The 144,179-nt window shown below is 39.1% G+C and overlaps 2 protein-coding genes across 6 annotated transcripts; one reads left to right on the top strand and one right to left on the bottom strand.

The window, feature by feature from the left end:
* Nucleotides 1–27,195: 27,195 nt before the first annotated feature.
* Nucleotides 27,196–55,380, top strand: PITRM1 (pitrilysin metallopeptidase 1). Of its 2 annotated transcripts, XM_032099698.1 has the most exons (27): nt 27,196–27,306; nt 27,527–27,629; nt 28,326–28,432; nt 28,979–29,130; nt 29,576–29,690; nt 29,796–29,892; nt 30,289–30,449; nt 31,693–31,819; nt 32,514–32,602; nt 33,127–33,255; nt 35,115–35,228; nt 35,625–35,721; nt 39,681–39,815; nt 42,423–42,561; nt 43,951–44,067; nt 45,140–45,272; nt 45,979–46,099; nt 46,870–46,946; nt 47,257–47,422; nt 47,546–47,646; nt 48,606–48,726; nt 49,507–49,578; nt 50,648–50,760; nt 51,236–51,361; nt 52,592–52,737; nt 54,327–54,429; nt 54,901–55,380. In XM_032099698.1, exons 1-27 carry the CDS (start codon nt 27,269–27,271, stop codon nt 54,992–54,994), a joined length of 3,093 nt encoding a protein of 1,030 aa, XP_031955589.1. In that variant the 5' UTR covers nt 27,196–27,268; the 3' UTR covers nt 54,995–55,380. The 2 variants fall into 2 exon arrangements, with proteins under 2 accessions (XP_031955589.1, XP_031955598.1); XM_032099707.1 differs by lacking the exons at nt 27,196–27,306; nt 27,527–27,629; nt 28,326–28,432; nt 28,979–29,130; nt 29,576–29,690 and having other exon boundaries at nt 29,819–29,892; nt 30,293–30,449.
* A 588-nt stretch (nt 55,381–55,968) lies between these two features.
* On the bottom strand, nt 55,969–103,316 carry PFKP (phosphofructokinase, platelet). 4 transcript variants are annotated; one of them, XM_032099718.1, is made up of 23 exons: nt 102,942–103,316; nt 95,039–95,112; nt 88,242–88,319; nt 84,454–84,643; nt 81,796–81,961; nt 81,070–81,114; nt 80,867–80,975; nt 80,327–80,422; nt 79,508–79,600; nt 76,163–76,288; nt 75,521–75,585; nt 74,753–74,822; nt 71,754–71,900; nt 71,188–71,258; nt 70,649–70,736; nt 69,572–69,724; nt 60,204–60,368; nt 59,146–59,207; nt 58,536–58,647; nt 57,685–57,784; nt 57,358–57,363; nt 56,947–57,052; nt 55,969–56,504 (listed from the first exon to the last, which is right to left on the bottom strand). In XM_032099718.1, the coding sequence occupies exons 1-23, from the start codon at nt 103,024–103,026 to the stop codon at nt 56,354–56,356; spliced, it is 2,358 nt and encodes a 785-aa protein (XP_031955609.1). In that variant the 5' UTR covers nt 103,027–103,316; the 3' UTR covers nt 55,969–56,353. The 4 variants fall into 4 exon arrangements, with proteins under 4 accessions (XP_031955609.1, XP_031955615.1, XP_031955634.1 ...); XM_032099724.1 differs by lacking the exon at nt 69,572–69,724 and adding an exon at nt 63,909–64,061; XM_032099743.1 differs by lacking the exons at nt 57,358–57,363; nt 69,572–69,724 and adding an exon at nt 63,909–64,061.
* Nucleotides 103,317–144,179: the final 40,863 nt, after the last annotated feature.

The raw sequence follows: 144,179 nt of genomic DNA, 5'->3' as shown, positions 1-144,179 counted from the left end.
TGACCGCCTGGTTGCATAACATGTCTGTGCTGCACAAAGGAAATGCTAAAGCCTGAGAAGTTATTCCAATTCAGGTTTCCGCTATCTGAACCAAAACTGCTGGCAACTGTTGTAATAAAACCTGACAAGCTGTCACTCTGCCTACAGTGAACAGAGAAAAGCTGTGGTTTTACACAAGGACCTGTCCAAATGAAAGAAAACAAACACTGAAATCACACATTTAAGATGTTGCAATGAAAACTGACTTGATAATTAAAAGAAACTTCTCAATTGAACAAATTATGCCACTTAGAGCTTTGTTGCCAGCTATTAAAATTCCTCAGAGGGACATTTTTAACCATGAATTTTAGTGTTTTCTGTAAGTGGCAGCCGGGTACACAGAAGACCAAGGCACAAGGCCAGCACAAGGGATATGGGAGCTGGCTGCCTCTAGTGCCCTGCTCCCTCTTGACCAGGCAGACAGCTGACCATTAGAAATGAGTGCCTCCAAGCCTGTCCCATCCTGGTCTCTCTGTCTGCTGACATTGCCAGAGGGTCGTTTTCAGATAGAGACAAGAATGCATCACAAATGCATAAACATGTCAAAATGAGACTGTTTAAAACTCTGTTTTATTACACTGGAGCTTGCAGCAGTGATCAGGAATGAGTGATGAGTCTGGGTTTCGGGTTTGAGGATGGCCAAGTTTTCATTAAGTTACATCATTTTTGGCCTTGACCATTTGCTTTCATGTTTTTAAACTTTTTTGCTGGCACAGGCCTTATTGATCCCCATCCAACTACCCATCTCAAAATAGGTTTACCTCATGCTTTTCAAGAGAGGTTTTATTAGCATTGTCTAGTGGTGAGAGGAAAGCTCAAAGAGCCCAGTTTAGCTTTTAGTCAGAAAATGCCAAGCCACTGATGTATTAAAAACCACTGCAGTAAGTCAGAGGAACAAAAAAGGGAGAAAAATAAGAAATAATAGTGATAAAAATAAGAAATGAAAGAGTAGATTCTTCCATAATTAATAGATCACAGAACTCTTCACTATTAATATAAATTCAATTCAGCTACCTTTGTGTCCTGGACCTTCTTATCCTGTGTATGTAACTGTTTTTCATTATTAGCTGTTCCATCAAGTCTTTATATAAATGTTTTCTGTCATGAACCCATCTTACTCTGTGTCCTCTAGGAAACATTTGCTCATTCTAGGTGCAGAATGGATAATGAAGTCATCCATTACAGGCTCTGGTCTACTCTGTCATTCTCAGTTTATTTAGCAGAGCAGTGGCTCTTGGATACAGGCAGACTCTCACACTCCTTCTAGCAGGAGAAACCGTCCTGGCTGATGGTACTCTTGTTGATAAAGTCCACAAGCCACATTCCTGTAGGTGCCTTTGCATGCTGCCTGCAGGCCTGCTACCTGCCAGCTCAGGCACAGAATGACACAGGCACTCCAGGAATCAGTTCCCAGTACAGAATCCTGTATATTTCCCCAGGCTGGATGACAGTGCTCCCCAGGGAGCTTGGGGTTAAGGGTCCTGCTCTGTCAATCTCTTTGCAAGGTGTTTTTCCAGAGTGCTATGCCCCAAAAGCTTTCCCCCGCTCCTTGCCTGGATCCTGTTTAAGCTAATAGCTGGAAATTTTGTTTTGTAACAGAGGAAAAACAGTTACTCTCCAGAGTCCTTAAAAATTACATATTCTGTGTTACAAATCCAGACAGAAAGTCCTGCTATTGAGGTAAATTGGAAAAAAAAAATATTCCTGAAACCCTATAAATACTCTGCCTTCATTAGAAGTTGCAGTTTAATGCTTAACACCAAAACAAAACTAAATGGATTTAGTTTCACTTGGGAATGTCAATAATCTGTATTTAGAAACTTTTTATTCTGTGGAAAATTTTAACTATAGTAATGGCCAAAAATTCATATTTTAAAAAAAGGACTGAAATGAAGGGGCTTCCCAGAATATGGAAGATCCAATTTTCATTTTGTTCTAATTTCAAAATTCACAATTAAATCCCAAGAGATTCCTATCTGGCATAAAAGTCCCCACAAAGCTTTAGCGAAGGATGATGTATCACTGGTTTTAACTGGTTACAAGCATTCAAAATAGCTGACAAGTTCAAAAAGCTTCATAACAGAAACAGTTCCTATCACACTAAGTTGAGAAGATGGCTGAAGAGAGCAAGCAAATGCATTTGGAATTTCAATTCCTGTTCAAAAAAACACTTAAGTACGTGCTTAGCTTTCAGCATGGCCAAGCTAAAGTTAAGTTAAACGTGGTTAATATGCTTTCCTGAAGAGAGATAATTTTCTGCATCGGGTTGTTAATGAACAAATGGTAAGTGAGACTTTTTTTTCTGCTACACGTACAAATGAATCACAGTAATTTCCAACCAGCAAGTAATAAAACTATATTGTGAGGAATACCTTGCTAAGAAAAATCTACTATGAAATGTTATATAAAAATAACAGATTGTTCTGCATTTGATTTCTCCAAATGATCTCATTTAAATGTAAATTTTAACTAAGTTATGCTTCCCTTGGTGGTATTACTGTTTAAACTAATTGCTGGCTGTTAGAACTCAAAATCGTGTGTATGCAGCTGTGAATAATAAATTTCTATCATCTCACTAAAGAGCTCAGGTTTGTCTCTCTTGATATCTCTTTGTCTTCATGGCATTACTAGAACTAGTTTTTACACCAAATGAAATTCAAGAAAGGTAACACAAGAAATCTTAAAAAATAGATTTTGTAAGAGGTTAGGTAGATCTCTTCCAAGGGAAACATCCGTAAGTTTGCACAATTTTACCTAGAAGTCCCTCCAAGATCATTTAGACCTGTCAGCACAAAAAGACCTCTTGCAAATCTTTGATGCCTTGCTTTTAGTTTCCATACACACTTTTTTTTTTTCTCTCTAATCAGAGCAGTTTGATTTTTGGCAAAATTTACAATATGAGGAGTAGAATCAACTGGACAGATTATGGATAAATGGTATTACTATGCTATATCTCTTTTTTTTTCCTATCAGATTCCCTCCAATTTGTAATAGGGAATGCTGCACATTCATGGCGTGGTTCTGATCCCCAGGCCTATTTGTGCCTTACAGTGGTGACCATGTGCAGAGACCAAGACTTGCCCCAGACAAACACACATCCAAAACCACTCCCTTCTGAGGTTTTGTACAGCTGTGAACATTCCACCTGTCCCCAGTACTTAGCTTGCTCTTCGAGAGAGCTACACAGCAGTTCAGTGGCTGCCATTTGTGCAGAAAATAAAAAAATCACAATATATAAATGATTTGGCATAGGAAAGACGTAGGCAGGAAGTGGCAGGTGATATAATCTTTTCCGAATTTATAGTTCTCCAAAGGGGGACCTTGGAGAATTTCCATTTTGTATTATTATGATAATTTATTTACAAAATTACTCAAAAAATCCTAACAGGAATGCTATAAGTGTAAAAAACAAATCTTGTGAGGTACTTAGATAGTATGGTCACAAAAAACCCAAACCAAACCCAAAAAAATCCAAAAAACTAACAAAACAAAAATAAAAAAAACAATCCACAAAAAACGCAGACAGATAAAACTCCAATGAGAGCATAAAAAGAAAACAAAGTACAAATTTTAGCTACTTCTGAGAAATAGGAGACCTTAAAAATAAATCCCTAGTTACTTGAAAAGCTAGATGGTCTGACTGGAACACAAGGTACAGTTTACATGCACTATTTAAAAGCCATACTGCTGGTCTTCCTTTACCAATCTCTAGCCAGCAAAGCTGAAATATTTTACTTTGTCCATTTCCTTTTTTTCTGCCAATGCTACAAAATAAATTAATTCATTCATCCTGTTGTCACTTTGCTTTAAATGAGGTTTCCAAATATTCATTTAACTTAAAATATGCGCTGAAGATTGTAAGTTTTGACCACAGGTGGGAGTCTAATGATTTCAGAACCCAGCAACTGGACAGAATCTTTCAACTTTGAGTACCTATTAAAACCCACTCAAAGTGTAAACTCTCAGGGGCTGGTTATGAAATTTATTGACACTTTGCACCTCATTCTTTGAGCAGGAAACCACTTTGTCACTGGCACTTACTGAGTTACTTGTTGGCAATCCAAGCAGAACAAGTTTTAAGATTTGAGACATTTCGAAACTGAATCTTTTTCCAGGATTTGAAGAGTGTGCAAGATCCTTCTGCTGCTGTAGGTGACAGGGTGTGCTCCCAAGCTGGAATTGCTGGGAGTCCTTCCACTTCCCACATGGGCTTAAGTTCACAAGTTTAAAGCCCAACTCCAACTTTTCTTGGCACTTTCTCTGGGACTGTTACCAATGACAGTGTCATTACTTTATCACTGTAGCTCATTTGCTGGTGGTGGGTGTATTTTAAGGCTCCTGCCCATAGTGCTAGGAAAACACAGAAATGGATCCTCCCACAAATGGCATAAACTTTATGGTTGCCAAACCTAACACCTGTACTTAACACACCCATAGACAGTCAAATTGCACCCCAGTAGTTACCAAGTCACCATAGAGCTACAACAAACTTAAAGTGCTGCACCCTTTTTTATATAAGTTCATGATCCCCCACATTCAGAGAAAAAAGATAGTATTTTACAGTAGCATCCGGAAAAGGTTGATTTCTCATGGTTGCTGCTGGAACATAAACTGTGATTATTGCAGTCAATCAAGTTACATTTTATTTATACAATGATTTTTTTCTCAAAGTAAATTAGAACACTTCAATAACCATACATTTTTCTCTGCTTTCTAGTCTCCTAAAACAAATGGAAATTACATTAAAGTGTATCCCAAAGATATAAGGATAGTTTGGAAATTAATCAGGGAATACAAAACTATGGTTCTGACAACAGACATTATATTTTTCACCTTGCAGAATGTAGTTGCTGCATAACTTGTTTCACTCACTTTAAATCAGAGTTAAAGCAGCTTAGATGGAAGTTTTATTAATGTTAACTTAAAACATGCCCATTGAATTTTCAGTAGCTTGGTAAAAATCTAAAAGAGATTTTTATTTTATTTGTTCTTGTTCTTGGGAAATGAAATTACATAATTCTAACAAAAAATATAGACTTTGTCAAAGGAGACAGAGTTTTTCACTTTGTAATACTGTCTTCATGGAATCAGATTTATCAGGAGAGTCAGCAATTGCTATATTATAAAATCAGAGAAACAGTGTAGAAAATCCCTTGAACAGCATAAAGCAGGATCTGTAGTGTGGAAACAGTAAACCTCAGCCCTCCTTTTGGAGAGTTGCTTGAACACTGAATACCTTTTTATTTGCTTTTGTGGACTGCCTATGCAGCTATGGAACATTAGTTAAATTGAACCAATATAGATATATCATTTTGTACTATTGAAGGCAATTTTCTTTAATTAGCATAATAAGAGGGAAATTACGTATCTTAGCAAGGGCCACTTGTGTCATTTCCCTGAGTACGCAGGTCTTTCCAGCTGATTGTTTTCAATCAACCTAGAAAGCATCAGTGAACAAAGCTGCTGCAGTGGGGTAGCCTCACTTCCAACGTAATCCATTTCATACATGACATTTGCAAACAGGGTTTCTGAGATCCAGACCACATGAAAGGATTTCTTCTGACTGTTTCAGAAAGTTTGCGGTCTATCTGTTTGCTTACAGTCATAATGGAAAGACTTATTCAATGACTGCATGTTTTTAGTGGTTTGGATTTTTTTCCCCTTTTCCATCTTGTGAGACAAGATGAAAGAAGAACCTAATTACTGTAGGATTAAACTTCTTTATATGAAGGACACTTTGCTGTGACTTTGAACATTAATACCGCTAGAAAACACAGAGACAATAATTCTCATTTACCACGCAGGTTCAGATGATGCAACACATTGAATGAAAGGATGTAAAACTATAATTATATATGTATATATACACACACCTATATGTCTTGTCAGAAAGTAAAAGGAATGTTATAATAGCTGCTAATTAACTTTTACAGCATGAGCAAAGTTGGTAAGGTATTTTGAATTATGAGAAGGTGAAAAGCCATGCTGCTTCTGAACTGTGAAAAAAAGTGACATGAGCACTTTTGCCCCCAGAAAGATCACTAAAAAACCAGATAAATTTGTATTTGAAACTTGGCATGTGAAAAATGGCTAGTGATTTTGTTCTTTGAAGCACTGTAAAAGACTTGGTTGTCAAGCAACACAGGGTAACTAGCAGCTACAGAGGCATAGCTCTGAACTTCTAAAAATATGTTGTCATATATGCACATTAATAGTAAATCTAAGGATCTGTCACTGAAAATGTCCTATAGCAGTATTGTTTTTCATTTATTATAGTTTTTTTCATTTTCAAGAGAAAACTTCATTTTTGTTAAATACAAGAAAGAGAGCAATCTAAAGGAAATAAAATTAATTTTTAAAAGATTCCAGAAATTGAAAAAATGTAAATTTTTGTTGATATTTTAAGCTTATCACTAGACTATATAAAACACCAAAGCTTTTTTTGTAATTTTTCATAATTCCTTTAATTTTGTGTAGATGAAAATGTAACTTTTCTCAAACGAATGCAGTAGAAAATAAAGAAACTTCTGATAAAACACACATACATATATATATAAATACCCATGTAGCCATGATTCACAAGCTTTTAACAGTAGAAAACTAGGACATGCACATCAGGACAAGGAGCTAAACTCTGTCTTTGGCTAAAGGTTCTCATGCAGATAAGCCCTAATTACTCACTTAGAGCTTGCCTGATAACTTTATCTACAGTGAACAACGCCCAGCTTCACCAGGGATCCTACGAAGAAACTGGAGGAATGCTGACTGAAAAGAAAAATATTAATATCCGCCTTACAATATGAATTCAATCAAAACTTGTATGTACCACAGCCTGTATTCATTTTGAGGAATCTAAGTTAGATGAAAACTGAAAGTCTTATTCGTGTCACTAAGTATTGCCCAGTACTTCCGAGCAAAATGTTAGTTTTATTTTAAAATGGCCTTTCTGTAAAAAGCGATTAGAAAACACCAACTAAACAAGACAAAACAAAAATCACCAATGAAAATTCCATTTGCAGACAATTTTTGCAGGGGAACTTTTGCTCTACTTCCAATTTTCAAATCTCTCAATTGTTTTTAGATTTTTGGAGTCTTCCTTCTGCCTTCACGTGAAGGACATCACTCATTGACAGTGTTTCCGTATTTCAAGCAAATCAATTTTTTTCTTGGCACAAAACATGCAGGATTATTACAGCTTTGCCCAGTACCAAAGCAGTCCTGCCATAAAGCCATGTGTCACTCACACTGCTTACTGCCTGCAATCCTGAGGTAAGCTGATGTGCACTTCACAAGCCTTTGAGCCAAATCTTTCTGTTACTCATTACCGGGCTTTCCATTCTCTCCAGTACATGTGCAAGATTGTAACATTTGAGGAAACATGCTATTTTCTTTTTATAATAATCGATATCAACATCCCCTCCAGGTTGCATCCTTCTCAAGTAAGAGACTCACAAGGAACAAATAAATACCACTTTATGCTCCATTAATTAGCATTTCTTTTGCAATGGCCAAAGGCAAGGTCACAGGGACTTGGAAAGAAGCTGCTTTTATAAACTTCAACAAATTTAGTACCAATGCTTCTCTGAACAAATCAAAAACAAGCTGCTTTTTTGCCTAGAATTTTAAAATGTGAATTACTCACAAAAAGCTTCTCTGGCTTTGATTCTCCATTTGGATTACCTGCAACTGCTTGCAAGCACTTAGATGCAAATAAGCACCATTTCCTTTCAAGATCAAAGACTTATTGGATGTCAGATTTTATCTCTGACAATCACAACTCTATACGAATAAGCCTAATGCTGTATGTTCGTGCAGTCAGAGTTCTGCATTACTGTGTTAAACAAAAAGTAGGTCATTGCCACATAGTAAGTGAATGAGCATAACAGTATAAGAAATCAATAATTCTCTCTTGAGGCTTCAACAAGAGAAGTAGGGAAAGAGATTGGATTAATTCTACTGAAACAGTGTGGTTGGTCATTATTCTTTATGTGGATCAATATGAATTGAGTCTGAGCTATTCTAAAACATACTGTTACTTTCCAGAAGGCAGGGAGCTATTTTGGTGATGTGCTCAAACCATAATAGTTACATTTGTCAGATTATCCATTACACCTCACATCTCCATAGAAATTCTCAGTGCTCTGATGTGCTGATGGAATCATCTTGGGTACTTTTACTCAAAGGTGAGATAATATAGCTGGGGCTATTTTGGGCAATTTTTTAATGATCTTTATTATCTTAATGATTCTTTAAAAAATACTGAGGACAATTTGGTTGTAATTATCCCTAGCCATTTTGGCTATTTTAAAAATTCATTTACTGTCTACTCTGAGTCTATTAGAATATGACAAGATTAGACCTTCAAATATCAGATGCCACCTTAATACTAGTAACAAAGTAGTAACTGCTCAGGTTTTTCTGCCTCTTTGAATCGTGCTTACTTTCTTAGCACCAGAATTCTGACAGATACCCTAGATGTATGAAAACCCAGCTGTCCCTTGGGAATATGTTTCATGGTGCTGTTGATGCCTGCTGATCTGATCTTGTAACAAACGAACAGCTTCTGGAACTGTTAAATTCCTTCTTCTAAGGACTATGATTTTTGCTGGGGTAAACTGTTACTGAACCAAGGAGAAAGATTTCAATGGATCTACAAGAATTTAAATCAGCTAATGTTTTGCCACCACTTTCATGATTTCAGAAGGAGTTGCAGCCTTTCAACACCACATTGCAGGATGAAGCCCTGAGGAATAAAAGTTAAAAATCCCCTTACAACCTCTATCAGAGGGACTATGTGCTCAGAATGTATATTCAAGGAAGTGTTTAGAGCTGCATAATATATGCCATGAAAATGTCCTTCCTCCTTTTGACATTGACACAGATTGCCTCAACTCGTCGCAGAATTCTTTCCACTTATAGATAACTTCTTTTTCGTTTATTATCTTCCCTGTATCTAATGATAGTGGGTGCAATGTGCAGTCATTTGGACCAAAGCAGTGTTCTTATATTCATATCCAGTAAGTGGGAATGAAACAAGGATGTCCAGAAGCAAAGAAGGACTGCAAGAAAGATATGGAGGGCACTGAAAAGTCAGCTTTTTGAAGGGAATGCGTAAGGAGATTATTGTAATCATCTTTATATGAAGATAAAGCACTTGACCTTTATCTTCACTGCAGCATTTAAAGGACGGGTGAAGTGTTTTGGTTTTTAATTCAAAAGACAAGAAATCAAATGTGAAAAAAAGCACCTATTTTCAGTGTTAGCGACACAAAAAAAGTAAAATCCATTTTCTCATATAGTGTTTAGTAGACAGAGCTGGCCAGCAGATATCACTCAAAATGAATTAAAAGAGTTATGAACAGTGGCTAAAAATCTTTTCTTCTCTCATTTGTTCAGATTTCAGTCTCTTTTCTCCTGACATGTCATAATTTCATTGTATCTCCAGTTACTATAGTGTTTTTTGGGATGAACAAGAGCTGAAAGCACATTAAAGAATAATAAATGGCTAAGCGAATGGAAGAAAAGACCTTTTTTTTTTTTCAAAACTATTAATAAATGAGACTTTTGTTCCTAAGAAAATAAATACAATGGATTAAATTAAAGCAATGCTGACATTGTGACTGGAAAATGCAAGGGCATTATTCATTTATTACTTCCCACTGAGTCACAGAATTTAGAGAATGAGCACTGCCCCACAGTGTACTACTTAAGGTCCTTGATTCTGCTAACATGCACTTAAAACATGGGAGTAATTTCATGTGACTGCAACGGAGAAACTAGTATGCTTAAAGTTAAGAAGCTGCATATGTCTTTGTGGGCTGGAAACCCAGATGGACAAGGCAGCTGATATGAGTACAAAAATTAACCCAAATTTCTGCATACTAGATATGGAGAAATAGACCTTGAGTTTACTTCTGCTGGAAGTTATAGGTTAATTTTACCTTTTGGATATCATTACACAACAGGGATACATGAAGATTAAAACAATATATTAAATTTGCAAACTGAACCCCTTTAAAGTACAGAAATTCCAGCAACAGTGCTGCCTAAAGGCAACATTACACACTTCCTCAACATATTTGCATTCAGACAACAGGGAGTGGAAACAAGCAAAACTCCTAGGAACCAGGTCAGTGAGGCAAGTGACTGAATGTGGATTTGGGATTAGAATTTTCAAACAAGTTAGATCCCTCCTCTGCAACACTGTCCTCAAACCTAAGTGACTTAAATGACTTAAACACGTGAATCTTACTGCCCCTTCCTTTGATCTGCTGAAAATCCTAGTCTAGCATTGAAAACCAGGTCCCATGAAGGTCCATAAAAACCCACTCATTTGATTTCAACTGTGTTCCAGGATTTCACCTGGAATGTCTAATTTATCCACCCTAGGAACTTGTTTCTTTACCCAGTAATGACTTCATTTAGCACTAGACCAAGCCAGAATAATTATCGTGACTTCAATCCAACTTGAGGTGAACAATCTTTAAGGAAAACTATCACACAGTGACAATAAGCCATGAACAAAATAGCCCCAATAAAAATCACAAATTTCTGCAAGGACATGGGGATTTATGATGCTTTCTATGGGCAGAAGGCAGTATTGTTGATCTGTGCTGCCACCCTGTGTCATTCAGCACTCTGCCTGGTGATTTCAGTTGCTAACATATGGAGTACTTTCTGTGCAGCTCAAAATCCCTTACAATATTGGCCCCTTTTCCATTTCCTTTCTGTTGAACTTCGCCCACAGAAAACACCCCACACTAGATTCCATCAGTGAGTGAGATGTATATTCCAGTTGGACATATCTGATATCACCCTAGTTCCAAACACGTGCATGCATCAACCCTTAAAAAGTAAAAGCTTTCATCCTACCAAAGTCAAACTGCTATTTATTTACCACTAGGGACAGACACCACTGCATGCTAATTGTCAAAGAGGTTATGCTCAGATTTAATTGGAAAACTGCAATTGAAAATGATGGAGAATGTTTTCATTGCATTTTTTTTCAAGGTGTTGCTTAATCATAGTTCATAATGGGGAAAAATTTCAACTGGATTTCCTTTGGCCTGTCTGGGGACAAAAACTATCCTTTCATTTTCATGTGAAGTCCTTTAGGCAAGAAGATTTTGATCTTTAATCATGGCCTTTAAACATAACCACAATTAATAAATACATAGTTTACATATGTATACATATTTAGCTGGAAATTATAACTTTTAATTCTGTGCAGATGTACAGCAGCTTGAATGGCCATGGGAAAACTGAGTTGGCTGTTCCCTCATAGACAATTAGTTTCCCTCTGTTCAAGGGTGCAAAGGGCAGAAACATTCATTCCTTTCAACCACAATCTTCCGGTTCTTTAAGAAAATATTGTATATAAAGAATCCTACAATATATTTGTTAAAGTTAGCTGCCAGCCAACCACACAGTGTCCTCTCCCTTGGCAGACAGGAAGAGTTTTAATTAAAGAATGATGTTTTGCACAGGGCAGTATTCACTGATCAGTGAGTGCTTAAACTTTGTTTTCTTACATCTGAAGCTGAGAGGCCTCCACTCTTTTTTTGTTTGTGGTTCCCTTTGGAGCTGTAACAGCCAGGAAGTTTTACAGAGACTCTGCAGTCTTGGCTTTGACTCTTCAGGTTGTTTCTTCATAATTCAGTCATCTTTCTTCTGGAGTACTCTTGCTCAGACTGCCAAGTGGAACATTTCTCGTAGGTCCTGTCTCCTTTAGAGAAATAGGCATTAGGTACCAATCTTTGCATTTTATTTCACAAAACTAAGTTGAGAAAGTTCAAGTGGTACACAAAACCCAGCACAGAGAAAATATAAGACTGAAGATTGTTAACTAATTGTTAATTGATGAATACTGTCTTTGATCACGCACTGTTTTTTCCACAATGTTGTTTAGTGCTGATAATAGCTATTACACCATAAACCCATATTCCTGATAACTGTCAGGACACTCAGCACTGTGACTTTATTTACTATGTGGTGTTTAAAGCCAAACGTGCACATAGGATGTTTCATTTCCTCATGGCCTTTGCATGCTATAGTCATAGCTCCATTTTTCACAAGTATTCATTAATTCCAGGTATGTCTGCACCAAGCAGTGGAGTGGTGGACAGGTCAGTCACAAAACTAAAAGCATTACAAATGTATCAGTGTCACATTGCACCTTGTCTTAAGGAGATGTTTTTGCCATGGAATGAGGATCCCACAGTTTCTGTAACTCAGACAAATATCTCTGCACGGGAATGTGCTCTGCCCTTCAGCCGTACCAAACAACTTGAAGCTGGCAGAGGGATCTGGAACACGGTGTTGTCTTGTATCACACAAACATGGCCTTATCTTCACTCTGCTGTGAGAAACGAGATATTGTTCTTCTTGGTTTAGGAAAAAGACTGGTTTTTCTCCTATAATGAAATACCTTCAGCTTGATTTTTCAGTGATGGCAGCACTTTTATGTAACTTTAAAATACACTTACTTTTCGCTCCAATTGCAAACCTAGATTTTGCTTCCAGTTTCAAGTTAAAATAATGGCATTGCAAAGCTTTGTCATGGCATAACCAGTTTTCTAGAAAGGTAAACAATGAAAACCCAGCCTAGACCACCTATTACAAATTTTGTATAATTTCAGAGGAAATCCACATCTCAACCGAGATCATTTAAAACAGCAAATCATAAACTGCACATGCAGTAACTGCCTTCACTTTTCAGACAAGGTTGTGAATAGCATCAGAGGAGTTTTATCACTTTGCTGCAGTGTCAGATTTTAGCTTTAGAATCTAATCCTACCCACCTAATGAGTTCTAAGTGCTCGGCTTGTCTCACTGCCAACTGTGTCAAACAAAAGCTCCTCCTGGAGGCAAGCCCAATCGATAATGCAATTGGAGCAGCAAAAGGAGGGAAGCTAAAACAAGCAGGGTGACTGACAAGAAAGTGGAGGTTAAGCCAAGACTTTGCCATAAAAAAAGGGTGATAGCATCAGCTTTAAATAAGACTGGGGTAGAAGCAATACTGCAAAACAGGACTGAATCCTTTATCCAGGAGTTTTTAAGACCTGAAAGGAAGACCTCTTCCTCCAGAGGCCTGGTGACCAACAACCAGCCCTGGCTCTCTCGGGCTCACAGACCCTTCACTGCAGCTCATGTGTGAAAAGGCTCAGGTCATGGAAATTCCTGGGCTGCAGGGATGATGGGCAGGGCTCTGTGTGGTCCCAGAAGCTGTCCATGCTGGTTTTGGCTGGGACAGAGTTAATTTTCTTCCCAATAGCTAGTACGTGTCTGTGCTTTGCATGTGAGCTGAAACAGTGCTGATAACACACGGATGTTTTAGCTATTGCTGAGCAGTGCTTATAGCCAAGGCCTTTCCTGCTTCCCATGCTGCCCCACCAGCAAGGTGGCTGGGGGTGCAGAAAAAGGGGACAGTTGGAAGGGACAGCTGACCCCAGCTGACCCAAGAGACATCTCACACCATGTGACACCATGCTCAGTGTACAAAGCTGGAGGAGGAAGGTGGTGGGGGGACGTTCGGAGCGATGGGGTTTGTCTTCCCAAGTCACCATTACACATGATGGAACCCTGCTTTCCTGGGGATGGCTGAACACCTGCCTGCCCATGGGAAGCAGGAATGAATTCCTTGTTTTCCTTTGCTTGCACATGCAACATTTGCTCCACCACTATTAAACAATCTTTAATTTAACCCATGAGTTTCCTCGCTCTTACCCTCCCAACTCTCTCCTCCATCCCACTGGGGGAGGGTGTGTGAGCAGCTGTGTGGGGCTTAGGTGCTGTCTGAGGTTAAACCATGAAACTCACGGCAGAAACTGCTATTGGTCTAAACACTTAAGCTATCTGTAAGACAATTTAGGAACTTCTTGAGCTACAAACTTGAAGACTGTGACTTTCCTGGAACAAATCAGAGCAGGTGTCACTTTTCAATACCACTTCTTGAGCATTAAGTCTGACATGATCCTCAATCTCACCTAAAACTGATGTTATCACCCTTCCCATGGCGTAGCCTCAGTTTAGCTTTCCTCCCCTTCCCTGTTCTCTGTCCAGCTTTAATTTCCCCATGTGTGGCTCAAGTATCAACCAGCTTTCTCTTGCATTCTATTAGTTTTCTTTCTACCTTCTCCACAGTCTCTAAAGGTGTGGAAGATGGGGGAGTTTTTTTAACTTTTCACTAATCCAACACCTGCTATCATACCAACCTAAAATTCTCCCCTGTCAATACTGGTTCCTTAAAAAGTGAGCCATTAATATGTGTGAAGAAAGGAAAACTGTCATCCAAGGAATGGATTGGGTATAAAAAAACCTGTTTGGTTGTCGAGGACAAATAATTTTTTCATGGTTCCAAAGTCACCAAACTAAAAGAGTATTCCCAAGAACATTTAAGCAATGCTAAATGGATCATTTAGCAGAAAAGTCTTAAATATGCATGGCATGTAATAGCACTTTGGAAGCAGTTTGTACTTTTATTTTCGAAAGATGTGTAAATTTGACCAGCTTTCCCTAAGGTGTAAATTTTAAGGCTCTGTTGAATTTTAATTGCTTACTAACAACATTATGTAATTCTCCAATTAATCTTCTCTCAAAACAAGCTTACCCATGAGATATTATTTCAAAGCATATTTGTGCAAAATTGGTATTTTTGAAAACAAAAATGCATTTAAATTCCTAGCTGGACTTAGTATTTTCTATTTTTGAACAATGTGTTAAGCAGGATCAGAAACTGTAACTGTTCAGTTTTGCAAATGAATGCAGTCCTTCCCATGATTTAATTACATCAAACCTGCCTCTGAAAAAAAAGAAGGTTTGAGGCCAACACTAAGAAAGTAGAATCTATAATCTATAATCTGAAATCTATAATCTATAATATCGAACTGGCATGTTTGCTAATTTATTTAAATAGTTTGCACATGTATGACATGTACATGGGTGTTTGATACATTACAAAGCCAACAGTTAAATAGTTTATTTTAGCCAAACACAGTTATCTGAAGGCAGAATGTGAGTTTGGTGAGCTCTATTTTTAATAGATAAATTACTGAAAGAAGGGTATCTGTAAGCAGGCCTGGGGCAATTATATACAATGATTTTTGCATGTATGGTGATTTTTCTAATGGTTGGTGTTGTATCTGACATTCAGGATATACATTATTCCATTTATTGAAAGCTCTGTTGGTTCTGTTTTGAATGGCAAACTGCATGTGCTTGAGTTAACCACAATAGAAAGCTTATCATAATAATGGCACACAAACTGCAAGAGGGCAAAACTTTGGCCCATAGCAGCACTTCTGTATGCCAAGGTTAGACATTGCCTCATCTGAATGCAATTGCACCCTAAGTTATGTTTAAGAGTTGAATAAGTCGAAGTTATTATCATGTTCACTTTTGTGCTCAGTTGTCACTCTAGAGACACAGTCTTCTGACACTTGCATGCTGCCTGGCCTTAATGTTTTTTATTGGATATTCATCTTATAAGGAAAATTAAAAAATTATATTTGATGCTCCAGAAATAGAGTGACTTTTTCAGATTTGTTAAGTACAGAAATGTGGAGTATATAGAAAGGGTAAAGTGAAAAATATTATATTTTATTGACAGTAAGATTTGGAGGCTCCAAGGATTCAATATTTCTAGCTATCCATTTTTTAATTAGAGTCTTCCAATTTCTTTTTAGTTCCCTTTTGTCATAGCCTCACAACTTCATGCTGGAATTTTTCTGTTTGTGACTATATACTCCATTAGTCATAGTTCAGTCCAGTTTCTCCTGATAAAATGAAAGGACAAACCCGTAACTGAAACCTTGCTGTGCTAACCCTGTCTGCAGAGTGGTCCTTGATTTGATAAGCATTTTTTAACATCCTCTTCATTCTGCATTTGTTTGTGAAAGACATGGGAGATGACATTGCAAACAGATGGAAAGATGAGTGACATGTACATTCTCCATACATATGGATGCAATCCACACTGAAATGCTGCTTGTTTGTTTGTTTTAACAATGCAGGAGCCTGTAGCTACAAAGCTAACATCAGGAGTTCTTTTAACACTAATTTTGCTACAATTTTGGTCAAAATTAGCAAAAAGCAAGCTTTGGGGAATTTGCTGCTCTTGAGAAAGATTCACTACTGAATTAGTTTTCATGTTGCCAAGAAAACTAACACAAAAAAACCCCAAAGTTGTCAAAATGTATAAAATCACCACAGAGGTGACTTAGAAGTCTGTGTTCAAACCAGATCCATTTGCTTAGGAAATCCATTTATGCAAAATAAATATTTCAGAGAATTGCCTTGTTTTGAAAGTCATAACGAAAGATTAAGAGCAACGCATATCTGAATTTCAAATAGATACAAATAAATTTACATATATGTAAAAAGTGTGCCGGCTTTCCTGGAACTCCAGAAGAAGTTTCACCTATATATGTCAACACCTAGGTGTTCTATAATTGTGACAAAGAAATTAATATTGTTTCTGAGTCCTACCAATCAATTAATGTAATTTTAGTATATAGAAAATGAATAATAATAGCAACCTTAACTCATGATTCCTCTGAGAAACAGTGAAGAACAGACAGACTTGACAACTGAAGTAGAGATTATAGTGATGCAGTAGTCACCATTAACCTTAGCAAGGTCAGGGTTTCTTTTTGAAAGTCAGTGGCAAAGTTAAAAGATTCCTGGAGTCACGACATCCAGTCTTCAGTTTTAATAACACTAAAGCCATCAAAAATACTAACTCAATTTTCGTATTATTGGTGCAGGCAGTCATCCAACACTAAGCTTCTGTAGTAGTAGGCTGCCTTCAATTATTAAGCAGTAAAAGGTGGCAGGTCTTTATCAGGAACAGAGATGAAAGAGAATACTCTGCTTTAATACACTAAGAGAGAGACATGTTGCTGAACATAATGAACTGTATATACTATGTGGAGTACATCATAATGGGCTTTTTATTTGGGCTACATGTGGAAGATGAAACAAATATGTTCATACATTCCAGAGACGTTTTCAAAACTTCAAATCATCTCATTTCATTCACTCTGGATAGCATTTTACATCTGACAAAGCATGAGATCATGCACAGATTAGGTCACATTGCCTATTTGAAGACTTTATGGATTATTCAAAGGAGAGAGACTTACATGTCCTAAAAACTGTAAGTAAAAGTGAAATGTTTGTGATAAAAGCCCTGCCTCAGTCCTGCAACCTTACTTAGGTTTAGCTCCCAGGAGATTTACAGGAATGCCTGTACCCTGCCAAAACCACAAAGACTGCAGAAGCTGCAGCTGTCTGTCAGAAGGATGCTTTTCTGGCAGAAGTATTTGTGCACCTCTCCTTCCAGCCAGCTGCCATTATAACTATAGCTATGGAGAAAGCAGCATAAAGAATAAAAGCCAAGGGACAATATTGCACTGGTCTGTGCTTCATGAAATGCTATTTATTTCAGTATATGACTGACTACAACATATGTAAGTTAGCAGAAATTGTTTGACCCACGAGACTTGAAGATTAACTGAAAACAAGGTTTTTGAGAAAATTTTAAAAATTATGCACAATCTTCAACATTTCTGAAGTGTTTTGACTCCAAATCTTCAGAACAATGACCCACATTTTGAAGTTTAATTTCAATGGTACAAAATGATGACACGAAAAAGACACTTAACGAGTCTTGAAATTGTGTCTCATGTCTACAATGTGTTTATAAGAGCTGGCCAACTGCACCACCATGTAGACATTAACAGTAGAAGATACAGATGGTTTCTGCTTAGCATTTGTATGCAATAACAAAGTGTAAGTCAAGTTGCATTTTGTGCTGCATTTTAAACAGCTGTTTAAGACCCACTACAAAATCTAAAACCAAGTATGACTTAGAATATAAAATGCCTTACTTTTCTCAGAAAGAGACAGTGAACTAGAGGATGTTTTGATTACTTTAACTGGATATGATTTGTACATCTTTGTTTGCTAAGAAAATTAGACTTGCAGCTCATGCTTTTCCTGCCTATCATTGAGATCCCCTCTCTTCTGCCAACTAATTGCAATGGATCCTGATGAGAGCAAAAGTACCAGGGATATCAGATTCCATGTTTTGTTAAAAAAGACAGATAAGCAACAGAAAAGCTGAGTTCTCAGATGAGGGAAAAGGAGGAAGAGCATATCCATTATATATTCAGTTTGCTGAGCAATCTACCCATGCATCACTCCAAATCAGCTACAGCATATGATTGCCCAGGTGGCCTACATGGTGTTCAGGTAGCCAAAAAGGCCAGTGGCTTCATGATTTATGTTGTGGTTTTACCCCAGCCAACAAGGCCCACACAGCTGCTCGCTCACTGTCCCACCAGTGCAATAGGGCAGCAAATCAAAAGGGTAAAAGCTGGAAAACTCGTGGTTTGAGATAAAGACCCAGAGAAAGCAAAAACTAAGAAAAGCAAAACAAGGAATTCATTCAGTGCTTCCCATGGCAGGCAGGTGCTCAGCCACATCTGGGAGAGCAGGGCCCCATCACACATAACTGTGACTTGGGAAGACAACCCCCATCACTCCAAATGTCTCCCCTTCCTGCTTCTTCTTCCCACTTTATATACTGAGCATGATGTCACATCGTCTGAAATATCCCTTTGGTCAGTTGGGGTCACCTGTCCTGGCGGTGTTTCCTCCCACCCTCCCAGGCACCCCCAGCCTCCTGGCCACTGTGGCTGTAAGAAAAGCAAAAAAGGCCTTGGCTTTGTTTAAGCCCTGCTCAGCAATAACAAAAACACCACTAAATTATCAACCCTTTGTTCATCAAAATCCAAAATACAACCCCATACCCGCCACTATGCAGACAATTAATTCTGCATCAGTCAAACCCAGGCCAACTTGTGAGGCCAGCAAGACTAAGGAAGTTATAATTCCCCTGTACTCCACACTGGTGAGGCTGCACCTTGAATCCTGTGTTCAGTTTGGGCCTCTCCTGACAAGGCAGACATTGAGGTGATGGAGAGTGTCCAGAGAAGGGCAATGGAGCTGGTGAAGGGTCTGGAGCACAAGTCCTGTGAGGAGCAGCTGAGGGAGCTGGGGGGCTCAGCCTGGAGAAAAGGAAGCTCAGGGGAGACCTCATTGCTCTCTACAACTCCCTGAAAGGAGAGTGCAGCCAGGTGGGGATCAGCCTCTTCTCCCAGGGACAAGACCTTGCAATCTGGTTTAAACCCCGAACAGCAAAGAAAATTAAGTCTCTGTCCAGAAAACAGAAAGAACTTTGACAGTTCAAATTATACCCAAAAAATGTGATTAAAACCAAACGAGGTTAGGTGTTGGTGCCAAAAAATTGATGATGTTTTACTTAATAGTAAAAGAGGCAAAGAGAAAGAAAGAGAAAAGAAAGAAAGAGAGAAATAGAGAGAGAAGTGGGGGGGGGAGGGGGAGTGAGGGGAGACAGAAAGAGAGGTGAGAGGGGTTAGGTGGAAGCACATCACCCATCCAAGGGTCCCAATGACGTCTTGTTACTCCCCTCCATCTGGTCTTGTGCTGAGGGTGCCCTGCCACCACACGCTGCCACACGCCGAAGAGTACAGAATCCCATGGATTAATACACACTTTGGGCAGGTGGGAACGCCCACAGGTCTCCCCTTCAGGGGCCCAGTTTGACACTGTCCCTTGCAACACTGGGGATTTGTTGCATCATCTCTGGTGCTCTGGTGCAGGGTCTGGAGACCCCTTTGTTGGGGGGGCCTTTGATGGGCCATGTCACAGCCTCTGTCCTTCATGTGGATGCAGCTTCTCCCCGGGTGAAGGGGCTCCTCAGCTGGGCTCCTCTGCACAGTGGAGGACGGGCAGTCACTGTGCCTCTGACCAGAGGCGTTTCCAACACACTCAAAGCCTCTCTCCGCCCACCCTTTGGTGCGAGGGTCTGTGTGAGCCTGGCAGCTGATAGCCCTGGGGCTGTGGTCTCCACCCCGAAGATGCCAAGCTTGATCCTTCTGAATGTATTCTTCTGCCCCAGCCCAGACCTGAGTCACTTTCTCTTCTCTCCATCAGCAAGCAGTGTAAGGCCTCAGTCAAGGCATAGTGGTCTCCTCTGCAGCTTTTGTAATACAGTTCTAAAAGTCCTTAATGAAAATGTTTAAGTCATAAACCATATTTCAGTTTCTGACACAAGAGATGAGAGGGAATTGCCTTTAGTTGGACCAGGGGAAGTTTAGATCAGATATTCGGAAGAATGTCTTCATGGAAAGGGTTTTCAATCATTGGAACAGAGAAATGGTTGAGTGACGAGTCCTGGAGGAATCTGAAAGACATGTAGATGCACTGCTCTGGGACATGGTCTAGTAGTGGACTTGGCAGTGTTAGGTTAATGGCTGGACTTGATAATCTTAAAGGTCTTTTCCAAACTTCATGACTCTATGGTTTTACACTGCTAGCACAGGAAACGAAAAATCAGAGTAGGGATGAGAGGCTTTAAGAACACTGCAATATGGGGACAGATAATGGGGAATGGCTTCACTTCAATGTAATGTACACAACTTATGTAAGCACCTGTCTTTTCATATTACAAACTTCTGCTACCTTAAGTAGTCACAGATATGCAAATATGACATTTTTACTGTCACTGCTACTTCTGCATATCAGAATTCACCCAGCTGAGTACACTAGGTGTTCAAACATAATAAGGAAAGCTGAAGATCAGTAAATAATTGCTCCTCTGGGTATTGGAGTACAGACTCTGGCTATACCATCCCCTGGTGGTTCAGATCATATAAACATTCATTCACTCTCAGGCTTTTGAAGTGAATAACCTAGTCCTGAAATGAAACCTGGTAAAATTATGGAGATAATTTGCTCAAAAACCTTTTCTAAAAGGCAACTGGAACAGGACTTTACTGGGTTAGGCTGCCATCCCTTTATACCACCTGTCAACTTAATCCCAGGGTTTTGCACTTCAGATTTCTTCAAGGCCCTTTTCCCACACACAGAGGGATGCAGCACAGTATCGTATTATAAAAACACTGCCCCAGTAAGCTGTATTACAGCTCTCTCACTATTTCAGGTAATTTAAACTGAAATCCCCCTCTCCTCAGTTATATCATAGGGCCACAGAGGGACCTGAGGAGACCAAGGGCCAAGTGTCTTAATTTACACAACCTTCTCCAGCTTTGCAGTTAGAAGATGCTTTTCATTATGAGAATGCCCTGTAACACTGACACTTAAGTATGCAAAAACTGCAAGAAATGGGAGGACTAAATACTTTTTCTTTGCCTTCAGTCCTCCTCCCAAAATGAAAGGTAAGAGATAACATTAAAAAAGTATTTCCAGAGTGTGGCAGTTGAAAGGTAAATAGATGCAGAGCAATTTTTCATCTACTCTGGACAGCATCAGACATGGACTTGATCTCACCTTTCCCCAATATATGTTTCACTTATAGTAAACCAAGGCAAGCATTTAATGTTTTTCCCATTACTGCACCTCCACAGGATCTAGAATGTGACTTTGCAGATATGGGCAGTGAGCTCCCTTTGAAAATGAAATTTTTAACATGCACTCTACAACTCCTTTATGCAGACATTGTTATTCCCACACACAAAGAGTTTGCTTTGGCCTGTAGCTGCGTTATTCGTGTATCTGCACTGCTAAGGACTTAATAAAGGCTCTCTGTCAGCAGAGCGACAGGAGCAAGACTGATGAACCTTGTTAGAGTTATGTGAGAGACCACATCTGCACAGCATTAATCTCTACCCTGGCTTGTCTCACTGTGGTTCAACAAAGAAGTTGACAAATTAAATATAATCCAACTAAGGTTAAATGAAAATTCACAAAATCTAGACTGCTCTGCAGTATTGAGAATATATTTATCGTCTTCTTGGTGTTGTGGACTATAGTTTATGAACAGGTCTGTGACAACAACAGTGAAATTTCTCAACAGTGAGGCTTTTGTTTTTTTTCTATTGTAAAAAATGGACTTTGATGTAACTTTGATGTAACTCATGATAATCTATGTTAGAGCTACCTTCCTACAGCAAGTAACATTACTAATGTTAAGTGGAGATATCCCAAAACATTTCTAAAAGGATGAATGAAAAGTCTGGTAAGAACAGGCAAGCCACATAGCCAAGTCTTTCTGGGTAATATAAGCAACCAGCCAAGGAAAGTCCTTCCAAATAGAATAATACTCCTTCAGCTGTCGTTGTTAACAAGTGACTCACACAGAGTTTGAATATAGCATTAAATTGCAATTGGAGGCAGCATTCAAGTGGTGCATAAAGTTCTGCTTAACTCCTGAGAAACTGATGTGTTGAGCAACTTTCCACTTCTACATTTCTGATATTCTGTAGCAATGTTTTTCATTTATTCATTTATAATATCCTGCTTTGTGTAAATAACATTGATATGACTTTATGCGACCTCACTTGTATGTATGCATAATATTACAGGACCACATAATTTTTGTCAACTTTGACCCAACCCTTATTTCCCCTTTACCCTCCTGTCCCTGAATTCTTTACTGTCATATTATTTGTTAGCAGAAGAAGCAATCAAAATATTAATATGTTAAGACTTTTAAAGAGGATAGTAAAATTACTTGAAATGTAAACTATTAAGTGAGGTTTTTTCTTGACTGTAACCAGGTATTCTGGTCTGCTTACAATAACCCTAAAACACAGAAGCACTTCTGATAAACTACATCATGGCTTTTAGCAAGGCACATGAGTTTCCTTTTCCCCTTCTTTTAAATCATTGTTTGGGAACAATTCTGCTCCTGGCAGTGTAGCAATGGCAGTATCCATGTTCTCTGACAGGACAGTACAAAGCAGGACAGGACAGGACAGTACAAAGCACACGCCAGCTGCAGTCCTGCATGGCATCAGCTAGCCCAGTGCAAAGCCTATTACCACCTTATGGGATCTCTTGAAATAAATTGTACAAAAATCACCCCCCCTAAACCACCAAAACCCTGGGCTTTGTTTTCATTCTGTTTTTCTACTGCAAAATCTTTGTGGGGAACATTCCTCTCTCTTTCACACTACCATGTATTTGTTTCATAATCTTCCAAATGCTACAGACAGGAGGCTGCTAGCAGGCAGACAGTCCCTGGGAAAGCCCCAAATCCTAAGAAGTTTCAGGTTAAAGAGACTATTGTGAAGTTAGGAAGGAGGCAAAAAAGCATCAGCAGTACAACCATAAGCTTCTGTCTCTGCCTCTTGCAAACTTCTCTGGAAAAAAATACAGACAGGGTAAATGAGAAGGTGTGCTGAGGCATGGGGACGTTCCTCTCCGCATGGCTTTGTAAAATGCTGATTTCAATGCCCCACTAAATATTGTCTGACAATTGTGATACAAAATCCTTGGCTGGCTGATGTTCTGTCAATGAAGAGAAAGATATCTATTAAAGATAGAAACGAACATTCTTAAAGGGAGCCTACAAGAAAGCTAGAGAGGGACTTTTTATAAAGTAAAATGTAGGGGTAGGACAAGTGGTAATGGCCTTAAACTGAAAGAGGGCAAGTTTAGATCAGATTTTAGGAAAAAGTACTTTACTGTGAGGGTGGATTGCCCAGTGAACCTGGGGATGCCCCATCCCTAAAAGTGTTCAAGACCTGCTTGGATGGGGTTTTGGGCCTAGTGAAAAGTGTCCCTGCCCTTGGCAGGGGCACTGGAATTAGATGATCATAAAAGTCCTTTCCAACACAAACTGTTCTATGATTCTATGACAAATTCCAGAAACAAAATTGATACACAAAGGGTACTAATAAGATTCTGTGATGCTCAAGGTACAGCTGAAGCTGGGATCATGCTCTCATCCTCTCAAAAACTTATTATTAGCAGACCCTCTCTCAGGAAGGTGCTGGGTGGTGATTGCACAGAACTGGGGTAGAGAACGGCTGCCATCTGGGATGCTAAAGCTCATTCTTCTCAACTCACCAGCTAACACCATTGTCACTAACTCCCTTCACTTCCTCATGGCCTTCAGAAAAAGGCTGGCAGGCAGAGAGTCTCTTCATTAGTTCGCCCGCTGACATGGGAGGGTTCTCTCATGGGAAGGTGAAACAGCCACAGAGGAAATCATTTTTATTAACTTTAGCCCTGAGAAAATCCTAGAAGGAAGGTGGACACAGTCTACACTCTAAGCTGGGAGAACTGTTGTGATCTAAGCATGCTTGGTAGGAGACACCACAGCGAATACGGTTTTCCTGCTGTAACAGGCATCTACAAAGTATTTTTCACAGATTTTAACCTGGCAAACTTTGCACCTTATTGTCTGTGAAGAAAAGACACACTTGTCAAGTGGGAGGGACAAACCTCTGCTCCAGAGGATAAAGAATGGAACTTCTCAGTTAAACACAAAAAAGCATTTCCATTCATGAACAGATGATGTCGAATTTTTTTGAAAGAAACAGCTTGTGTAGGCATGGGACTTTTTAGACCAAATATCTAATTTAGATAAACATGTGATTGAAAACAAAATCTTCTGAAGGAAAGTAACACTAAGTAAAAGTAACTCTAATCAAACACTGAGAATTAAATTATCATCTCATTCTCACCATTGGAATAGCTCATTTGACGCAATTGCAGTTACATAGAATTTGTTGCTAAATAACTGAAAGCAAAATCTGGTGATGGTAATCAAAAGGGTTTTATGTCATTTATCAAGACAACTCAACAAAACTAATTTTATACCTGCTACAATTTTACATGCAAGTGGTTCTTCTGAATTACTCTTTTCTTAAGATGCAGAAATCATGTTACATATATCCATATATATGTATGTGACTATTCTGCACAAGGAATATAATGTACTACTCTTAAATTATCAGTGTAGCAGAAATCTTATACAGCAAGAAAATGGAAAAGAAAAAGAAGTAGTGTAACATGCCAGTTTCTGTTTTGTTTCACAGAAGAAAAGCTTTGATGTACAAAACATATGAGAGACAATAGCAGAAGAAAGAAAGAAAAAATATTTTAAAGTTGTCTAAGGGATAGTATAAAAGACTTCCATCTTGTGATTAAGTTTAGGAATGATGTTTGATGTATTTTGAAACTCTGATTGCTCAGACTGGTTAAGTTTGTGAAAGGTTGCCTGTCAAACGCTATGTCAGTGATATGAAAACAGACAGCCAGAAAATCATCCTTCCAATATAAACATCAACTAAAAATAAATAAATGTCTGCAGCAGAATGCCAGCCTGATGTTCCATTAAGATGAATGTTATGAGCCATGAAGCAAACTAAATATTGATGACAAGAAATCTGTAAAGAGAGACAGTAGCTTATGGTCAGATTAGGAAACTGTTAGTAAACTAAGGAACTGAACAGTCAACAGAAACAACAGTATAGCCTTGAATACAAAAATTGCTGCAAGTTAACCTTATTGCGACCAATAATAAACCATAAGCATATGAAAACATTCAGAAATATTTGAAAACTGAACCATGCAGTGTGAACTCATGGTTCTACACAAGGCTCAGAAATACTTCTTTTAATACATTCATTCTTTGGAGAACATTGTTCCTTATATGTTTACATCATTTAGTTTTAGTTTAGAAAATAATGTTGAAGTTCCTATCATGACTGGTTCTTCATGATGTTAGACAATTTCTGGAAATATATGCTAAAACATATACTGAAAATAAACATATACTGGGAGCAGGTCCTATGAAAGGGGTGTGATTTGAACCTAATCTGAAACAAATACAGAAAAATAGGACAAAAGACGTGAAATGGTAGAAGGCAGGGAAGAAATCAGATAAAATGACAATAGGGAGCAAAAATATGGCATTCGCTAGTATCCAGAATCTAAGCTTTACATGAGCTACTGGATCTTTGCACTAACCCTAAAAAGAATGAGAAAGATAAGTAATTAAGATAGATGACAGGTTATATGGGTTAATGCACAACATCCAGACATTAACTACGGCAAGCTATTGGCTTTTTTATTTAATTTAAAAATTAATGAAATGGGAAAATTACACGGAAAACACAAATGAGACAATCAGAGAAAATGAAGGGTCTTGGAGCAATCAGGAGCCATGTGGCCAGCGGGAAGGTGGCGGATGTGCCTAGGACAGCGTGCCGGCAGCAGGGCAGGACGGCAAAAGGGCAGTCACAAGAGGGTGATAAAATCCCTACAGTGACTGACCGCAGCAGCAGCTGGAGGCAGGCAACTGCCTGCCAAAGAAGAGGAGGAAGAGATCAGAGACGGTGGACACAAAAATTCCTGGGATACTATAAATTCCTTTTTTTTTTTTTTTTTTTGTTAACGTCATAGCCAAAGAATCGAGGACAAGCAGAGTGAGACATGCCGAGCACCTGCCCTTTACTAGGTTTAAGATCTCATATACTCTCATTTGGCACCAGGCTTCTTATGTCTAAATAGATAACCGGACTCTTATATCCAGGAACAAGGGATTGGCAATTTGGTGGCCATACTTGACAGGTGCTGTCCTTCTGGGCAGCCTCATAAGCATGCAGTATGAAATCAAATTTCAAGTTACTGTCTCAAAATCCTATTCATTTGCAAAACAGAAGGAATAAAAGCCTAGGCACGTACAAGCACTTTCCTGCTGGGTACGACATCCTGTGAAGCCTCAGTGAGGACCCATTCCGACATTAACACGGGTACCTCCAAGCCTATCTGGACCGAGCAGTCCCTGTGCAGAGGCTTTGCGCGGCTGCAAGGGCTCTGCACCCGCAAGGGCTCTGCTCGCACAGGCACAGCCGCAGCTTACAGCGGCTTTAGTTACTCACTCACTACTGCTCACCTTGCCCATTCTGCTCACCAAGTGTTTGCATTAACCTATCAATGCACTGGCAAGGCATGGGCGAGCAGCTATGCAGCCCTCGGAACACACTGATCTCAGGTATTGTGTTTTATTTTGCTGTTTTCTTTAATTTGGAAAAGCAAACAATAAGCTCTGCTCAAAGGTCGCTCCTTTCACAACCAACGACGCTTCCCATTTTCCTGAGAACTTCCTGAACAACGCAAAGGCATTTCCAAGAGACTCCCCTGCCCCCGAGGCCAACCCTCCCCAAAATGGTAAACAGAGCCCTCACACACGCGTCCCCACAGCCCTCCCGCTCGGGGCGGCTCGGGCGCGGCTCGGCTCCGCCCGGCGCAGGGCGGGGCGGGGCGGGGCGGGGCGGGGCGGGGTGGGCGGAGCTGCAGAGCCGCCGCCAATGCGGGCGGGGCGGCGGCGCCTGCGCCGGTCCCCGCTGCGCTCTGCTGTGCGGCCGGGCCCGCCGGGCCCCGCGCAGCCATGTGGAGCCGCTACCGGGCGCTGCTGGGCCGCGGCCGGTGAGCGAGCGGGGAGCGGGCGGGGATCCTCGCCCTGCGCTGCCCTGGCCCCTGGCGCTCGGCCGAGGGACCCGGGACTCCGAGCCCCTGCCCGGGGCACAGGGCCCTGCTCCCCGGGGAAGCCCTCGCTGGAGCCCCCGGGCGTCAGGGCCGGTGTCGGTCGCGGCTGTGGCACCGCCGGCAGGAGCGCGTTTGTTTAAAGGGCATTGTGTCGTTTCAGGTCCTTGAGTCGCAGGTCGTGGAGGTGGAAGAGCGGTGCCGCGAACGAGAGAGCGCTGCAGTACCGGGTGGGCGAGCAGATCCACGGCTTCACCGTAAAGCAGGTGAGCGTCGCCCGCCGCTTGCGTTTCCTCTGTTTGTGTGTACATAAACTTCCCTGTGGCTGGAAGGCGCCTAGGTGAGGCCAGGGGTCTGCAGATTAAATACTTTGGGTGGTAAGTCATAAAAATGATATAGGAGTTCCTTGTAGTACTTGTCTGCAAACAAATACTTTAGGTGCCATTATAGATACAATACATGTAATAGTATATATGATAATAATGGTATGTATATATATATATATAGGTATAAGGAGCTAATTCTAGAGTAAATAACGCACCCCAGGAGCTTGTGTGTCTGCTGCAGATGTGACCATTTGGTGTGGCTGTCTAAAAGTCCTGGCAGATAACAGAACTTCACAGTGATCGCTAGTGACGGCGCTAGTGGTTGAACAGGGTCCTTGCTCTTTTTTTTGCTGACCTAGCCACTGACATTTGAACATACGCCTTTTCATTTTGTATTTCTGGTTAAATTTTTATCTATGCCATAAGAATATGTTTTTTTGTGGTAGTATACTTTCATTGGGTTATAAATTTTATTTTCTATTTGCGTAATTACTTTTTCCTCTCAAACCATAGGAGCAAAAACTTACTTAATACTGTATAAGCCAGTATCAACAAACTGAACATTGCTATATTATGCACAATTTATTTGACCTAGTTGAAGTCGCACTGCAATACAGATGTTTTCTTCCAATGTAGGTGACAGCTGTTCCTGAGCTGTTCCTGACTGCAGTGAAGCTTAGTCATGATGGTACAGGAGCCAGGTATTTACATGTGGCTCGGGAGGACTCCAATAATCTGTTCAGGTAAAACATTAATATAGGTATTACACGTTCAATCTCAACATCACCTTGTGTTTTTTCACTTGTAATCTAGCATCGTGGTTGGATTATTCTGTGGTAACAGGGAGGACAGTACTTCCTTTGTAGGGCTTCTTAGAATTTTTCAGGTGGGAGCAGATGTCGTGAAGTCTGTTGTTCAGTCTGCCCCTCAAAACAGGGTCACTATTTAATTCAGATGCAGTTGCTGCCTGGAAAACTTTCAAAAACAGATTATGCAACCATAACCTTACATGAAGTTTTTTATTTGAGCCTTTTGGGTAAAAATAAATGTGTTGACTTGTGTGCTGAAAACTTCCGGTCTGACTCCAGAGCTAGAAGAGCAGAAGCTGTACACCTCTGAAAAAGATGGCTGAGCACTCAGGAATCTAAAGAACTCAAACACTGCATCCTGGTGTGTGCCATGTTAGCTGTTAGCCACTGATGATACTCCCATAAATCACAGGTGCAGGTAGGAGTGGGTGGACTTCTCCTCACAAATGGCTTCATCTCTCTCCATGCTCTCTCTTGCAGTATCCAATTCCGAACCACTCCAATGGACAGCACTGGGGTCCCACATATTCTGGAGCACACAGTGTTGTGTGGTTCCCAAAAGTATCCCTGCAGAGATCCCTTCTTTAAAATGTTAAACAGGTCACTGTCCACTTTTATGAATGCATTCACAGGTAAGCCCAAAGGAAGTAATACCACTTAAAATGCATGAGGTTTTATTGCAGTAGAGCTGTCTGCTGGCTCTCCTTAATTTGACTTTGGGGAGCCATTATTATTAGGTGTGAATGTTGTGCGTGAGATATTAAAAAACTAACAAGGCAAGACAACAAAATAAATCTTGTTCATTTGTCAGTTGCAAAGTCCCAATAGAGCTGGAGCTTTATAGCATTCAACAATACATTTAATTATTTATAGGGATATATGGCTGAAGCAAAGTTTTCATGGTAAACTAGCTGCAGTGTCGAATATCTGTGTATTCCTCAGCAAAAATATATTTCATTTAGTACATTTCTTCTCTTCCCGTTATTTATACGGATGAGAAATTAAAAATCAATGAGGGTAAAATGCATCTTAGACTTTCTAAAATTCTGATTTATTTTTATGTTTATTTATATGCAGCTAGTGATTACACACTCTATCCATTTTCAACACAAAATCCCAAGGACTTTCAGAATCTCCTGTCGGTGTACTTGGATGCAGCTTTCTTTCCATGTTTACGTCAACTAGATTTCTGGTAAGACAGTTTGAGATGTACGCAAACCTTAAATTAAAAACAAAGGCCCCCCCAAAATCAACAAACTCTTCAAATTCTCAACATTTGCTGCTTTAATTTTTTCAGGCAAGAAGGTTGGAGGTTAGAACATGAGAACCCAGCTGATCCTCAGACACCTCTAGTCTTCAAAGGAGTTGTTTTTAATGAAATGAAAGGGGCATTTGTAAGTTTTGTGAATGTTTGGTTTAAGATCTTAGAGATGGTGAAGTAGCTTCAGCTGTAGGTTATCAATGGCATTATTGCACCAGAGATTCCTGTTCCTCCTGAAAATTTTAAGTCCTCAGTAAAGTCAACAGTGTTGCATAGATTTTTTTTTTTTTTAAGTTAGCCTGTCAAAAGTTTGTTTATGTATAAACAAGCACCTTGTTAATGGATTTATTGTAAAATATTCTCTTACATTACCATGGAAACATAGGTAGTTCTATTAAAGTACATGGGACTGCATGCTTATGTGAAGAGATTGTGTAAGTTAGAGCTCTGAGGTCTTGTTATTGAATGCCTTTTGTCTTTAAAATGTGTTTTGATGGCTTTCAGTGAAGTGTAGTGTTTTCCTATTAAGACAGATAATGAGAGGATATTTGCACAGCACATGCAGAATAAAATCCTTCCTGATCACACTTACGGTGTAATTTCTGGTGGAGATCCATTATGTATTCCTGACCTTACGTGGGAGCAGCTTAAGCAGTTCCATGCCACACATTATCATCCAAGCAATTCCAGGTATGTAAATTGGTGACTAACTTCCTAGGTTATTGACTTAGTGCTTTGTTTGTATTTTTGTGAGGAGAAAACCAGCAGCACAATGTTTTTATCCACATGGTCAGCAATAAAGATAACCTGTGCCCTACAGCAGCTAAAACAGCATGGAAGCAAGGAATTTTTATTCTAGGAAGAGCAGTGAAGAGTGAATTGAAAGCAGGAAAGAAAGGTGGCTAGTTTCTAAGGTGTGTCTGTTTGCTTGATCATGAGTATGTGTTTTGGAGATTTTTGATTGATCTGAACTCATATGAGCTGGGGGAAAGGGAGAATACTAGTAAGTATTTAGCCATAATGTTAGGGAGTTAAGATAAAAGTGGCGCAGATGAAGCTAAGTCCTCTTTGAAGTAACACAGATTAAGTTAGAAGTTACAAATGAATGATTTCATTTCCTCCTGCATCACATATTACTGTAGAGCGTTCTAAATAAGTAATTTGGTTCAGGTACTGATCTAGTTGGTATTAATAAGGTATTCAAACTGGAAGTCAATTTGAAAGTTACGTGCAGGGAAATAATTGTTTCTTCTGTACTAATTTTGTGGCCAGTCTGTTAATTCTGATTAATTCACTTGTGGAACATCAGCTTGTGTCATAACAGTGAATTTACAATCCGCTGATTTTTCTCATCATCCCAAGTATTCTGCTGTACTTGTGTTGAGATTTTAATCAGGGGAGGACGTTTTCCTGAGGCATACCTTGTGCTCATATTTGGCCCAGTGGAAGTCCTGTAGGTACAGGAATGTGTTTGGTGAAGTGAGCCACGGAACCCAGCCATGTTTTATAGGCATACAAAACCTAGGACATGGATCACTGTATTTTATACTTAAAGTGTGAGGTCTGTAAGAATTTTGTCTTCTGAAACTTAGGAGCACAGGGTTTCTGGCTTCAATGACTAATTTTTTTTTTCTGGAGCATTGTATATTCCTGCAACTGAACAAATTTGAATATAATAAAACCAAATGTAGTGAAAATAATAAGGTGTTTCGTGGCCCACAGGCTGAGAAATGTGGATTTGTATCAGGAGATCTGAGTTTTATATATGTCGCAGATTGTAAGACCCCTAGGTTGAAGACCACCAAACTATGTTCCACTCCAGATGTAACAGAATTACTAGAAAGCACATGAAATTCAGAGTATAATATAAGTAGCTACTATAAATTTCATAATAAATCAGATGCTTAATCCCAATATTTTATTTGAAATGCAGGTTTTTCACTTATGGCAATTTTCCACTGGAGCAACATCTGAAGCAAATACATGAGGAAGCATTGGTAAAATTTGAAAGAATTGAATCAAATACTGACATCCCAAAACAGAAACTCTGGGCAAAGCCTGTAAGTATAAAAAAACACACTAAAAACACTAAACCAAAAAAACCCCGGATTAGAGTTTTAACCCAACCTGCTGGAGTAACTCTTTTGTTTAGAATTGTGTAAATGATCTGAAGTATTTTTATTTTTCATTACAGTGGGGAAAAACTACAGTTACTTTTGAGTTTCAGTAATGTAATGATTGCCTGCAGTTGTTTGGTTTTTTTTTTATTTCCAGTTTTCAAGTCCCTTGTCATTTGAAGCACTGAAGAACTTATTAATGGAAAGCATTCAGGGCTAATGAAAGAAATAGTAAGACTTAGTGTCAGGAAATATGCTTTCTGATGGTATCTAATCTTCCAAACATTGGTGTCAAAAGTAGTTCTCATGTTCTCTCCCTCCCCTTTCCTCCTTTTCCTCCCTGGTTGTCCAGAAGTGTAAACATTTATTTGAAAAACATCTCAGAATGTTATTTATGGCCAGACTTTATTCAGCCTCTCCTATATTGTCCACTTTTAAAAATTGAGATACCACTCAGATTTTTCAAGATGTCCTGTATTTGTGTATTTGGATCAATATGGATCTTGAATTTACTCATGAGAATCTGTAAAATTATTTTTAATCATTGGAAAGATGATGCTGTGAAGATGCAAGCAGTCATTTTTTGTTTGTAACTTCTGCTCTGAGTTTAGTGTGTATCCTTTATTATACTTTATAGAGAGAACACAGGGTAACATGTGGCTTAGACTCCTTTGCTGCCGATCCTTCCAAGCAGACCACTGTCAGTATCAGCTACTTGTTGACAGAGTAAGTATATCAAAATGAAATTCTAAATAAAAGGTTCATTTTAGATCTTTAAGCAAGGTGCAGGCATGTTGCCTGTCTCCAATCCCTCGTGATATATGTCATCTTTAAGGGAAATAATGCCGTGGAAAAATATACAAATCTTGCTTTAGTAAATAAAAGTTTAATTGCTTAACAGAATTTGCTTTAGCAGACAAAAGGAAAATCAGGTGTTGCTTTACAGAACTGTTCAGTGGATGAGACATTTGAACATCGTCTTTCTTTTAATGTTCTGCCATGTGCAGTCTGTTCTGTATGACCTAATACTAACTTACTCCCCTTGCAGCCCATTTTGAATTGCTTTCCTGGTAGTTATAACAAGTGGAAGACACAGAGCCCTCCTAGTTCCCTAAGGTCTGATGCAGGGTTCATAGGTGACAATTATTTCTCCCTTGCTTCCTCTGCCTTTGTTTTCTAGTTCTTTTGAAATGGATTCAGTGATACTGGGTGTCACGTATGGTTTTTAAGAACTAATAGTTTTTCTTCAGTATTACAGACACTTTTGAAACGTTCACCCTAAGCCTGTTGTCTTCACTGTTGGTTGATGGGCCAAATTCTCCTTTTTACAAAGCCTTAATTGAGTCTGGAGTTGGTACAGATTTTTCTCCTGATGTTGGGTAAGATTCACATTTCATCACTATAAGCAATACAGAAAAGCTAAAAAACACTATTAAGTTGGAAGAACTCATCTCTCATACAGGCAATTTACACCAGAATATCTTATTTTAATATTAAAACATCTTAAGAGTTTCTCCAGGTGAACTGTAAAGCATTCTCAAATGTAACTTTTGGCTTGTCAGAGTACTTAGAAGCTAAGTTGGTTTAATCAAAGTTGTATTGTTTGCAGCTTACGAGCTATAAAAAGGGTTAGATGGAATAAAACATGGAATACCTTCAGTGCCTTAATTTACTTGGGTTTTTCATCCTGGACATGAAGTATTGCTCAGAAGAGTTTGCGAGCTCTGTTCTGTACCGTGTTGCTTTTTTTACTTTAATTCTATGGTGCAATAGTAGGTAGGTTTGTCAGAAATGCCCCTTTGTGTAATTAGGTGCTGTTAACTTGCCATCAGCTCAGTACAGAAGGGTGTTTCAGCTGACACTTGCTCAAACTGCAGCTCTCAGCCCTTGCTCAAACTCCAGCTCCCAGCCCACCTCCTGAGCGCACTTTGCGCTGCAGGCTGAGCATGGGCGCGTTGTCCACACCAAACTCGGGCTCAGCTGCTCATCATGTTTTTCCTTTTTTGTCAGCACAAAGAAAGAAGTGCCTTAAGAAGGCATGATTCCTCTGACTGATTTTTAGACTTGAGGATGACAAAAATCATGCCTTTTTTTCCAGTGACTCTCTCAAGTGTTCGAGTGGGAAACATTATTATGCTCACCTGTGATTTTAGTGTCTTACTCTGCCTGGCTCAACTTCCTTTACATGAAGTAATTGGCTTCCTGCAAGTCCTGTCTCATGCATGCCAGTGCCATGTAGATATCTTAATATTCCAGAGCATGGCAGTAGAAATCCATCTTTAGACACTGACGTAGAGATTGTTGTATTTTTTGTCTTACGGGCCTCTTCCCGGTTAGCTGGATTGATATGTGGTTGAACTGTTGTCTTGGGGTGACTTCATGATGTGTATCTCTCTTTATTTCTCCTTATGAAAAAGAACAGATTTTGTGGGGTTTGGTGCCTAGCCAGCTTCAAACCATGACAATTGTTCAGTGAGCTGGCTTTTATTTGCCTTAGTGACTGTACTGATGAATCTACAAGAATAAGTTTGAGTCCAGAGATGAGTATTGCAGAATCCAATGCCTGAGCCTGCCATTGAATTCGTTGTGATTTTTAGACATGGAATTGTGGTTGTTTATGAGTGGATGACCACCTATTGCTTTTTTGTTAGCTTTGGTTTGAACTGCAGGGTGTTCTGTATTTCTGCAAGTGCCAATTTGTCTCTAAAGATGAGCTCTGTGATTGACCCTTGCCTGACAGCTTGGACACAATTGTCTTTATGCTTGTAATTTTTTTTTAATACAGTTGATAATAATTGCAGCAAATATGGAAAACTTCACTTTAACCACTTTGCAAATACTGCTTTAGAAGTACCAGTCCACTCACCTTAAGCAGAAAGTATGTTTGCTGTTACATGCAGCTAAAATTTTCACCTTAAAAAGAGAGACTTCTTTACCTGAAAGAAATTACAGATGAATGGGAAGATGAACGGAAAATACTAGCTTTACTTTGTAGCTGTTTTTCTTAAACCATATGCTGTATGTTTTCTTAATAGTGGCTACTACTACTGAAATTGAACAAAAAATGCTTTTAAGTTCCATTTCTTGCCTATTTGGTAATTATTTTACTTTCTATCTAGCTTTTAAAATCGTGTGTGTATGTGGAAATGGCAGGTTTTTCCCCTTCTCTTGCCTTTGTTGGTAGCTTTAATGCTTAAGTTTTAGTACTTGTCACGGAGCTGGGTGTGTTTTATTCTAGGTTTAATGGCTCAACAAGAGAAGCTTATTTCAGTGTGGGTCTACAGGGTATTGCTGAAAGAGACATTGATACTGTGAAACAGATAATTGATAGAACAGTCGATGAAGTTATTGAGTGAGTAATGCTGAATTTTTAAGAATACTCTTAGTTAATGTAATAATATGTAGGCATGTAATAATACAGACTTGCATATAATAACATGCCTTAAAAATCTAGTTACATTATAATAAAGGCACCAAATATTACTGTTCAATACTCTTTAAACTTGCATCTGCTGCTTCCTTTATTGTAGCTTATTCTCATCAGCATAACCTTCAGAAGATAAATGATGTTAGTTCAGTTTCTCTAAATGACACAACATAAGATTATTTCATATCAATTTAATTCAGTGTGAAAGACATTATTTTGTAATGCTTCCTTTATCGATATAATAATTCATTTTCATAACTTCACTTCAAGTGGTCAGTGTTAATGGATATGATTTTGTTCTCTCATCACTCCTTCCCAAAGGAAAGGATTTGAGGAAGACAGGATTGAAGCTCTACTTCACAAAATTGAAATACAGTTGAAGCATCAGTCTACAAGTTTTGGACTTGCCCTGACATCTGTAAGTCTGTGTGTGTTTTTTTTTAAGAAGGGTTTAAAAAAAAAATCTACTACCTATGTATTTATAAAATATGGGGTCATTTGTAGGCTCTTGATATGTAAAACTTTCCACTTAAGGGCTCTTCTTTGTCATATTGTGTACATATTTCTTCTTTTCAGTAGCTGTCAGACTGTCTGTGGACTTCTCACTGTACGAGTTAATCAGGCAGTGAGCCTGTTGTCTTTGCCTGAATAGCAGCTTTGATTGCAGTTGCACTGGTTACTTCTGTGAGGGGCATATCATACTGGCTCTGGGAACTGTGTGTTTTGGCTAGATGCCTGTGTATTTTCTAAAAGCCAAATAGGACTGTATTTTTCTATGGACTTTAGGATTGTACTGGTCTAAGTTAATTTCTAGATTCACAAGGGAAAATGTACACTAATGCAGTTCTTGGCCTCAAATTTTGATACCAAACTGTTACGAAAAACACATTACACAGCAGAAGGTTGTGTCTTGAAGAAGTCTGCAAGTCATATTTGGAATAAGTGAGGTGTAGTATTTGCAGTCACTGTGGAAATCAGGGTCTCCTGGAGCCACTCATTCTTTAATCTCCTCTGCTCCTTTCTGCTCTGCAGCAACCTCAGTTGCTTAGCGGCTCTTCTGCTTTCTGTCTCTTAGGTGATGCAGATTCTTTGCAATGAGCAGGATTTCATGCCTAGTTATATACAGTTAGGCAAAGAAGCAGAGCCCTCGAGTAACTGGAGATTTGTAAATGGAAGAGCACAAACAAAAGCTGTTTCAAATCAGATTGCCATGCAGCCAAATAGGCAAATTGTGGATATTTAAGTGCCTGTCATGTTCATGGTAGATCTGCGAAAATAGGCCTGACTTTGATAGCCAGTACTTTCTGGTATGTCTTCAGGTATTGGGAGTAATTCTGTCTGATGAAATATTTATGCATATAACTTTATCTTTCAACATATTTAAGTCCTGAAGTTGACTAAACTGCTATGCCTTCATTCTGGAACAGAAAGCTCTTAAATACTTCTTGCTTTTAAACACCAGTCTTGCAGCATTTAGTGTTAATACTCCCACAGAGGAGAGTTGTGTTTCAGTTTGTTTCTCTGAAGTCATGTTTCAGAAGTTGACCTCGAAGAGGGCCTGAAAGGGACCTAGTTATAACTAAAGTGATCACAGAATCATAGAAAGGTTTGGGTTGGAAGGGACCTTTGAAGGTAATCCAGTTCCAACCTCCCTGCTATAAGCAGGGCAATCATTCACTAGATCCAGTTACTCAGAGCACTTTTGACATGTCCTCAAGCACTTCCAGGGAATGGGGCACCCACAGCTTCTGTCAGGAACCTGTTCCACTGTCTCACCACCCTCATAGTGAAGAATTTCTTCTTTATGTCCAATCTAAATCTGCCCTCTTTCAACTTAAAACTGTTGCTGCTTGTCCTGTCTGGACAGGGTGTGGTAAAAAGTCTCTCTTCACATAAGCCCCCTTCTTACATTGAAAGGCCCCAATAAAGTCTCTCCAAAGCCACGTCCTTCTCCAGGTTTAACAACCCCAAGTCTCTCAGCCTGTTTTTGTAGGAGAGGTGTTCCAGCCCTTTGATCATGTCTGTGGTCCTCCTCTGGATCTCCTCTAACAGGTCAATGTCTGTCTGGCACTGCAGGCCCCAGAGCTGGATGTAGTACTTCAGGTGGGGTCTGATGGGAGTGGAGTAGAGGGGACAGAATCACCTCCCTCCCCTTGCTGGCCCTGATTCTTTGGTGCATCCCAGGACACAGTCTGTTCTCTGGGCTGTGAGCACACATTGTGGTCTCATTTCCAATTTCCCATCTACCAATATCCCCAAGCCCTTCACTGCAGGTCTGCTTTCAAATCTTAAACCATGCAATTTGTACTGATTATTGGTCATTGCCCCAGCCCCGGTGCAGGACCTTGCACTTGGCCTTGTTGAACTTCATGTTGTTCTTGTGGGTGCACCCCTCAAGCCTGTCCAGGTCCCTCTGGATTGCATCCCTACCTTCCAGAGTGTCTACCACATGTCTCAGCTTGGTGTCATCTGCAAACCTTCTGGGTGTGCCCTCACTGCCACTGGCTGTGTAAGTAATAAAGGTGTTGAATAATACTGGACCCAGTACAGACCCCTGAGGGACAGACAGCACTTGTTACTGATCTCCCTTCAGATGTTGGCCATGGAAATGCAACTGCTTGCATGTCACTATCCAGCCAATTCCTTATCTGTCCAATAGTCCATCCATCAAGCCCTATCTCTCCAGTTTAGTGATGGAGGATATTGTGTGGGACTGTCAAAGGTCCTGTGAAAGTCAAGACAGGAGTCATCAGTGTTGATATTAGGAAAAAGCTGTTCATGAGAGGGTGGTCAAATGTTGGAACAAGCTCTCCCAGGTGTCTGGGATAGAGTTAAATCTCTTCCGGTGGCTGGAAGGGGGCTGTGTTCCTGGTTTGTGCTGATAACGTGGGTGTTTTCAATACTGCTCAGTGTTGGCACAGTGTTGAGGCCTTCTCTGCTTCTCATTTAACCCCACTCCACCAGCTGGGAGGAGACACGAGGGGACAGCTGACCCCAAATGACCCAAAGGATGTCCCACACCATGCTCAGCAGTAAGAGCTGAGGGAAGAAGAAACGAGGGGATGTTTGGAGTGATGGTGTTTGTCTTCCCAAGTCATCGTTATGTGTGATGGAGCCCTGCTGTCCTGGGGACGGTGAACATCTGCCTGCCCCTGAGAAGAAGGGAATGAATTCCTGTGTTTGCTCCGCTTGCACACAGCTTTTGCTTTACCTGTTAAAGTGCATTTATTTCAACACATGAGTTCCTTTACTTTGACCCTTCTGATCCTCCCCCATATCCTGCTGTGAGGGCAGGGAGTGAGTGGCTGTGTGGAGCTGAGCTGCCAGCTAGGGATGAGCTGTGACACCAAAGAAGTGGTCATGGCACCAAGCCTGCAAGTGTTCAAGAACTGCTTGGACAATGCTCTTAGATGTGTGGTTAAACTTTAAAGTTGCCCACTGAGAACCAGCACTGAATTGTTGTAATGACCCCACAGAAGCCTCAAATAAAGATTGAATACTTTTATTTCAAGGGAACTTGAAATACTCAAGCATGTTATAAAAGTAAACTTTTTTGTATCATATTAGGGAGTTTCCACAGAATAGATAAAAATAGTTATTACTAAAAAATGCTGAAGGCTTATGATACCTGCTTGTAATTAAACAGGTAAGAAAAGAGAAGGTGGGTTTGACAGTTAGAGGCTTTTTTTTTTTTTTCATATGTCTTGGGATTTTTATACTTAGCTTTGGTTTTGGTTCTTTTCCCCATTCATACAGAGTAGAAATGGAGGAGCTTTTGTTATCTTACACTTGTGGTTTTGGAGCACTTTTGATAGCAACTTGAGCAAAGTTCATAGTCTGAAATTAGAGAATAAAAGAAATGTCCTGGGGATATTTCTGGTTATTTAGTATTTTCTTTCTCCAAAGTCCCATCTGTTTTACTATGTTTTACATAGTTTACATGTTTGAGTCACCTTCCTATAAATCATTTCATCTAGCTGATATAAGACTGTAATATATATGTACTGCTTTGCTTCTACCACCTGTTTCTGTTTTCCTTCTTTCTTGAGCTGAAAAATTAATTTTAAATGTGAGGGAGTAAAGAACACTACAGTATGTTTCCAGATATACACATGTATGCAAAAAAAAGTAATAATAAAAAAATGGTGGTTTGGTATGATGAAATTAGAGGCAGGAATGGAGAGAACAGGACACAGGAGATGATGGAATAGAACCTTATTCTGAACAGTGTTTTTCCCCCTACACCTGCATTAGCACTGCTCATTCTGTGTCTGCTAGTCAAGTATAAGCAATAAGGTGCTTTTGGAACACAGACGCTGTCAGCTAGAGAAATGCAGGTGGATTGTCCTGCTTACCTAATTCTTCTTTCCTGTTCAGTACATAGCATCGTGTTGGAATCAAGATGGGGATCCAGTGGAGCTTCTGAAGATTGCAGATAAAGTCTCTCGGTTCAGGCAGTGTCTTAAAGAAAATCCCAGATTTCTTCAAGAAAAAGTTAAAACGTACTTCAAGGTAGGCCAGCTTATGGAAAGTTATCTCGTATTAATTTTTAAATCACAGTTTAGTATTTGAAGTTAAACTGAAGGCTAGTTTTTTATTACCATATTGCCTGTTTCTAGGTGTAGATTGAACAGGGGCACATTGAAGTGAAGCATGTTAATTCTGAATGGTTCAAGTGAAAACTTTTTGAAGTGGAAAAAAAAAATCTGGTTGGCACAGGCCGCTGTGACTGGAAAAGGAACAGCACTGGGCCTCCCTGAGTGTCTGCTGTAGGTCTGGAAACCTCTAGGGTTCCAACCTATGGCTCAGGATCCTCAGGAGGGGCTGTCAGGCCACCACACACAAGCTCGCTATCCCCAGAGCGATGTTGAGCAGGATCACAAGCGACTGAATCCCCAGCTCACTAACCGAAGGCTGAGAGATTGAGAGGGGTCCTTTGTACGGGTTCCAAAGGGTTTTGTTCCTCAGAGGGTCCAGGTACAAAAGACATTAACAAGGGAGGGTCCAGGGGTTTTATAGGGATACAGTTCACCAATCAGGTTTGGGCAAAGGGGAGGAGAGACTAAAAACTGACTAATCTGGGGGAAGGTGGGAGGGAGCAGGGAGAGAGGGACCAATGGGGTATTGAAGAATGAAGAACTTTCTAGAACATATACATATTCAACAGGGTGATACATATTAAAGAACATATACATAAAACAGGGAAACTATTACATAACAGGGCAAGGGATTGTGGGTGCTCATCATAACTCTGGGGGAGAGTTTAGCCCTCTGAACCAGCCCACCAGGTACTCAGGGCTGCATTCCATCCCTGTGGCTCACCTGCCACTTGAGTGGTAGCAGCAACTGCTGCCACATCTGGTACATCATTTGGAACCACACTGGATAGAAAACTAATAAAATGCTAATATTTTACCAAACTGTGATTCCTGATGCACATAGGTGTTTCCTGATGAGAAGTTCAAATGTGAACAGAGAATTACAGACCTAGTTATGTGTTCTTTAATATTGACATTACAAGGTATATCTCTTTTTCCTTGCAAAGGGTTTGGTTACAAGTAAGACTGTCTTGGTTCTCCTCATGTTCATTGAACTGCAGTCTGAATTTTGCTGTTACTACCAATTATTTTCTGCTCTTTTTCTTGTTTTCATCTCCATATGTTCTTCTGGAGTTTTTGCAGAAATAAAAAAAAAACAGTAAAGGCATTATAACACTGAATTGTTCTGAAGCCTTGAATTAGTTAATGCCAGAAAAAATAATCCAGTGATAGCAGTGCAAAAGTGGAGTGGGTTTTTTGTCGGTTTTGTTTGTTTTGTTGGCTTTGTTTTGTTTGTTTGCTTTTTTTGGTGGGTTTTTGTTTGGGGTTCTTTTTTCCTAATCAACTTGTTTGAGTTGTTTTGAAAGGCAGATTTATTATAAGCAAGTGTCACCCTGATTGGAGTAAATCTTGGTTCTAATATACTCAAAAGCAACAAGAGACAGTGGCGTCAATTGAAATCAGTTTTCCTAAAGGCTTTCCTAGTGTCTGGAGGTAGTAGGGAGCTGTTAAAGTTTTGGCTTCTGTAGGGAAGAAAGGCAGGTGCAGTATTTTTATGCATTTTCTTTGCTGTACAGTTCTGTTGAGGGGGCTGAGGCAAAGGCATAACCCGGTGGGAAGTGATGAGAATAGCTGGATGTTGGTACATCATAAGATTATGCACTGTTGTACCTTGTGCTGGGAAATTATTAAAGCAGGCAGGCAGGGAGCAAGGGAGAGAATGCCATTCACCCTGTCTGTTTTACTATGGCTGGTTAATTTTGCATTTCCCTCTTTAACTCTGTAGTCAGGTTTCTACAGTCTTTTCACACAGGCACGGGGAGATAAGCTCATAAAACAGAATCTGATTACAGATTACCATTGTCCCAAATTGTTGGCAGTGTCTGTCAGTGGCAGATGTTGCTGTTTGACTCCTACATTGAAATGGGCAGTTTTTCAGGTCGCTGTCTTTTGACTGGCCTCCCTTTCCTATTAAGGAAAATGGAAGCTGCTTGAGTAATTTTAAGATTCCACAGTCTGGTATAAACAAGAACTCAACAGCAGTTGTGACTCTTGCATAATGCCTGGAGTTCTGTGGCAGCAAGGCTGATGTGGAAAGCATTTCTGAGCAGGATAAGGCATGCACATTTTACATCATATGGGATCTCTGTGCACTCAAGCTTGGGCAGGTTGAAAGAGGTGTTTAATCAAACCCTCCTGCATTTAACAAAATTGCCCATCTTAGAACACTCTCCAGATAAAACTTAGAGCATGTAGCTCTGTAGCATTATGTACAGTTGTTTAACCTTGATTTAATTAAACTAATGAGTACTGTGTGCTGTTGAGGGACTCTGACTCCAGAATGAAACTTTGCAGAAGGCTGTTGGTGCTTGTTCTTGTGGTGAGCTGCCTCTTCCCCACCCATGCAGCATCTTCTCCTGTATGAAACCAAGGGTTCAGTCTGTGTGGTTGGGATACTTTTGATAACCTGTAAGCCAAATGATGCACAGGCTGTTTTATTCCTGCTGATGGAGCAAAAATCTAAGGCAAGGAAGTTGCCCTCAGAATTAATAATGCTTTGTTTTGGGATGTATTTCTGCAGGATAATCCGCACAGATTGACTCTGTCAATGAGTCCGGAGGAAGACTACCATGATAAACAAGCTAAAATGGAAGCAGAAAAGCTGGAAAAAAAGGTCAATGCACTTTCTGAGGAAGAAAAAACCCAAATATTTGAAAAAGGTTAACTTGCTTTTTCACTTTTTTGTTCGTATAACAGTTTTTTAGCTGGAGTATCTTAAATTCTCAGGCACTCTCCATCATTTGCTCTGAAAGGGATGGGGGTTTTTTATTGAAAATTTGTGTACATGTGTTACAGGGCTGTGCAGTGCTTACACTACAGTGTATGACTGGTATATTCCATTAGTTTTAACACTAAAAAATGGAATGATCATTGTTTTCATTAGGGCAGAAGAAAGGAAGTTGTTTTAAAATACCAATCTGCTTATGCTTTCCCATGTTAACTTGCACTAACTGGAAGATGAATTCAGAGAATCCCAGAATGGGTCAGATTGGAAGGGACTGCAGTGGGTCATCTCCCTGCTCAGGCAGGCACATACCAGAGCACATGGCACAGGAGGCTGCCAGAGGGTTCTGGAATATCTCCAGTGAGGAAGACTCCACAGCCTCTCTGGACAATCTGTTCTGGTGTTTGGTCATGGGGCAGTAAAAGTTCTTCTGCCTGTTCAGTTGGAACATTTTTGTGCATCAGTTTCTGCCCATTGCTTCCTGTCCTTTTGCTCAGCACCACCAAGCAGAGCCTGGCCCATCCTCTTGGCACCCTCCCTTCAGATACTTACATAGCATTGTGTACCTTGAAGCTGTTAATTTATTGGCATGAGGTCTGCTTCATGCTCCTGTAAAACTTACATTTTGTAGTTATATTTCTTACATTTTCTGGTTAAAAAGCCAACTATAAAAGTAGTGCTGTGTTTAACTTACTCTGGAGAATAACTTACACTTGAAAACCGTGGGCAGTCATCTAATTTTGTTACAGCAGTGTCTAGTAACAGAAATCCTCCAAGAATGTGGCGTTAATCTTCTGAAGCTTTGGTGTGTGACAGGAGATAGGGGAGCATGAAATCAGAGGAGGCTTTCTACTTACAGAGATAAATTGGAGAGTACTCAGAAGTGACCAGCTAGTATCTGAAAGGCTGAAATGTGAAAGTAATCACAACAATTCAGCTGCATCAGTGTTCTTACAGAGCACTTGAGTAAGAACTGGAGCAGACTGGGTTAGAAAGAAGCTTCTTATCTGCCAGGTCTGGGTCGATGGTTGCAGAACTGAGTGACAGGACAGATAGACAGGTGTCACTTCTTCAAAGATTAAATTACATGTTACTGTAAACAGGTTGTGAAGAGGGGATTGGAAAGAGAATCTAACAAGAGTGTTCTGTTTGCTGTTGTTACATGATAATCTGCAGAATTTGCTTTAGTAGAATATTTGCAAAATTGCAGGTAGAAACTTGACTCTTGAGTTTTTCTGGTCTGCATCATCTCAGTAGGTTTTAGGTTTTGACAGCACTTTCACTACAAGCTGAAAATGACAATTTGGTATTCTCTCCTTACTAGGTTTGGAATTAATTGCTCTTCAAAGCAAACCTCAGGATACCTCTTGTCTCCCAGCTTTAAAAGTGTCTGACATCGAGCCCAAAATCCCCTTCACTGTGCTGGAGACAGCGCTCACAGGTTTGTCTGTGTCCCAGAGAGCAGCACTATTGGGCTGTTCCCTGGCTGCTGGCCCAGCTGTGGCCCCTTGCCCAGTACATGGACTGGCTTTGTGGCCCATAGCTGCTCCTTTTCCTCCAGCCCAGCCCCTCTGGGCAGACACGGCTGTGGATCCGCAGGCCCATCGCTTCCGAGGGGCAGCATGGAGCAGCCTCCCGGCCTTCCCAGGGCTGGCAGGAGCTCCTGATGGCAGCTCCCTGCTGCAGGCACACTTCCACCTTGCCGTGCAGTCAGAGGAGTCTCTAGGAGGCTCTTGAGCAATCTCCCCACTTTCCAAAGGCTTACCCAGGTTGCAGAACTCCCGGCAGCTGGTGCAGCAAGCCTTCCTTACTGCAGTCCCTACCCATTTTTTGCAGAATATTATGTACAGGAGCCATGGGGGGGAAAAAAAAGTTACTGTCATTCCTCATAACTTCAGTGCAAGTTTTTCCCTGCTTTGCTAGGGTTTTCCCCATGGATTGGTAGGACATGGTAGATCTGAATTTCGTTACGGTTCTGTCAAAATTTTGTAGGTAAATACCATTCTTTAATATATTTCTAACAGACATTTTTCTTCAAAAATTACCAGCAAGTGTCAAGACTGTATAATTCTGATGCAAAAAATCACCTGGTTTTGTGAAAATTACAACATATATTCTAATGTCCTGGCTTAGGAAGAGTGTACAGTGCAAGAAGCTGCTCTCTTCAGCTTTTGAGGTGATGAAGGCAAAAACAAGAGGGAAAAACTTCTTGACTTGTTCAGAAGCAAATTACTACTTTTTTTATTTGAGTGTTACCTCTAAAATATGACCTCTGTTAGAAGAATTCTCTTTTCAAATTGTCCAGGTGTCCATTACCTTACCACGGACGGAAACAATAAAACCCCTTTGGTCCACTGTTCAGTATAATGTGCAAAATTTAAACAAGTACTGGCTCTGAAACACCAACAGAAAATTATTCTTAATGGGAAGTTCTCATAAGAAATCCTTTTGCTTTTGTGTTTTTGTACTAGGAAGCTGCTGGTTATTCTTTGCTTTTGTTTTTTTATCCCTAGCTGATGAAATTCCTGTCCAGTACTGTGCTCAGCCAACCAATGGGGTGGTTTATTTCCGAGCTGTTTCCAGCTTGAACACACTTCCTGAGGAGCTCAAACCATATGTGCCACTCTTCTGCAATGTCATTACCAAGTGAGAGATTTACTTTCTTACAAGCTGAAGCAACAGGCTGTAATACAGCTTGCCAAAATACTAATATTGCCTTTAATAATTCCAGCATCTGTTCGTAATATAAAAGGGAAATGATGATAAGTTGGTTTCCTGCAGAAAATTGTCTTCTTTATTCCCCAGAGTTGCCAAATTGTTTCCCTTTCTCATTCACTCTCTGCATTGCCTTTTTGCCCAGTGTCAACACAAGTGTTCCCTCAACAGATTGGAAAATTTCTATAAATGAAAAATAGCCTAGCAGAGATTAAAGTTTTCACTTGAAAAGACTTCTGGTCCAGTTTTGCCATGTGGGGACAGAAACAGTGACCCCATCACAGGGGAAAAGAGGAGCAAAGAGCAGAACAAGTGACCTGGGCTTGGAGGAATGTGTTGTTTTTATTGATGAGAACAGCTCATGAGATGTTGTTAATGTAGTTCATATGGATGTTGGTAGCAAGCCTGCATGTAAAGCATGCTTTTTAATACAGCATTTTAAATTAACAGGATGCCCTTATTGAAAAGCTTGGTGGAAAGCATTTATAAGGCATGAAGTATTATGTTTGCTTGATAATGGCCCAAATTGTTTAGTTGCTAAATTAGTATTGTCCTAAACAGACTACTTTACAAATGCTACATGGATTTTGGTTTTGGTATACACTGAAGAGGGAAACAAATCTCTTGTTTTTCTCAGGATGGGATGTGGAGCCCTTGATTACAGGGAACAAGCCCAGAAAATAGAACTAAAAACAGGTGGTATGTCTGTCAGCCCACATATCATTCCAGATGATTCACACCTGGATGTGTATGAACAGGTAAATTAATCGTAACCTTGCAGATGTTACATTTGCAGTAACAATTGTGTAGTTAAGGGTCAGTCCAGGCTTCCAAGGAGAGGGTCAAGCTAATGTGCATTGAAAAGTCTGTGTATGAAAGGACTCCTTCCTTTTTGGTAAGATATAAATTAGATAATTACAGTAACTTAGTACTTTGTGTTAAGGGGAGTGTTTGATGTGGGTGTTCTATCTAAGGCAGTGCTTCACTAGCATCTGTCACCGTATTTTTGAGTGCTCCAAAATATTTTGGAAGCAGAGGGCAGAATGGTGTAGTGTTGCACTCAGAGATTGCTGTTGATGTGTTACATCACTGTTTGCAGCATCATTAAATCTATGTGTTGGGCATAACAGTTCTGGCAATATTTCTTGGGATTTTCTCAGACTTGCTGGGGGTCTGCTCCCTATGGATCCTGAAGTTAAATTACGGGGATTCCCTGGAGAAAGGTGCACCGCAGAACAGAACTCGTACTTAATGGGAAAAAATGTGAAATTTTGTTTCTCAACTGCTGCTTTCTGTTGAGAAAAAGGAATTGAAGAGTAGCCAGGCTTGCTTTGCTAGAAGAGCAGTCACATCTAATGTCTGCTCTGATTTCAGTAGCACAGCCTGCATTAGAGTGATTTTGTGATGTGTAGCATTAGGTTGGCATCATTACATCACTTCCATGAAAAGTTCCTGCGCATTTCTTGGGCCAATGCTGTGGTTGTCTTGTGTGAAGTGTTTTTTGTGTTTTGTTTATTTTTTCCTTCAGGGTGTGCTCTTTTCATCTCTGTGCTTGGATAGAAATCTACCAGACATGATGCATTTATGGAGTGAAATATTTAACAAGTACAGTACATTGGGTTTTGTTTGTTTGTGGGTTTGCATGTGTTTTGGGGTTCTCTTTTTCACTCTTCCCCCAACTATTCTCCTCTTCTTAGATATCCTATTTTGGGATTTATTTTCATGATTCTATCTCTAATGTCTTTCTTTTCTGTCTTTTCTCTTACGTATTGCATCAAGAGCATGACTATATAGTGGATTAAATGGACAACCAAAAGTTTAAAAGCACTTTGTTGAACTCGGGATGATGAATGCTTCAGTATAATAAATTGCATTGGTGTCCTTTTGCATGAGACCTGCTTCTATTCTTTTTCAGCCCAAGATTTGATGAGGAAGAACATTTCAGAGTGCTGGTTAAGAAGACTGCCCAGGAGCTGTCAAATGGCATTCCAGATTGTGGGCATTTATATGCCTCTATTAGAGCCAGCAAAAACCTTACACCTTCTGGAGAGCTGCAGGAGATGTTCAGTGGAATGGATCAGGTGAGAAGTTAATAATGCCCTTCAGCAAGGTCCAAATCCTTGACTGTGGAGTTACAGGCTGGTTTTTGTTAATTCTTCCTGTTGCTTTAGTCTGTGGTCTTTCTGCCTTCCCTTTGTGCACAGGTGAAGTTGATGAAGAGAATAGCAGAAATGTCTGATATTAAACCAATACTACGTAAACTGCCACGCATTAAGAAGTATTTATTAAATAGTGACAACATCAGGTGAGTTCCAGCTAAAAAGAAAAGGGGCATTTTGGTTAAAGAGGGACCACGGCCTGTGAATGTGCTTTTCTCAGTGCATCTCATGGTGTACTGGGGTTTTGTGAAATGGGATGTCTGTGGAAAAACTACACAAATGTTAATTTAAATTCCCCTTGCTTACAGAGTGGTAGCTATGCTAGCTCATTTTGTTCAGTTTTTAAATGGTATGAGAGACTTAGAGCAAATTTCATAGGTGACTGTTGTACCCAAAGCTTGTAAGTGATCTGTGCAGTTTTACAAAAATAGTCAAAAATCTGCCTTTTTTTGCCCCTTCAAGGTGCTCATTAGACAAATACTGTTACATTGTGTTGTAACAGTTGAATATAGTTTGGTTTTGGTTTTTGTTTTGCTCCTAAAAGGAAAGCAGTGACATTCTGAAACCTGCTTGATGCATATATTGGAAAAAGTAGAGATCACATTAAGGTGTTTAATGTCAGATGCGTTAGTTCCATAAATGGGTCTGTTTGAAGTGACAGAAGTTGCAAAATTTTGTTTTTTGAAGTACGAAATGATAAATGAAATTATGTAAATGTGTGTACTGTTCAAAACTGTGGTAGGGCTGCCACTACAGAGAGGCTACAGAGGGCATTATTTTCCTTCAGAGACATTTTTATTTGCAAAACTGAGCTAGTCCTGTCTTGTGCACCAAAGTGGTTTGATGGCTACTGCTCAGCTTTGGTCTGAAAGTGTTCTAGGTCAAGCAAAAGAAAAGCAATTGAACTGTAATTTTTTTTCTTTTTCATATCAGATGCTAGATTGAGTATTTTGCTTTTCTCTCTGTTAATGATTGTCAGCAATCACTGACCTAACATTCTGATGATTTAATAGAAAATGTTTGGAAAGACAAAGTGGTACAAATTATAAAAGACTCTCTGAAAACACAAAACCATATTTAAAAACTTGATACATATTTTTGACAGATGTTCAGTGAATGCAGCACCTCAGCAGATACCAGAAGCATCCAAAGAAATAGAGAAATTTCTAAAGGGCATAGCTAAAAGTAAAAAAGAGCGAAAACCTGTTCGTCCCCATGTGATTGAGGTGAGAAATTGTCATTTGTGATTAGGGCATCAAATACAGTTGGCCTGATAGTGTCAGTACCATTGTGCCACCAAAAGTTTGACCTCAGATACTGTGTCCATACAAAGATGTCTGAAGAAATCTGGCAGTCATCTCTGTGCTCAGCTGCTCTGTGTTTTGCCATGGACTGTGTTCACTGCAGTGAGTGGACAACAGAAATGCCGTAGGTCAGCTGTTAAGCCTTACTCTGGGGTTACTGCTTTGGCGTGGGATGCGGAAAAAGATCTTCTTCCTTCCCCTGTTGCAAAAACTGTAACTTCTTTTTTAGCTGAGCTTTAGTTGAAATGTTGGCCAAAAGCAAATAGGGCATGATGTGCAGTTCCTCAGTTGCATAGGAATTTGGTTTGTTATCATGGTGTTCAGGACATTTGGCACAAAATATGCTTGGTTCAGTGGAGTTGACAAAGGACCTGCTCTGTCACTATGCAGATCTGTCTTAATTTCTGATGAGACTGGAATAAGGTCCCAGTTCCCCACCCATGAGTGAAATGATAGTTTGTAACTTTATGGGCCTCCTTTAATGTGGCTCTTGATGTCTTTCAGTGCCAGATTACTCTTGGGGGGAAGTTAATTTGGCAGTTGTGTCAGAAATATAAAGAAGTAATTTAATACCTTGTTTATGTTTGTGAAGGCGTGGTTTGATGATTGCCTTAAACAAGTTTGAGTGGAAGGGGTTGCATTTGTGGTAGTCTTGGTCTAAATTGTTAAATCATCTTTTAATATGAGGTCTCTCTCTCGTAGAAATCTTCAGAAGTGAAACCTGTGGGAAGTGAAATGGTTACTGGTTTGCAGATCACAAGGAAATTAGTTAATGTAAGTACATTATTGGTGGGGGATATCGGTATTTCTGGGCTGTTGCTGATGTAATGGTCCATCTTAAGCTGTTACAGAAGCACAGCACTGAAACATAATTCATGCCCTTCAGTTCCACAACTGACCATCAAACTTAATCAGTTCCAGTTAGTCTCTTCCTTTCCTTGGTCCCCTCTCTAAATGATTCTGAATGTGAATGACACCTGACAGAAGAGAATTAGTGAAAATGAGATCTGTATTTGGCTACAGGAAAGAAAAGTACACCATGAGCTCTCCTTTTAGAAGAGAGGAGCAGGGAGAGCTCAGCCCAGGTTTTGCCTGCTGACCAGTGCTGTAAATACACTGCTCTGCTTGGCCCAGCCAGCCAGAGTTGTGTGAGGGGCTGGGGATGGGGTTTCTGAATTTAAGAAAGGATGGGAAGCTCTGAAACGGCGCCACTGGAGGTGTGTATAAGGGTCTGCTTGTGCTTAAGTGAGCACACCAGCAGATGTATGTGTGGAAGAGGCAAAGGAATGAGCTCTGCAGAGGCCCAGAGACATGAAGAGGAGTGCAAGTTTGGAAGTGGGGTTGTAATGAAGAATTGAATCTATTGCAGGGGGTGTTTGAGCAGGAATTTATACTACAGCTGCTGTCATAGTCTACTTTTTTCTGACTCTGTTTTCAATGTCTAGAACTTAGTAGATGGATTGGGATACGATGTGGTGACCATGTTATGTGTGTGACACAAGTGGAGAGTTATGAACACGTATTTCAATCAAAGTAAATCCATGGCCAAATCCAGACTCCTTGGTAATGATTCAGAATACATAGCACTGAGAAGTGGGGCTGCAAGGATGGGTAGCTGATGTATAGTGTCCCTCTCCTGTAGTTTTCCAAGGCAGTTCTTTGTACTGAATTGCTGGTACAGGCACAAGCAAAATGCCACTGGTTGCAGGGTAGGATAAGTGGCAGCTTCAGCATTTGTGTGTCTGTATGTTTGGCAGAATTTCGTGGCTCTCAGAAAAGAGAGTTCTCAGATGGATAAATAGGCTCCTCTGCTAACTGTGGCAATAATGTGTTCTTCTCTTAGGATCCTACTTTCAAGCCATGCCAGATGAAGACCCATTTTGTGCTTCCCTTCCCAGTGAACTATATTGGGGAGTGCATTCGAACAGTTCCCTACACAGCTGCAGACTATGCCAGGTGGGAAGCGAAACATCAGGGAGCTTCTCTGTGCACTGCGCAGCACAAAACAAAATGGAAAGGGCTGGGCTGACTGAAGAAAATGGAGTGTTGGCAGAAAATGATTTGCAGTGCATTTGTCACAAAATCTTTATGAAGCAACTGTTGCATGGCTGGGCCCAGAGAAGCCCTGTAAAGGCTGAGATAAAGTAATGAGGGGCTGCTATCCCCTACCTTGGAATAAACAGCCCTGCCTACTTGGGTATGTCCTGAGTTGACAGTCCTACTGTATGTAACAAAGTTTAGTGCTGCTCTTACAGTGATGTGATGTTATTCAGCTATTACTAAATACTGAGTATTGCTGTCATTAGTGTTGTGGATTGTAAGAAGCAATGCATTGCAAATGGAGATCTGAGTGAGCTTTGGAGGTAGTTGAGACCATTACTGTTTTCCAGTTCACTTCACATCTTTGCTGCTTCTATTTCTTTCGTTCCAGCCTTCGAGTTCTTGCACGGTTGATGACAGCTAAGTTCCTACATACAGAAATCAGAGAGAAAGGAGGGGCCTATGGTGGAGGTGCTAAACTTAGTCACAGTGGCATATTCACATTCTACTCCTACAGGTAACAGTGGGTTTGTTCTCGATGGCTGAGGGGACCACTGACTGCATTTGGATGTGTCTTATTCTTGACTCGTTGTAGCAGTCTTTCAAGAAGTGAAATAAAAGGGATGAAATTAAATGATTCAGTGCTGATGAAGTTAGATTGCCTAATGAACCCACCCTTGCTTTCTCTTGTTTGTGTCCTTGGGAAAGCTTAATTTATCTCTGCTGGTAGCAACCACTGCTGCACCTCTGCACTTTGGTGTTTACTGTCTCAGTATCAGATTTATGTAAAACTGGCTTTCACTTGTTTATTTCTGGGTTAAGGAGGCCCTAAAAGAAGGAAATTCAAGACTACTCTAAATTTGAGACCATGAAGTAGAATAGTGATGTTCCCTAAGGTTCTGAGTTTGAAAGTGTGCAGCTTCCTTCAGCGACTGGCTGAAATCATCAGAGATTTCAGCAGAAAGCATTGCTGGTGATGAGCTAGAACTGCTTGATCCTTTTTTTCTATTCCTCTTCTTTGCCAGTCCAGAACAGTTACCTCATATTTGGCATACCAAGGCACTTACAGATGAAATTTGAACTGGTGGAGATATTGTAGTTGCAATTCTCACTAGAAGTGTTGTGTGGATGGAGTCCTGGCTTCAGTCGTTTTCCTAGCCCAAAGGTAGCCTGGCACAGTGCTTGGTCACGATTCCTAACTGAGGTTTGAGCAGCCTGGCCTTTCTGTGAAGCTTCAACATGGTAGGACTTGTCCTGGCAGTAGTCCTTAACTTGCCAGTAGTAGTTAACCTGTGGCACCTGTTTTACAGAGAGTAAAAACAGGTGTGGCAAGAAAAGCAACTGAGAGAAGATAGGGCATATCATAAATATTCCTGGGGTGGGCAGTAATGGCAGTGCTGCTTTCTGAGCCCACTGTGAGCAGTGCTGGCTTACCTGACCTGCTCCTTTTACACCACTTCTTTCTACACCGTCTTGGAACTACTTATAGGCAGCTGAACTTCTGCACCTGTGTATCTAAAATTCAAAATCTGCTTGGTTTGTAACGCTATTTTCTTCTGGAAAAGAAATACAAAACCAAACACCAAAACCTCTTTTTGTACAAAAAAGAAGTTTATAATTCGTTTTTTCCCATGTATTGTTTGTATGATGCATAGTAAATTATAAATGAAGTGAGAACAAAGGAATTTTAGTTTTTCATTTTGTAAGACTGAAGTAATTAATTTTTATGTTTTCTTTTTCTTCTAAGAGACCCAAATTCGTTAGCCACTTTGAAAACATTTGAAAAAGCAGTTGAATGGGCCAAATCTGGAGAATTCACACAGCAAGATATTGATGAAGCTAAACTAGCAGTGTTTGCTGCTGTGGATGCACCAATAGCTCCTTCAGATAAAGGTACCTTCTCATCATCCTCCCAGGGCTGTCAATGTTTATTTACTTTCTAGTTTACATTTAAAGGGAAGAAAATAGTTTGCTAAACCATGTCAGATGGTAAAATTTGTGTTTGGCAGATGAGGGATAATGGCAGTTTCAATGAATCAGTTGGTTCCTGTTGCTCCCTTTCAGAAACACCTCATGCACTCAGGCTCTGCTGAAGTTTCGTGTTCATACTGCTCTTCTGCATCAGATGGAGGTAGATTGAGGAAATTACTTTAGGTTTGGAAAGCATTAAATGCAGACAGATGAAAAGAAATACTGGTCTTCTGATTCAGAAAGAGCTGAGGGATTGTTTCCTGACTGAAGCAGGCATAATTGACTGTGAATGTCACTAGCCTTTTGTGCTTATGTTCTCTGAAGAAGTTAAAGCACAGAAGGCTGTCTGCTGGGATGGAGGGTGTTATCTTCTTTGCAGATCTGCACACTCATGATGCCTTGGTAGTATTTTCACATCTTTTCAGTTTACTGATACATAGCTTTGCTTTCCTCGCTTCCTTATCTCCCTCATTCTCAGCTGAATTTCAGTCCAAAACTTGCCCTGATAAATTTGTTTCCTTCCTATACACAAAGGAATTATAAGGTTAAGACCAGCATTATTTTAAAATGTGCTTGTAGTAACACTGACTTTTTAATCAAGAACACTTCAAATGAAGCTGACTTTTACCTGACAGAATCTGGTTTTGGTCTGGGTAGTTAAAAAGCAATCAGTGTGAGGTGCACATGAGTGCAGTGCCTGCCTGCTGGGTGTTGGTGTCAGTGAGGGATGACAAATACTCTTTGGCATTTGAACACAGATCTTAACAGAGCACTGAATAGGAGAGCTTTGTTCCAGAGGCCTGGGAACTGGTGCAAGGAACACCTTCATCCTTTTGAGTCACTGGGCCCTGCATATGGATATGAAAACCTTACCTGGCTGGGAAGTCAGCCCTGCCTTGGGCAGGAGGTTGGACTAGTTGACCCAAGTCCTCCCAGCCGCCTTTATTTCCCTGACAAGCAGCTTTTCTATTACTATTTTGGAGTTCTCTGGTTGTTCAACAAGCCATTATATTAATTTTAGTATTAAAATGCTGTAGGCAAGTATTTCAACAAAAGCATTAAAGCATTTGTGTGCAGATTTCTGTGTGTAGTACAAGAAGGTGATCAAACCTTCCCATTGCACATATATGATTGGAAATCAAAGTTCTAAAAATAGAAGGTTCATGAAATACAGTTTGTTTAAAAAGTTGTTAGAAAGAACCCCCACTCTTCAGAATGAATTACATCTAAATTTCCTGGACCACCATTATGTTCAGATTTTTGACAAACTAAATCATTTGCCAAAATAATTTGGTTTTTTCCTAAATAGGAAACTGTTACTACCTCACCCTGGTTTTAACTTAAAATGCTTGATTCAGTTGGATATTCTCTCAGAACAATGGTTTGATGGTAGTCTGTCTCTATTCCTTTCCAGCACATGTTCCTATTGTAGTTTGCTCTTACTCCTGCATGTCACTGGGACAGATTCCAGTGCACCAGTGCAGTGTGTGGTTTTGTCCTCTTTTTTGTAGGAATGGGTCATTTCTTATATGGGATTTCAGATGAAATGAAGCAGTTGCACAGAGAACAACTTTTTGCTGTCAACAGTGCTAACCTGGTTGATGTATCAAACAAGTAAGCCTGTGCTCAGTTGTCATATTTAAGTCACTGGATTTCTTCCCTTGGCCTTTCTTACTACTTTCAGCATTTTCTTCTGTAACCTAGAAAAGGATATGTTAATTATATCCTGCTTATTGCATGTTTAGCAGATGTAACTCCCTCCTACACTCTGAATTTGTGGGAGATTAGGTTTGATTTACTTCTGAAAGGTCCAGAAACTGTCTGGAGCATGAGTACACTCACTGTATGAGCTGGTTCTACTCCACTTGTAGCATTCTGAATTCCACTGTAAATATAAGAATTCCAGTATGGCCAAGTACAGGGTTAAGGAGAGACTGTTGTGATGACTGGGCAAAACACAAGCTGTATGTAGCAAAGGATGCTCTTCCTGAGATGGGAGTATTTTTAACCTGTATAGGAGAGCTATGGTTAACTGAATGTAGCAGCTTCTCACTTGTTCATGGATTTTCTTTTTTTTTCCCCAAGGTACCTTGCAGTTGGGAAGAGCACTCGTGGTCAAGCTGTACTTGGCCCAGAAAATGCAGATATCACCAAAGATCCCTCATGGGTCAAACGATGACTTTGCAGCTGAACATTCACAGAAAACAAGCCAATCTGTGTGACTACAGCATTAGGGGTTTTTTAGTAACTTTTAGCAGTGCTATGGTCCAGCTGCAGTACTCATTGCTGTTTTTTAACAGTGTTCACCAAACCAGTTAGAAGCTCCCCTTCTCAGATAACGATGTGAAACATTTTCTAACCATACAGTATTTGAGAGCAAGAATTACATGCTCTGCATGGCAAAGACAGACCTTAATCTTATACTGAAGCCTCATTCTTCCAATTGCACATGGATACTATATAAATGAAATATTTTTGTATATGGAAAAGTCTAGTTTTAAATGGTGTTTTGTTTGAAATCATGTCTGCAGTTGGATAAATAAAGAACTGTCTCTCATACTGACAGATGTCATTCTGTGGTGTGGTAATTCCAGCTGTCTTTGCATAAGCCTGAGCAGTCTGTGACAGTACATTCCACCAAGCTGAGAGTGCAGTGGGCGAATCCCTATTCTATATAAAGTTCAGTTCAGCTTGACAGTTGGGCAACATCCAGTCAGATTTCAGTATGTCATGACTTAGTATTTACCTACCTTGTTGTCGTGGTCCAGGTAACATAAACTGGCATGAGAAAACATTTTTGGCTGTTTGTCAGCCTCATTAACCTTTTTCATCAGTATGGGAGGGGGGTGTTAACAATCTTAAAAAGGAAAGATGAAGCAAGGGCCAGGTTACACCCTTCTGAATCTCAAGTTGTTAAAGTTACTCCTCCCCCTTCCCAAATCCAAGAACTGGTTTTATCATTCCTGTACAAGGAGAAAGGATTCCAACTCCTAGCCTAATCCTGAAGCAGCAATGAAAAACACTTGCCCTGGTGTGCCTACTTTCTGCAGGGTTAGGGAAGGAAAAGGAGTGTTTCTTTTTTCCTTCACTGGTTTGTACAGAGAATCCTGAAAGTGCTATTCCCCCAGTTGTTTAAAAGCAAATGAACACACGTGATGTTTGCAACAGTATTTTATTTCACTTCAGAAACATTAAGCACATCCTGTAACTCAACACAAAAACTAGCCATCTACACTTATTTTTGGGGTGTAAGTACTCTGAAACAAAGTGCAGTAGATGAGTAACTTACAGAGTGCATAGAACGGTGTTGCACTTGCTTGTTAAAGGGCAGTATCAGTAACTGGTGTTTTCCATTAGATGCAAGGGTTTGTTTCAAACATAACACACAAACAGGACAAAATCTGTGTGACAGCTGAACGTCTTGTTTCACGTAAAGTGCTGGAACAATAATTTAAATGTTACAAAACAAAGCTGTAACAATTCTAAAGCATTGTTACTCACAATGTGCATCTATGACAACAATCTAAATGTGGTGTGTTTAGATGGCTCCAGTCTCAGCCTCCTTTGGGAGCATGGCAACGTGTTCCAGCTGGCCTGAGTCTGACACATCGTAGCTGGTCTTGTACTTGGCCAGGATCTTCATCAGTGGTCGCAGCTTCAGCCACCACTGCTCCTTGGGAATCCTGTGTCTGTGGGGGAAAACAGGGAGGTGAGATACATGTGGGATCAGGCACTGCCTTCCTGGGACGATGTAAATGCTGACCCAAAATGAGGAGAATCAAGGACACAGTCCCAAAGGAATGAACAGATCTTACTGGAAGGTGTTAAACATAATACCTAATTTGGGATAAAAATGCTGCCCCACTGAACTGAAACAGAAGTAATTCTAGGCATCAGGGCAAAGGCAATCACATGAAAGTTACTTAACAGGACAGCAGAGTCCCAGACTTCACCAAGAGACTCTGAAGTGTAAGGAGGATGAAGCACAAAGGGAACACAGAGAAGTGAACAATCCAAGTGGAGCTGGGAGAATGCAGGCCCAAGGCAAAAGCAGTAAGGTGGGGGGAAGTGTTGGAAGTGGTGCAAGGCAAGCTGTGGTGAGGTGTTCACCACCAGGCAGTGCACACGTACATGAAGTCTGTTTCACTCTTAAGCTCAGCCACGGGTTGAAAAACGAGGTTGCGTCTCCGCATTCCCAGCAAACAGACTGAGTCATCGGTATTGGCAAATACTTTTCCTAAAAAGAATGAAGTAATTCAGCATCTTTCTTACATGTATAAGGGCAAATACAATTTTTCTGTAATTAAGCTGAATCAAAAACTTACAGTAGCTTAATTTCAGCTACTGATTATTTAACAGAATGATAAAACATCAAATTAGTGCTTTAATAGGGTTAGATCTTCACTTTTTAGCTTAACTTTGGTGATTAGCAATGAAATTGTAGTGCAATTAAGCAACAAAAGGATTGAATTTTAGCATCCAGTTTTAGCTTAGATTTTAGGAAACAGTGCTTTTCAGAAATTCCCAAAGAAGACATATTACCTTCTTCTGTCTCCCATGAAGGCAGCATGAAACAAAAAAGAACAGATGTAACTATACAAGCATCAATTCCTGCATGCATGAAAACCTGCAGTCACACTGGCTATTTTGTTTAAGAGGATGATAAAACAGCTATCTGAATTATTGACCTCACTCAGGTGGAAATGCTTATACAGCAGGAAGCACAGCAAGGCACTACTGAGTAATAAAACACCAAGAGGGGAAGAAGGTTGACTAACAAACATTCGTATGTTTGCAAAGTGGAGTAGTCTTATACACTGATAGACAATCAAAGACAGTAACGAGAGACTGCACCAAACATTTCTGCACCTTTCCGGTAGGTTTCTTTCAGTTTTTTGGAGATCCACTGCATAGCTTTTGCTGAAATTTTTGTCCCAAAATTTCTATCAAACGGTGAAGGTGCTCCACCCTGTGCAAAAATTGAATTTTGGGTTAGCTTATCAAACCAGGATTGGTGTCTTGTTTTATCAGTTATCTCTGCTAATGGCCTGTTCTACCTCTTATTTCCATTTCCCCCACTTAAAAAACAAACTAACCAAAAGCCCCGCCCCATAAATCAATCGAAGGTGTTTAAAATTTGTGTTCAACAGCTGTAGTATTCTCACAGAATCAATACTACTTCTCACTTAGAAGAATGGAGGGGACTGTACACTTCCCTCCACCTCAGCCTTGGTGATGAGTGTAGCCAAATCAGGAACTCCCTTTGTCCACTAACAAGCTGCTTAGTGAGATAAAAGAAATGCAGGTAACACACGCCAAAGGAGTAGCTGACTTCTGTCTCTTCCACAAAAACAGCCCTTTGCACAATTTTCTTACTGAAATCTCTGCTCTTCCAGGGTTCAAGAAGCAGATACATTATGGATGGGCAGGTCAGTGTATTATGAAGAAGGTATTACAATTAATTATAAGACAAAAAGTTCAATATTGATTTATTTAGAGAGGAGAGGATAAAAATGAAAATCATAAAGAATCTAATGCATTTTTTCCCTAGATTTTTCAAAAGGGTTTGCAATAAAATGCTAAAAAAACCTTTTGAGTTGCCTACAAACAAAAATACACACTTTTTTCCCTTGAGTCAGACTTGTTTGAAATACTTGAACAGTGTATGTACTTTGTGCATACAAAGTTAGTCTTGCCTGTAACTTTAGGGTTTTATTTACCTGCTGCATATGACCCAATACATTTTTTCGACAGTCAAACACTCCTTTTCCTTCTTCAGAATACAGCTGATAAATGAAATCAGTTGTGTAGTTCTCATTGCAGTTCTCATTTCTGTAACAATTAAGGCCAGATAGTTAGCAAATTTACTATAAAGCACTGGATCTCTTTACAGGTACTGAATGGTAAGTGTTTTCCCTTTTCTTGATAGCAGTAATCCTGGCTTGGACATTTTCATCTCATCACATACACTCACTTTCATGTAACAGGCTCATGATTTTTAGGATTCTTATAGCAAAGGTCATAGTGTATGTAATGCACTACCTTTAGTAAGAAAGAATCTAGAATAAAAGACAAACCCGATGAGAAAATAGACTGAAAATAGGGTAAAGTTTTAGAGCAAATATATTTACATAGAAGTAAGTTTTGGACTTGAACTTCCAGACAGGTCCCAGAATTGCCTTCTGGAGCAGCAGCTTTACTAAAAATCTCAAGTTAAAGGAATAATCAAGGAATATTGACTTGGAGTGTCATTCCAAGTGGCCAAGCAGCCTACCTGGCTGGGAATGCTCAGTATCACTGATGCCATCTATTACATCTACTTTTACCTACCTCAGCACTAGACCACGCTGGATACTGGTTTTCATTTTTTCAGTCAAGTGTTCCACATTAGCCTAGAAACAACAGAAGTATTTTTAAAGGGCCATGCAGAACTCTAAAACAACCTTAATGAGCCTTCATTTCTCGAGAACTTCTGTCAAATATTCCACAAAAAGCATTACATGCAAATTCAAATTATTGAGATTTTTGGAGATTCAGGATAGCATACTGTGCATGGCTGTTCATCTTGGGTTAAAACTAACACCTTTCTCCACATCAGAAGTAACGTATTTTTATTAACTCAAAGGTGGTTTTTATATGCTTTACTGCTACAGCATCAAGCTTGATGCACATAAAAATACAGAAATTACCACTGAAGTTCACAGCCTGCCCTTACTTCCAGTCCTGCCAACAGCTGAGTGGGGTAAGTTCTGATTCATTTCACATCTCTCTGCTTTTCAGGAAATAAATTTCTATCCTTTTAGCTTAGCATTTGTCCACGACTGCAGCTAGCACTAACCACCTCGGAAGTGTAAAATCCTCACAAGTAGAGAAGTTCCGTATCAGTGTATGTACTACACCACAATCCCTAATCCTTAAAGCCTGAGGGCTTTATTTTAGTAACACCTCCAGACATGTTCTGAATAGCTGTGGTAACAGAGTCAGTATTTAATAAACTTGACATTCTGGTCAGTTCCTGTCCTGAACAGCCTTCTAACACAATCCTCCCATCATGGAAAAATAGTCTTCTCTTGGTTTTGGCTTTATTTTAAAACTACCCAGGTCTGTTCATTGAATTTGAATTTCAACCTGAAGACTAAAAATGAAACAATTCATCTAGTAGTGCTTAATGGCCAATACAATTATTTTTGTCATTTTACTGAACTTGGGTGTCAACAATAACTCTGTCTACATTCCTTTATATAATGTTATGGCACAGGAACTGGCATGACAAATGCAGCTTTTAGGCCCAGTCTAAGCTGAGCCATCTGCTTCAAGTGAACACATTGTGATATACACATACAACAACTTTAGGATCTACTTAAAAATGAGCAAAAGGTGGTGAGTACCTGGAGCTCTCTGATATCAAACTGCTCTTCGAAGATGTAAGCAGCATCAGCTCCTGCTGCCAGGGCGCCCATGTTGGCCAGGTAGCCGCAGTAGCCGCCCATGGTCTCGATGATGAACACGCGGCGCTTGGTGCCACTGGCCGACTGCTTGATGCGGTCACACGTCTGCTCAGAGACACGAGAGCCTCAGTATGCACTAAAACCCCTGATTCTTTACATTTTTCTGTGTCATGCAACTTTGTGTCACTGACTGGTAACAAAAAAGATTAAAAATAAAGCATTTATAAAAAATGGATCTTTTAAGGAATTCCAAAATGGCATCATCCACATAACTATAATAATTACCAAATAAAGTGTTTCTTATAAATCATACACTGAACACCAGAGTAAAAATAAAGTGTTTATATCCTAGCAACTCTTAACATCTACTTGCTTCCTGCAAATACTGAAACAAGAATTCATTTTGGTTTGTAGTGGCATTAACCAGTTGTGTATCTGTGTTTTCTAACACAGATACAAATAGATATAATGAAGCTTTTTAATGAATTCTGGTATGAATAAACTTCTCTTCTTTAACTCAATTACTTAACCTTACTTCTTCTTAGCATTGTTATTAAAATTCACTACATTCCTATCTATACCAAATTTCTTAAGTCCTTAGCATGTATAGCCCAATTACTTTCTGGTAATGATTTCTACATAAATATAATTAGTTCTTTCAAGCACTACTGGTACATGTTTTGAAATGTTTTTGGTTTTTTATTAACAGGTACATACTTACTATAAGAAGACTGCAATCTTCACTTGCACCTTACTCTGACCAGCATAAGGAATGTTCTCTACAATGAGGTCTGTTGCTTACATGAAACCAGTTAACAGCAAAATTTATTAGAGCTGCCTAAGAGATGGGGGAAGTAACAAAGACAGAGGCAATCCCCAGTGTGGCAATACCCAGGAATTTTAGTACAGAAACTTAGGAACTAGGTTACTATCCACCTCTAGGTTTTAATAATACTCAAAAATCTATTTGATGAACTCACCTCCTGGAATGAATTTTTCTACCACTCAAAGTTATTTTAAAGTTGTTGATTAATGTATCTTCCTTTCAGAAAGCAAGTAAGAGAAATAGATCCTATCTTCTTGTCTTAGAAACAAATAAATAAATAGGATATACCACATTTTGTGACAGGAAGAATTTTGTGAAACTGATGTACTGTCCCAACTTTTAATTTAGTAAAAACGGAAATGAAAGTACCGGGAAAGCTTGTCATCTTGCAACCTGAATTATGGTAACTTTAAAAAATCCCCATGCCTTACTGATTTTCTGAATGAGTAACTGTAGGTGCTGTAATATTTGAGGTATTTCTGTTTCAGTTTTTTAAAACCAGAACCTTCATTCAGCTAACTGAAAATACTACTTCAGGCTGAAATTCAGACTGTGAGCAATATGGTCCTTAAAACCATACCTAACAGATCACAGAACAAATAATTAACTGATACATGAGAAAACTTAATATAAAAACTCCAGAACTTCTAACATAACACAGTTTAATGCATATAAAGACTAAGACCAGTGTATGCATGTATTTAGGTCAAGACAGAAAAAGATACAGGTAATTTAATGTATACATATTTTATGTATTTGCCTATATGCATATTATGTGCTTACACAGAGAAGTGCAGCATTCACATGAATTTATTCAGAATATGGATGTTCTGCTATCCTAAGCATAAAAGTCCATGTTGACTTTCATCACAGAAGTCCATGTTGACTTTCCATCAGTTTTTCAAAATGACACTTTTACATTTCTTGGATTTTACAGTGTCCCCGAGCACTTTACTTTCTCTTTCCAAACCTTGTTTCATTAAAATTTTTCCAGAATACTATAGCACTGAAAATATTTTAACTCATTTTTTAAAAAGCTGCCTGCAACTGGATAGGTACTATGTCTTGTCTTTAGACAATAAATAAATACACACATGCAGATTTCCACCATTTTCAGAGACTCAAAATATTTGTAAACCCCAAGATTTCTAAAAAGGTTTTCCATCTGCTAGTAGTAGAATGAAATTTTCTGCCTTTTGAGAACCTCCAAGTACTAAGCAAGGAGGTAGATCAGTCATTGTGTATGGGACTAATCACTTGAAATCTACTTAGAAGGGTTTCTATCCTTGACTGTACAAGAGATGGAGTAGAAACTTTCTACTATTCTTGCTTTCTCAGAATGACTGTGACAGAAATACCGAGATGTGAAATTGGCACAAATGGACTTTAACGAATCATTAATTCATACACTACCCTACAGGCTGGAAAAGCCGAACCTAAAACACCTGGTGCAGGTTTCAGACATCTTAAACAAGGCATGTGGAATCCTTCTGGAATTGCATTACTAGTTGAGCTTTCATATGAACTCATCCAGCTTAATGAAAAATCCTAATATTTAAAACTTCACCAAATCAAATGTTCTACTATTAGCATTAACTAAACATCCTAACGACAATAAAATTCAAAAGATACAACCATTTTCTTATTACTGAGAGCACTACTGAAATCTATACAAACTGTAATTAAATTAGTACCAAAAACTATTAAGTAAGAGGAAGCAACACTATATGTGATCATTTGTTGCCCCACTGTGTTTTCATTTATCACTTTTAAACGTGCATCAGCCAGAATTAGCAGATTTACCTACTTCTATAAATGTCAGACCAAGGGGGAAACAGCTAAAGGACTGGTAAAGTACCATGTCCTGCCTATGAACATGTGGCTACATGATGTGCTCACACAACACCTTAGGACATCTCACCCCAGGGATGCTGCACTGCAGCTCCCAAAGGCCAGTCCACCCTGTTTTCTGACACAGCTCTTCCAGTTATCTACTGGAGCTTTTTCACTCTCTGTGTAAATAACACTACCTAAAGCAGGAAAACAAACCTGCCTTTCCCAACCCCCTGGATCTGTAGGCTTGACTTTCTTGGCCAATTACTTCATAATTAGTTATATGGCTTGCTAATGATGGGTTTGATGAAAGAGCTGGTAAGATTTATTCATTTGTTTGCATTACATCTCAGCCCAGTTCCCTTTGCTGTATTGTAAGCAAAGTAAACAGGACTGAAAGAACTCATACAACAGTTGTACCCCAGGGAAAAACGATGGCAGACTAAAACTAGAACACTGATTGTTCTGACTCTGCACTGTTTAACTGAACATCAGTGACAGACTTAACTGCTTATACTATCCATGCATTTATATGCACTTAATAGATATTAAACCTAATGGAGTCTATGGGATTATTCATGTGTTTAGTGCTAATGTACTTTAAATGCTCTACTGCACTGAGCTCAGTCAACAGTTCATCCAATAAATGGGCCATTTATCTATAAAACATGGGCTTTCTTCTTCTACCTAAGTAATACATAAGATAAAAACGAAACCAAAGAAAGCAAAGTATTTTATTCTCAGTAAAAGCAAATACCTTAAGCACTAATGCAGCAGTCTTGAATAACAAAAGAGAGTACCCAAAAGTTAAGTATATAACAAAATACTTTTCTAAGGTTAATCTTTAATCAGTCTTGGAAAACTTCTAAACTATTAAATAAATACAGTAACTGTATTATTTAAGAAAACTAGACATTTCAAGGTCGTTAGGTATCCTCCTCTTATGCATTTTATCATCTTAACTTCTAAAAGATGCGCAGTCTTACCTCCACAATAGCATTCAAGGCAGTGTCAGCACCAATGCTATAGTCTGTGCCTGGCACATTGTTGCTAATAGTAGCAGGCAACACACACATAGGAACTTTAAACTCCTCAAAGCTGGAACGAGCCTCGTAGAGCTGCAGACAACTTTCAAAGGCCTGAAGCAGTGGTACAAGCGTGAGTGAAACATTCCTTCTCTTTGGACTGCTCTGCTAATGACTCCTGGCATGTGATGGTAAATGTGGCTGTCCATTGGCCCAAGTAAACACAATTGGTGAGATTTGGGGGTGGAAATATCCTGTACATACCACAACAGTGCACTGGGGTTGCATTGGCACAATGCTCTTTGAAGAAATGCAGAGGATTAGCACAAGTTAGTATAAACTGAAAGTGAAGTGTGCAAAGCAGAGAGGTCGGAAGCAGCTAGGCAGGAAAGGACGGCAAGAAGCTAGACTGGAAATCATTCCACAAGAAAGGACTTAAAGAACAAAGTCTGATTCATGCTAAGGAGCTTAGAAAGTTAACTAGTAAAAACCCTTGCAACTTGAGGAAAATGCTTAAAGAAAGATGCTTTTTAAAAAAACTATGTTATCCTAGAAAGTCAAGACACACATCTATTTCCACCAAGAGAAAGGAAAAAAAGGTTCACCCATGCCTTCGAAGTTTCTATCAATGTCACGCATCTACCCCTGTGCACACAGACTGGATGTAGGCTCAGAAAAATCCAGGAACATGTGCACATGGATGAGTTAAGAAAATCTGCAAGTATAGTTCAAGGAGTCTTTGAAAAGCAGTTATAGGTCCTTGGAAAGATTCCAAACTCTACAAAAGATGTAATCATATCAAAAGGATTAGGTGTTCCGAGTAGATGTCAAAACAAAGGCTAAGATTTTGCAGCTGTTTTAAGTAAACATATGTTACATTATTCCAATTATTTCTAATCTAAACTAATCAGCATCTCTCACGATGTGTGGCAATTTTTCAAACTGCCTATGTAATGGCTCTCCACCAGAAAGCCTGATTACACAGTACACTATTTTTTCATCTCTTTCTCCCAGAAAGGACTGATGTTCACAGAAGTCTCATTTTCCTGATTTCTCAAATCGGTACACAGAAGCAAACTATTGAAGATCAAAATTAAATACCTGTAGAGGTATCTCCAGGCATATCTGCACAGTACTGATTTAAGCAACAACTTAGAAGAAAATTATGAGAAAACCCCCTACCTGTGAGAGTTCTCCTCTCTGGGCTTTTGTCCTAGACAGAGCAGATCCTGTTCAGTGAGAAGATGGGATATTTATAGCCGTAGGTGCATAAATGCAAATTGACTTTCTAAAAATCTCTTTCTTCTCACATATTTTGTAAATGTGACAGCTCAGTGCTATACTTTCAGTTTGAGGCTGAAACACAGCCTAAAAGATTGCACTTTTAGACCCAAAGAGCTGAGAAGCAGTACAGCTCAGAGCAACAAACAGGTGGGGTTTATTTGGGATTTGGTTTTTTGAGTGGATCAGGCTTCATGCAGGAAATTTCAGTAACTGCCTGGGCCAACTCAGCTCAGTCAGGTTGCTTTGAACATTTATTTTTACTAAAAGAATAAAGACACGCAAAATAACACTGGTTTGGTAAAACCACACAGCTTTCTGGAGATCCTCAAAACATGAGTTTCTCTAAGAAGTTTTATATTAAGACTTCTGGAAAACCAAGTCAGAGGGAGATTTAGAGCAATAACTAACGTAACTGGTTAGTCTGCATTTATGGTATGTTAAGATGCAGTTAAGATATGTTTTACTTGCATTAAATATTGCCATTTTATTTGATGCAAGTGATTTCAGCCAACATATCCAATGACTGTACCTTCACCAAGCACGAGCATTAGATGATTATATGCAACATCTTTGCATCACTGTGGCAAAATATGAAAATGCTTTTAATATATTGTCACTTAATTATAAAGGGTAAATAAGTGATCAATGGTTTTAAAAACTGCTATGCTATTTTTTTTTAAAGAATTACTACAGTAAGGTCATAGAAGGATACTGCACTATGTTAATAAAATGGTTTAATAATTTCCTACCCTTTTATTGGATTTGTGTTACTAAAAAGGTTGTTGCAATAACCAACATAACCAAGGATGCTTTATAAAAATTCATGCAGTCAAGCAAAGACTACTGTTTGTTGACTTTGAGTTGATTTAAATACAAATGGCCATTGAAGGTGATGGAGTTACTGCCCTTACTCCATACCAGCTGTTACTAGGACTGAAGGAGATGAAAAATTAACAGGTTAGCTGGTGGCCAGGGCTAATTTTCAGCTTCCTAGTTCAGAGTAATGCAGAGCCACATATTCTACTGGGAAGGTACAGGAGTCTGTGTTTTCCACGGGAAATGTGTGGAGGCTGCCTTAAGGCAATCTGACTGTAGCTTTCTTTGCTCCTCAGGGATGTTTGGGGTTTTTTTTGCCCACAAACCCAAGTCATCAGTCTGTACCCCCTTTTCCTTTGGTGAAAGGAAAGGTAAGATTGCCAGAGAAAAACGACAGCAAGTTTTAGCCTCTCCCTTCTTCAGGTTCCATTTTTCTAATCTAGCTGATACCTTTTCCTTTCATTTTGCCATTTAATTCTACATCTCCTAAATCAAATGAATTTTCTTCCATAATTTTTTGTGGCTTACTCCTCTTTCCATCAAATTTCCTCTAGTCTACCAATAGTTTTTATTTCCAAATTACATGTTCATTCCTCCACTCTTTTTATGTTCTGCTGCTGAAAGAAGCTTTTAATTTATTCTGCCTAATTACAGACGAGGTTTCTACTTTTCAGTTCCACCTGCAAGATGTATTGTAAATGTCTCTTTGATCACTATAAAGTAATCCAATTTGCATTTAAGAAGAAATTTCTACCCTTCATGGTTCTGTAAAAAAAAAAAAACAAAAAACCAAAACAAAACAACAAAACAAAGCCCAAACCTAGCACTTCCTGATTTGTCACATTCCTGAGGTCTGATATCCAAAGTAACATTCTATTAATTTCACTGAATTAGCAAAATACTTGAGAATATAGGTATTTTTATTATGGTAGTTATTTTAGTGATGCTTCATTTCACAGCAAATTCAAAGTTCATGTTCTTATCTTGCAATTCTAAAAGATTTACTTTGTATGCCTACATATATAAGCCTTAAGCACAGCCTCTTCAGGTAGGAACATCCGTCTTTTCCCTCAGATATTTTATATTTATGCTGTCATTAGCAGTTTTTCTAATACTCTGAAAACAGAAGTGAAAAATACAGTTTACCATAAATACAGAACTCTATTCAAAAGATAAATCAAATTTGAAGCCCACGTTTTAAAACAAAAGTGGAAAAATGGAACATTTCAAAAGGGTCCCATAATCTATTATAGAATCTAAATTAGTTATTGAGACATGTATCCACTATCTATGTCTTTGTGAAAAGCACACTCTTGACTAATCTCTCATACAGAAGTTATGTATCTGTTAAACCTGTTTTTTAATTTTCTTTTTAAATGCAGAATTTTAACACATTTTATCAGCAAATGTTTCAGGGTACTATTTACACAGCTTGACAAGTTTAAACAACTGACAAGTGTCTAATGATGCCAAACAGTAACAAGCCCTCATTACCAGCACAATTGTACTTACCTTACTAGAGGCAGGAAAGATCACACAAGTAAGAACAGTACCACAGAAAAACTAAGTGTGGTAACACTTTGGTGTTCAGAAGAGGATCTACTGCTCTGAGAGCACTGTAAACTATGATGCATTTATTGACCTAACAGTGGTAAGAGGAATAAAAAACTATATATAAACTAGATAAAATGGATATTCATGTCCACATCCTGCTTTTGTTTACCACAGTCAATTGTATGATGTGTATTGAGCCTATCTGGTCACATTTAACAGTTGCTACTGAACCTGATCTGAGCATGACATAAGAATGAAAGGATGGATTTTGCACTGGCAGTTTTGGTGAATCATGTTCAAACAATCAGAGCAGAAAACTGAAAAGATACCAAGCAGAAATGTTTTCTGAAAGCAAAAGTCTGCTCCATCCCAAAAAAAAACCAAACAAAAAAACCCCCTCAAATTTAATTTTCCACTCAACTGAATCTAAATCTTACAAAGACATTACTTTTCATATTTATTCCAGAGAAAAATCTAGGCAAAATAAAATGCAAAACAGTAAGAAGAAAGCCATTAGCAAAAAAAAAAAGCTTTCGAAAAGTTTTCAACTACCACATTAAAATATGGAAATAAGAACATTTTACCTAATGAAGGCAAATGATACCTAGAAACCTAAATAGAAAGCAAACCACAGCAACAAGGAGAGACTGACTGACTACGATATATCCCCTTTGCATGAAATAACCTATAAAAAGAAGTCAGTTAGGTTAACAAAGCTTATGAAGGTAAGAGGAGAAGGAAAGTAGATGTTATGCACAATCATTTTACTCACCTTAGTTTGTGATCAGTCATTTTGGAGGGATATTTTTATTTACCAGAACTGGAAACAACACCAACATTTATAACCCAAGCTGTCTATAAGAACACATTCAATGAATTTTAGTTGGCTTACAGTCTTATTCAAGGCAATACTTCAGGAAACTGGTGTTTCCTAACTCAACAGTTTCTTTTGATGAAGATAAAATTATTTATGTTGGAATGGTTAAAAAAAAAGAAAAGAAGAAAATTATGGCATTCGAAGTTGGTAGCATTCGAAGAATCCTTGAAATGAAAAAGCTATCATAATTAAAATTTTCAAATACATTTAAATTATAAGGGAACTGTCATTTAGTTTTCAAAAGCAACTTGAAACTCTTTTTGTCCAACTGACTACACTTTCTGTTCAACTGAGATTAGAATTAGAAAACTTGAGGAATGGCTGGGGTTGCAAGGACCTCTGGAGATCATCTAGTCCAACTCCCTGCCAAGGCAGGATCACCTGAGCAAGTGATGCAGGAACAATCCAGGTGGGTTTGAATTATCTCCAGAGGAGACTCCACAACCTCGCTGGGCAGATTCCACCAGTGCTCTATCACACTCAAAGTAGAGAAATTTTTTTCTTCATAAGAGATTAAACATTCAATTTTTACTTTATGTTGTATTACAGGATTTGATTTTTAAAAAAATACTTCTTCACGTGTCTCAACTCCTTTTATTAAATCTGCTATTAGCAGAAAAAATGTAATTCCTATTATTAGAGAAATACGGATTTTACAGACTCTTAGAAAAGTAAAGATGTTACATAACTAAGGATCTCCTTCTCAACAGAGCAACTTTCCTTCAGTGTTCATTGCAGCTGGGTATACTGCAACTCTCCATATAGTGAGTGTGGATTTTTTCCCCTCTACAGTACAAATGATCATCAGGTCTCAGCTTTAGGTTCCTTTCTTCCTTATACAACAGATATATGCCATCTTATCTTGCACTTTAGAAATTTAGAGGTCGTTGTAGTTTCAGTAGAATTTAATGGAGGAATTTGGGATCCCAGACTTTCTCTTTTTTAAACTGATGTCATGAATATGGCTATATCAAGGAACTGTAATTCCCAAGATTACGTTTCCGAAGTTCTGGTCTACAAAAATATCCAGTTGTAGTCAATTGATTAAGTTTTAAACAACTGTTAGTATGTGCACACACCAGAGCAGACTTACATCAGTTATAGTGTTCAGAGCAGTATCTGCACCAATGCTGAAATCTGAACCCGGTACATTATTGGATACAGTTGCAGGAACCATAACCATTGGAACACAGAATTCGTCATATTTCTCCCGGGCAGCTGACAATTCCAGAAGTCCAAGGTAAGCCTGTTGGGCACAGGCATTGGGTGAAAAATTAGGATGAATGAAGTAAGGGCACAGTTGGGAGTGACAAAATGGGAAGGGCCACAGGGGGAGCCATTTCTACCACAGCACACTTCAGCAAGTCAGAGCACTAAGGAACCACTAAAATCTAACACAGACAAAAAAGAAAGCATTATAAACAGGCATACATTTGAAAACAATAAATAGAACATATGTTCTCTTGAAAACCAACAACTTAGACACAACAAAGTGGTTTTCAACAAAACAAACTACTTCCCCAATCTTCAGGTACTGTTACTCTTGATTTAAAAATCTTAATATTCCTGAATTAGGGTCACAGCTACCAGCTTGGACAAAAAGGATCATACACTCTTTATCAAGAAGCAATGAGCACATTCTTCTCTGCAAAGAACAGGCAAAATACTTTCCTGAATCAAAATTTCAAAAATTAGTTACTTTTCTAAAACAAAGCAAACATGAAATACAGAAAAAAAAAAAACTTCTCTAGATCGATTAGATTTTGAAATGCACTATGTGAGAAGAGTGGCTTAAATAAGCAATCATAGTGCAATTTCTACTAAGAGTCAAGAACTTTTGTAAGTATATTCTAAGAATTGATACAGTATAGACTGAAACTTGCACTACAGAATTTATTAATTTAATACAAAGAACTATAATGCTATCTCACCTCATTTACCCATTTAGCACATCTGTTTAGCAGTTCTAATCACTGTCTTCTTGAATGTCAGCTTTCCAGAGAACCAGTGAGTGACAACACTTATGATTTTTAAACACTATTTGTGTCATGTATCAAATACAGATATAGCCAAATGCACCTTACATGAAGATTGGGTAAAAATCAAAACAGACTATTAATTTTGTTAGGAATTCTACTCTACTTAGACATAATTAGATATTTCAGTGTACCTCAAATCCACCAATAACCATAAGGGCGTTAATGTTGTTAGTGCGCATCTGGTCAGCAATCTTCTCCAAATATTTTGCAGGAAGAGTACTAAAAACCATTAAACCAAAAGACAAATAAAAACAATTTACAGACTCTGAAGCAGTAAAGACTAATTACTAAGATGAAACCATAAACTGAGAAGGCAACGCAATGTTTTTTGTTTCACATATTTATCCATACAAGTAACTCTTCCAGACAAGCAATAAGGAATCATGTCAAATATAAAGAAACTGCAGGTTTGCAATCCTTTAAAGTTTAAGGACCTCAGGAAATTCTTAAGTTGAGGTCCCAACTCCCATTGTTCAGAGCTGGTTCAGTACTATAAAGATACTCAAGTTGGAACAAAAGGATTTGAACAAAAAACAAACTAAAAAAACCCCAATATACAATAATTGAGGACTTAAAAACATTCTATGGAACAAAAAGAGCATGGAATCATACAGTGGTTATACATAACACCACAATTCATCATATCAATTGACAAAAGTATTGATGTTACCGTTTTGTACCAAGAATTGATCCTCCTTGACCAGTCCAGCCTCCAACATCTCCCCAGCTAATTTCCTTGATCTTTGAATAAAAGTAAAAAAGGAGGTTTTGTTAAGTGATTATCCAATTACTTCTCTTGAGTTGCAGCTAACACCACGTACTACTTCATGAAAAGCTGTTGGAAAAAGTTGTGGGGCACAGACATCACTAAAACTGAGGGCAGCAAAGAAAGAAAGCAGCACCAAGAGTTTAACTTCATTTCTCTTGAATTACTACCAATCCCTTTACATTCCACTTGTTCTTTCTGCTTCCACACCAAGATGAACCCTGCCCCCGTGTTTCGTATCTCGATCTTATTTTCACATCCTCTCCTACTGAATGTGAAGTACAAAAACCTAAACCTAGGTCTTTGATGTACATTTTGGGATCTGTGGCTCCAGCCAGGCATAGAAATCATTAGTCTTGCACTCAGTTTCTCTTCAGTACACCAACTGATGCTTAACATTTAAAAACAGGGGAATAGAAGAATGGGGATGGGGTACATACCACTTGGTAACGCACACGTGTGATACTGACCTTCCCTCGAGCGAACCCTTCAAAACCATCAATGACAGCAAATATTTTGTGACCTTCAGTCATGCCAACTCTCACTGCAGCCCTCACGGCAGCATTCATTCCAGCTGCAGGGGCACCAACATTTAAAACTGCCACATTGAAATTAGTCTGCAAGATAAAAATAATATTTAGTAAGGACTTTAATTTCTACATCATGGTTTAATTTGTACATCATAAGCAGTTGCTAAATACTGAAATGCAGAAAAGGGAATTTCAAAGCCCCTAAACATGCTGAAAATTTAAAGTTAACAAGAAGGTGCAAACACATTTCCCCACTTGCAGAATATCAAAGAGACAAACAATTAAAAAAAAAAAGAATGTTCGTTTTTAAATAAGACTTTATCATACTTCCATTTGGTTTGCAAGTGAAGTTATTCAGGATTTTATATTCTAGCCCAGGTTTAAGAAACATAAAACAGAATCATAGAATGGTTTGGGTTGGAAGGACCATAAAAACCATCTTGTTCCAACCCCCTGACATGGCCAGGGACACATTTCACTAGTCCAGGCTGCTCAGAGCTCCACCCCACCTGGCCAGTGTTACTCAAGAAGCTTCAGGTTACTAAAGCAGTAATTTTTTTTTTTTCCAAACACACCAACAATAGCAAAAAAAAAAAAAAAAGGTAGGAACTGATTGTAGCACCACAGAGTTTGTGTATTATCAGTACAATGCCGAGTGGAACAGATGAGTTTTAAAATTAAGCTATTGGCCAGTTTTTTCAAGCAGCTGACAATACAGTAGCAAAAAGGAGCACTTCACATCTTTCTCAACACCACACATTTTCAGACTATGGCATTTTTTAAAACATTTCTTGATGACTCAAAAAAACTGCTTATACAGAGTGTCTCCCTAGGTTTAACGAGTATCCAGGTAAGCAGCTGATCTAGTCAAACTGAAAAGTCTAAAAAATCAAAAAATACATTCGTAATTTAAACTACAGGCAATGTAAGAGAAAAGATTCTATTTATAACATAATGTTAAATAAGTATTTTAGTACATAAAGCAAGAGTGCAACTGAGTGCAAAATGCTAGTAAACACTTTTGATTGAATTTTAACCGTAAAGCATGAAATGCACTCCTTGAAATGGAATTCTTCTTTCCAGATAAATCACAGGCTACTCTCTGTGACTAAGAAATTGTCAGGTAGTATAAATCAATACAGTTTCACTGACATCAATAGCAGTTGATTTACAACAGATATAAATATAATGAATAACCAAAAAATAAAGAAGGCACTGCTATTCAATAATTTTGTTTAATTTTTACAGCTTCTTAATACTAAGAGCAAAATGTAAGTAAAGAATTTAAACTTTACATGCCTGAACTTTCTGGAAACGTTTAACCACTTTGTATGAATTTAGCAGAGACAATTTAAATGACAGGAAAGTAGCAAGAAAACTTGACAGCCTGATTTTATACACTAAAATCCATCATGGTTTAAGTCAGCAGGATGACCCTAAATTGTTTACAATTATTGATATGACACAATTGTAACAATCTGGTCCTGCAGAAGAGGTAGAAGTTATTTAGCTTTATTCTGGAAGATGAGAACACAAAACAAACAAAAAAAAGTAGAACAGTTGTTAGATAATGCTCAGAGAATCTCATCTGATAAAAAAAAAGAGACACGAACCAGAGTACATTTAGTTTCTTTTTTTTGGCTCTGGTACAACTGAAGGAATTGTAGAAAAATGCAATGGAATCACAAACAGCAAAATATAATGTATGCAGAAGCACTGCTGAAACAGAGCATTCAGCTGGCTCTCCTGATCTGATCAGCTTAGCTCTTTCCTCAGTTCCTGTGACATGCACATTTCATCTACTTTTTAATTCCCATTCAACCTCTTTTGCTGAAGGTACACAGATTTTGTTAGTATGGTCAAATCCGAGTAGTCAGTAATTACATGAGGCCTACATTTCCTTCTAATACCATTTATCACAGAAGGTTTGACAAAAATATTTAAAAAAAATACGTAAGTCCAGTGCTAACAGTCTTGGATTTGCACTGATGTATAAAAAAATCCCACCACCGAAACACCTGATCTGCCAAAGAAAATGTTAAATATCCACCTAAAATATCCTGAATTCCTTTATCTCTTGAAGGTCAGTCTTAGGTCCTTACTGTATTGTCAATACAATTTTGCTCCTTAATAATAGTGAGAAGGTATGAGTAATCATCACTCAAATATTTATTTGGGAAAAAGATTTCTAAAAATGTAACAGCAACATCATTATGCAAATAAGGCAACAAATGGTCACAAACCACAATTAGAAGAGGAGTTAACAGGTGAGATGACATAGTCCCTACTATGAACAAACACAGAACTATCCAGTAAACTTTCAATAAAAACAAAAAAAATCCTGTCTAAAATTTGTTTGCACACAAAATTTAGTGTCTGCTTCCTAAATAAATCCAAATTTCCTCTTATAAAAATCTTAGCAACTACAAAGAAACTATATGTCCATTACTGTATTATGCACAGTGATTTATTATTTCAGGTAAAGGTGATGCATCTGTCCTCAATATTGCTTCCCATGAACTCCCAGATTTGCCCTTGCTCTTGAGTTTTACCCTTCAAAAGGAAGGGTTAGAATTCTTTTAATATAGAGTCTTCCTTTATCTTAAGATTTTCAGAGTCTTAATCATGATCTTAAACATCACCCTTCCTTCTTGCCATGGTAAGGAACAGAGGGCAAAACAGTAACTATTAGGACCAGACAGTCTAACAACTGGGACCAGATGTACATGCAAGACAGAAAGAAATTGTCTACACAGGAATTTTCTAATTACAATGATATCCCACTTCAAAAAATGCTACTTATTATTTGAACAAACTAGCGTGCTTCAAGCACCTTTATAATTTTTAATTTATAAAGTCTCCTACAATACAGATTTGAAGTGATTTATTAATGTATCCCAAAAGCAGACATGCATTGCACACTTAACAAACTCCCTTACCTTTGGAAGCTCAGAATCTGGCTTTTTGTGCGACAGTAATTTGTACGTGTTGAGGTTGTTTTCAAAGCTCCTAAACAAATGAGTAGATAAGCAAATAAAACAGTAAAATTATAATATCATAGTTACTTAAAAGGAACATTTGAATTTTTCAGAAACTTTAAAAAACTTGTATGAAATATTACCACCACTGTTACTACAAATGCAAAACATGACAAAAACTGGAAATGAGAGAAGAATGAAAAATATACAATTCTTTAAGATGAAGAGTCATAAAATATAAAACAACTATGTAACTAACAAATTAGTTTTTTAGACGGGGAGAAATAATTTTATTATCAAATGACTTGAAACAGAAACCACTTTCCTGACAGGACTGAAGATACCTCCTCCAACATTACTGCTGGAAAACTACCAGCTACTTACAAACAAGCTCACAGGACTGGCCTCAAAATCATGAATAAACAAACTTACAGTTGCTACCAGTCAGGTCATACAGCACAGAAGCTCTTTGCTTTGTGACCAGTCAGCCTAGGAACAGTCACTAGTCTGACACAGCAGTGAATTATAGTTTGCTTTGTTTTGCATGTTTTTGTGCAGGTAAGAATTTCAATTATTCTATTTAGGCAAATCTTCTGCCTCCTCTCATTCTCAAACCCATATAACCATAAGTTAGTAAAATACTTAAAATAAAATGTCATGTGCCAGCATAAGAGCAAAGCAACTCAGCTTTTCTACAGCAAATAAACTGATACAAGCTATTGGCCATACCTTCCACGAAGCCTCACAGCCTCAAGAAATCTTCCCTCATCCATGGCTTTCTGGACTTCTTGAGTCTTGAAAAAACAAGTTGATTACTCAATATGTTTAAAAAACACAGTGAGTTGATTATTTAATGTATTACACGTATTAATATATTTCCACAGTGGAAAAAGAAATACTAACAATTCCTCAATTTATGAGCTACCTCCTCTCATAGCATAAATTACAGGGTACAGGAGAAGAAGAAAACAGAAACAAATACCTAAAGCCTTCATGGGACAAAGAAATCAATGTATCTGTTATTCATTTTCTTTTTACAGTTTAAACTGAGCAGTTTTAGCGCAGAAACCAGACTTGTGAATGACATGTAAATGGATGCAAGCATCTGAAGAATTTGTTGTAACAATAAAAACAGAAGATCTGAGATGAAATTTTAGAACAAATTAAAAAGATATGTATTTCTTATTCCTTGATAGTTTGCAAATAAATAGTATCACATAGAGAACATACATGACTTCATTATTCATTCCCAAATACGGCTAAGTGCTGTGCACATTCCATCAATGTCCTAATGAGAACAGGGAATTACTGTACATAGTAGTCCGTTGTAGTAAATAAATAACATAAATTGGCTCTTTGCCAGAACCTCACCATCTGCACGCACTCCATCAGAGGCAGACGGACAGCCTGGTTTCCAGACAGGGACACAACACAGGCAGGGGTATCTGGAGTAGCTTCTAGAAGGGCAAGCACGGCTTCCACACCCATACGACTCGCCTGGAAGTAGGGAATGTTTGAGTGTTCAAGCGAGCACTTAAAAAGCACAAGGCTTCCAATCTTGACTTCTCTGTTAATCAAGCTGACACAAATCACTCCTTGGTAAGTTGAAAATGTTGTGGGCTGTTTATACCTCTAAGTATGTGTGTTGGGTTGACCCTGAGTTGATGGACAGTCTTTAAGACCAATTACGCTTCTCACAATTTACATATTTAAACCGCACAGAAAGGCGGGACTTGCCCCTTTTGGTCGGAGCTCGCCTGCTGGAAGGTGGGGGGGCTCCGAGCCTCCCGGCCCCGCTGGGCCGGGCCGGGGCCACTGCCCCTTTCCCCCTTTCTCAGCACCACGGCACGGACCCTGGGTCGCTGGGGGGGACTGTCCCAGAGCCGCAGGCAGCTAAAACCAGCCATGGACTGCTCACAGCTAAACCCATCCAGCGCGGCTCCTGGGGACAGGCGGGTCCCTCTCCTCTCCATGCGGAGCCGGCGGAGCCAGCGGGAGCCGGCAGAGCCTCCTGTCTGCAGCCAGCACACTTCGTGCTGAACTGAAGAGGACACCGTGCAGCCAGCAGCACAGAGGGAGCGAGGCTTTCCCCACCGTAAAGCCCGAACAAGAACACCCTTCAACGTGGAGGCTTCAGAGTCAGAGAGAAAGGGAAGTGAGTCACGTGGGACGGAGCTGGAAATGGCGACAGGAGAGAAGAGGGCGGTGCTGCGATTCTGGCGCGCAGCTTAAAAGAAACCTTCTTGCATGCCGTGGTAAGAAACCGTAATACCACAAACTGTTTGTCTCTTTAATCCATTTGAAGAACATGGGGGGATGGAGTATCCTCGTGTGCCTATGAAGTTTGTGAAGAGTGCCTATGTCAGGCTATATAGAAGTAGTGAGAGGCTGTTAGAGACTTGTGGCGAAGAAAAGCCTCTGTGTGCAGGCCAAAATAACTTATCCTTAAAAAGATGAATAACCCCATGTGATGGCCCATGTTTTGTAGTATGAAAGAACTGTGAAATTCTTCATGGGAGAGATGTTCTACACACAGCAGACTGTTTGTTTCCGGGCGGGTGTGCTGTTGGTGGCAGTTTGGGAACCACGTGCAACTGAAGGAAAACCTTTTCTTCCTTAAGCATAAGAGAAAAGACTTTTCAAGAACTGCAACACTGACTAACATCCCATGTTCTGTTATCCCTTGTGTGAGCTGGATAAAAGGAGAGAAGTGCTGGAAAAGGGGGGGGGGGGGGAATTTACTTTAATTTTGTTTTGTTGTTTTCTCTTTACTTTTAATTCTGTTAGTAATAAAGCTCTTTCATTGTACTGCAACTGTTTAAGGTTTGTGCCTGCTTTGCTTTTCTCCTAATTCTTATCTCACAGAAGAAAAATAAGTAAATAATGGATATTTTGAATCAAAACCACTACATTTAATTGGTGTTTCTGCCTGGTTTCGAACTCAACCCGGTACATCAATGGTGGAGAATGCGGGCAATTAATGAGCGCTGTGAGATGAAGATTAATTAGGAGAAAATAATAAGCAGAGCAAGTAGAAAGTTATAACATTAAGTAGAATAATAGAAGAAATTTGCTTTGTAGTAGTGGTAAAAATTCTAGGGGTGGAGGTTTATGTAATTTGTTTTCTTTTAGCTCTGGTTTTGCTATTTTAAGTAACTTTTGGATATGTAAATTTTAAGAAGCGAGGGGTGGAATGTGTTGGGTTGACCCTGAGTTGATGGACAGTCTTTAAGACCAATTACGCTTCTCACAATTTACATATTTAAACCGCACAGAAAGGCGGGACTTGCCCCTTTTGGTCGGAGCTCGCCTGCTGGAAGGTGGGGGGGCTCCGAGCCTCCCGGCCCCGCTGGGCCGGGCCGGGGCCACTGCCCCTTTCCCCCTTTCTCAGCACCACGGCACGGACCCTGGGTCGCTGGGGGGGACTGTCCCAGAGCCGCAGGCAGCTAAAACCAGCCATGGACTGCTCACAGCTAAACCCATCCAGCGCGGCTCCTGGGGACAGGCGGGTCCCTCTCCTCTCCATGCGGAGCCGGCGGAGCCAGCGGGAGCCGGCAGAGCCTCCTGTCTGCAGCCAGCACACTTCGTGCTGAACTGAAGAGGACACCGTGCAGCCAGCAGCACAGAGGGAGCGAGGCTTTCCCCACCGTAAAGCCCGAACAAGAACACCCTTCAACGTGGAGGCTTCAGAGTCAGAGAGAAAGGGAAGTGAGTCACGTGGGACGGAGCTGGAAATGGCGACAGGAGAGAAGAGGGCGGTGCCGCGATTCTGGCGCGCAGCTTAAAAGAAACCTTCTTGCATGCCGTGGTAAGAAACCGTAATACCACAAACTGTTTGTCTCTTTAATCCATTTGAAGAACATGGGGGGATGGAGTATCCTCGTGTGCCTATGAAGTTTGTGAAGAGTGCCTATGTCAGGCTATATAGAAGTAGTGAGAGGCTGTTAGAGACTTGTGGCGAAGAAAAGCCTCTGTGTGCAGGCCAAAATAACTTATCCTTAAAAAGATGAATAACCCCATGTGATGGCCCATGTTTTGTAGTATGAAAGAACTGTGAAATTCTTCATGGGAGAGATGTTCTACACACAGCAGACTGTTTGTTTCCGGGCGGGTGTGCTGTTGGTGGCAGTTTGGGAACCACGTGCAACTGAAGGAAAACCTTTTCTTCCTTAAGCATAAGAGAAAAGACTTTTCAAGAACTGCAACACTGACTAACATCCCATGTTCTGTTATCCCTTGTGTGAGCTGGATAAAAGGAGAGAAGTGCTGGAAAAGGGGGGGGGGGGAATTTACTTTAATTTTGTTTTGTTGTTTTCTCTTTACTTTTAATTCTGTTAGTAATAAAGCTCTTTCATTGTACTGCAACTGTTTAAGGTTTGTGCCTGCTTTGCTTTTCTCCTAATTCTTATCTCACAGAAGAAAAATAAGTAAATAATGGATATTTTGAATCAAAACCACTACATTTAATTGGTGTTTCTGCCTGGTTTCGAACTCAACCCGGTACAGTATGGACAATGAAGCTTCACATTTTAATCCTAATATAGAATCCTTTACACAAAGTGCTTCACTACTCTGAATTCCACCTATTCACACAGTTAATGATAACAGTTTGATTTGTCAAGTTCATCAGGTAGAGAACCATCCCACCCCCAAATAAATAATCAAAATGAAGTTGCACTATGTGGTGCCATGAGCAATTATTTTGGAAATACTCACAAGAATTCTGTCAAAAGCTGAAGGGGTTCCACCTCTTTGCACGTGACCCAGGATGGTTACTCGGGTGTCAAAACCAAGCCGCTGAACCACAAGCTGCATAGAATTTCAAAATACAGTGGGTTTATCATTATCATTATTTTATATACACGTTAGCATCATGTACACTTAACACCACTTGGTGCTAAATGTTGCTTCATGAAACTGCAACTCTGAATAAAGACAAAGGGTTCTCTAAAACCAACAGCTATGGAAAATAGAACATCATAGTCACAGGACAGATAAACCCCAGGTAAAGCCAAAGCTTCTTTGAAACAATGACTATTTTTCAATCTGTTTTCTTAATGACCCCTTCAAAAAAAAAAAAAAGGAGAAAAATTCAGCTTAAAAGTTTTCTTAATCTTAGACACCAATGAAATTTTTAGCAAAGCAACCACTTGGAAAAGACTTTGTCCAAAGCACACACTATTACTTCACTGTGAGACAGACCAATATCGAAAATTTTACAAGACATACAAAGTGAAATAGGATTATAAATACTGATTTGAGCTGATTTCAAATTATCAGTTAAGGCACCCGTGAAGCAGATGGTTTTGAATGGTTCTGTTGTATTACAAGGAGAAAAGGTTGTAATTAATTGCAACTGAAAACACTGTCCTTTAATTTGACTGTGGAATTTTAGATAATAAAGCATAAGCATAAAATACAACTGTGTGATAAGCTACCTTACAGGAACAGATTTACTCTACAGAAATGTTATTGTTAACAATAAGCCCCATCCTATGAACAGAAATCTTTTATCATAGGGATGTTGACACTTACATCCTTAACCTTCTCTGATGTTATAGGTTTGTTGTGACAATCAATAGCTCCTTCAGCTACAATAATAATATTCAGCCTTTTCTTTCGTGCACGATTCTGTAATTAAAATAAAAGCACATTTGTGTAGTTAAAAAAGAACACGAGGAATTTACAGCATAATTTTATAATCAGTTGCTCTACATTAAGCTGCTAGGATTTGAGGAAACATTTCTTGTATTTGATTACTCATATGTGTTCTCACACCTTTTGTTTTCATACATGTCTTTTCATTGATGAAGCAACATGTCTTACATCAAATTACTGAGGAAATGTGCACATATTGCTTGTATTGTTATAATTTTATGCAATTCCCAGGGTGAGTCATACAATTCTTCAAAACAATCACAGAGTGTGGGAAAAGAAATGTACAATATCACACAGAACTTTATGTGGTACCAAAACCAAAGACTTGCTGAAAGTCCTGATCACCTTTTTTCATCACTGCTTTCAAATAAACATCTGCAAAGATATTGGGGAATCTCAAACATACTAACAGATTACCTCTGAAAGCTTAACACACATTGAATCCTCCCAGCCTTCTTCTGGTGGGTATTCAGGAATAAACACCCAATCTGCACCACAGGCTAAGGCACTAACCAGAGCTAGATACCTAATAAACAGAACAAATGATTATACATTAATGGTTCAAATTTCTTACATAATTATACATATATAAGACACAAAATGCTGAAGACAATACATACCCACAGTGTCGCCCCATAACCTCCAGAACAAATGTCCTCTGATGGCTGTGAAAATAAGAAAACAAATTAACTGAACCTAGTATCAGGAAACAGCTTGTGTTTACCATGCTTACTGAACTCCAAATTCATTAGCAAAACAGAAAAACATTAGGAAAACAAAATTATTGTCACATTAAACAATATATTTAAAATTAACTATCTTCCAAAGCATAATTCATTTTCCCTGCTTTCTTCTAAAACATGTATGGGCAACTACAAGAGAAGTGAATCTTTACTGGAAATGTTAATGATGCAGACCCATAGTTAAGAACTGCAAATGATATAACTGTATTAAAAAAATATAATTTAATTGCTTAATTTTTACTGAAATAAAGCTTATATAAAACAGATGCTATTGTGTACCCATGTATTCATGGTGTGTCTGGTTCTTCTCTAACAGACTATGTCTGTGAAAGACTAAAAACATTAAAAACCAAGTATGCCCCTAAGGCTGATGCAGTCTCTACGACCACATACTTAAGCGCTGCCATGACAGGAATGATGAAAAAGCAGTTACTAAGAAAAAAAGAAACCAGGACACTTGAAAGATGCAGCCAAAAAGAACTTTTATTTCCATTCTAGAAATATTACAAATCCCACTTACCTAATCTTTATTTAAAATGAGCTTAAACAAATGCATAAACACCTCTTTATTTGTTATCAGTCTCTGTAATATGCTCAATTTACCTCTGAGCAGTGGTCATGATGGCATCCACAACTTCAATTATTCTGTGCAGAGCTGAGTCAGTACCTATGGTCATATCAGTGCCACAGAAGTCATTGTCTATGGATCCAACCATTCCCACAATGTTAAGGTAAGCATATTTCTTAACAGCCTCCGCATCAATCTTTCCTGTAAAGAAGTATTCAGAGAAAGAACTGTAAGACTATTAAAAAAAAAATATTAGATATTGCTTGGGTGCTCTACTTTTATAAATTAAACATATCCAAACATTAAATTATGTTTAGATATTTTAGGTAACAAGGTTAGTCAAAACTACAAACAAAAGCCAATCAAACATCCAAACACAAGAATCCTGCACAGAACTCCTTACAGTAAGGAAGGAAATAAGAGCTTTTCAGTCCATCTCAAAGTGTCAAATAATTATCAGGTTTTCTAACCAACCTTAAAATTGATGGCTTCAACTCAAAACAGTATTATTCAAATTGTAGTCTCAGTGTATAATGTGCAATGAAGAAGCAAAAGGATGCAAACTGGATGTGCTTATGGGCATATGTGAACAATTAAAAACCAGCATCCAACTTTTGAAGACTTCTGTTTTGCAACACTGAAAGGCTCTGATTTCATGATTAATAAGCAAACAGAACAGAAAAGCTCCTATTCTAAGTTTTAGCGGTGTCTCCCAAGACATCAATGAAAATGCTGCATCATCCAAGGATCTAAAAGATCTCAAGGATGAAATACCTCAGCTGCTTAAGCACTTAAAACTATCTATCTGTGCATTTGCATAATGCCAAATTTTTAATATGTGATTCAAGAACTATGTATCAGTGTGTTTAATGTCTACATGACAGAAAAACAGTAGAAACCATAATGAAAAATATAACTAATGTCCATGAAGATAAATATAACATCGTGAAGAAGAATCAAAATGTTTTCTATGAATGTATACCATGCATTACAAACCTTTTCTAGAGTTCCAAATGTGACTTAACACATGAATAAAGGCTATCTGGTTGACATATTCTACTTAGATTTCTAAAAAGCCATTGATAAAGTCTTTTGCCAAAGGATTTTGAGGAAACTAAGCAGTCACTGTATAAGACAGAAGGCTTTTCACAGAGTAAATAATATAAAACAGAGGGTAAAAAATACGAGACAGAGGGCAGTGGTAAATGCAAATTCTTGTATCTTGGAAAAGTAACCAATGGAGTTCTACAGGGATCTGCGCTGTTCAACACACTCAGCAATAACCTAGAAAAGGGAATGAGCAGCAAAGTGCCAAAGTTTACTGATCAAAGTGAATTATTTGGGATCTAAACGTATGGAGTGTCTGAGAAGAAATGAAGAAGACTAGCAAGACACAGTGAGCAGTAAAGTATCAGATGGAATTCATTGCAGATAAATGTAAAGTAAGACACATGAAAAAAATGTACCCTAACATCACAAACAAAATACACTATTTCCAGCATAATATAATAATGCTGTTTTCATTAATAAATCAGCTTCAATGCTCAGTAGCAGTAAAAAAAAAAATCAAAATATTAGAAAATATTAGGAAAAGAATAGAGAACAAAACAAAGATCATTATACTACTGTGTAGATCCACGGTTTGCCCTCATCTTGAATACTGGGTGCAGTTGTGGTCCTCCCCACCTCAAAACAGGGTAGAACTGGAAAAGGTTCAGAGAAGGGCAACAAAGATGATCAAAGATATAGAACTTACATATAAGGAACAACTAAGCAAACTACAACTCTTCCATCTAGAAAAAGAGATGATGAAGGGAAAATAAGACAGCTGTAAAATCTCAAGTGGCATGCAGAGAGGAAGGAGGACTGATCATTCACTGTTTATTCTAACACAAAAACTATGGGCATCAAATGATCTATAAGCCAGCAGGATCAAAATAAACAGAAGATTCTTCACAATCTAAATTTATTATTCTGTAAAGCTGCAGAACTCCTTGCTACACAATGTTTTCAGCAAAACTCTGTATGCTTCAAGTAGACTGTATAAATTCATGGAAGAGAAATTCATTAAAGACTGCTAACAGCATCCGGTTCAGGAAGTCCTGAAGACAGAAATGGATGGAAGCTATCAGAGTATTTATATATTATGAGTAACATATAACATCAATATAGCATTACTTTACTCTTTTACTCTTCCCTATACATCCTCCTGGATTCTATCGAAGACAACTACGGGGCTGGCTGTACTTTTATCAATAGCCACTTAATGTTCTGATCTTAAACAAACAGTGACATACAGGCAGGAAAGCATCATAATTTAATAACATACAAATGTGTAACTTGTTGTAGGAAAAGAATTACCACCTCAGTTTGGAAACGAGGGCATAGGGCTTTTCAAGCAAAAGGTAAGAAGTTCAGAGCCTGAAAATGATTCATAATAGAGGAAGTAGTCCACAGAGACTGTTGCACAGTAACTAACTTGGCCTTTTTTGGACCTTTATGATATGCATGAGAGGATGTACAGAAACCAAAAGCTATTATTTTACTAAGAACCACGCCATTTCCTAGAATGAATGCATTTGATTTTTAAACTTGAGAAATACCCTCTGGATCCAGTTTGCATACCTACAGTGAGGGTTCATAACTTCCCTGCAGACTGGAGTGAAGTCCAGAGGGCCTGAAGGCAAACTCACCCTTCTGTGCCAGCTCTTCCAGCAGCCCGCTCCATTCCTCCCGGAAGAGGTTGGCGCCGGTTAAGCTGCCGTCGCCGCCGATCACGCAGAGGTTGGTGATCCCTCTCTGCACCAGGTTGAAGGCGGCCTGCAGGCGGCCCTCGCGCGTGCGGAAGGGTTTGCAGCGCGCGCTGCCGATGACTGTGCCTCCCTGAGAAAGAGAACAACAGCGGGTTTACTTCATAACCTGTAACTTCATAACTTCATTGCTGTATCTTTCTAAGGTGGATTAATGATGAATTTTATATCATAGCCTCCCTTCTTTTAATTTTACACTGACTGATGATAGACAAAAAATTATCAAACCCGTGGGAATTTATGTTCAAGAGCAGATACACACACAAGGGAAAAACAAAAAAAACCCACTCAAAAATGACTGAGAAAAAGCTACTCTGGAAGGAAAATGTTAAATTACACGGGATTAATTTTAGCAGCATTACAATAAATAGGTTAACTGTTACTTATATGTAAAGGCAAGAGTAAAAGTGATATACTAAGTAGCTAAACATTTAGATGAATTTGAGTCAGTGTGGTATTCTTCCCCCTAAAACCACTAAATACATAAACAGTAAGAGAAAAAAATGTATCCCTGAAATGCAAAATTAGCATTCATTGTCATTCCACAGATATGGAAATAACTGCCTTTAAATCCTTATAGATCAGACTAATGCTACATTTTCTGTTTTACTGATTATCTGTTGCACTTATTAATATGAATTTAAAAGCTTCTTTCAGAAATGGTAGCGGTCGTTTTTAAAAATAACTGAATTTCCCGGTCACTGAAAATTGCTGGGTGTCTTTCTGGACACACATTATTTACACACCTTCTGTGTTTATGTTGTTCAGTCACTCAAGAAGTTTTAATCTTTGCCTTATTTATTGTCACAGTAAAAAGTAATATCAATTAAGACTGAAAAAACTATTTTTTTTCCTGCAAACAAATCTGGAGATGATTACACCACTTTTGCATAAACATTCCCTTTAACTTGTAGTAAATCTCTCACATCCATCTAAATTTGAACTTCAAATCTGCACAGGCTGTACTGACATGATTTACCCTATCAATAGGTGTTTCAGCTCTCAAGCCAGTTTGCCATCTGTGTTGCATAGCTACTAGTGGAGAGAAAAAAGAAAGTGGAATAGAAGTTCAGCTGTCTTCAGACAAAAAGGTAGATGTGTACACACAAAGATACTCTTAAAAAAAAAGAAAATCGAGACTAAAACATATATCTAAAACTAGGTATTTTCCTACTTAGAAAAAGCATAGCTGTAAGTGGAAAAGAACTATGTACTTGAAACAAAGTGCTACTTCTTTTGAATAAACAGAAATACACAATGGGCTGAAAAACCTTTCTCATCAAAACAACACAACAGATTCTGTAAGATACATGGTTCACTGCTGGTCTGTTGAACTGCCAGCAAAAAAGCTCAGAAAGATGTTTTTCTTATACTATGTATGGTACACACATGTATAGGATGCCTACATCCTCCTGCTCCTGCCTATGTTCTTGTGTGGCTTGGCCAAGAGAACTCAATATTCTCGTAATCGTTAAGATGCATTTGGATGATGCTCTTAGTCATATGGTTTAGTTTTAGGACTCAATGATCCTTATGGGTCCCTGTCAACTTGATATATTCTATGATTCTATTTACATATTCTGCAAGATAGACATGGGGAAAAAAAAAGAAAAGAAAAACAACCAAACACAGTGTCATAGGTTAGCAAGCATAGTCCCGGAAGGGACGTCCTTGCTAAGGGGTGCTTACAGTTTCCTCTGGGAACTGATAGAACCTATCAGCTGGCCAGTTTGAATATGGACAATTCTCTAAGCCACTTAAAGTTGTGATCACCTCTGTTATCCACATTTAAGAATAGGCAAACTCCCCCCCAAGCTCTCTCTCGTTTCCGGCGCTGGGACAGGCGGCTGCAGGCCCCGAGTGGGGGCCAGCGGGCCCAGCCAGGCCCTGCTCGGGCCAGGCCGGGCCGGGCCACGGCCGTCCTGAAGCCATGGACCTGTTCCAGCCGTGGAACCCCCCCCACTGCCTTGCCGTGGGCAGCCGGAGCGGCTCGGCTCTCCCCCCTCTCCACTGCGATAAGAAAAATTCAACATTCCAGCTGCAAAGCTGCAAGGCCGAGGTGAGATTAACCCTTTTTATTGCTGTGAAGAGCTGAAAACCTGAGGGAAGAGAGAGAGGAGATGCTTAAAGCTGAAATTCTGTTGTGAAGCTATGATATATCAGAGTATCCTGTTGTAATTTCATGAAGATATGGGGGGTGGAGTGTTCAACTCGTAAGCAAAAGCACCTGCGCTGAGATAGGCAGATGCTGACGCAGCTGTAATTCCATGAGAAGTTTGGACAGGGAGAGATGGACCAGATGAGGACTTTTGCTCCAAATGGGAAAGGAGAAAACCTCAGTCCCTAGAGATGCTCCCAGAGATAGTCCTAAAGATGAAGATGATGAAGACCCTTTGCTCCGAGGGAAGGAGAAGGGCCTCTGTTTTTGTTTCTGAACGGCTCGACCTTAAAATTGTACCCCAAAAAACTTCAAGAGTGGACCCTCGAAAGCAGTTGCGGGAAAAGCTGCAAGTCGGGGGAAAGGACTCACACGCAGGCAGAGAGACTCCTCTTCCTAAATGGACTGAACAATATTTGGAAGTGGGCGGCTGTCTCGTTGTGATAATGTTTTCATAGCATGAGCAAGAAGAGACTTCTCTTTCTAAATGGACTGAACAAGGTTATTATGGAAGTGGTAAACAGACTGAACATCTTAAGGGTTGTCTTTTCACATTGTCAGTGGGAGAAGGGAGGAAGGTGGGGGGAGGAGGAGAGTTCTGAAGGTGGTATAATTTTCTTTTCCTTCTTTTAGGTCTGTTAATAAACTTCTTTATATTCTTTCAAGTTTGGTGCCTGCTTTGCATTTCTCCTAATTCTTATCTCACAGAAGATAAACAGTAATGAATATTTTGGACCAAACCACTACACTAAATTGGTGTTTCTGCCCGGTTACAAACCGAACCCACGACACACGGGACAAAATACTTCACAGTACTCCAGGGCACTGGTTTGAAAAAAAAATTGTCTTTGCTAACTGCTTTATTTTCATTAACTTTACAAAAAAGCTCCAAAGAAACCCACGCTTCACCTGGAGGTAGTTTTCAGAAAGCCTGGCAAGCAGTAAGGCCTCTTCGCCAAACATAGCACCTGCTCTGGAAGAGGTAATAACATTACCATGCTGAGCAAAAGCTGAGAAGATCCAAATGGCCACAGTGCAGGATGCTGTATTAAAAATGTACAAAGTCATTGGCAGTATCTGAGCTCTGCACTGTAATTACATCCGCTACTGTAACTCTAAATTCACTTACACAGAAAGCCAACAGGGTTTTGTAAGAAATTATTTGCCTTACAAAACACAGCTATTTCATGTTTTGGCCCTCTAATGTCTTTTTTATTAAATATAGACTTGTCAATATGGCTTTAGGAGGCTAAAGACATTTGATGTTGCAAATCTAGAACAAAGGTTTACAAGATTATTTCTGGGCACCAAATTCAAGACCATACCAAGACCTTTAAAAAGTGTCAGCCATCCACACTGCAGAAATCAGGCTCTGCTGGAAGTGGTACATGCTGGTCACTCAGTCATCACACAGTCCAAATACATAATTACAGTGGTTGCCTGGATCTAGAAATTTGGTTCTTCTGTTTGAATAAAGAGGGTTTGAGCCCCATTCTCACCCCTTAGCACTTACCACTTGCAGGATACTTGAAACACTTTCCCATGAAACTTCTACAATATTATCACCTCCATCAACCATTCCCTGGTAACCCTGAAAAAGGGAAAGTATTTCTTAATTCTGGTTTTAAAAACTGCATCAAATTTCCACTACAGTAATACTCACCTTGTGCACTTTAATACAACTTTAATTAAAAACACTGCATAAAAAAATATTCAATTTAAATGAAACAACATTCAAGCAGGTATCACTGCTTCTTTTAAGGGGAGAAAAGCAAAACAAACCCTCTTCCTAAAGGATCAGTTCCAAAACCAACTTCAAGATAAGGTAATACTTTACACAGATTACACAGCTATTAAACTAGAATGGTAATGTGCTTCTTCTTTCTTAAGAATAAATATTCAATTAAAAAAACCCAAAACTACAAAGAATTTTGAAATGCATTATAAAATACGTTCCTTAAAAACATAACCTCAGCCAGGGGCCATGAACTTAGGAAATCTATCTTTGTAACACATTGTACTTTTTTTCTCCCCAGTGCTGGTAATAAGCAAAACAAGACAAAGAGCAATAACTGGAACTTTTTCATAAAAGAAGAAGAAATCAGGTGACACAAGCTTTTTTCTTTTTTTTTTTTGAGGCAGTCACACAATAAATAAAAAGAGATTTAACAGGAAAATATACAATTTTTAGTGATGTATTTAAAAAATTCTTAACACCGTAACTCAAATGGTCTTCTAAAACCACTGCATTCTGTAATACGAGAAGAACTACATTGATCTGAAAGAAGAAAAACTATCCAGTAAGCAGCTAAGGGGTTTTATTATGCTTGGCTTTATTACCTCTCTACAAAAACACTAGCAGAATGGCAATTACAGATTCTTTTCCATTAGGGGATATTGTGAACATTGATTAAAACAAAATAAAAATGGAACGGAACGGAACGGAACGGAACGGAAAGGAAAGGAAAGGAAAGGAAAGGAAAGGAAAGGAAAGGAAAGGAAAGGAAAGGAAAGGAAAGGAAAGAAAGGAAAGGAAATGCAGAGTCAAGTCCTAAGCCTGGAAAATTCTAACTGACAGAGAAACCAGAATAAAATAACCATGACTATGTTTATGTCTCCGTTTTTAGATTATGTGTACATATTGCTAAGGAACAATTAGTTACCATTTTTTATCTGGGCAGCTTTTGCAAGACTATATATTAGTTTCAGGGTTTTCAATAATAAGTCAGGAACAAGAAAAAGAAGGGAGTTCAGAAAACAGCAAAACTTACATTACAAACTGAAGAAATTTAATTTGGCATGATTCAGAGTATATGCAGAATTTACTCAGTAAGCAGTAACTTGGAAACACACTAAGCCTAAAGCGGCTTAGTATTCATATAATATATATAGCTTTTTATGTCAAACTTTGAGTCCTCACCAGCATGAGAAACTAAGAATGTAAAATAACCTGGACAAAACAAAAGTGTAAGTTACTCAATTAGGCTTTTTAGGATTCCAGTACAGATTCCAAGGTGAAAGCATGAAAGTTTCTGCTCAGTGAGACTTGACTGATTAATTTACATATTATATGGTCAAGCAATAACAAAAACATCCAGATGGAGAACTACCTATATCTCTAATTTCTGCCATCCAATAGACCTTTTCAATATTCGTACACTCTCCAGATAACTTTGACATGTGTCTAATGTATACACATAGAATGGTGTGGGTTCAAAGGGACTTAAAGATCATCAACTTCCAATTCCCCAGCCATCAGCAGGGACAACTCCCACTAGACCAAGGTGCTCAATGCCCCATGCAGCCTGGCCTGAACACTGCCAGGGTTGGGGCATCCACATCTTCTCTGGAAAACCTGTTCCAGTGACTCACCACTCTCACAGTAAAGAATTTCCTCCGTACATCTAACCTATATTTCCACTCTTTCAGTTTGACCCCATTACTCCTTGTCCTAGTTTACCAGGAACTGTAGTGATATCTCCCCAGCTCTCTTATGGGTCCCTACATATAGGACATACTCTTTGTATGCTAATGTATACACACAAAGACTTGAAGAGGTAAGCCATTACGTACACAATTTTTTCAAAATCAGAGCAAGGTGGAAAAGGAATAACGCTTAATCTACCTATCAACTCAAAAAAAAAAAATCTCCCTCAGATAAAGAGCAAAGATGTTCAGACAGAAACGTTACAGCTTGATGATGGCTAATAAATTACTAAGTTCACTCATCACAGCTTTGTTGGTTTGGTTTTTTTTAAAGCATAGAATTCTATGTTCCTTTTATCATTCAGCAATGGAGTGAAAGCTTTTCCTATCAGTATTTCTATTGACAACTACAATAACTCAAGAGATCCACTGGTAATAAATCCTGAAAGTGTAGTGTAATGTTGCATCTTAATTCAGTTTTTAACAGAGACTACAATAATCTGCACTGCAAGCTGACAAAAATATATACAATATTACATACAGGAAATACATACATAAATAAAACTAATAGATTAACATTCCCAATTTGCAGATTAACAAATCTAAAACACAGAAAAAAGCAGAGAGATAAAATAGTAGTTTAAGTTGTCTGTAAGACTTGAAAAACATCATAGCTAAGCTAAGGATGAGCTATGACCCATTTGTGCACCATGCTTCTTTGAAATAGAAAGAATTCATGCATTTTGGTCAGGAGTCCATATCTGCACCAAGTGAGAACTGGGCATGTGTTAACAATTCCTCCCACTACAAGGTAGGACAGGGAACTTTTGGAATCATAATCTGTTTGAACTGTTACATAAGCTTTTTGTAATTCAGTTTGCCGGGTATCTGTAAGTTACCTCTGAATAAGGTAGCTAGAACTGACACATTGTTTTCCATACCATTAAGAGATACACAATACAGAATTAAAACAGCTTTTTAGAAAAGCTACTGGGGAAAAAAATGAATTACTAATTACAATTGAAGTATTAATAATGATCATGATTTCCATTTATTGTTTTAGTTATGTAAGCACTGATGAGGACTGGATAATATGCTTGAAGGTTCACCACTGTTCCAGATGTATGGTTACCAAAAATCACCGGCAGATGTGACTCCAGACCTTAATATGAGGGTAGGAATCTGTCAATTTACATTAAAAAAGTAAATCTTACTTAGATCCTAAAAATACAGGAGCTTGGGTACTGAGATACTAAAACTATGGGGCAAGAATGGAAAAAATGAACTGTCAAAAATACATCAAGCACAGTTTGTGAAGATCAGCTCCATTTTATGTTTAGTCCTTCATGTACCCAAAATCTAAATATTCAAAGAACAAGAAGAAATCTCTAAGAGTCCAATTTTCACAGGGTACATTCACAGACACTGCAACTCCAGGAGAGAGTGGCAGGAGCAAATGTGGCTTCCAGTCTGAACTCTGAAGGCAAAAGCTTTCAAAAAAGAACAAGCCATCTTCTGACGTGTTACATGCGAGACACTTGGGGCTTTAACAGTTACGTGAATTTACTTACTGAGAATTCTTAGCCATTGCTCAACAACATAAAATACTACTGTCACTGAGTGCACAAACCACCACGGAAGAGACATGAAGTTTTCACTTCAAATCCATGACTGCAGTAGCACTGCACTCCCAATGCTGGCCTCTTGACAAAAAGACTCTTAATCAAGATGATGAAACTGAAAGTTCCATAGCTTAGTAGCAAGAGCGCGCAGCCAGCGGGAACTACGTGCTTCAATCCCGGAAAAAGGGCAGGTTATTTGTATAAATATTTAAGACCTCAAGTACCTAAAATGAGTTGCCATAAATGAGAGGCATCACTTTTTCTTCCCATTCTCAATTTAAAAGAAAAAACAAGACAAAACAAAAATCAGCCTGACTTTAATAGCTTTTAATTAGTGAAAAAATATTCAACAAGCCCCCTAAAGCAGCCTGGTACTCTACACATACTTTCAGCTCCTAGATTTTCATACCATGACTGAAATTAATCCACAGTTAATTCAAATTTTGATTCAGACTGGAGAAGATTTGAAGAATAATGTGATGATAGTCAAGACGGGTAACTACAGACTAAAATAAAATACTATAAAATATGAAACTGTGAAACTAGGGCAACTGTATAGATTTGAAATTAATAGCAAAATTTTGAAATGTGCTAACTTCAATGAATTAAGATACACAAGGGTTTTTTTTTATTTTACAGCTATAAATTCACAGGTTTTATATGAACTATAAAAAAGATATAAAAAATTATAGCTTTTATATAAATTATCTTCCAGTTTTTCATCTTCTCATGAATTTACTTTTTCTTCCCTTTTGTGACTTGAAGTTAAAACAGCCCATGAATTCCAGTGTGCAACTGTTTCTTTCTTTGGGCTTTCATAAAACCAACTTAAAAAAGGCTAGAAAATGACTTAGCTCTAATTCATTATTAATTTTTATTTATCTCAGTAATCTCTCATAACAAAATGAAGAAAAATGGAGTTAGGAAAACAGAGTTACTGTTTTACTTAGAATACAGAACTAGTGCTGGCCACAGCTGTAGAAGACAGATGGTTTTGCAGTGCAAAAAAAAGTTCCTATGACAGACACAGCTACAGGAGAAACAGAGCTTATGACGATTACAGCAAAGTCCACTTGAAAAGACTGAGACCTTTAACTCAATTTTTGGATCCAAATAAGAAAACTTTTTTTCCTCTTTTGGATATTGTCACCTCAGGTTTTTCCTTCACTTTTTCAGAGAAGCTTCCATACAGGTATCACTTTACCCTCACCTACGTGTTAAAATGTCTGCTCAAAAGATAGGCTGAAGATACACGACTCTCTGTGCTTAACACACTCAAGTCGGCATTCAATAAACTGTAATTCAGAAGAAACACCTTATTAAAAGCTTTAAATAACCTAAAGTATACCGAAAAATATATCTCCTCTTTAGATATCATGCAAAGGCTTATAACAGGGAACATTAGTGGCAAGTCTCACAAGATTTTTACCTTCACTTGTCACCTTCATCTGTTTCCCATTTCAAAAGGGTAAAATTAAGCAGCCATTTCATTTCAATGTTTGCAACCCTGTTTCTCTGAAATACTTGTAGACATTGTGAAAGAAAACTGACTTCATACTTCAATTACAAGTCAGAGAAGAACAAAGCTTAGCATTCGGTACTTTATGAAACATAGAACTGAATGGACTAATCTAGAAGTAAATAATCTTTTTCAGAGCCCATACTTAAGAGTGAAATGTGCATTTCCTCCCAGACCCTATTGTTACACTGAAGACAGAAAGACAACATCTAAGGGAAACTCAAAATTCCCAACATTGACTTGTTTTTTACAATCACTTTCCATTCAGAAGTATCTGTGACTTCACACTAGCCAACTCTACCAGTTAACACGGGAACATGATAGCAAAATAGCACTATTTAAGTTCAGAAAAAACAAATATTCAAATTTCTCTTGAAATTTATCACTCTGTGATAACAAGTATTTCTAAAAGGTGATAAAAGATGGCCATTCTTGACTTAAAGCTAATTAAAAAATAAATTAAAATCCAAGTGCTGGCCTTGAAGATGGCCAAAACCGCCTCCTTACTTCCACAGAAGTATCTGACCCATTTCAGCAAGCCTGCAAAGCAGCTGAACACTGAAGGAATTCCAGAGATTGGCCATGTAATTAGCACACACTGAGTATTCAGAGCAACTTGCTGTACCACTGTAGTAGGAAAGAATTTTGGAGCACAGTCCTCTGCTTATTTGCATTTCAATATACTTTGCATCTCATTAGTAAATGAGCTACAGAAAGGATAAACAGCAACTCTTTAAAGATACATTGTGTATTTGCCATGCACAGAAGTAAAACAAAATTATTTTCTGAGCACTTCTATGAATTCTAGTACTTCATATTTTTATATTAAAGTTACATTTTACCGGGGACCTACCACGCTTTCCCCCATATTGACTTTTTATTATGATTTGTAATAATCTCAAACTACTAACGAGCTGTACAGGAATTCCAGCGGGAACAGTATCAATATATTTACTTTATTGTTTAATCTGCAAATTGTATAAAAACTGAAAGCGTCCTTTATAAGGAAGTCTAACTCCAACTCTTCCAGGAAGACAAAACACATGGAGCATCACCTTGGCATTGACATTAAACTTGTCCCATGTTTATTTCTTATCACATAGTTGTTACAGAAATATACAATCTTTCTGCACATACAGTTACAAGCTTCAACCACAAAATCATGATGTCTGGACAGACCAGTGATGGTCAGGTTTTTGATGTGGCTTCTTTTTGTTTGTTGGTTGTCTCTTCAGTTACAACTTTCTGCCTAAAAGCCAGGCAAGATGGCACCAGTGTCACAGTACTCTTGATCAAAACAAAGCTGTGCTATCTGTGAAATGACGGTGAGGACACATCCTATCATAATCTAGGAAAATGGAGTGGGGGGAGTCAAAGGATTAAGCATCAGTATAGGAAAACATTTATGAAGTACAATAAATGGGGCCAAACACCCAACAAGTGCACAGATATGTAGCTCACTGCAGGGTGACAACCACCTCTGTTTTTCTCTGTTTTCAAGTCTTTGGTGGCACATAAGGAATTCCATATATTTAAGAAATTACAATTAAATTACATCGTTTCAGAATACACCTTGTGAAAAGTAGATTTCCATAAAAATATAAAGTACTAAATAAAACACAATGAAAAGGAATGGCACCTAAACATTTTTTTAATTTATACTATTTACTCTCCATGGTGTTTCCAAAAAAACTCAAGTTTAGTCAGAAGAAAAAATACAGAATGAATGAAACAAAAACTAACCTCATAAATAAAATAGACTTTGGCATTTACATAGATTCCCATGCGTACTACTGCGCGCACAGCAGCATTCATACCTGGGAAGAAAAAGCAAAATCACAGTTAGAGTCATCCAGCATTTTTTGTATACTAGAAGTATTCATTGTCTTGAAAATAAAGCGAACATTAATTCATTCCTAAGAAAGACAATGACCAGCATCCATTAAAACAGAAATTTGCTTAATGACAGTGCAAGCAGCCCATGAGCATGAAGGGTTCAGAACTATTCTTTGTACAATAATTATGTGAATGCCAGTGTGTGTGTTAATCAGAGATTAAATTGCTGCTGACTGCAAAACAGCATTGTAAAAGTTACAGCTACGGAACAAGAAAGTAAATTAATTTTGCAATAATGGTTAGTTTTCAGTCTGAAATGCAAAACGTTCAACAAGTTAAAATTTAGCTTCTTCAAATGAGAAATTATATTTGAACAGTTTTTATGGGATTTCCAAAATAACACAGGTGTATATACAGTATTTTTTGGGGAGCAGAGCCAAAGCTGACCTGGACAGATGCTCATTTAAAAGGACACAAGTAGCAGTAAATTAACAAAAAAATGCTACATGGACTCATTTGACCAAAAGGCGTCTGACCACCACTTTGGTCCCTAATACGCAAGCTCCAATTGGAATTCCCTGCTCACAGACATCTGACAAATTATACTCCCATAAAATCTTCCATTTAAGTCCCATGGTCAAACACTCAATCTCCTGAGCAACAGTGGAAGTTCCACTGGTCCCTCTACACAGGTCAAATCAATTTCTGTTATAACCCATCCTTTCAGATACCGCATTACCTTACCCATTATTCAGGAACTTTTCAAAACTAATCAGCTAATTGTTTCCATACCACTAAAACAGACATAAGAGATTATGCAAAGCACGAAGAGAGAAGTAGCTAAGCTACACTGATAGTCTTGGCACATTAGCAGAAAAGGGATGCAATAAGGATGACAATCCAAAGTACTAGGCAACAATTCTCCAAATCAGATGCATTTAATATCAAAATAGCCAGGCAGTAGGTAAGCTCTGCTGCTTGACACAGGTGTTAAGTGTTCACCTCTCTGAAGATATAAAACGTTGATAACTAGAATAGATAAACAACACAGCAAGCCACAAAGATCTCATCCTGCAGTATATACCGTTATTGGAAAAAATACTGAGCTGTAAAAGTCAACCTGTCTAAAGAATGAAGCTGAGATTTTCTCTAAGATTCATTACTTATGAACACATCAGGAAGTCCCTGAAGTTGCTCAAGGTTAAACAAAAAAATAAAGTTTGCCAAAATCAAAAAGTTGCTTTTGCTGTTTGTGTAGAAGTCACTTAAGATAAAAATCACAAATAACAGTGTTTTCACATAAATTCTTCTTTAGGAAATTGTAGCAAGAATTCTTCCAGCCAGCGTCAGCCTTGCGGCATAGCTGGAAAAAGTTCCCAAATGCCAAGACAGCTGAAAGCACAGCTTTAGACAAAGAACTGGATGATGTCAAAGAAAAACAGAGAATCTCGTATCTCACAGCCTGTACTGAAAATAAGTTAGCATGCTAAATCTCAGATTAAACAGAGTGAAGTTATCTCCTCAGTGAAACAGTTTTCGTAACAAAATTAACACCCCTGAGAGACAAAGACCTTTAAATTTACCAAACTGACAGCTCATCACAGCACTGCCATTTTCCACAAACAGGAAGACTTAGCACAAGGTACTCCTTTCACCAAAGCCCACAGCTTGCTTCTATTAAAGCACATGTTGTGTGGGAGGCTTTTTTGTTGTTGTTGCTTGGTAGGGAGGTTTTCTGGCAGTTCTGTTTTGGCTTTTGGTTTTGATTTTTTTTTTGGGGATGGGGGTTGCTGTTGTTTGGTTTGGTTTGTTTGTGGAAAGTTTATATATACATGTATATATATTCTTAATACAGCCACCTACTTTCTTAATGAGTACCTTCCAGTTTCCATGTTTCTTGCATGAAAAATAGGTAAAAATTCACAATTTGCCTGCTCCATGAAAGGACAAAAGCCAAGGAAAAAAACCGATTACAGACAGAAAGCATCTTCCCAGTACCACCACTGCAGCTTTTTAAGTTTATGTAACATACATTTTTTTTGTTACTTCATGTCGTGTATTTTATTTCCTTACACAGAAAAAAGACTTGGCTGTCTACTGGCAGGCTCCTGGCTTATTCCTCAGCCCTTCTGAAATGTAAGTCATGTTAGAATTTGACACCTACAAAATACAGTTAACACATTGCAGCTTTAGACTTCTACAATTTGGCTGTCTAAATTGCAGTAATTCAAGAAAAAATACATAAAAATTCGTGAAGCTTCTGTAGGACTGTCTAATAAAATTTCATTATTTGTGGAGTCTTACAACAGCATTTGTGAATGACCATAATATCTATGAAATGTTATTACTCATGCATATTACTTCAAAAGAGATTTATCAGGTTAACCATGGATTTAGTCCTGAATAATAAATGCAGTTTGATAAACATATAGGATTAGAATAGCAGCTTCAAAAGAAAGCCACAAGCAAAACCAGTATTTTTTTTTTTAAATAATATAAGAATTACTTAAGATCTTCCTGAATTACTACTTGCTTTTGCATTAAAGCCTTGGAAAGAGGGAAAGATTTATTTTGCACTTTTGGACTCAGCAAAGATGCAACTACTTACACAGCTTTACATAACATTTGAATTAAATTTAAAAGTTGATGATTTATCAACTTGTTGATGTCTATTCAACTGTCCTTAAAAGGAGCAGTTGGTTTTCATAACAGAGCTACAAACAGTACTGCAGAAATCTTTAAATTATTTCAGAGGCACTCCCTGCCTCCAAAAGAGCATCCCTCTCTCGTGCCTACATCCTGGTCCACATACATACGTACCACTACAACAGAGGAGATTCTACAAGAGTTTGTGTTTAAGCCAAGTTTGCCTTGCTTTAGTCAGCTAGTCATGCCTTTAAATACATAACTGTAATATAAACCATTCAAAAGCAAAATCAAAACGATGCATCTTGGACAAGCATCAAGAAATGCTTAAGTACCACCAATTTTAAAGACAAACATTGGCTTTAACACAGGCTTAATGACTTAGCACGTATGTTTCAGTGCTACCCTGAACAAAGATTCAGACTTAAAAGACTTTATAGCAAAAATCACTACGGAAAATGTCTAAACATTACCTTAGGAAGACTCTACTCAAATATGTAAATGTTTATGCCAGTAAGAGCATATAATCATTGAAAGAGAAGCAGTCAAATACAAGAACTGAGCAAAAAATTGAAAAAATAACTTGGGTTTGTTCCATTTACTTTTTATTACGTTACAGATTTTATTTTATATAATCACAATAATTATTCTAGATACCTGAAGAAAACATTACACAATTTTCCTGAACATTAACAGTGTATTAGATCAGAACATTCTACTGCAAAAATATATACAATAGCATAACATCTAGATGAAAAACGTACTTCCTTCTTAAAAATTAAAATAAAAATCTTAGAGATCAGTTTCAGTCAGTGAAACAACTAATTATAGAAGCAGCTTCTCAAAAATACAAAATGCATTAAAATAGTTTCACTCACCCATTAATAACTACATTTCTTAATTTTACATGCAAATAGTACTTATTGTATCTATAGACACATAGATGTGTATTTCATATACGTCTATTTGCATGCACTAGTCCTAGCTGGAAAAGGTGCTTTTTGGGGGGGCTAGAATTCAAAAATTCCTTGAGACTATGTTCAAACTACATAAGTGTTAACAAATAAACTCTAATTTGGATGACATAACAAGAGTGTGGGTTGTTTTAGTTTGTCTGTGACTTTAAAAAAAATAATAATTATCTATTTCACTGTATTAGTTCAGAAGTTTATGGCAGAAAAAGAAATTTTGCCACCATGACAAGGTCAGTACATTTGCACTACTATATTTAATACATCCTACGATGTTTCCCAGCTTGTAATACTTCAAGAGCAGAAACATGTAAATCTTTGTTTCTACAGTCATGGTCTGTAGTATTTCAAAATTCTGGAATCCAAAAGGCTTCTTTAGGGTTCTTTTTAAGCTGTTTTTAAATCCAGTATTTGCTGAAGGAGTTGAGCTTTTTCATTTGTTCAGTGCCAAGACTTCTTCTTCCAATCTACGTCACCAGGACAAGAGTTCTATATCTACAGCACTAAATAAGCCTTAAACTAATAGAACTTTGGGAAACCTGGAATGCTTCAAACGTAGAGACATGTAGCTCCTTACTTCAGCAGGATGGGCTATGATATTCCTGACCATTACATCCCTTACTTATGCTGTCCTCCACAACACCAAATCTTTGAGTTTACCTCAAAAACAACATGGTCCTACTCAAAGACAATGATCTTGAGTCAGTTGGCTGGGCAGCGACTCCACAGCCACAAACGCATCCTTCCCCAAGAGTGCACAATCACCTTCTGTCCACGGCTTTCCGATGACTCTTCCTGCTGCAGAGCCGTACCTACCACGGTCCCGGAATAGGCTGTTTGGAGGCTGTGTGAACTCCAGTGACCTACGGTGGCCAAAATTGTCTCTAGCAGCCACTGGCAACCCACAGAAAATTCAACCAGTGTACTTCATGACCTGAAGCAGACCATGGCCAGAGAATCCCACAAAGTGAGAAGCATAACCTATTAAATCCCATTTATTAAACCGCCTTCCTGAGCTGCCATCAGTACAATTTAGAAATAGTCCAGAAACTGAACCAACCCATAAATATTGAGAATTGGCTGTCAGAACTTCTTTTGCTTCTCAAGGTTCTTGTAATTACGGTGGAAAGTACATTTCTGGTTCACACTTTAACAGCTGGCTAGCTAAAGTGATACACTGTCAAGTTTAGCACTTATACCTATTAAGTGTACTAAATACAGATCTCTTTTCCTGTGAAACAGATCACTGATAAATTCTTTAACTCCACCAAACAAAATAATGGTGAGTAAACCATAATAGTTCCAGTATGACACATATACATTCTACAGTCTTTAAAATTCTACAGGTAGAAAAAGAAAACTTTCAAGGAAGTAGCACCAATGTGAGGAAGTAACTGAAAACATGCCCTATAAATAGAAAGCCTTGTGTAATTTACATAATACTACTTTTAAATTATTAAAAAGTACAATAACAGCAAAGGCAGTCATTTCACTTTAAAATAATTTCATGTATATTTTATTCTATGCTCAGATTCACAGTCCAATCTAAATCCTGGAACCTATTAAGATTTTGTGTTTAACAGGTATTTTTACTACTCAGTTGTTTGTGAGTTTAGTTTGGATTACAGATACTCTGAAAACTTTTAGTTTCTAACAAATCTAAAACAAAATGAAACCAAGACTGGAACTCTTTTCCTAATACTACAATTTTTGCCTACTTCCGAGTTAGTAGCTTTGCCTCACCTACACTTTGCTTTAACAAATTATTTTCAAATAGCAGTAACAGCAGCATATTTCCTTCTGCGTGTACTTCATGACTTCACTCCTCTCACACATTTGCACCCTGTCCTACAGAGGGCAAATGACCTTGACAGGGCATGACTCATTCTGTCCCTTCTTTAACTCCTAACCTTCAAATTGATTTGAGGTTGCATATTTTACACCTCTCTGCTGTTACCAAGATAGTAAGCGGTTATGGTCACACACTGTTGTGTGATTCAGGTGAAATGATCAAGTTCTAAAATGCTGGGGGGGTTTATTTTCCTATTCTTCAAAGTTAGGACGATAATGCTGCCAATGAAACAGCTTGGAAGGCATCCAGTTTACTTTTTTTGGTCTTTGTGACAACCCCACTCCTTAGACAGCAACTTTCACAGGCTATTACTTTGGAATCCTCCATTCTTCTGCGGCAATCTGCCAGATGTAAAGTCTAGATGTTACCTGGATTCTGCAAGTCCTTTAAATGCCTTAATTCACATAGTGGCAAGTGCAGATTAATAATTTATAAAAGGAGATGCGTCTGCTGCTGCATTATATAATCTCCAGCCACGCGGAAGCAAGTTGCAGGGCTCAACCTCTTGCTGAACCATGACAAGAAGCTACGGCTGCTTCAGGCAGTACCCTGCCACAGTTTTAAATTAAAATGGTGATTTGGCCACCAGACCATTGAGACAGAGATGCTCTGATTCCCAGTTCCTCCTAGAATCATTTAGCAGTGGAATTGATGTCACTGACGGCAAACTGTGGATAAAACTTGAACAAAGTGTAGCCCCACCGAGGGGCAAAAGAGAAGCCATTTAAACGCATCGATTTTTTTCTCTAGAACTGCAACATTCTCCTCCTCGATGGTAACAAATCCCTTTCATCCCGATTAGAGTTTCGGATAATCCTAAGTAAACCCGGGGGCTCCCCGTTATTCCTGCGGGCAGGGGGAGGGAGGATGCTTCTCCCAGCCCAGATGACGCAAAGAGGCGGAATCTGCAGCGACTCGCAGCGGATCACGTACACACCGGCGGAGGGAGGGAGGCAGGGAGCGTGGAGACACCGGTCCATGCTAGCTACCACCGCATGGACGCGCCGGGAAGCCAGGGCAAGATGAGAGGGGAGGCTGCCCGGCCGCGGACTGGTCCCGGCACCTCCTCGGGCAAAATGTGGGGAGAGACTGGTCCCTGAACCACCGAGAACACGCAGAAAGGAAGTGAGAGGCTCCCACCCCCCATTCTCTTCACAAACGCGAATGACTGCCGCTTCTTCTTTAAGTAAAGTACTCTCGAGACACTCCCGGAAAAAAAAATAAAATAAAATAACCGTAAATTAAGGGAAGCTGCTAACAGCAAGTATCACTGAACAACTCTCCTGGTATAAGCAGAACAAGAGTCCTCTCGAACTGCACGGTACATTCCGCGTTTGAAATCTTAATTAACTGAAACTTCAAACTATTAGCACAGAATCACAGAATATGCCGAGTTGTAAAGGACCCATCATGATTTTCTGGTAGGAAAGGGGAAACTAAAGTGTACAAAAAAAAAGGATTCTTGACTACGTATATTGTGATCAAGGTTCTTTTCTTTCCCTTCCCTCTTAATGTCTGTAAGTCTTTTGTTCGCCCCGTCCTGTAGTAGCCACGAGTTCCTCTACACTGAAGAGATTTAAGAAGGTGAGACACGTTTCTAACATACTCCTACGGGGGGAGAGTAAACCATCATCTGAGCGTTCTAAACCACGGGTAAGAACATAAACGTGTCCCTGGTGCCAAAACGAAGTGAAAAGCAGATGAGGCGAGGGCTGGCAGAGCCCCAGCAGCGCAGCCAAGCCTCCCACCCGCCGTGCAGGGCGGCACGACCTCCTCCTCCCCCGCTCGCATCAGCCATCCCTCCTCACCCTCCTCTCCCCACCATCTCTCCAGAGAACGAGACATCTTGGTAGTAAAAGTTACTGCAGCGTTTCTACTCTCTCCCTTGCCCAGCCTGGGTCAGAGGAAACGTGGCGAAGAAGGGAGGGAGGAAGGTGTGAGGTGATGTTTGAACCTCAGGTGCCCAGGCCATGCAAAAATTATTTATCTTTTAAATGTGCTTAGTAAGAAAACCGGGTCGAAAGCCAGCACGGAAAGAGGAAGCTGAGCACCGCTGCAATCCCCTGTGTCCCGCTTCCAGAGCCCTCTCTCCACTCCCTCCATGTGCCGCACCGTGGCTTCCCGACACCAGCCCTGGGGCAGCCCACGCTGCTCCCCTGGCCTCCCGCATGGGCGCCCTGCCAGCCGGGGAGGCCCTTCCTTCCTGCCCCTCACACCACCCTCGAGGGGCTCCTCGTCCTCTCCTGCTGCTGCCCCATTCCCCACCGTGCCCGCAAGTCCCCCGCGTTCTCCTTCCCCTCGTCTTCCCCGTGCTCCCGGAGTGAACGGCATGAGCCGCTACCTTGGGCATCGCCACCGCTGGTCAGCACCCCGATGGCCTTCCCGGCGCCCGAGAGGTTCTCGAAGAACTTGGGCTGGTGATCCATGGCGCTGCAGGAGCCGCACCGGCGGGCGAGGCGGAGCGCTGTCGCTGAGGGAGCCCCTGGCCGCGGGGGTCTGCCCCCGCTCCGCTGGACCGAGCGTTCGGCCTCTGCGGGAAAAGAGCGCGAGCAGCCCGCTGTGTGTGATTACCGACAAGTAAATCTCTGCAGAAAACCTGAGGGGAGGGGGCGACTGTGTGGAAAAGCCCGGGAAAAAAAAAAAAAGCGAGCAAGAGCAGCAGCACCCGTGCTCCTCTCACCCCACCACCCCCCGCTCTGCCCCGCCGCCGCGCCCTCCTCGCGCGCCGCTGACAGCGCGGCGCGGCCCCGCCCCCGCCAGCCCCGCGGGAGCGGCGCTGACGGGCGGGCGGCGCGGCCAATGAGCGGCCGAGTGGCGGCGCGAGCGCGGCGGGCGGGGCGGGGCGGGGGCGCTCGCAGGGCGCGGGCGGGTGGGAGGGGGCGGTGGCGCGGCCCCAGCGGGGCGGGAGTCCCGGCGCCGCCTCCCGGCCTTCCTTCCCCCTTCCCCCTCTCTTTCTCTTGGCGGCTGAGGTGGGGGCGATGCGGGAACATGGCTGGCGCCTTGGCACGGCGGCGGCGCGGGGGAGGGAGTTGTGTCGGCTAGAGCTGGCTCATCCTCCCCGCACTAGCTGCTGAGGAACGCCGCGTGTCTCCGTCGCGCCTGCGGCTCCCCTGGGTAGCCCCTTCAGCGGGGGCTCTCCGGCGGCTTCCCGGCGCCCGTACGGCTCTGCCGGAGGCTCGAGTGGGGAATCCGCCTCCAGCGTGTCGGTTCCTCGCAGCCCGATGCCTTCGGGGAGGCTCGGCCTCGCTGGCCTGCCCAGCGGCTGCTCGGAAGGCTCCGGCAGGGAGCGGAGAGCGCGGCTCCCGCTGGGAATGCAGAACAGACGGACAGTCGCTCCTGCCGCCGTCTGGCAGGGTCCGTGTCACGGGGGTGGGCAGGGAAACCCAGAGGCCCCGAGCTCTGTTCTTTCTGTGCTTGCCTCTCATCCTTCCTCAGGTGTGTCTTCCCGCTGAGGCATCTCAGCACCGCAGTGGGTGTTCAGGCGCCGGTAGGAAGAGGAAGTTGCTTCAGTGAGTATTAATGGCTTAGAGACAGAGTTTGAGTCAAAGAGAGCAACAGAAGCAAAGCGGTGGGGAGGAATTGCTGTAGGTAGCAATCGCAGTCTTTGTGCCTTTCTTTTTGTTCTCCTGTTATGCAGTGATGCTTTTGCTTGGAGAGTGGTTAGTACTAAGTGTTACTATTTAAGTACGCTCATAAACTCCCTGTATTGTAACACCACGCTGGCAAATAATTCTGTTGATCTTAGCAGTGTGTGTAGTCACAGAAACAGTTAAAACGCCAGGTTTTGGTAATTTAAGCAAATAAAGCTGTATTACCCTGTATACAGTTGTTTGTGGTACTTTGCATAAGTAAAAGTATTTGCAGAATCAGGCCAGGTTGCACAAAGTAATAAAGCAAGTCAGGGAGAGAGTCAGGAACAGCATCAAAATGCTGACTCCAGTTTTATATTTTAATTGCTGTATTAATTACTGGTTTTACTCAACATCTTCATCACATCACAGACAACTTACATCATAAAAATACACGTGCTCATCCTGTCAGCTTTCACACAGACATGTGGAAGTACAGTCATTTGAGTAGTCAAAATTACTCACAGATAAATGTTTGAAGGCATAGCTGAAAATGGGTACTTATACCTAGCATAGGGGCAGTTCACATTTGCAAATATACACTGAGACTGAGTATGATTTGACAACAAAAAAGATCCATTGACAAATAGATTGTATGCCATGAACATTTATGACTCTGCTGGGAATTTACTATATTCTTTCTAGAATCTGAAGAGAGCTCTGAGTCATAGATTATAATGAACATGAACTTCTGTTATAGACGTATGTAAGCATCTATAAAGTCAAACTGTGTTCAAAGGGTTCTGGTTCGAGTTTAAGTCACACTAGTTTCTTGGAGAATAACTGCAAAAGCTAAATTAAGGTCTGTGAGTGATTTGGGGCTTGATTCAAAACCTGTTAAATCAGGAAGATCTTTTACTTACAGAAACTATTATGACTACTTTAAGATCATGGACCAGTGACCATTGTCATTTCAGGAGTGCTTTGAGGAAGACGACAACTTGTTGGTTATGTTTGGTTTGGTGCAGCCATTTTTAAAAATTGGCTATTCCCTGTAGCTAAAGCATTCACACTTTGTCTGGAAGTAGACTTGTCCCTCTTGCTTCCAAATACAACCTCAATGCTAAGGAGCTCCTATTTTCCAAAAGTATTTTTTTCTTCAATTGCTCTGTGGTACAACATAAACTTATAAGTGATGTATTTTTTCACCCTTGTGTAACTAGGAATCTACCAATGATTTCACTGTTTTCATCATTTATTATAGCTACTCCATGTTCTTCAGCAGAGCTGTTGGGGAAGAATTTTGTTTTGGCTGTGTCAGGTTTTTAGAGGTGGGAGGAGAGGAAAGGATGTGGAACTGTGTGTTTCTGAGGCTATCTTGATATACTTAAATATCTTCCAGCAATACAATTGCCTGTAATCATAACAGAAGTGAGTGACTGCCTGGCTTAAGTATTGAAGATTGCTGGGGAAAGCAGTGTTAGCCTTGTGGGATATAGTTAATGTAGCTAGGTACACAAGTATAAATCATACTGGCACTAAGAGAATAGGCTCTTTTGAGATATGCAAACTGATAAACAGAAACTTCATACCTGAGTAAAGCCTCAGCAGGTCATTTGCACACTACATTAGGTGCTATAATTGTCCTGTTACTGTAATACTAAATGAAACCAGTTTACATGGAATAGGGAGAGGACAGGTGGGTTTGACTGTTCTCTGATACTGACCATTGCAGGTGCTCTGGTGCATGTATTTCTCGTTGCCTGTGTGCCATACAGGTCAAGCCTATCTGCCCATCTTTGAATCATACCACTACCTAAAAAATCCTGATTGACCCTTTAACATACTTGGGATTGCTACCCACCTCCCCTTACTGCACCAGCATCATTACAGGTCCTGCATTTAAACTGTACAACAGTTCACATCCTGGGTGTAGTACCAAGATGTATCCAGTACTACATTTGGCACAGTGTTTTCCATTAAAATTAGGTTCAGCTGGGAAGAACAAGTTATGCCCACAGAGAATGAGATTACTGCATGAATACTAGAACTGAATGAATGGGTGTCCAGCCAACTGAGACAGTTTTCTACAGGTAGACCTTTCTTGGGTGTGGATTCTCTGGCATCTATGATACATGAGCCCACACTTCCAAGTTTGTCTGAGGTGCTTGGAGGAGCTGTCTCTTCTGCTCAGCTGTTGCTTTTTCATGAGACTTCCAAATCATAAAGAAAAGTAAGTTCTGCATATTCAAGCTTTTAAATATTTTTAAAAACCAGGCAAAGAACAGAAAATGAGGTGGAAGTATTTACAGAAATTCTGGAATTTTAGAATTATGCAGGCTAGTCATGGAATGCACAGATAAGCACGAAAAGAAGGTACTAATAAGTCATTGAGCTATAATTTCTGAGCAGATGGTGACAGTGATTTCTTCAAGAGAACTGACTGCTTGCTTTCAAAATACTCCCCTACTTCCCGTACTACAATATTTCCTGGTCCTACATGTCAACTATAGAGGATTTTATTGTTTTCTGTGAAGAATGGTAAAACATCACCATATTCACCATGAAGGAAAATCATGTATTGAACATGAGCTACAACCTTTTTTTGAATGTCAAAAAAAGGCTGTTGCTTTGAATTTGCTGTAACTGACTCTTCAGTTGAGAGATGAGTTACAAATTTAAGTCATTGAGTAAATTCCCACTGAAATAAAACTACAGGAACTTTTAATGGTAATGGAATCTGGCCTTCTGTAAATGAAAAGCACAAATTTAATTGCTATGTTTACTTAATTATAACTGTTCTTAATTAAAATAAAAAAGACAGTGATTGAATAGTATTTTTGTAGAAGTTATTTCCTCCAATGTGCTTTTATCTTGGAATCTAAATGTAAAACATGATAAATCACTAGCAAATTAATTCCTAGCCAAAACATTTTGAATGGAAATGTTGTTACATAGCTTTAAAACCAAAAACTATTGTTCAGCTTATAGTAGATTTGAAGCCTCCAGGATTTTATGGAAAATGTTCTATAAGTAGTTATCTGGAAAATATGTCAGTGTGGTCTTTAGGCTTGAGAGTTATTTCTTCTCTGATAAATTCATGTATGATTTCTTAAATGACACATACTAAAACTTTCAATTTGTGCTCAACAGTTCATTATGTGTCACTGTTTTTCCTTCCTCCTGCTGCCAGCTCCTAAATTTACTGCTTAGTGCTACCATCAAACATGCTATGTATTTCTAAGTTATCTTACTTTCAAACTTTGATTCTTGAAAAAAAGCCCAACCGAGTTCTAAACCCCTAAAAACACATCTTTCTGTGATTTGATGTGGCCTGGAGTCCACTTCTTAATTGAAAAGTGTGTTCTTCATGTTTTATTGGGTAGGAAAATTCACAACTGAGCTAAATACCACCCAAAATTATTGCAGACCAAAGAGGATTTGTGTTGTGAAAGATATGTAATGTAAGATACAGTCTTTTTGGAAAAACTGAGCCATGCTAGTCATACATGATTGCTCAGAGGTTTAAAAAATCCTCAGAAACAGGAAAAAACCCTGCCTAACGCTTAAATAAAAGGAAACATTATGCTAATTAGACAATTAGTGAATCATACAATTTTCTAAGCTATTTCTCCAGGTTTGGGGGAGAAGAATACATAAGCCCTTCTCTCCTAGAAAACTTCCACAGTGAACCATTATTAGTGCCACCAGGTAATTTGCAAACTTGCCATACTATGAGCCCCAAAAGGTGTATGTCTCGTTGGAAAATGGGTAGGGCCATGTATATATGTTCATAGTCTGCATTAAAAGGGTATAAACTACGCATGTATTCTCAGAATGTGGTAGCTCTGCAGCTTTCTCCTTAGTAGCGCAAAAGAATTTGAGATACTAAGGAGAATTCTTACTATTTATGGGATAATTCTCAAATTATGTTTGTTTACTTTAATGCTCAGTGTAAAAATATGAACAATAACCTTAGAACATTGTCTAAAATGCAGAACCTTCTTTTAGATGAGTGCCTATGATTGATTATAGGTGGTATTATCCTTTGGACAGTACTTCTGAATCAGTGAATCCTTGGAACAGCTTCAGCAGGAGTGTTGGGAGTGTCGTCATCCAGAAAAAACGTCCTTTTGATTCGATGAGGCAGATTGCAGGAGAAGACTTCAATATACTTGGGTAAAACTTACCTCACTGATCATCACTCTGTAGTCATATTCTGTAATTGTCAGGCTATATAGATATGTATGTATATATTTATATAAAAGTTGTGCACTGTGGAATTTTACATGGAGGTCATTTCTGTTGGAGGGTGGGTGGTATTAGGGAGTTCTCTGAAGATTTGTTATACCATATTCCTTGACAGCGTTTGGTTAGAATAATGTTTAGCCACTTGTTTCTGAAAAGGCACTAATACAGAACACATCAACTAAGTGCTTATGTGGATTGGGGCCAAATGAATAATTTGGCTGAAGCTTTCTGTTTCTTTCCTTAGCAGAATTGACGGAAATAACTGCAAGGGGAAAATTCTGAAAGAACTAGGAGAGATAAAGAATATATATTATTTGTGCAACTTAGGGCTGATTAAGGAGACAGTAGTCTCTTCCCCTTTTTTATGACCTTGGGGATCATTTCTATGTATAAAAGAAAAACAACCAAAAAAACACAGGAATGTTTTTCTACTTAAAATTATGTGCAAGATCTTAACTATATTTCAAAAAATGATATCATTAGTAATGATCTGATCTAATTAATTCAACTGGTTAGTGTAACTTCATTCGTAAATGTAAGCTCTGATGTTTTACAAACATCACGATGGTTAATCCTTTCCACAAAGAATAGAATTTTACAGAGTTAACATGGCAGTATAGTTAAAGTAATATAAATGTAGTTACATGGTTACTGATATGATGAACTAAGAATGCAGTCTTCCCAAATATTTGTGCAGCAGTTCCCCCAAATATTCAACAGTTCTCATGATACTGGAGAATTTTAGTTTATTTAAAATTAAACGGATTGTGGTTTATAATTTGCAATCTTTATGTTTTGTAATACGTCAAAGTTAAATAGGTGAACTTGTTCTCTGTTGCAGTGTAAATACTCAACTTCCTGCTTACTGAATGGTTTTGCCCAAGTTTAGGAATTTGTAATGCTTTTATTTGTACTGTTAAGCAATGGATTTGATATATATTTCTTGTTGGATTATTTTACCTTTGAGGATAGATTTCACTCTTTAAAAGAGAGATCGTGCATGTTTTCTTTGCAGTTTTGTGCTTTGCCTGAAAATGGAAGCTCCAGCAATGCTTAAAATAACTTAGGTGCTTGTGGAGACCTCAGGCAGCCATTAGACTGCTCAGATGGACAGAATGATACATGACTGCAGATTTTATTGTATGTGCTGTCACCGCAGTCTTTCAAAGGCTCTTGTTCAGTGTGGTGTCTTTGGATTGAAAGAGGATTCAAAATTTCCTAAGCTTAATGGAGACATTGATTTGGGGGCAGTGAGGTGGAGGTAGAGCGTAACTGCTCTAAATGGAATGTGTTCCAGAGTTACAGAACATCTTTTTTTCTCTTCCACAAACTGTCTGGGGAGTACAATGCCACAGAGTTGTGTTTGTAGGACTGAGGAAACTAGAAAAGCAATTTTGGTACCAGAGCAGATAGTGGGATCATCATTACTTGTCTGTTAGCAGCCAGTAGGTTCTGAGAGAGATTACAAGTACTTGAGAATGAAATCAAGTAAGGTATTCCATCCAAATAATTAACATTTCAAGAGCAGTCTTTACCTTTGATTTTTTTGGTGTTTTATTCTGTTACAGTGTCACCATAATGTGTAACAGCAAAGATTGTTTCTTCTAGAGGACATATTTATTTTTGCCTGCACTGTTCACTGGTCAGTCAATACCTCATTTCCTAGCATTTGCTGCTCTTTTACTCTTGTTCCCACTCCAGCCTTCCTTTCCTTCCTTTTATGTATTTTTCTTATCATCTATTTTCCTTTTCTCCTTGCTTTCACTACTTTCAACTTCCTTCCCACCTCTTTCCTCCTTTCTTCTTAAATTGGAGATAATGTCAGGAGTTTTTTTCGCTCCCATTGCTAGTTTTAGTATAGTAGTTAACTGGTACAATTTTCATACTCTTGCTTGTAAATATTATTATGACATTGATTCAGTATCATAACGGATGATGAAAAATATGTAATGTTTCACTTAGAGAATTAAAAAAATAGCCTTTAATAACTGGCAGAGCCATTTTCATTTGCGAGAAGCCAGTCTGGATGCCTTATGCAATGTGATCTGTTTTCTTCCTGTGAGGGGAATTAATAACATCTCATTTCTCCTTGTCTGTGAAATTTAATTAGCAAAGATGTATTTAATATTGAATTCTTTGGAAAATGCGTTTGTGTGCATCCTTTGCACAGAGCAACACTAGAAAACGTCTAATCTCACATTCTGTAGCACAACCCCCACCCTCCTGCCTGAAAAAAAAGTCAAGCAAAAAAAAAACCCAACCCAAACATATTGCTTATGCCAGAACCTACAGTTCAGACATACTTAGACAGGCATAGCTGAGAATTTAAGTAATGTATTTAAACTATGGAACAGAGCTGAGAAAAAAAGCCCAAAACAGATTGGTTTTGCTTTTATTTACAGAATTAATAGTGTTGTAAACTTCTGTGGAGTGTAGAACTTAAGAACTTAAGAGTCTGAGGCAGTGCTATGAACATATTAAGTATCTGGCTTCTTCCTTTTTTATTTTTCTTTTTTCTTTACTTGCATTATAGTTCCTCAAATCCCCTTAGAATTCTAATAAAGAAAAATTGATTCACTTCATTTTTTTGCAAGTGACCAAAGTTCTTTTAAAATACGTCTGGGTAATACCATTAGGATCATTGCATGAAAATAAACAGCATATTGTGAGTAAACTGAATGGTGATTGTTTGGATCAGGCATAGATGGAGCACGTTTAATGTTTACAATCAGTTACCTTAGGCTGATCATTTCCCTTCCAGGAAGACATTGAATATCTCCATTTGCTGCTGAGGCCAAATGCCTCACACAGCATCTTGTCTGTAGAATCTCGGTGTTGTAGGAAGGTTGGCACAGGTCTCCCATCGCTTTCCCAAGTGTTATGGTGTAGTTCTCTTCAACTTTTTTTGTCCAGGGGATCAGAAGGTCCATGTGACTAATCTCCTCCCCTGTGTCCCAGTGTAGGATGTACTTTGGGGTATGGTACAGCATCTTCCATGGAAGGGGCGAACATCAGTTGCAGGCTAAAAATATTGGATGGGGCTTACACACGTGGTTACACTGCCAAGCGAATTGCAGCTGGTCTGAAAATAATTTTGTTTTAAGAAATAACCGTTGTAGTTTTAGAAACCTGGGCTTCTGTGAGGAAATTCTTTCTGTGCAGCTGTCAGGGTGAACAGCATGAGTCACTGCAGGATTGTGATTAATGACCAAAGAGGAAGCACTTCATAGCTGGCAGACTCAGACCCAGGGTGTACCTCGTTGTCCAGGGAAAAGAATTGTTAGAAGCATGAAGAGGCCAAAATTATTGAAATGACAGGCATTTGATTTGCAGGTGTTAGGGCCACGATGTCTCCGAAAGGCGTGAACCCTGACAGGAGGCCACAGTCCATGCTGCTGCAGATGGTGTCATTAAAGGATGGGATTTTGCTACAGTTAGGACAGAACTGGAAATGAAAGTGGATATAACTTATGGAGTATGCAGCCAAGTCTGGAGCAGCAATCCCTTCCATGGCAGCCTTGAGCAATGTCAGTCAGCAAACACTTGGACAAAGAGCAAGAACCATCCTTAAGAGGGAAGGTGCTGCGTGGGTGTTGGAGGGAGAGGCTGCTGAGCACAGGTACAGGACAAGGATCACACTAGGAGGGCAAATGGGAGGAGATTTGTACTCTGTTCCTTTATCATGGAGCTAATTCAATCTTACAACCTTTCCAGCCTTGTAATGTGTTCACATTGTCAGGTTTGCAGCACAGTTTCTGCACTGCTGTGGGTTAGGCCTTCAAGTTAAACCTCATTTGGATGAGATAACAATCTTGTCATAAGTTTCCAAATTAAATTTAAATAATTTTGCCACCTAGATCTTGTACTTAAAAATAAAGATTGCATCTATTTTTCTCTTTCAGGACATGGGAGTTTAATAAGAACATTTCTTTGACCAGAAATAAAGGATTCAAATGTAAGAGAGTACCATATGACAATTAGTATTTTCATTATTTTCTCTGTAATGTTTAATATTCACTAGCAATTTTAGCTGTATTATCTATATTTCTCAAGAGGCAGAAGTGATCCACAAAACAGAAAGATGGACAGTGGTTAAATAGCAGGAGCAGAATGTTCATTCTAGTCAACAGGAGCAATAGCTCGTTCTAGCCAACAACATTAACAGTTCTGTGACAGAAGAGAGGAAAGTCACAGATCACAGAATGGGTAAGGCTGGAAGGTTATCTGGTCCAACCTCTCTGCTCAAGCAGGGTCATCCTAGAAAATGTTGCACAGGATTTTGCATCTAGATGGTTTTTGAAGTCTTACCTACGCAAGTTTAGCAGTAGAGACATTGGGAGCCATGTGTCCATTGAAGTTTAAAGGCTTAGTGTAGAAAATTGTGAGTCTGCTGAGCTGGACAAAGGCCAGATACGATCTTCTATGCTAGACATTCTAGAGGGGAAATCTGGGGTTCCAGGTAAACCCAGTATTTCTGGTGAGACTGTCTTATGAACTCAGAATTATTTTCAGGACTCCATGCTGCAAGAGAAGCCTTGGGAAATGATTTGGTATCTCAGCTAGACTTTGCTAGGTTTTTCTGATGTGCAGCTGTGGCATATTCAGGGAAAATGCAAGTGAAGCAGGAAGAAAGGTGAGGTGAGAATATAAAAACATGGAAAGGAAAGAGCTTTAGCTATAAAGTATGACTTCTTTATTGCAGAACTGCTGTTCCATTTGTCAGAAAGAGTGTTGTCTGTGAACAGTTTCCATTAGAAAAGAACATTTTTTGGTATTCCAAGCTAGCTAGAGACAATGGGACTATTAACTGGTACTGGAGTTGAGTGGTTTCCAGAAGTGGAAATTAGTAATGTTGTAGTATCACAGTGGATGAAGTAGTAAAAGTAAATTGGAAAGAACATGGTTGTTACAAAATCCTTAACATCTTTTTCTCTAAGTATTTTAGAATAATCTAAATCAAATTAGATTTAGGATGATTACAGCAATAAGGTTGTCACGTGAAGAGTGTGTTGTTTACAAAGTCCAATAAAACAATATAAAATGATCCCTTTATCAAAGCACCATAAACTATTAGTGTTTTGGTATGCAGAGAGGACTGATTCATACAAGCGTAAGCTAAATGGAAGCTCTCTGTTATGATCAGGGAAGAAGGAGAGTTCTCTGGAGTATAATTCAGAGCAGCTATTTTTTCCTTATTAGCTACAGAGAGCTTCCCCAGCCTGTGACAGGCCTTGCTGTAGCAAGGTTTTTTTCCCTTGTATGTCTGAGTGAAGATCACGTAAGAGGGCAATGTGGGGTTGCTTTTTTCCAATGTTGTGGTTAGCTCAGATTAAACTGAAAGCCATGTATTCTCATTAAGGTCTAGAAACTGGTTTATGGCGCTCATTTCTTGTTTGCAGCTGTGAGTTCACTTTACAAAGCTGATACACAAGTGTTGTTGCCTAAACAGCTCAGTTACCATAGCTGAGTAAAATCACCCATAAGCAGAATTTTCCCATTCATGACTTTGCCTCGTGCTGTTCTTCCATGTCTCTCTTAAGATGCCTCTGTGCAAATGGAGTGGATTAAAACTTCAGACTTTAAATGACTAGTGTATATTTGGTTTGTCATATGCTAATAACATAAATATGTCTATTTTCACTTGTTCTCCCTATTCTTGGCATTCCTGTATGCCACCAGGTTCCTTTCTCCTGGGTCAAGGACAGCTGCAAGCTCTTACTGTATTGGGTACACTAAAATATTCACTGAATCTGAGCAACAAACCAAACTGTGCTATGTGCTTCGTTAAATTAGTTAGTTCAGACTATAAGAAGGGTACCACTAGACTTCTAATGGGATGTTGGTTGTCTGATACAGACTAGAGAAGAGTTTCAAATCAAATTACATCACATGATATCGGGAAAAGCCTATGGAAATAAGAATGCAGGTGTGAAAACGTTCAAAGTCATCATGGATCTATCTGCACGTGCCTTGGAAAGAGTGACCACTCTCATCTCTTTCACAGGCTGGAATTAGAGACTCATTAATCTGGTCTTAGTAAAAATGGTATTTAATATAATGCAGTATTGTCAGTCAATTTCCAGTATTGTACCTCAAAATACATCCTTTACTTAAAAGGTTGTGCTTGCTACATCTGAGGATATATACATTTCTTGTAATTATCAAGGCTGCTACTGAGGAATGAGGTTTTACACAGACACTTTTAAGATGAAATTTTGAGTGTGAATACTCAACTGATGAAAGAAACTATGCTTAAATTTTGATATAGAAATTCCTCTTGGCAGATGAAATCATATTTGCTAGACATAAATAGTTGTGATAGAAAACAGTACTTTTGAATTTGTACATGCTACTGACTTCAAATGGAAGAGAAAAACTAAATCTAGTCTATTCCAAAGATGTTGTTTCATAGTGTATTTAGACTGCTTGATTTATTTATATTCTGAAATACTTTCATGTTGAAATACTTTGTAAACATATGCTAAGTAAGATAACATATATTTAATCCTATATCTACAGTTTTCCAAGAAAAAGTGTAGGCTGTTTAATATGATAACTCTTTCATATTTTCATTTCTCTTCCTTTTAAAAATCTTTTTCCTCCAGCCTTTCCTTTTTTCTCTCAGTACACAATTAGTCTTTTAGAAGATGCTAAATAGCTTCTGTCTTTTTTTCCCCCCAAATCTGAAAAATCTTTAGCAATTCTAATGCTGGTTTTCAGGGAAAATAAAAATGGAATAAGCCACTCATGAATAGTGAGTTATGCACTGGTTTTTTTTTTGACTCATGTTAAATTTTTGTTGCATAAAACCAAGATTGCTGTTACTCTGTTCTTCACAGCCTGAGTGAAGTACTGATACTATGATCTGTACCCTGTGTTTTGATCATTCTATGGCCAAGTGTTTTAAAGTTAGCTCAGGTATTTTTGGAATACCCTGTGCTGTAGAGAGTTTTCCTCAGAATGGTTCCTAATGGAGACCTTATACCTGCTAGTCCAAACTTTTTGTCACTGTCGTACAGAGTGGATTGTGGCCATGACTTGTGATTGATGTCCCCAGACAGAAGATAACAGATGTCTTAGTCTCATATATTGCTTTAACTTGCCTGCAAGTCTGCGAATACACAGAAAAATGTGTTCCTGTGAAGAGAGCACAGGTTGGTTTATTCATTCAAGATCAAAGAAAGTTAGAAATTGCCAACTTTTCCAGCAGGAACTAAAGTGTCTGTCATTGGCTTCTATTTGAAATGCATAGTATCACTGCTAGATGCCTAAAGATTTCCTAGTCAATCTTCCTCTATGGCAGGAGACTGGGATAGATACTGTAAAAATGATGCATTCATCAAATTATTCATTAGCTGAAACTTGAAAGCCCTGTGCATCTCTTCACTCCTTTATTTTTCCAAAGTTGTTTTTGTCTGCTTGTATTTTCTGCATTGAATATTTTAAATACTTTTTGTACTTTCCAGTCTGATTAAAACAGGTTATGACCACTGTTAAAATAAATATTCAGACATACACATTAGCATAATAATCCTACCCCAACTCAGTTTACAAATGTCTACATGTTAAGGAATAAATACATGTATATTTTAAATTGAACTATAATCAAGGGAGCACATTGGAAAGATGATGTTAAGACTTTTAAAAAATTATTATTATTTTCTTTTTAAGCATTTACTGCTATCCTTATATATAATATGCTTACACTGGCACTGTACCATTTATGATGGAAAGGCCGGATCATATCCAAACAACATTAATATGTACCAGTATCTGCCTCAGATGGTCGTGAATGCAAAACACTCCCTCAGTTCAAAGATGTGGAAATTCTGTTCATTATTTTAATTTATTATTTGGCTTAATGGGATTTATTCATTGAAGAATTTTGATTCTTGTACTGATTTCTGTGTGACTTCAGGGGGTTATTTTTTCAGCTGGAATAGTGTCTGCACTCTCTCTGCACACTGATCAGGTCTCAGCTGAGTGAACACTTCCCAATTCAAATGATGCATGAACAGGGCAGTATAATGAATATGTCATGAAACAACACAACTGTGTTTGTTGTAAAACATGGTGACATAGTGATCATCTAAAAGAGTTAATATTGATTAACTGATTACTCTTACATTTCTTTATAAAAGTTTGGGGGTTTGGGCTTTTTTCTGAAGCCATTTTTTGAAAGGAGAGATGAAGGGATCTTACGAATTTGGGAAAGTCATACTGAAGTGAGGCACTAGGCTGCCTCTAAAGACTCCAACCAGATTTGAAGAAAAAAACCAAACAAAACCAAAGAAAATGCCACACATAGGGTGTTACAAATATTTTTACTCTTTTCATCTTTGTGCAATCTAAGTGCAAGTATTAGAATCTTTTACAGTCTCCTGATTTGTTTTAACTTCGTTTCTCTGAAGAGGCAGCTTGAAAACCAGTGCCTAGAAATCAGGAACCACGGGAATAAGGCATATCTCATTGCTAAAAGATCTTATGAAACACTGTTCATTCACTGTACCCCTCCTCTCTCTCCTTCAAAACTGTCAGTTTCATAGATGTTATCTTCTGTTACAGGCTTTCAAATAATCAGTGAGCTGTTTGGAAAAATGTGCCAGTATGCAGTGCTGCCAGTGCCTGTTGGATACTATGTGACTACTTAAGGGTGTTTTTCTGTTTAGGAGTCTCTACAATAGAATGCAGAGACTTTTTGTTTGTTTTGTTGTGTTTGGGTTTTTTTTAATATCTATACATATATAAAATTTACATCTGGGTGATCAAACTGCAACATCAGAATTCCTGAATGGCTGTGGGGAGCCTGGCAGCATGGTGTTGTGGAAAGAGGCAGATCTTTTCACACATGAATGATTAGGGAGCCTTGTGACTGCAGTGGTAAAAGTGCAAGAGTGCAAATGTGTGCTGTGAGATGTGCACTGGAAAAGCATTAGGCTGTCGGAGGTTTGTAATCCTTGCTTGATGAATGTTCTGTGGAATCAAACAGTGTAACTGATCTGTTTACTTTTTAGCTTGGTAACAATTTTGGAGGGCCTTATCTATGATACCTATTTTATGAAAAATGTCCCCTTTGTTTTTTTGAAACAAATAATTGCAAACATATTTCCATAGGGCTTTTTTACATCCTTTTTTATTAAGGCTTAAGTTTTCATAGTAGTTTAGAAAAATATCTTGACAAAAATAAGTTAGTCTATTTATAGTCTTAAATGCAAACAGTGTGTTTGCTTTTTCCTTTAACTTTTACATCTTGACATGATAGTAGATCCTTGAAGTATGTGATGGAAACTGACTTTCCTAATGTGTTGCTCTTCTCTTGAAAGAGTAGTTTTCAATTCTTTGGAGCATCTCTCTGGACTGTGCATGGATCTCTTGCCAAATGCAGTGGTCATTTGACTGTGAAAAAAAGGTTGTTAAGAAGTGTGTATTAACTGGTTTGTAAAAAATTACATCCAATATTATGGCAAGCAAAATGTGAGTTGAGAACAAGCATGTAATTTAAAAGAAATTTAAGAAAAAATGGATACTAATTTTTTGGAAGTCAACTAAAGTACAAATATTCCTTGGTATAAATGATGATCATTTTTTTTCCCACCAACAGACACATGGCTAATCCTGACCCATGTGATGTAAAGTTCTTCTAAAAAGGCACAGAGTGCCATGGGTTTTGGTGCTGAATTAAATGTTTTTTTAATAGCCCATGATGATACATTGGCCTTGAAATGGGTGTGGACCAAAAGATTTTCAGTGAATGAAAATTCATAGTGTGTGGAAGTGGGGCATAATTTCACAGTTATGTACAGCTTTGATCAGCAGTGGGACTTCTTGTATAAGCAGCTGCTTTTTATCTTCAGAATTCCTTAAATTGAGCTGGAAAGAAACAGCCAACTTACCTTGGTCACAAAGTCATCCATTTTTTTGAAGCAGTCTTTCACTATAGACTCATGGCTAATATTACGTCTGGGCTTCAGCTGTTATTTTAATGGAAAAGAAAAGAAACTCTTACATTTGCACAATGACGAGTAAATAAAAGTTCAAACAGTGCCCTCTGATGGACATGGTCACCGGCTGAGAGCACTGTAGCTCTGCTGCCATATGCAAGCCTGCTGAACCTGTTAATGCTAAAGGTAGTGCAGCACACTGTGTCTGCAGAGAGGTCAGGAAATGAATATATCAGTGTTCAGGCCAAGGCAAGGGTCTATGGATCTTTCTGTTTTGTGACAATTCTGGTCTTGTCAGTGTCTGCTGTCTGAAGGAAGCAGATTTCAGAGTAACTGGTGGTCACTGACATTCAGTGTTACAGATGTACAGATGTAATTATGTTCAATCAGTAGAACAAAATAATTTTTAATGTGTATATATATTTACACACACATATTAAGCAGCAGTTGTTGTCCGTAGCTGTATACACTTAGTCCTGGGGCCTGGCCTGGTCAGGAGCAGCAGTGTGGGTTTGAAGGTCAGTGCTCCTGTGCTCCTGCTCAGGCCCATGTCCAGTCATGGAGAGCTCTCTCCCCTGCAGAGCTGTGCAGTGGATTCCCTCCCCTGCAGCACAGACGGTAGGGTGGGGTGCACATTTGTCCGCTCAGGTTTGCTCTCCTGCAGGTTTGTTGGCAAATCTGGTGCCTGGAACAGGCATTAATTGAAGGGAAGCTACAGTAAATCTGAGGCTTTGTCCTCTGTAAATAGTTCTTAAGCTGACCCCAACTGAGTTAACTATTTGTGCATATGCTTAAGTAGTTTACTCAGCTGAAGTAGGCTGAATGCAGACCTAAGATTTTTTACCTACAACTTGCATGTCATTCTTTATGTTAGCTTGTCTTATGACAGAAGTCATAAGTACTTAAAGAAAAACTCATGAAATTGATATTTAGTTAAAATAGTAAGTACTTCTGTTTAAAACTAGTGCAGTCTTTAAGGAGAAGAAAGTGAAATACTGGTTTTAGGCATCACATTGTTAAATAAACCTATAAATATAGCGTGTGAATTTAAAATTGCCTGTATCTTACAGGTCTGTAAAAGTGCTGAAAAATGCCTGTCATTACTTTCAGACATGTGATTTAGGTATCATTAATTGAAAATGTAATATTTTAAGTTTTCTATTGCATTTTCAACATACTTACTAGTTTTATTCACCATTAATATCTGACTTGAATATCATGCAATATAAATAAGTCGTACTTACACAAGTCTTGAGCTGAGCATGAGCTTCATACATTCCTCTGAGAAAAATGTTCTTCTTCTGAAAAGGAGTGTCCGCTCTTTTGAAAAACTCAGCAATTTCATGCACTATATGAACAATGGCTGCATTATCATATTTAACCTGTGATGAAAAAAAGAAGTATAGAAAAATTCATTTTCTAAAGTTTGCACTTAAGTGTCAGGTAATTTTTCAACTACCTGAGTCTGGTTATTATAAATTGTTAAACAATTTTCGCCACTTTCCTGTGTTTTTCTAAACTTTTTAGTACAAAAGTTTTAGCTAGCAGTATGCATTGCAAAGCGGGTATTTATTTGAGAATCTGGAATTGCATGTTCAACTTCCAGTTGCAATTCATAAGTTGCTTCAAGTTGCTTTCATAAGAAGGACCCGTATTTTGTAACATAAATATATCTTGCATTTTTGGGCTGCATCTATATGCTGAGATATTTGCAATGTATAAGCAATAGTCAATAAAAGGCCAAGAGGCAAAAGCAGATCCTTTGAATTCAGGCCCAAGACATCAGACTGTACCAGGCTTTCCTCCCAGGCACAGCCCTTATCTAATGAAGGGCAGCTCCCTCTGCCTCAGAGAAGATGAAGTACAGGAGAGGCTGATACTGCTATCCATCCCTTTTGTTCCCTGGGTGCAGGGAACAAAATCTTAGATCTTAGAAGCTCTGTTGCAGAGATGAGCAGGAAACAGGCAGAATGAATTGCTCGGGTGCAATACCACATTCTCAACCAGTACCTTATTTTGTGGCATTGCAGATCTGGACTGAAAGTGAGCTGTGCACATGAAGGGATATATGTGCTGAGAAACATAAAATTACCCCTGCACTGCCTTTATGGGGCCTGCTTCTGACTGAGGTCAGCCTGCTGGTTTGGTGGTTTCCAGGCTACCAGACTGATTCCAACTAATTTTCCCCATTTAAACAGCAGGACTAACAAGAAAGCATCGAACCCTTTTCTTGTCAAAGTGGCATCGTGACTTAAATCATAGGAAAAGGAAGAAAACAGTGATTTCCATAAATAGCCTATCCAGGAAATAATTTAGACTGAAAAGTCAACAGTCAGAGTTATCATTTAAGCCTGTAATATAATGTGGCAAAATTCCAGTGTAAAAGTCTTGTGACAAAGTGCATAAGCTGTGTGAGGTAGAGGTGCTACAATGAGATAATGTCAAGTACATGTATTTTACTACTTACTGCTTTCAGCATCTGCTCAGGGAAACACAAATCTTCATTGCTCACTTCCTCACACTCCAAAGAAAAGCCTCTTTTGTTCTTAAAGAAAACATAAGCGTAGAAACTATAAGCATGTGCAAAACCAGGTTTATGATGTAAAAAATTCATAGAAGTCTCTTCTCAGTTGGTTTCTTAACAATGAAGTGAAAGTGTAAAAAGTGTAAAAGTGATGACATTGACAGAGGACTCTATATCTCATGAGTTTGAAGAAGATTCGTTTTCTTCCCAAGCCTATCTGAAATGGGAAGAATAGCTGCTTGTTTCACCTTTTCTCAAATTTTCCAGGGATGTCGATATGTAAAGAGTTGAAGAAAGGGCAGGCCACAAAAGAAGACAAACTGGGAAAGGAAACTTTTCATATAGCTGATTTCAAAAATACCTTCAGAGAGTATTTGTACCAAAAACTTTGTGTCTGTGGATGTCTTTTTCTTTCAGTGGGATTATGTCATGGTAAAGTACATTCTGGTGTTATAGCTGATGCCAATTAAAAGGACTCCCAGATGACTCTGTACTCTTCTTGGGAAGGCACACAAATGTCATATATTCAACAGGATGTGTGTGAACTAAGAAATCTGAATTTAGGATTTCTGGTTTTGTAGAGAAGGGACATCTGAGTCATAACTTTTTAATTACATGAAAAAATAAATTTGTAATCTGGCAGTTACACATTTGAGAATCCCTTACACCTAAACTGAAGAAAGACGGAAAACAACATCTATACATTGTGGCAGTGTTTTACACTTTGACTTACCAGTTCCTCAATCTCCTGTAAAAGCTCACTCCAGCGCACGCTTCGGAAGCACTGGTGGCTGTTGTGTAGGGGGTTACCAAGGCATGTAGCAGTAAGGCAGGCAGTTAAGAGGAAGAAGCAGCTCCCAGGGCAATACATTGTCTAGTTCTGGAACTGGGAGAAGAAGACAGGAGGCTTAACAAAATCAGGAAGGCTTTGCAGTTTTGTTAAGTCACACAAGTGTAGGTGATTGTCAGCTCCTGCTTGTTCACGATGCTCCGTATTTACAGGTGTGCTGTGATAGGCCTAACGAGTTCAGATCTTACGGTGGAACATTTGAAAGTTAAATAAATTTATCCAATGAATAAAGAGAAAATGTCTGAGAAAACCTCTTTTTAAATACTATTTATATAATATGTAAAGGGTTGCATGTGTGGTGGGTTTTTTTTCCATTTCTGTTTTTCTGAAATACATATTTTGTTTTATATTTCTATGTGGAGAAACACATACAGTACCTAGAAAACTGGCATTATTTGCTGTAGTAAGTTTGACTAAATATAAACTATTTCCTACTAAATAATGAATTAAAAATGAGGAGATTTTCCAGTTTTCCAGCAGTTTGCTGTAATTCATAATAGCCTGTAACTTTGCTGCCTGTAATTCATAAACTGATTTAGAGCAGTTGCATCTAAATATAAGGTTGTATTTTAATCAGACCTTTTTTTCATAAACTCATTTTGCATTATAGTCGTAAAGTAAAAAGGAAAAAATGAAATGAGCAAATTAATCTCATCTGGAAAAATCATTAATAAAATCAGAGAAGCCTACCTTGCAGATAATACTCAGCTCCTGGTTGTGCACTTCTGTAGGGCTCCTGGGGTACCATTCTGTCAGCTGTCTGAGCCCCTTTTAAATACCCTTCTTCCACTTCCAGTACTTGCAGTAGATGATGCAGAGTGAAACTATCTTCTTTCAGTATTCCATCCTTTCAGGTGTGTTGATTTCCAGGCATTGGGGAGGATGTATGTGGGTGGCATACATTTTGAAGGTTTTATTTAAACAGAAAAAACCCTAAAATCTGTAGAACAAAATGTTAAATTTTGTCTTACTTGATTTTACAACAACTTTATTGTTAACAGTTTGTAAATATTCACATGCAGGTAATAAAATACAGAGCAAGCTGTTCTTCTATATGAATAGTATTGTCTTCTGTATTTACGATATGAATGTAGAATTTCATATAAGTTGCTCCATGTGGTGTATACTTGCGTAAATAATGTAAATAATATAAATAAAAATGTTTAACTGTACTCCTTCTGTGTGAACTTCTAACTTCATATTTCTGTAACTATTGTGTTAACTTTTGAATGTAATATACAAACTCACATGCACACATGTAAGTATGTGTCACATGTGTGTATATATAGACATGTTAATTCCAGAAGTTGCACCAAGTACTATGAGGTAATCTGCAGAAGTTTTTATTTGACCATAGGTTGGAGGTACTGAGGAGAATTAACTTCCAAGAGAGCTAATCCCTACACAATCAGAAAATGTACTAGTAGTAGTAATAAGAATAATAATAGCAACTAAAATTTCATTACATTTTCTCCCTGATGATTTTAAATCTCATTAACGCTCAAAGCAGGTCTAGCATCCAACTGTACTGTTTTTGTTATTTCATACCTGTCTGAGCTCCCTCATCTCACTGCATAAAGTTTCTGTGTCGTAGTTTGGCCCAATGTTTAGCACTGCATCACTTGCAGACAGAAAGGGGATTGCACCATATTTTTAAAGCTCTTTCTGAATGGATTTGCTTGTCATTTTAAAAGTCCTTAGATATTTAACATCCAGCTTCTGAAAATCACATTAATATCATATTTGTAACTTTCGTTTGTAATATTTTGTCCCTTTACAGAATCTTAATAATTTTAGTGTAATAATGCTATTGGATGTTAAGTCTCTATATGCCATTCATAAATCATCAGGAACTGTAATATACCTAACAGCTGGGGTAAAGGGCAACTTCTGCTATTTGTCTGAGAATAAGTAGCTGGATGGGTGTGGTAAAACAGGCCTCATTTTATCTTGTCTAGAAGATGTCTCATGAACATATTTTCAGCAGTAGTTCCTGGATACAGGTCTTGAATATTTACCATAAGATACCTGCAGCCACTAGGGAAGGGTACAATTGAGGATTCTGCTGTCTTAGCATAGTGCCATGTCAGAATTGAATAGAGGGCAGTGGTAATAGGGCAAAGTGGACATCAGTGCTGGAGGTTGGAACATTTTCAGACTTGATTGCCCATTTCAATGTGATCACACCTTTCAGTGTGAGCCCCCTGACTTCCTAACTTGATGCTGCAGATGTGGGCCTAAATCTTAGGGATTCATTTATATTCAGGATTCTTGTGTAGTATCTTGTGACAAAATCGTAACTACTCTTTCTAGAATTTTATTGTACCTCCAATAAAATTTGATTCAATGACTTGGGTGAGTGTATTCAGGGAAGGAGTGTGGTGGGGCTGCAGCTAAAACATATCAGCTTTCAAAAGGTTTTTCTTTATGTTTTGTGTACTGGTAGAGGTTGTTTCTTAGAAGACTGATTAAATAACCATATTGTGAGCCTCCAGTTCACCTCTGTGAGTGGCTATAATAATCTGTTATTTCCTCTCTTGAGGAAAAAAACTCACAAAAAATGAAAGAGGAAACTACATTTTTTCTAGCTAAGTAAATAACTTTATTTGAACCTACAAATCTTTCAACACCAGATTTAAAAAAAAATATCTTTCCCTTTAAAATTAGACTATCTTAACAGCATAAATACTATTTGTGTGTTGTTAAAGTGATAGACTTTGCTTGGTCTGAAAGATGACTGACAAATGTCTGCATTTGAAAATTTGCCACTTCATTTTTTCCACCCGCCTTAGCTTTCAACATTAGGCATCACATTTCAGGATAATAGAACTTCCTTTTGTGTGCTGGAACTCCATTAGTGGCTGCGGCTGGCATCTGAAATGCTTTAGCTTTTTTACTGTAATATTTTCTTCCTGTATTGTGGTGTTCCTTTTATAAGGTTCTCAGCACTGATGTGGTAAAACTTTTGCTCTGCTGTATTTCTCATTAAAGTATTTGCAAACAAACAAAAATAATTGTAAAATAATTAAATAATTGTAAAATTAAAAAATTGTAAAATAATTAAATAATGGAAAACATTTCACAGGAAATTTATTGATCATAAGAACCATAGTCTTTATTGTATTTTGGCCCCTTTCTGCTGGTTTGACAGAGGAAACAGCTCATTTTCTCAAAACAAGGTAATGGAATCGTGTCAGTGTCACTATGGGACTATAGAAATTCCTTGTGCTAGAAGATCCCATTCTATTTGGGATTAATGTGTGTGAGAGGGATGTTCCTGCTCTGCCCCACCTCTTCTCTTTTTTTAGCTTTTTTTGAAAAGGCACACCTTGCTGCATGAAACATGACTGCAGAAAGTGAAAGTGACATCTGAAAGAAAGTCATTTCCTGCTCTTCAGAAAAAGGAACCCAAGCTTGGAAATTAAACATCTAACTTAACCCCTTGGAATTTCAAAGTAAAGACCTGTTAGTGAAACGATAGCATCACATCATAGCTCTCAAAAAAAATTTGCTTTCACTAGTTCAAGAAGATGTATAGTGAGGAAATTATTAACCTTTGTTAGGCCTCATATAGATATAGGTTCTAAATCACCTTCAAGGCACCAAAATGGAACTTGAAAGATCTGGACATTCAGACTTTCTATTTTGGTGACGTTTGTGCAATCACGTTTTTTTTATTACTTTAATCTTTGTCTCTAGAAAAGTGTCCATAGAAAAGTTTAGGATTGTATCGAATTGGGAGAATTTAACAGATGGCTTTCTGTCTGCAGAAAGCAACCTGAATATTGTTAGGGAGTAAAACAGAAAAGCCTAAGTGAGAGCTTATGTAAGTAGCAGAGCCAGAAACAGCAAAATCTCTGGAGACTCAATAATGTGAGACTCTTTCCTATCATAATCATATCTTTCCTATCATATGAACCTACCATTCCTAGAGGAGAAGACTGCAGCATGATCTAAACCATGTTTGCATTTTCATTTTTGGTTTTCACAAGGCAGTTGTCTTACAAATTCATCATAGCTTAGAATGACAAATCCTAAAACTAAAATATTTACCAGGAAGGGGAGAGAATATTAGTATTTTGTCACTGCTATAGGTACCTGAGCTTCATGGAAAAGAAATTCAGGTTGCTTTAAAAAAAAAACAACTCTATTAAATTGTCTCACTTTTTAACTTCAGTGACTATTAGGACATGTGACATACGAGAGTCCAAAGGCTGAATGTAGAAGACAAACAGTGATTTAATAACCTGACATTATGATTATGGGGTTTTAGGAATATTTTATTTGACTGTTAATATTGTCTTGTTTCAGCACACTACATTTTAGAACAAAAGGCAAATGTGATTAAATTTGGATTGCATACCAATGTTTAATTTGCTTTGAAAGGAAGGTATTGTTTGAATACTGAAGCTCTGAGTAAGTGGCATCACTGGGTGGCAGGGTTAGGTTGTAGAGAGTGACAGTCATGACAACACATCACTCCAGAGATCTTGTGCCTTCCTATTTGCAAGAAGCTGAAGGAATTTCTCTGCAGCTCAAGAAATTGTGCAGAGACTGATGGCTTCCTGATTTCACTAGGGCCAGGCCTTCCAGGGTACTTAGCATAGCTGTTTTGAGAGTCACTCTACTACAGAGGGACCATTTTAAGCATACCAATATTTAATTGTCATTCTGAAAGTCCTCTTGGATTCTGGAACAATTTTCTAATTGGAGTAGTGATAATTATATTTGGCATTAACATACAACTTTTATAAATTGATGAAAAGTATAATGAAATCCAATGTGTGCCAGAGCTGGAAGCTGGATTTGGTGATTTTAGAAGTTCCTGCATATTTTTTTTCCACATTTCTGTAAGCTAGAGTAAACATTCTTCAGAAAGTTTTCACTCATCCAGATTTAATTGTGATTAGAAGGCCAGAAAATTACAATAAAAAGGAGCTGCCTCATTTTCAGATGTTCTCACAACTACATCACTGCCTAATTAAAATAATTGTACAAATGATCAGATGGTTTAAGCGTTGTGGTGGGGCCTGAACTCATTTGAAAATGGTTAATCCTTACCAGTTTTGGTATCATTTCCTTCCATAGCATTTAATAATCCCTGCTTTCTATTCCTGAGGTTTATGTATCTGTTTTAGAATTCTCATTCATTTCTTTCTGTGTACAATTTTTCATGCAAAGATATACCTGACCTCATGTTTGGAAGGACTTTGTTGTTTATATAATCTCTTTCACCAATATTGTAATATGAAGCATTATAGATGTCATTTTTTTGGCATCCAGACCAAGGCACTTTCAAAAGGCCTGGCTTCCTGGAAGTGTTGATCATCCAGTCCCTGGAAATCATACTTTTAATAATTACAACATAAAAAACCATCAATTTTCAAAATCATGGCCACGCACCTTTTAACCTTTTGTTAACATTTTAAAGATTATCTTTTGTTAAAACTTTCTCTAAACTTACCCTGTCTCTGTGTGCATTAATGTAGGCCTTGATAGCATTTAATTTTTATTAATTAATTCAGTTCTGCCAGAAATAATACAAAAATGTTTCTGAAAAATCTGTTAATTAGCTATATAGTCTAGCTGTTCCCTAAAGTGTGACAGTTTATCATTCAAAATTTAAAATTAAAAACCTGATCAATTGACTGTTTAATTCCCACCAAATTCTATAGTGTTTCTCACTTATTTAATGGTCAATGCAATTTTAAAAAATGTACTTCTTTGTTAAAAGCAAAAATGACTGACATTTATGGAAAGATGCACAGAAACCTGTACTGACATACAGGAGTGTAAAAATGGTGGAAACCCACTAAATTCTCATCCGAAAACCTTATGCTGTGTGATTGGCAGATGAAATTCCTGTTTTGGGAAAGAATTAATGAAAGACTAGAAAGGCCAATAAAATAATGGAAATAGAAGTAAAAGAAGAAGGAAACCTAGTCATAGCAAAACTCTACCAATTTTCAAATCTCTACAAGCTTCTTAAGCCCCATCATATTCTTTATTTTACATATTTCCTAATGTGAAGTCTTGACTCCTGAGCTAGGCACAAAGGTTCCAGAAACTGTACTTGGAAAAGTCAGCTGCTATAAAACAGATCTGGAACACCAGATACACTGAGAGACTGAGCTAAAAAGGGAATTTGTTCCTTGCCATGGGTAGTGTCTGCTGCTTAGTGACCAGGTGATCTGAGTAGATTCCCTTCCAATCTCAAACATTCTGTGATTCTGTGATTGAATACAAGGGCAATATTTTTTGGAAAAAAACCAATTATTTTGCTTTACAGTGTAGGATAAAACCAGCCAGAAACGTAGGTGGCGTCCCTCAGTTTAGGCTAAGGTATAACCTGGAGATTTAAGGAAGGCTGTACCAACCAGGGATGAATGTAGTAGCCATCCAGCTTAACTTTTTAATTAAATGTTGGGCCTGCCCAGACTGCTTGCTAAGTCAGTACAGGCAACGTGAGAGCTGCACAGCCTTCCAGTGCAATTTGTGTTTCATTTGTTACACAAAGGGGAAGGGGCACTGCTGTTCTTCCCCAGATACCTGTTAAAACCAAAGTTCATTAACTTCTCTCGAGAGTTGATCCATTTTGTCCTCCCACCAAAGTAGAGTTGTATCATTTTGTCTTCTCAAAATACTAGACTGTCTCTCTTGAGAGTTTCAGACACTGGATCTGTGCCATGCTTAAACATGAGATTGATGTTGGTCAGGCTCAGTAGCGTACTGGGGAAGAACATTACATGGTTTGAATAAATGAATTCGAAAAGCTGAAGTTCTGATTAATTCAGGCATCTCTAAGGCTTCCAGAACTGAAGTTTTCAACGTAAGTATATGGTGTAGGAATCCAGCATTCATTCAATCCTTTTTGGAATTGTTCCAAAATAATCCTTTTTATAGAGCAGACATTACTGCCTAATGTTATAGCTACTTCTTTTTTCCCTTCCAAGTATATATGTAATGTGCACTGTAATAGCTGGTCAGTATGCATTAACCTATAACTTGAAAAAACTCCATTATTCACCAGATTCCACCAACCAACTGCAAGAAAATGTCATTTAAGAACTTCTGACATTTAAAAAGTCAATGAAATTAGAAATACACAGGGGACTTTCAGCCTTTCTACAGCTGGTTGTTTATTACTAATTACTGCATGGAATAGCTTCAGGATTAAAAAAGAAAGGGGGACAACAATGAAGAATGGATAATACAATCTAAAATGAAAAGGTTTTTTTCCAGTGACAATTTAATGTCCTTGGTTCTGAAGTGCTGCTCCAGAAATGAGGATTTTTAAATCTATAAAAATATAACAGATGAATGTGGAAACATTTGAGGTGGTTTCTGCTATGGTGACTTTAGCTTCAATTTTCCATTCATATCTGCAGATTTGATAAAGTAGCTGAGTGGGTGGTAAAAAACAGATGCTCCTATCAGTGTAATTGGAAGTCTCCAGAGACTAAGCACCTTCATTTTGTTATTTGGGAAAACTTCGGATTACTCATTTCTTTAAAAATTTATAGCAAGTCATTCATATTTATGTAAAGCCCGGCAAGTAAGCCTGCAACCTGATGTCAGAGATCTAAGGTTGAAACTCTCCTCTGCTTAATAAAAGGCAAGCTCATAATCCAGGTGATGCCAACCTCATTTGTAATAAAATATTTTAGGCTTATGGCACTTTGTGCAGGTATGCTTAAATTGAGGAGTAATGTACACAAGGCAGATACATTTGTATAATAAAACAGATTTTTCACACTGTGCTAAGCAGATCAAGGTAATTTTGGAATTGTTGATACAGGGTTTTGGACTACCTCTGTCCAGTGATTGCATAAAAAGACTGAATTAAATTAATGAGAATTTTCATAAACATTAATGTTTTTAATCATTTTCAGATGGCAAAATTATAGAAAATAATTTTTAAATTGCTATATGTAGAAAGTGCTCTATAGTTTATGTTAGGAAAGCTTAACTTCAGTGCAAAACAAATGGGAAGAGGAGGTAACACATGTGGAGAGAAGGAAGCCAGTTTATTTTCAGTTCCCAGAAATGGACATTTAGAAGATCTGTACAAGCCACTCAAACTTCTAGATTTCTCAGTAACAAGAAACTCTGTCCTGACTTGCAGTAATAATTACAGTCTTGAGTCTTATTTTCTCTTTTTTTAAACAGTGTGCTTATAGGAAAATGCATCATCATTGCATAGGCATTTTATAAAATCTGGCCTTAGACAGCTGTATCTGGATATTCATACAACCTAGAAAATGCAAAATATGAAACTCGTATTTCTGAATAGAAATATATAACAAATGTGCTTTCAATGAGCTTATACTTGTAGCACAAATTTGTTCATGCTTTTTAGAAGAGGTATTTGAAATAACATTTATTTATTAGGTATTTTTAAATTGTGATTGTCATGTTAGGAACAGATAGAATTTTCCCAAAATCCTAGAATATTTCATAGCATACAGATTTACCCATCTCATTATGCAAGATAAAATGGGATATGTTTATTTTCATTCTTGCTGTTATAAGAACTCAGAAAGATCTTTTAAATGGTGAACATAGAATTGCAAGATATTCTAAACGAATATGTATGTATATGGATATTGATCCATACATAAAAATGTTAGTTGCAATATTGATTTACTGTATTATATAGAAAAAATAAGTAATTTGCCAGATCTGAAAATGGCAGTTGGTGAAATTTTTTAAACCTAACTTTTATAATGACTGGGTTTTTCTTTTAACTGCAGAAGTAAATGAGACCGTAAAAATTGTTAGGTCATGTATTGTTAATAAAAGAAAACCAGTAAATGAACTTCAAAGGTTGCCATTTTTTAAACACTTATTTCTGAGTAGAAAAACATATTTGTATAATAAGTATTTAGTCAACTTTACCATCTTTGAAAGCAGTGTCAGTAGTGTGACATGGATAGTTATATACAGTCTTCCCATATGTACGTACCTAAGACATTTTATATAGAAAATCTCTCATTTCTTATGGTTTAGATCGTTCCAGTTGCCTAACAGACTTAATTTTTCACTGTGCAAAATCAGAATGTTCAATTCCTAGCTTTCATTTTTCTTGGTCAGAGTAGTACTGAATGGTTTCACTTTACTCAGACCAGCAGTTGGAAAATACTCTCCACCCTTCCCACAAATTAGACACCTCACTTTGCAATAATTTGCAGAATCTTTTTAATGGCCAACTCAGTTTTTGTTTTGTTTTATAGTTGCATTTGATGAAATGGACAATTGCTTGTACAGTGCATTCCTGCCAGTTCCAGGTTGAGTCAATGTTTTTTTTAATTCACAGAATTTCATTAATGGGTTTCCTGGCAATAAGTGGAACATCTCTGATGATGATGATGTAACAGTGAGACTTGGGGAATTTCACACTCCTCCACACTTCATGACTCTACATTGAGAGAAAGTCTGACACATTTACTTTCCTTTCTTTCTAGTCTACCCCTGACCATTTCACAGAATCATCTAGGCTGGAAAAGACCTCTGAGGTCATTGAGTCCAGCCTATGACCCAACACCACTGTGTCAACCAGACCATGGCACTGACTGCCATGTCCAGTCTTTCCAGGGATGGTGACTCCACTACCTCCCTGAGCAGCCCATTCCAATGTCTAGTCACTTCTTCTGTGAAGAAATTTCTTCTAATGTCTAAAATTCCTACTAATGGCCAATCTCCTTGCTATATGCTAAGTTCAGTAGGTAGCACTGGGCTTTGTAGCCTGGAAAAAAGCCTTGTAACCCTTAGGCCAGCTACCTAATTTTGTCTGTGACGAATTCAAGACCCCAGAGAATATATTTTGAATAGTGTCAAGGAGTGACTTTACAAAGTACTCATAACTTCTACCGATCATCCCAAACTTGGTTTCAAGGCTGCCTTCCAAAATGCCATCTTTCATGGAGGACTGATGTGTTTGTCACTCGTGGATCTTGGGGGATCTGGAAAGTTGGAATTGATGGGAATTCTTCATATTCCTGGTGTATAACTGAGTTGAAAATGTAAGTCATTTAGGTTTTACTTCACTGTAAGGCACAGAATTTTGTACAGTCATCTCACTGGCCTGTGTAATTTGACAGAAAAACTCTTGCAATGTCTCGTACCATTGCTACCTATACTTGCCACTGGATACTAAAAAAGCAAAAAGTATGTTTTTAAGTTATGTCATGCCACATTAAAATGATAATGTTGCCTGGCAAAACTTGGTATGTCTTTATTAAGTGGAGTTATTTTGTTTTATTGTACAAATTTGATGTGGTGAAGGTAAAAGGAACACTACAATCTGAACAAACCTTGAAAAAATGAAGCAAACAACAACAAAAAATATAAGAAATAATTAAACATACAACAAAATCATATGGAAATAAATTATTAAGTCCATTACCAGTAAGTTATACCCCCATCTGTTCCCAGTGATCTGTCAGTGAGATTTCCAGTAGATAATTTTTTTTTTGATTCAATCATTTTACTTATCATTCACTTTCATCTGAATTGTATAGAATTGTATAGGAGACTGTGACTTTTGAAACCATTTCAAGTCTGGTAGACCTGATTGACTGGTTCTCCCTGAAGTGAGCTTAATCACCTGTCAGATAGTTCATTAGAATTATTATCATGCCTACAAGACAAGGTCTCATGGAAGTACATGGGGAGCTAGAGAAAGTCATAGACTTCTGCTCTGTCATAGGAGGGTTACTTTTCAAATTCATTGTAAAGCAGGACACGGGACAACTAAGAATTGCTGAGAGGAAAAAAATAAAAAGTGCTCCTTCCCCAAGGGCCCTCAGGGAAGCAACTGTCTCTTCAACCTCACATTATTAACATGACATCCATTGGGACCTTCCAAATGTCAGTAGAAGGCCACTGTGAAGCTTTTGATATTTACAGATCAAACTTTTTATGTCATCGTTCTTCTTTTAAGTAAATAAAAGAAGTCAATAAAGGAAGACAAATTTTAAATCACAAAATCAATTGAGAGCTTCAGTGACACCTCATTCTGAAAACTGGAAGATAAGCTCATGGTGGCATAAATGAATAGTCTTTAACATGAATGAGTTGTTAGTGACTGGATTTCTAAAATGAGATTAATCCTTGTTAAACATATCAGTCTAAATTTCAGTCATGGACTATGTCATCATTAGAAAATGATGCAAACAGTAGGAATGAATCTGTAGAAGCCAAGCAGTTGATTCTGAGGAGTGGAGTTCTACCTTATCCAAGTTTTGTAGCAGTTATTCCTGATTAACTCTAGTCTCAGTAGAAGTATTCAGTTGTGATCCTGGAATGCACCTTCTGGTTGCAGATGAAAGCAGTGCCCTCACTCACAATCTGACATTTGCTTTAGAAACAGCCCTGACCCAAAACAACAATATGCCCTTACTCTGAGTTAGTCACCTGGGGTTTTTTAACAATCAATGAAGGTAAATAAGCAACTCCAGAATGTGATTTATTGGCACTTAGACACTCTCTTAGGATGATTGTCTAGAAATGTCTAGCTGTTTATCAATATGAAAGGAATCTGCAATGAGTAGCGCAGGCTTAGATGTCTAGCAACTAAAATTGTAGCTTTGGGCTAGGATCCAACCTCACTAATGTATAAATTATATCAGTCTGCTTAAAGTGTCTTATGTAGTTGTTCAAAAGAAAAAAATCATCTTAACACTTAAAATAAATCTGTTATTCTCAAATTGATCAGTACCATTTACTTGATCTATCTCAGCTGGCAACTCTTTGAGATTTTTAGCCAAAGTCATCTCCTAATGGATCTATTCAAAAGCTTAAAGTGTTTAAAGAAATCATTATTGAGTGGTTCTGTAATATATTTATAATTTCCAATATATAAATTAAGGAGTGTAGTTTTGTGATTTTTATTGGCCTATGAATTTGAATACCTAAAATGGATTTTGTATACAAGAAAATGTATTTTAATAGAATTATTTCTACTTCATTTTCTTAATCCTCATTCTTCTCATGTAAGGTTTAGTTTGTTTTTCTCCAGAATTTCTGGTTTAAATTCATGATTGTTCTGGGTGTTAAATAGCACACCAATTGTGTAGGGTATTTTTTTTTTTTAAAGAGAAATTTCCTGGATGAAAATCAGTAAAGGCTGAATTTATTTGTGTAATACTTGTCATCTACAAGATAGCAGTTATATAATTACATGTTTTCTGTAATGGCAGGTAATGAAGAGAGAGGGACTTAGGGTAAGTCACTTCATTCTGGAATAGATGGGAAAAATTTGCCTATTCAAGAATCTGTCTTCTTAATAGATGAGAAAAGACCTCTGGAGGTTATGTGGTCCAGCTCCCTGCTTAAAGTGGGGCCAGACTTAGGGCAGGTTTCACAGGGGTGTGTCCAGCTGAGATTTGAATATCTCCAGTATGAAGAGATACAGTCACTCTGGACATCATTTTGATTACCCTCATTGTGAATGTTTTTCCATAGTCAGAGTTTCATTTATTGCTATATATATCCATATATATATGGATTGCCATATATATTGCCATATATAATGCCATATCCATTACTGATTGTTGCATCCCTTGCCCCTCCAAGTGGAGTCTGTGTCTCTCTTCCCTACACCCTCTCTTTAAGCAGCTGTATGCGGAAGGTATCTTTTCAGCTTTATACCGGCTAGCGCTTGTATTTCAATGCCTTAGAAAGCCTCGAGCAGCCTTGAGAGGTAGCACGGGCAATCTAGCACTTCAGTAGCTCTAAAATCGGTACCTGAATCAGCTGCAGAGCAAATACCATCAGCAGAAGCAAAGAGGGAGAAATATAGCTCCCTGCTCGCTCAATTCCCTGCAGTTAGAAGCCTTCAAATGAGACAGACGACCAGAGATGTTTACAGGAAAGTAGCTGAGCTGAGAGAGAGCCTTTGCTTCCCCTCGACGATCTTTTATTAGGAGAAGGGGAAAGGGGAGGACTGGGGGCGGACCCGGGGCGAGCGGCCAATCAGACACTGCTGAAGAGTCTGAGTTACATTTGGCTTTGCCCGCGCTTGGAACAAAGGAGCTATGAGCACATGTCTTTGGGAGGGGGGAGGGGAAGCTCAAAACAGGCAGCAACAATTCCCTATTTTTTTTTCTTTAAAGCTGGGTTGTAACTCTTAGTAACTTAAAAGTGCATAGAACAGTAACAAAACAGTGCAAAATATAATTGTAATCTATCGTCCCTACAACTCAACAGTACCTAGGATGCCTTTAAACTAGTTCCCCAGTCAAAACTCAGGGGTTTAGTCAGGACATCTATGGTATGGAGTATCAGGACAAAGATTTACAAAATACAGTGCAAAACCTGAGTGCAAAACAGTGCAACTTAACTTAAGGGATTGACATAAAGATCTGCAGTAGGGGGTTTACATGAAGGTGCAAAATCAGGATTCTTTTTACGGCGTCTCTTCCAGGAGGCAGTTTTAACCTCCTTAACTTTTGAGGAAGTGACATAAGGTTTTACCCACTTGCCTGGGATCCATCTCAGTCCTTGAGGGGTAGATACACTGGCATACCCACGTCCCCAAGTTACAAGTTTGTACGGTCCTTGGATTTTTTGAGTCTCTGGGTCTCGGATCAGGACTTCTGGATTTTCCTGCAGTTTCTGTCTCCTGGTGTTCTGGAAATGACGATAGATGGGAGGGTTTGGATCCTCAAAGGTGCCATTCAGGAAGTTTATGGTAAACAGTGCTTTGCTGAGTCTGAGGACAGGTGAGTTAAGTTTGGTGGTCCCTGATTGTTGTAGCAGCATTCGCTTGAGGGTTTGATGGGCACGTTCAACAATGCCTTGTCCAGTTGGGGAGTGAGGAATACCTGTAACATGTCGAAATCCCCACTGCTGACGAAAGTTTTTAAACTCCTGGGAGGTGTAGGCAGGTCCATTATCAGTTTTTATCTCCTCAGGTATACCGAGCACAGCAAAAGCTTGGACAAGATGTTTTTCAACATCCTTAGCCTTTTCACCTGCATGTGCAGAGGCATACATAGCACCAGAGAAGGTATCAATAGAAACATGAACGTATTTTAATCTTCCAAATTCAGGGAAATGTGTGACGTCCATTTGCCACACTTCACCACTATTAATGCCTCTGGGATTGACCCCCATGCCCAGTGATGGAAGCTGTAGCTTCTGGCAGTTGGGACATGTTGCCACTATTGCTTTTGCTTGTGTCCGCGACAGATGGAACATGCGGATAAGAGCAGGAATATTTTGATGGTACATGGCATGGCTCAATTTTGCTTGTTCAAAAACTTGGGGGAGCTTTGGTAAGTCGGCTGATAGAACTATGTCTGCTGGCATAGCCAGGGCATCAGCTCTACGATTGCCCTCCGCAATAAATCCTGGCAGGTTTGTATGTGACCTCACATGCATGACAAAATAGGGATGCTCTCTGTGGGAAACGAGATAAATTAATTTTGAGAGTAAATCATAAATTTTCTTGTTTGAGATTTCTTTTAGGAGAGCATGCTCAGCTCTAACAGTTACTCCAGCTACATATGCTGAGTCTGTGACCAAATTAAAGGGTTCTTTGAACCTCTCAAATGCTCTAACGACAGCTGCTAGTTCAGCTACTTGTGGTGATCCCTGGATTACCTCAATGTCAGATTCCCACTTTTGCGTCTTTGGATTTTTCCATGTGACTGCGGACTTTTTACTTTTTCCTGAGGCATCAGTAAAAACGGTAATCGCATCGAGGGGTTTTCTACTTTGAATCTCTCGAGGGATGAAAGAGAATGGCAGATTAAACATGTCATGTTTTGGGTAATGATTTGAGATTTGGCCTGAGTAACTATCTAATGCAAATTGTAAATTTATATTATTTTGGAGTAGGTGATCTAATGCATCAGTTGTTACAGGTAAATAGATGCATGCAAAGTCACATCCTGCCAGGGTGCGGAGCCTTGCTCTGCCCTTCATGATAATTTTTGCCATTAGTTCTTGTGGCTGTGTGATGGTTTTAGGAGGTTGGAGTGGAAGGAATACCCATTCAATTATGATGAGGGGTTCCTTCTGCTCTTTGTCCCACTGAAATATGAGGCCATGAAAGCGTGGTACCTTCCCTAGAATGACAAGCTTAAAGGGTAGGGAGGGCTGATACCTGTGCGCTTGTCTGGTGGAAATGAGCTCTTGTATCTTTTTGAGAGACTGCCTTGCCTCTTCTGTCAGGGATCGAGGGGATGCTGGACCGCCTTCCCCTTTTACTAGGTTTGCAATAGGAGCTACATCCTCTGTGGTGAGTCCTAACCAGGACCTTAAATACTTCAGTGTCCCACAGATCTGTTGCACTTCCTCTAATGTATTTGGGTTATTATTAATGGTGACAGGTGTTGGGGTGATAGAGGTTTCTGTGATTTTGAGTCCGAGGTATTTCCAAGGGCTTGTTCTCTGCATCTTTTCAGGTTGTAATTCAAAGCCCTTGGCCTCTAGGGCCTCAACCACCATGTTAAGTGTCTGCTCGAGATACTGATTATTGGGAGCACACACCAGCACATCATCCATGTAATGCAGGATGATGGCCTTCTCTGCTTTGGCACGGATGGGAGATAGAATTTTAGCAATATACTCTTGGCAGAGAGTTGGGGAATTTTTCATACCTTGGGGAAGCACAAGCCAATGATAACGTTCCATGGGAGTTTCGCGATTAAGAGATGGTACAGAAAATGCAAATCGGGGGGCATCTGCAGGGTGGAGCGGAATATGAAAGAAGCAATCTTTGATGTCAAGAACAGCTAAATGCCAATGTTGCGGGAGCATTGAAGGTGACGGCATACCTGGTTGAAGGGGTCCCATGTCTTCAATAACCTTATTAACTTCTCTAAGATCTTGGAGTAGCCTATATTTGTTCTTTCCCGGTTTTCGTATTACAAACACGGGTGTGTTCCATGGGCTGTTAGTTGGAACTATATTTCCTTTAGCCAATTGTTCAGCCACTAATGTTTTGAGTGCCTCTAAGTTTTCTTTTTTTAACGACCACTGGTTAACCCACACGGGTTCATCTGTTTTCCAAGTTAATTTATGTGGATGGCACTCTGCTTCAGTGGCCTGCAAGGGAAAATTTTGATGTCTAGGCGTGATATCAATTTTTGTTCCCCACTGAGACATGGCATCCTTTCCCCACAGGGTGAATTTGGTGTCTAGGACATACGGACGAAGTGTCGCTATTTGTCCTTCAGGACCTTCAATTTGGATGGTGTGTTTGGACTGCTTTGCAATTTGGGTACCTCCAATCCCTTGTATGATGCCCTGAGATTGCAATTCCCATTGCGTAGGCCACTTATCAAATGGAATGACAGACACATCAGCACCTGTGTCTAACATTCCCATTATACTGATTTTATGTGATTTGTAACGGAGCTTACATTCTATTACAGGTTTGTCGTTTCCCAAAACCTCAGTCCAACAGATGGCTGGGATATGACCATCTGTCGGCAGGTATTTGGGCAGTGGAAAGGCCTGTGCAATGACTTGACCTTTAGGCATAAAGTACGGTGGATATATACATTGTACCATTAGGTTAGAACACCCGTTCTGATCCACTTTCATCAGTGTGGGTGTAACCTCTATCCCAGCAGGTGTTTCCCGAGTGTCCCCAATAACAAAAAGGTATGTAAATTCTGGCATGTGGTCCACATTCTGGAATGAAATGGGTATTACAGTCTGTTTGTTGTTGTTGAAATGGTGTGCTTTATCACAGGTTACCTTAAACCTGAGTCCAGAAGTCCAAGTTGCTTTGTCTGCAGCCCTATTTATGTCTGAACGCGGAGCTGTTAGGACGCGTTGAGTCGCTAGTTTCCCTGCTGTTGACCTGGGGAAACAGTCTTTGGAGAGTTTTTATCAGCAGTTATAATTGCTCTGCAATTGCGAGCTACATGTCCCTTTTTCTGACAACGATAGCATACAAAGTTACCGCGCGATTGAGTTTCTCCTGTACCTGTAACATTCTCCACAACCTCCCCAACCATCCCCACTTTTTTCAAAAAGGGAGCAGCTGTGTTCAGCTGCACCTTCTTCGTACAGACTTCAAGGATGGATTCAACAGTAGGAGGAGGATACAGCGGGAGAGTGAGAATGACTTGTTTGCAAGCATCATTCGTATTAACTTGGAGAAGTTCGAGTAGGAGCGCTTGTTGGAGGTCAGGATTAGGGACCTGGGAAGAGACAGCTTCGTACAAACGGTTATAAAAGTGAATAATATTTTCATTTGGCAATTGCTTCATGGTGGTATAATGAGAATTAGGAGTTTGAGATGGTAATAATGTTAAGGCCTTTTCAGCAGCACGTGTGATTTCAGTAAGAACTGGACGAGGGATAAGCATTGCTTGTTTTTGAGGATTTGCCATATTATTGTCACCAGATAAAAGATCTAATGTGATATAATTGTTTTCAAAATCCAGGTAATTATCTGGAGTTTGCCACAAAGTTTTTAATAAATCAGATAAAATTATTTTCCATTGCTTTTTCCACACCATAAAATCACCAGGTGTGAGAAGAGTTTGCATTAATGTAAGTAAATCATGAGGTACAAGTAAGTGAGTTGCAAAAGTAGCACTTAAAAGGCTCTTAAAATAATTACTATGCATTCCAAACTCCTTAATTGCCTTGCACAAATCCTTAATATCAGAATAAGAAAGGGGTTTCCAGTCAGGGTTAGCTCCATTGCTAGTACAAGAGAGTGTAGCAGAAGCAGTTGGAGTTACTTCCTGGTAGCCATGGGCTCCCGGATTCAGAGGGGCAGTCACAGGACTGTGGGAACCTGGGGCGGGACAATGGAAAGCAGGGGCGGGGAGTGGAGGGGCAGGGGCGGGGAGTGGAGGCGGGGACACGGCCGGAGGAGGGGAGGGGTCGGGGGCGGGGAGTGGAGGGGCAGGGGCGGCACTTGAGCCGTGGGCGGGAACAGAGGGAGGGGTGAAACACGACGCTGTGGGGGCGGGGTCGGGGGCGGGGTCAGGTTGTGACGCAGGAGTGGGAGGGGATGGGGACAAGAAGGGATTTGTGGGATGGGGGAGAAAGGGATTGTGGGAGGTGTAGTTTGGAGAGGAAGGACCATTGCGTCCGCCATTACTGGGGACAAACAAACTGGGAGAAACGCGGTTGGGGGGAGGGGTTTTTTCCTGGCCTGCGAGCACGTGGCAATGGCCGTCCCTGGGAACAAAGAGATCGGGGGAGAAGGGGTTTTTACGCGCGCTTGAAACATGAGGGCTAGAAACTGGGGAAAAGGGAGTGGAGAAAAGGGGTTGGGAAGGTCCTGGGATGGGTTCCGGATTCCCATCCAAGGCAGGGTGCTGAGGAAACACGGGTGAGCCAGGAGGACGATAGCTCTCCTGTGCTGAGAAGCAGTCTGCTCTAGCTGTGTTTTCCAGCGTAGGGGAAGAGGGGTCCGGGACACAGGGGTTGGAAGAGGGTATAAGGGAATTAACAGGGGGGTTTTGCAGTGGCTTTTCATGTACTGCCTTTTTCTCCGGCAAAGTATAACTTAGTAACAGGAGAGGAAAGAATTTTGAAACTGTTTCATCTCCTGCACGCCTCAGAGAGGAGAGTTTTCTCCCCACCTTATCCCAAAATTCAGCAGATCTTATGTCTTCGGAGGTCAGATTAGGAAAGTACTGAAAAAGCCATTGTACAAAAGATTGAACTAGATTTTTAGGGTATTTATGCCCAGTTAAAGAAAGGTAACTTTGAACTTGGTGGTATATTTCTCTATGGTGTGCAGAAACTTCAGATCCCATTATAAATGCACCACCAAACCTCAACCCCAACTCGCCAAAAAGGAGGAAAAAAAAGAGAAAGTTTGCACCGGCACCAGCTTAAGACAGGAGCCCCTAAACCAGCAGGGAAATACTCACCAGAATTCTGGATTTATCACAGGAAAGCAGGTCCGGAGAAAAAAAAAAACGCGAGAAGGGTCTTCTGCTTTCCAGCCGTTCCCTCGCCACGTGGCGTGGGGGGAGGGTACAGGCTGAGGCTCTGGGCTCGATGTTACACAAAAAGTAACACCTCGCCACACAGAGCTGGCACAGCAGGACGTGCAGAGCTAACTCCAGCAGACACAGCTGCTGGGACACCCTGAAAATCTCTCAGAACCGGAGTTCAGAGATAGCACGCTGGGCGCCAAATGCGGAAGGTATCTTTTCAGCTTTATACCGGCTAGCGCTTGTATTTCAATGCCTTAGAAAGCCTCGAGCAGCCTTGAGAGGTAGCACGGGCAATCTAGCACTTCAGTAGCTCTAAAATCGGTACCTGAATCAGCTGCAGAGCAAATACCATCAGCAGAAGCAAAGAGGGAGAAATATAGCTCCCTGCTCGCTCAATTCCCTGCAGTTAGAAGCCTTCAAATGAGACAGACGACCAGAGATGTTTACAGGAAAGTAGCTGAGCTGAGAGAGAGCCTTTGCTTCCCCTCGACGATCTTTTATTAGGAGAAGGGGAAAGGGGAGGACTGGGGGCGGACCCGGGGCGAGCGGCCAATCAGACACTGCTGAAGAGTCTGAGTTACATTTGGCTTTGCCCGCGCTTGGAACAAAGGAGCTATGAGCACATGTCTTTGGGAGGGGGGAGGGGAAGCTCAAAACAGGCAGCAACAGCTGTAGACTTCCCTTTATATTTCATTCTTTCAGGCTTACAAGCCAGTTCTCCCAGCCTCTACTCATCTTGTGCTCCAGCCCCCCTAATCCTCTTGGTGACCCTTTTGCTGAATGTGCTCCAGTATGACAATATCCTTTATTGTGCTGGACACAGAACTCCAGGTGAGTTCTCACAAGTGCTGAATAGAAGAGAATAATTATTTCATTGGCCCTGCTTGCCAGCCCTTGCTAATAGAGGCCAGGATGTTTTCCACTGGAAGAGTGCAGTGTTGAGTCATTTTTATGCCCCCCAGGACCACAGGTATGTTTTGCACAGCTCCTTACTTGCTGGTAGCACTCAGCATGTACAGTTCAGTGGGGTTATTCCATCCCAAATACAAGGACTTTCCATTTGCTTTTGTTGAGCTTGATATCAGTCCATACCTTTAGTCCATTGGAATTCCTCTGAATGGAATTCTGCCACCTTCCAGTGTACTGGCCCCTTCCACTTTGATTTTCTCTACAAACCTGCTTGGAGTATATTCACTTCCATTGTTCAGGTCATTAAAAATGATGTTGGAAGCACTGGCCCCAGCAAAACTGATGCTCCACTGTTGCAGTGCTTGGTTGGGTTTAGCAAGCCACAACCTTCCTGGGGAGCACAATGGGGCTGCTTAGGGCAGAGCAGCCGTTCCGCCCTCCCGTAGTCCTTTTGGATGGCCCCGAGCTCCTGCTCCGGTTAGCTGGGCCCCGCAACACGGTGAGAGCAAAGGAGGCCAGAAGGGTCTCTCCACTGGGAAACTTTATTGTTATATGTTGGTCCACTGGGTCCCAGAGGCAGAGTGACCGAGAGAGGCCCCGTGGTCAGGGAGCAGGGGGGTTTTCTCAGGGGCCCAGGGGTGGTACATGGGCAAAGTTGGGGTACAGGAACCAATAGGCAGGACCCAAGGGAGTGGCCAGGACTAGGGGCAGGGGAAAGTGGGGGGCCCATGTGGAAGGGGCAGACCTTTAATAGGAAAAGCCGTGGGGAAAATACAGCACCACACTCCACAGCCACCAGAGCTGGGCTGAGGAAGCAGGCAATATGCTGGACCAGTGTCTGCTTGTGTGTGTCTTTTCCAAACAAAATGATTCCATTTCTATGATCCCATGACTCCTGAGGAACAGTGTTGGGAATTCAGTGTCAGTTGTCCTCTATGCTGTTGATTGCAACCCATTCCCTGCCCAGCCAATTTTCCACTCATCTTATAACCTATTTATTGAAACTGTTTTCACCAGTTCGATTAAAGGCTATGTTGGAAAACCATGTCAAAAGCCTTGCTAAGATATTAAAATTAGTTGAATGAGTGACAAAAACATGGAAAAAGTGATTTTAGTCGAAGGTCTGGAAATCTGCAAGCACAATAGTGTAACCAGAGAGAGCTACAAAATATAAGATCAAACATTTTAACTTTGAATGCAACTTGCCAGTCTGAAACTATCACATGGTCATTGTGCTTTTTGCCATTTGAGTGCTCCAGATAAATGGGAATACAACTTCAAAGGCTCAGCAAAACTTTCCTGATGATTCATCTTCATACTTGTTTCATCTTGCAGCTCCCAATATTTACTCTGTTATACCCTTTTGTATAACAGCTGTTTTCCCTTCTCTGAATATGGTAAATGTCAAACATGCATTCCAGGTGAGTGCACAATAATTTCAGTCAGGAAATATTTTTCTTTTATATTTGGCTCTAGGGAATTAGGGTTTGAATCTCACCAAGCTGGGGTATTCTTATATTTAATTAAAAACATGATAATGTCCCATGTGTTTCAATAAATATAGTCAGATTAACTGGGACTACAGGACTGAATTTACAAAAATAAATTAAAGCTTTAGTATTTACAAGGCCTATTCTATACTTCCAGTGAATACATTTTCCATGGAACTTGTGCTCTTGTTTCTCTTAGGCTGTGTTCAGACAACTCACAGTAATTATTTGTTATTACTTCATGTTGGGACAAGAAGTGAATCTGTGTTGGGATGAGGCAACACTATTTCCCTTCCTTTTTCTGTGCTCTTGTTCCTATTTGAAGAAAATGCATTCACAGAAGCCAGAATGGTATTACAGGCCAGCTGAGGACCCAGCCTGCCTCAAAACTGCATTTGTTTGCCATGTTGGTGCAGTAGCAATAAGCAAGCCTCATGTGAGGGGATGGTTTATTAGGGCAGAGAGAGTCTCCTGCTCTTGACATTTTTAACCCTAGAAGGGCAAGATCTGAACACTTTTTTTCTCTGTCTAGGAAGATATGGGTAGTTACCCTGTCCTGCATAGCTGTAAATTCCATATGCATGCACTAACCTACAAGAATGATCAAATACATTTTTTTCCTAAAACAGTATTTAAAACTTATTTTTCTCTATCTTTTAGGGGTTGATTTGTGTGTTTTGGTTGCTTACTTTTTGGGGTTTTTTTTTAATAAATAAAACAATATTTATTAATAGGTTTAATAAAGAATATATTCTGACTAATAAATTGGAGCAGATATGAAACAGTCTTTCTGAATACAGCAAAACTCATATTATACAAATGTGGGAAAAGATTCACAGTAAACCTCAGCAGGTACACTGATAATAGTCCAGATGAGAACTGCCCAGCAAACAGCCAAGACAGTTTCTGCAGGATGTTCCTTTTAGCATTTTCATGAAATGCTTCAGGAAAGAAGGTGTCTTACTCTCTAAACTAATCCTATACTGCACACCCTGAGTGTAAAATGTACTGACCTAAAGACTTCTCCAAGATATTTTTTTTGCTGCAAAGAATCCAAATTAAATACAAATCTTTTCTCTAGCTGCCCTAGACTGAAAAGGAAAAAAGGAATAGGGCACA

Source organism: Corvus moneduloides, chromosome 1, assembly GCF_009650955.1.
Source record: "Corvus moneduloides isolate bCorMon1 chromosome 1, bCorMon1.pri, whole genome shotgun sequence".
NCBI classification, from domain to species: domain Eukaryota; kingdom Metazoa; phylum Chordata; class Aves; order Passeriformes; family Corvidae; genus Corvus; species Corvus moneduloides.
This window is presented reverse-complemented; position numbering and strand designations above follow the sequence as displayed.

Excerpts from the sequence above, each read along its gene's own strand:
- PITRM1 (XM_032099698.1), top strand. The coding sequence starts at position 27,269 with ATGTGGAGCCGCTACCGGGCGCTGCTGGGCCGCGGCCG. Across the intron at positions 46,100-46,869 it reads ACCTGGATGTGTATGAACAG|GGTGTGCTCTTTTCATCTCT; the intron begins GTAAATTAATCG and ends TTTTTCCTTCAG. Across the intron at positions 52,738-54,326 it reads AATAGCTCCTTCAGATAAAG|GAATGGGTCATTTCTTATAT; the intron begins GTACCTTCTCAT and ends TCTTTTTTGTAG.
- PFKP (XM_032099718.1), bottom strand. The coding sequence starts at position 103,026 with ATGGATCACCAGCCCAAGTTCTTCGAGAACCTCTCGGGCGCCGGGAAG. Across the intron at positions 71,259-71,753 it reads AAGGGTTCGCTCGAGGGAAG|ATCAAGGAAATTAGCTGGGG; the intron begins GTCAGTATCACA and ends TTTTATTCAAAG. Across the intron at positions 59,208-60,203 it reads TTGATATCAGAGAGCTCCAG|GCTAATGTGGAACACTTGAC; the intron begins GTACTCACCACC and ends TGTTGTTTCTAG.